This window comes from Pinus tabuliformis, chromosome 8 (assembly GCF_031772625.1).
Source record: "Pinus tabuliformis cultivar Carrire ecotype Pingquan chromosome 8, CPIR1, whole genome shotgun sequence".
In the NCBI taxonomy this organism is placed as follows: domain Eukaryota; kingdom Viridiplantae; phylum Streptophyta; class Pinopsida; order Pinales; family Pinaceae; genus Pinus; species Pinus tabuliformis.
In genome coordinates this window covers 1,977,254,360-1,977,398,538 of record NC_142294.1, presented here as the reverse complement: position 1 = coordinate 1,977,398,538, position 144,179 = coordinate 1,977,254,360, and the positions used below count along the sequence as shown (strand labels likewise).

General features: G+C 37.8%; 2 pseudogenes; one reads left to right on the top strand and one right to left on the bottom strand.

The window, feature by feature from the left end:
* Positions 1-27,949: 27,949 nt before the first annotated feature.
* Positions 27,950-33,758, bottom strand: LOC149244368 (DNA damage-binding protein 1a pseudogene; annotated as a pseudogene).
* A 19,770-nt stretch (positions 33,759-53,528) lies between these two features.
* LOC149244367 (uncharacterized) lies at positions 53,529-90,319 on the top strand (annotated as a pseudogene).
* Positions 90,320-144,179: the final 53,860 nt, after the last annotated feature.

The window sequence follows — 144,179 nt, the reverse complement described above, 5'->3', positions numbered from 1 at the left end:
GATGAGCCTTGTTTTTCTCATTCCATTTTTACCATCTACTTCGTTGATCATACACTTTCTGTAATATTCCTAATTAGCTATGGCTAATTGGAATATTCGATTTTGTTCGATTTTTGCCTTCTATAGTTAATTGTAAATAAAAAAGTGAGGAAAGGGGAACATAACTCACTTTAGAATAAAAAGTCACTTCCTAGGTAGCACAAAGTTGTGACTTAAGAGGGAACCAAGGGGGCCAAAGGGGGACGTAGAAATGGGGCCCACACAGACACATGGAGGGACTGCGTAGGAGGGAAGGAACACATGGCACGAAGGGGATCACGCAGGAGAAAGTGAGCCTAGGGATTGTGAGAGGCAGAGGCTATAAAATAGAGAGGAACCCCCTCATTTGGGATCATTCTGGTTATGAGCATTTGTGATAGTCATTTCGACTTAGAGCACGTTGGTTGTTTAGCTAGTCTGTAGCACTGTTTAGTGCATTGAGTATCTCCGTTCGGAGATCTCACCCTTAGCCCCGGGGGACTTCGAGTGCCTGCTCAAGCAAAGTATTTCCATTGGCATTCCAGCAGTAGTTTCATTAGCATTTCAACTACAGTTTCATTAGAATTTCAGCAGCAGTTTCATCAGCATCTTTGAGGAACTGCAGAGAACCCCAAGGGGGTGATTTTTTGGGGTCGGCCATTTCAGAAAATCTTTATGGGTTTTGCTGGGTTTCTTGAGTAGAGTCTGATTTCAGAGTTTTAGCCTTTTCTGAGGAGGGGAGCAACCCCAAATCCTCATTCGATTTCCAGTAGAAGTAATAGCACGATAGTTTTCCAATAGCCGGGATGCAGATCATTGTGAAGCCATTCCAAGAAAGCTTTCTGGGTTTTTCTGGGTTTCTTGAGTAGATCCCGAATCTAGAGTTTTAGCTTTTTTCAAGGAGGGGAGTAGCCCCAAATCATCAATTTTTTTCTAGTAGTAGTAGCAACACAACAACAACGTCCACGCAGAGAGGCCATTCTTGTCATTCTGAGAGTATTTCTTCACTTGCCTTATGCAAGTCGAGGTGCCATCTGTCTAATCACCTCTTGTACTCATTTATTGCTCAGTATAATAAAATGGCTTAGCATTTCTCACTGCATTTCTTGCGTATCTGCTTATATTTCCAGTTTACATTATTATATGTTGTTCCACTATTATTTTATCACTTCTAGGTTATTATATCATTTGCACATATTTGGTTGGAGTTTTTGATGAGGTTTGAGGAATATTCTGGGTTAGGAATATTACAGTGGTACCAGAGCATAGATCTGGCTTAGCCTGTGGAGCTAGCAATCTATGACACCAGGAGAAAAATGATACATTTGCTACAGAGATACTGGATGTAGGTTGGAGAATACCTACAGAGAGGGAGATTGTGTTCCTGTGGTAGACGATGAACAGAGAGAGCCAGTAGTGGACGCAGAGCAGATGGCAGACGAGGATGGGAAGAGATTTGCAGATATGATCCTCAAATCAATGGTGGGCCCCAGTATTGCAGCAATAATGCTACAACTCCTGGAACTCCCTTCTTTAATTTTATCAACCCGGTAGTTTGTAACAAACTTGGAAGTGACGGTGCTATACGCACAAGTACTAGCTCTTACCGCGACTGTCACTTGATCAGCTGGCACAAGTCCGCTAGGAACTTAAGCCAACTTCTATGAGCTCTTAGAAGAAGCTTTTAACTGATGGATGAAAGCTAACTCAAAGGAGGCTAATCTACTTGCATAAAGAAACTAAAAAACTGAATGGAAATGCAAACCCTAGCAAACCCTAGTTTCACCAACTAGCCCTACTAATGCAAGAAAAAGGATGAAATCTACTAAAAAAGATGCCATTAATTCTTTGGAAGCTTAAGTGCATGTGTCTAAGCTACTTCTGAAGTGAAATCTGAAAAGAAACATCTTTTTGTATTTTTGAGTAACTTGGCAGAATTATTATGCATGTGCTTTAACTGTTTTTGACTGTGCAGAGATGGATTGGCAAAAGTAAATGCTTGCAGGAGGTTGGGAAGGTGAGAAGAGGGCCTAAGGGGTCCCTAACACCCTTCCAGAGAGTTTCACAGTGCTCAGATATCAAGAAACCACTTTTGTGAGCTTCTACAGGAAGTCTGCAGGGGTTCTACAAGATGTTCTATGGCTTCTACAGGATGTTTCGAAAGGCGATTTTGGAGGGTTGATGGTGGAAGAAAGGTGAAGAATTGGAAATGGAGGTGAGATAAGGATGTTAAGGGGTCTAGGACCTGGTGAAGGAGGCTAAGGAGCAATTGGATTCGTTCGAGGATGGAGGGAGCAATGATGCACAGGAATGTAGAAATTAGGGCAAAGTGAGAGAATGTGGCAAATGTAAGGCAAGAATCCGAGTTAGAGGATGAAGCAGGTTGCATGGATTGGGGTAAGGATAGATGAGGAGGTATCACAGGTGCTCTACAAGCTATTTCTCAAACTGAACAAACAAAGACTCGGAAAATCAAGGACCTAGCTACTTTGACCTAATATGTCCTAAATAACAACAAAGAAAATGAACATCAGTTTATTTGCAACGAAATCATGCGAAGTAGCTATGCAAACTAAGCAATCATGAACCTAAGCATGTAATCACAACTGGTATGAACTTCTGCAAATGAGAATCTAACACTAATAATTGCATGATGAAGCAAAAACAATGTTTTTGGTGGCAGCAAGGACACCTTGGTCCCAGCTCATGGTCCCACTGAGGGAGAGGTGAGATCAAAGGTGCTTGATAGCCTTTTTCTGAAGATTTTCTATGTTCTTAACCTATCAAATCAACTAAACATGAAAAGACTTGTTTAATCATCAAAATAAACCTAAACAACAAAACAAGATTTAAATCTAAATAGCAGATTTTATTCTAAGAATGCAGCAAAACCACAGAAAGGTAGACAAAGGAAGTACTGGGCACTTGGGTTTGGCCTAACCCCAAGAGCTACAACCTCCTAAGAGAGATTAGAGCTGGTGCAAAGTTGGATTCATCTTTATTGATCAAAAGAATAGTTACATTCCAAAAACTGTCCACAAGGAAAAGCTCGAAAATGTGCTGAAATGCCGAGCTAACCTACTGCCTAGAAAAATGACTAAAAATGACTAAAATCGAACTGCCAACTAGCTAACTTCTGCCAACCCAAATGAGGCCCTAAGACCTATTATTTATAAAAATCGAGGACCCCAACAGCCCTCCTAAACTTTAGGAACTCGACTGCCAAAACTTGTAGTTAATAGCAACTTTACTAGTCCTTGTGTTGACATTTTCTGTTTTGAACAAGATAGGCAAAATCTTAGTAGATGACAACAATAGGAATCAGTTCCTAGATTAGCTCAAGGTTGTTGGGAGATGATTAATGCCTCCTATATTTGATGAAAGTGAGTTAATGAAGTTGTTAGATCCCCTTTGCTATAAAACAGGCAACCATTCAGATTGTTTGCTATGAGTGTGAGAGTCTGTGAGGATTGAATTATGTAATCTCCTGTTTGATTAATAAGATTGCCGATGCCTTTCTTGTGTGGACGTAGCCCAGATTGGTTGAGTGAACCACGTTAATTCCTGTGTCTTTATGTGCTTGATTTATCTGCTGTGTATTTGATTTAATTCTGTTTTGCATCTGATCTCCAACAATTGGTATCAGAGCAATGTTGGAGTGCTGGAGGTGCTGAGATTGCATGCTGGAGGTGCGTGCTGGAGGTATTGTAATGCTGCGTATGACTGAGTGTGGAGGGTGTATATCACTGCTGCGTGGAAGACAGACAGACCAGACCTGCGTATGACCATTGCGTGCTGGTGCGTGGAGTTTGTTGCTGTTGCGTGGAGGCAGTGTGGGTATTAGTGCTGTGCGCTGGTATGCGCGTACAGCCTTGGCGTGGCGAGGAGCAGTCACCACATTCCTCGCTTCTTCTCTCAACCTCCAGATTTAGGTAGCCAGGCATTCGTTTCACATTCAGATTACCATACCAGTAAACATAATAAATCTGTCATGTAAATTCACTGTATGAAGGTTTTTTGTAGACTCTGAGTAATTGCCTGGACGTAATGCAATTGCGCAGTCACCATTTTTCATTTGTTAGTTTTTTTTTTTTTAAACACGAGAGGGCGATTAAATAACTGCGTACTGTTATGTGCATAAAGAATCTTCTCGTGGCAGCGTTGATCAATACAATTTGTTTTCTTGATCAATCTTATAACAAAGGAAAAAGACTGCACTGAAGTTGCTAGAGGTTGGAAATCGATTTTTTAAATGTATATCATGTAGTCTTGATGGTGTATAGTGCATGACCCGTTAACAAAGGCGTTGTCTTCTTCGAATTCACATTCGAATCGAGGGACTTCGTGTTAATTAGAGAATGGATGCATGAAGATCTGCGAGGGCAGGAACACATGATATCGCATGAGGACCAAATTTGCGTAAAATCAGTGGGAGAAAGATCTAAGATTTACATGGTGTTAAACACTTTGAGGCCGCGCAAGGTTCTGAAGTATCTGTCACATCGAAATTTTATATTTCGTCGAGGTACAGCGCGAGGTCATTCCTAGAGGTTTGGCACAGAAATTTAAAAAAAAAAAAAAAAAAACAAACAAACAGTTTGTTTTTTGTTTAAAGCAACGGCATATCAGTGCATATGGCAGAAATTTGTATGTGAAGTACAAAAGGCAGATATTTGTTTGTTTTTTAAAGGCATAGGCAGGTTTTTTGTAGATTATTGTGTTTTTTGCTGATATAAGTTGGCGAAAACTCAAAGTGCCCGTTTTGAAATTGAGAAGTTTAATGGCAAGAATAACTTCGAGATTTGGAAGGTGAAAATGTACGATTTTCTTGTCCAACATGGTGTCGCAAAGGCGTTGTTGGGCAAATCCAAACAGCCTTACAACATCACAGATAATGAGTGGGCCGAGATGGATAAAAGAACGATAAGTGCTATTCGACTGTGTCTAGCTGATGATGTCCTATTTAATATCGTGTCGGAGACAACAGCTGCTGGTTTGTGGATAAAACTGGAGAAACAGTACATGACCAAATCCTTAACCAATAGGATTCTCCTGAAGCGACAGTTGTACAGTTTGTGAATGAAGGAATGTACATCGATTGCTGATCATTTAAATGCTTTTAATACTCTTCTTGTGCAATTACAAAGTATAGAGGTAACCATTCAATCCGAGGATAAAGCTATTACTTTATTGTGCTCGTTGCCCGAATCATGGGATCATTTTGTTACTTCTATAAGTCTTAGTTCATCAGAAACTATTGAGTTTGATGATGTAGTTGCATCCTTATTATCGGAAGAAACAAGGAGAAGGTCTCATTCTAAAACCTCTACATCCGAAGCTATGATGGTTAGAGGTCGTTCGAAAGAAAGACACTCCAGGAGGCCGAGCGACTCACATTCAAAGTCGAAAGGGAAGAAGAGTAAGCTAAAGTGTTGGTTTTGTGGCAAATCAGGGCATTTAAAGAAGGACTGCTGGAAGCGACAGCAGCAAACTTCAAAAGCAGATTCTTCGACAGAGAAGAAGGAGGCAAATACGACAGATATAGGTTCGGCATCTGGTTCAAGTATGAGTGATGAAGTATTATCAGTTAATGTGTCAAATCATGGTCAACATTGGTTGTTAGATTCCAGTGCATCAAACCACCTGTGTATCCATAAAGGATGGTTTAAGGAATATAAATCAATTAATGATGGAGTTGTGTACATGGGTAATGATGTAACATGTAATATTGTTGGGATTGGGAGCATACAACTACAAATGTTTGATGGGACAACAAAAATATTAACTGATGTGAGGCATGTACCAGATTTAAGAAAAAATTTGATTTCATTAGGAGCACTTGATTCAAATGGATATAAAACTGTAATTCAAGGTGGAGTAATGAAAATTTACAAAGGTATTTTACTAGTTATGAAAGCTAAGAAAGTAGGAAATCTATTTCAGTTAGAAGGAGGTACAGGGTCAGATTTTGTGTCTACTATGTCTGAACATGACAGTAGTTCCATTCACTTATGGCATCAAAGATTGGGGCATATGAGTGAAAGACGGTTGAAAATTTTGGCTGATCGCAAGTTACTTCCAAATCTGAAGTCTGGAAAATTAGATTTCTGTAAGCATTGTCTGTTTGGAAAACAAAGTAAACAAAAGTTTAAAATAGGCAAACATACTAGTAAAGGCATACTTGATTATATCCATTCAGATGTGTGGGGTCCAGCTCCTACAACTTCATATGGTGGTTCGTCTTATTTTGTATCATTCATTGATGACTTTTTTAGGAAAGTGTGGGTCTACATGTTGAAGAGGAAGTCTGATGTTTTTTCAGTTTTCAAGCAATTTAGAGCATTGGTAGGAAACAGCACTGGTAGAACAATAAAATGTTTAAGAACTAACAATGGTGGTGAGTTTGCTTCCAAGGAGTTTGACAGCTATTGCAAGGATGTAGGGATCGAGAGACATAAGACCACGGTTTATACTCCTCAGCAGAATGGAGTTGCTGAATGCATGAACAAGACTCTTCTAGAGAGAGCAAGGAGTATGCTGAGTAACGCCGGGTTGCAAAAGGAGTTGTGGATGGAAGCAGTGGCAACAGCTTGTTATGTGATAAACCGATCTCCATCAATGGCGATAGGCTGCAAGATTCCACAAAAGGTATGGAAAGGACGCCCTTGTGATTATTCTAAACTCAGAGTGTTTGGTTGTGATGCATATGCTCTAGTGCCTAAACATCAGCGAACTAAATTAGATCCAAAGTCTAAAAGGTATATCTTTGTTGAGTATGGTGTTGGAACAAAGGGATATAGATTGTGGGATCCTACTACCCGCAAAATCATCATCAACAGAGATGTAAAGTTTAATGAATCCTCTCTTGTACAGTTAGATGTAGATAGTATATTGAAACAGGATGAAGTATCTGACTTTCAGCACATTCAGTTTGATAGCATTTCTAATGATAGTCATGATGACCATAGTTCAGATACTAGTCATGAACAGGTTTCAGAACATGAACAGGGTTTAGGTTTAGATCATGAACAGGTCTCAGATACTGATCGGCAAGAAGTTCCTACAGATGGTAGTCATCCAATCGAGGAAGCGCCAGAAACATCCTTAAGGAGGTCGACAAGAATCAAACAGCCACCGAGAAGGTATGATGATTATGTCACTTCTGTTGCATTTACTACTAATGACGATGAACCTCTGTGCTATCAGGAAGCAATAGAAGGTTCGAAGAGTGATAAGTGGAAAGCAGCCATGAAGGACGAAATGATGGCCTTGGGTAAGAATGGCACATGGGATCTGGTTGAGCTTCTGAAAGGCAGGAAAACTGTGGGGTGTAAATGGGTCTTCAAGCTGAAACGGGGTGTGAATGATACAGAAGACAGGTACAAAGCGCGGCTGGTTGCAAAAGGGTTTTCTCAGAAAGCCGGTATTGACTTTCATGAGATTTTTTTGCCAGTGGTTAAAATTGTTTCAATTAGAATTGTGTTAGCATTAGTGGCTTTGCTTGATTTAGAGTTGCAGCAATTAGATGTTAAGACTGCATTTCTACATGGAGACTTAGATGAGGAAATATATATGGAACAACCAGAAGGGTTTGTTTAGCATCGCAATGAGAAATTTGTCTGCAGGCTCAAGAAGTCTTTATATGGCCTGAAGTAGTCGCCTCGGCAGTGGTATAAGAAGTTTGATTCTTTCATGTTGAGTCAGAAATATGTTAGAAGTGAATATGATCATTGTGTTTATTTTAAACAGTTAAATAATGGCATTCATTATCTTAGTATTGTATGTTGACGATATGCTTTTAGCAAGCAAAAGCATAGAAGAAATCAACAGGTTGAAGGCTCAGATGGCAAGGACATTTGATATGAAAGATCTAGGAGCAACAAGACAGATTTTGGGCATGGAGATTTTCAGAGACAGAAGCAATGGTAAGCTATGGATATCACAACAAAAGTATATTGAGAAAATACTTTTGAGATTTGGTATGAATAACGTGAAGCCTGTGTCAGTCCCTTTCGCTTCCCATTTCAAGCTTTCTTCAAGTTTATGTCCTAATTCGGATGAAGAAAAGGAATTTATGTCTCGAATTCCATATGCTAATGTAGTAGGGTGTTTAATGTATGCGATGGTGTGTACGCGACCAGATATTTCACATGCAGTTGGGGTTGTCAGCAGGTACATGGCAAATCCGGGTAAAGAACACTGGTTAGCAGTGAAATGGGTGCTTCGGTATCTGAGAGGCACAAGTAGTTATTGTATCACTTACAATAAGAGTAGTGAATTTGTTTGCAGATATGTTGATTCCGATTTTGCAGGTGATTTGGATAAGAGAAGGTAAACTTCAGGGTATGTCTTTACTCTTGCAGGTGGAGCTATAAGTTGGATGTCAAAGCTACAGAACATTGTCGCTTTATCCACTACTGAAGCAAATACGTTGCTGCTTCGCGTGCTTGCAAAGAGGTGGTTTGGTTGAAAGGTTTGCTTGGTGAGTTTGGTAGGTTACAGGACAACATCAGGTTACTTTGTGATAGTCAAAGTGCAATACATTTGGCTAAGAATCCAATCTATCATAGTAAATCAAAGCATACTCCAATTAAATACCATTTTGTAAGACAGGTTATCACTGAAAGGGGAGTCTCTCTTGAAAAGGTGCATACAAAGGAGAATTGTGCAGACATGTTCACGAAACCAGTTTTGTTAGAGAAGCTACGTTGGTGTTTGGCTTCTCTTGGCTTGCAGAAAAGATAAAATAATAATAACAGGGCATCAGGCTAATTGTTGTCAAGGTGGAGATTGTTGAGATTTTCTGTTTTGAACAAGATAGGCAAAATCTCAGTAGATGAAAACAATAGGAATCAGTTCCTAGATTAGCTCCAGGTTGTTGGGAGATGATTAATGCCTCCTATATTTGATGAAAGTGAATTAATGAAGTTGTTAGATCCCCTTTGTTATAAAACATGCAACCATTCGTATTGTTTGCTATGAGTGTGAGAGTCTGTGAGGATTGAATTATGTAATCTCCTGTCTGATTAATAAGATTGCTGATGCCTTTTTTCTGTGGACGTAGCCCAGATTGGTTGGGTGAACCACGTTAATTCCTGTGTCTTTATGTGCTTGATTTATCTGCTGTATATTTGATTTAATTCTGTCTTGCATCTGATCTCCAACACCTTGCTCGGCTGCCCTTGTGATAATTGATGTGGTGGCCCTTGAACTCCAAGCTGATGGTGGAGAATTCGAGGTAAGGGCCCATAAATGAAGGGGACACTGTTGGCTAGTTGAATTGTTTATTAATTAAACAGTCAAGTACCACATTAATTTGTCAACCTGGGAAAGTCTTTTATTTCAAAGGCTACCGCGTACTGTATGCACTTAATTTTGAAAAGCATTAAAAAGCTATAGTATACATGATTTTGTTTCTCACTCTATGTTATAACAGTGCATTGCAAAAGTAAAATGAAAGCAGTTAACTAAGAATACAAATCTAAAAAGAGAAGTGATGGATGCTCTGTTAGCAGAGGATCAGGACCCTATCCTCTAGGTAAGGACGTTCAGCACCAGCCCCTGTAATCAGATTGCTAATACACACTACAACTCTAATTCACCGGTGAAATATCCTTTTACAGCTTCAAGCAATTAGCAAAACAGAGTACCAACAAAAAGGAAATCATCAGAGGTAATGCTACAGAATCCAAAACAGAGTACCAGTAAAAAGAAATTACCAAACACACTTACACACTTGACAGAAAAGTAAATGGGTGAATCTTGTGAGGAAGGTGGGCCTGGTCCCTCTCACAAGATTCCCCAGGACACAAATACTAGATTAGGTGCTCAGAACAATCTTCTATTCATCTGCCAAAAGATCCAGTTACAATAAAAGTTCAGACTTTGCTGTTGTCTTTCAAAATTTCCCTTACAGACTGTTTTTCTCCCCCCCTTCTCTAATGTAGATGTCTCCTCTTTATAGAGGAGACATCTATTACAATAGACTGTCATAGTTCTTTCAGTTAAACCTTTCTGTCAAAAATAAGAAATCCATCCTTGTTACAGGATGATGTTACAACAGTGTGACAGTGTATTCTTTCTTGGGTCTCTTACTGTTACACAGCTGGTAACCGACTTCGACCGTCTTCTTGGAATCCTCACACTATCCTTTGCCGCTTCCCCATGGTTGCTGATTTAGTAAACCCATGCTGTTCCTGATATTTTAGCAATTATAACTGTGTTTTACCCTTTTTGGACAGTTGCTGATCATGATGCGTCAGCGTGGAATTCTGGAGATCTTCTGATAGTTGCCGTTTGTTATTTCCGGTATTGTTGCAAAATAACATTTTCCTGCTTTAGATAGTTGTTGTTTCTGGTGTTGTAGCAACTGCGTAGTTGTTGTTTCTGGTGTTGCAGCAACTGCGTAGTTGCTGTTTCTGGTGTTACAACAACTATTGGAAAGCGCCAGGGTTATTGCAAGAGAAGACAACTATCATAAAAGAAAAATCAGGGAGGCCATTGAAATTATGAAACACCCTCGGAACCTCAACAGGGACAATGGGAATGAAATCAGTGGAAATTGGCTTCCCCTCATAAAGCAAATAAAAACCCCCCCCGAAACCTTGGAAGCTCAGGATCGGAAATAAAGGGTTTTGCATACCGGGAGTTCACTTAAAACTGGTAAGCAAAAATTGGTAAGCAAAAATTTATATAAGTATATAATAATTATATTAATATTAATTAGTAAAAATTAATTTATATTAATTAATTCTATTAATCAATTCTAATTATTTTACTAATTATATTATTAATTATATTAAAATCTTATTAAATCCTATAAATCATATTAATTAATTGAAAAAATTTAAAATTTTTTAAATTATATTACTATATTAATTAACCTTTATTAAATTATATTAATTTATTAATTAACCTTTATTAAATTATATTATTTCATAAGTTTATAATTATATTTATTATATTAATATTAATATAAATTAATTCATATTAATTAATTATATTAATTATATAAATCTTATTAATCAATTTACAGTAATTATATCATTTTATAAAAATCTTATAATGATATTAATTTATAATCAAACTATATTAATGTTTTAATTAAATTATATTAATTTTTTTAATTATATAAATTAGAATAATTATATAAATTAATTATAATGTGTTTATATTAATTATATTTATTATATTATATTATATATGATAATAAATATAATTTATATAGATGAATTATAATATATCTTTTAATATAAATCACAAGGATTTTATAAATTAATATGAATTAAGAAAATTATATAAATTAAATACAATTTATATTGGTTTATTAATTATAATAAAAAATTTTAATTTAATTTGTGTCCCTAATTTAAATAATAAAAAACTATTCTAATAAATTGAAAATAATATATTATATGTCGGCCTTTATTTATGAATTTAGGGTTCTTGTATTTATTTCCAGGTCGCATCCTCTTCTCTCTCAATTATCTCTCATTCTTATTCTTTCAAAATTGTCCTGATGATGGACCCCCTTTGGGGTTTGAAACGTTGGCAAAATGAACTCAGAACTGTGGTTAATCCGGATCATGAATCAAAAAACTCCACAGAAGTCTAAAATCTAACAAAACTATGAATTATAATTTCTGCAGACTTTAGACAGTTCAACGGTTACTTGGCAACTTAGTTAGCTTTTCCAAAGATAAATATAAAGATATCATGAATATGTAATGAACAATTAAACATATAGACATGCGGAGAGTTACTTCATACCTTGGGGTGATTAAGTCATTATGTAATCAAAGCTTTCAACTTATTAACTAAAAAAGGGTAATATTATGGCAAAAATATAAGGTCAAAAATGGTCAATTTGAGTCCTAACAGACACCTTCCTACAAATCCTCTTCCTTGTTCTTCCATGAATTTGGCTGCCAAGTGCTCATTAAAACCTTTGATTTTGTCTCAAAATTGACCAAAAACTACACAAAGCACCCATTAGACTTGTTGGCATAATGAATAACCCAATTCACTCTATTAGCATAAATATAATAAAAAACATGCAATAAACTAATAAGAATGGTGGATTAAGTCGAATTAGGAGGCTGAATGAGCCCATATAATTATCCATTTTTGGGGCTCATCATCACCCCCCTACTAAAAGTGTTGCTCATCCTCTGAGCAACTAATCTATCTCTTCATCTTTGATGGCCCTGGTGGCCTCCCTGTCATGCCAAGCTTCTAAAGTGATGTCCTCTTCTCGGTCATGAAACCATGCTTTTCTCTTTACTTCTTCCCACTGCCTATGCTCATTTTCTTGTAGTACTCTTGTTAGCGCCTCAACCTAAGCCTGTAGCTTGTCCTCTCTTTGTTGTTCATCAGATGTTTCCTTGTCTTTCCTTCTTCCTGTGATTATTTGGCTACCTTTTCCTCCAATTTCTCGGTCTCTCTTAGCTTAGCCTGAGTTTCCTGTAGAGAATTCTCAGCTTCCTGTAGAATTGTCTCAGCTTCTTGTAGAGCTGTCTTTGAGTCCATCATCAGAATTCTCTCTCTCCAAGTGAAGGTTTTTGGCTTCCTCATTCATAGGTGATGGATATCTTTGAAGGAGACTCCTCCTTTCATTTAGCTGTTGTGTCCTTAATGATAATTTTCTCCTTTGACTGTGGCTGGGGTCTGCCCACTTTGATCTGTGTGCTCCTCCTCGCTTTAAAGTACATGGAGGTTTGCCTCCTTATCTTCCTTTTTGGTCTTGGAGGTGTGCTAATGGTGGCAAGCACGACTGCTGCCTCCCTGGCCAAAATCCCAGGTGATTTTTCCTCTTGCTATTATGTTTTCTTGCTTCCTGTAGAAACTGTTTCCATGCTTCCTGTAGAAATTCCGGTGTCAATTGTTTCAGTCTACTTGGCTGGATGTGTCTTTCCTTTTAATTTTTGTGTGGTTGGCTTGGTTGTGACAACTTACATTTGGGCTTTCTTGGCCTTTTTCTTCCCAACCTTTTTCATTTTTCGCCCTCTCTGTTTTTTCTATTGTCTCCTTTTCGGTCTCATGCTCAGTGGTCATGTCAAATTCCTCTTTTTCCTTCTGTTCTTCCTCTATTTTTTCCCTCTACTTGAATGTATTGTGCTCCCTCATCAATGTTCTTCTCAATTTCTTCAATTGGCATGGTGTTGAGTTTGTGTTTTAACCAAAAAAAGAAAATGCTCAAGTGGGAAAAAAACACAGTCAATCACTGAAATAGAGGACAGCTGAATTTGGTTTTTTTTGAACCCAAGAAGGAATTTTTCATGTGCTCTTTACAACATCGAATGGCAGTAATTCCCTTGTGTTAAAACTACTGTCACCTCGAATTGGTCTGTCTGTTTATGAAAGAAATTTTTTTACAGAGCAGAGCATAAGGACATTGGTTTTTTCAACACATTGATAGATATGTAAATTCAAGTTTTTCCACACACACATGTTGGTCTCTACTGCTGCATGTCTTTCCTTGCAAGGGAATTTATTTATTTTATTTTTTAAAACTAATGAGGAGATTTCGGATGCAGAAGAAAAAAATGGGTAAACTCAGTGAATCATGCAGGCAGACTTCCACTATTCTCAATGCACAGGCACACTTTTTACTCTCATTTTTCAATTTAATGCTGTGTTCAATTCACCATTTTACACCAACAAATCATGCACAAAGAAGTTTCCCCAATCCTACCTTCTTTTGAGCTTGAAATTTGCTGAAAATCCCAGTTTTTCTTTCGGCATGGCTGTTTTTTGTGTTTCCTGTAGAATGAAATTGCGCTTCCTATAGAGCTCGATAAGCAGGAGGGTTTTAAAAAATGGCAGAAATCTCGAAAAATCAGGTAGGAATCTTGTAGAGGACCATTGGTTAACTGATCTGGAAGTGGTGGACGCGTGCTTTAGTTGTGACCGCAGTTGAACAAAAATTCCGGAGTGATTCGTGGTGAGGGCGTGAGGTGGCCAGGTGTACGTGGCCACATGCAGATTGCAGTACTATTATGAACTATATGTTCTCTTCTTATTAATCACTTGACATCAGTTGCACTGGAGTTCAAACGGCCAACACTACCTCTTTTTTTAATTTCACGTGAGTTGTCTATACACGTATGCTGCATGATTTCTGGTTGAGCGCTAGAGAAATGGACAAGGCACTGTCGGCTTAATCCCACCATTTCATTTGTTTATGCACTTTCGAATCATATTGATGCAAATAGAGGAACTAGTTTAGACACATACCTGTAAGTCGACGTGCTGCTGGGTCCTTTTTTGTTGCTGCATGCTCACATTCTCTTGCTGCATGCCTAGATCCTTTATGCTATAAGATTTTTGTTGTTTGATGTGTGGTTATTTTCTTGTGCAGGTATCCTCTGGTCGGATCCACGTTGCAGGAGTTGGCTTCAACGTTCAAATTTGCACCCTCATGCTGTTGACACTGAATTTTCACAAGACAATAACTTGTTTTCTCCATAGCTCCCAAACGATAGACTAGATCGATCTGAAACTTTATGAACATGTTCCTATCATCATTATGCACCTCCAATAGCAAAATTGTGATCAATGGATGCACAGATTTCAAGAAAAACTGAAAATGGCTGAATATTACAAAGGTCAACTTCTTGGAAACCGTGCATCAGAATTGGTGGAAACTGCTTGGGTAGGTTACTATCACCCATATGCATCTCCCCATGAAACAGGTTTTGAAATGGATGCATGGATATGGAGAAAATGCAAAAATGGCTGAAGGTGATGGAGGCTGATTTCTTGGAAACCGTGCATCAGAATTGGCCGAAATTGCTCGAGGATGTTGCCATCATCCCTATACAACTCCCCATGTAACATTTTTGTAAATGGATGCATGGTTTTCAAGCTAGGGAAAAAATAAATTTCAGCACTATGCATTTTTGCTTCCAAGCATTCTGCAGTTTTTTGCATGGTAAGAAAAAATGGGCTTGGGCTGTGATGCAAGCATGGAAATGATGGAGGAGAGGTTTGAGGATTGTAGGAGGACTTATGAACCCTTTAGGAAGCTATCATGTTCGCCAAACTCCCTTTTTGAAATCCATTTCTAGCTTCCTGTAATTTTTACAGGAACTTCCTGTAGAACACACAATTTTTAGGAAAGAAGCACAATGAGATGGAAAAAATAATGGAGAAGGGTGAGGGATGGGAACATGGATGTGTGCAGGCCTCATGGACACATTCCTAGCCTTCGGGTCGTCTTCAGAGATCAATTGTGGCTTGTTTGTAGGCTTCCTATAGAAGACATGGAACTTCCTGTAGAAGACACAGACTTCTTGTAGAAGGCACAGAACTTCCTCTGTCTTGGTTTTGAGCAATCCTCCTGACTTGCAAAGCCCTTGCTGCAACCTGCAATTATTCAATGAAAATTAGGTTTATTTTTCTTTTTCTTTTTCTCTTTTTTTTTTGAAAACAACTAGGGCGCCTCAGGGAGGTTTTCACCTTAATTGCTTGCCCTGGGCACCTCCAAGGGAGGTTTTCACCCAGGGATCTTATTATCTTTTTATTTTCTCTTCTTTCCAACCCATTGACCGCCTCATGGAGGTTTTCAATCTAAGGCACCTCCGAGGAGGTTTTCAGCTTGGATTTTTATTTTCCTCTTATTTTCATTTTTTTTCTTTTTCTTTTCTCTTTTTTCCCTACCCTACCCTACTTGAAAAACAAAATCATTTTCAAGTATAAGAATACTTCCAATGGAGCCATGTGCACATCGAGATTAGAGACAAAATGATGTGGAGGCTCGAAATGCATGCTTTGACAAGTATCCGGATTTCAGAGACCAAATGATTTCACTTTGAAGGGATCAAACATAGCTAAGGAAGAGAGTACTGCTGCAACTTAGTGATTGTCTGGAACCATATCTCAGTATAGCTCTGATATCCTTGGTCCTTTTGCTGATCTGGATCGTTCTTCATGTCACCTTCTATCATGACCTTCACATCTTCCTCTTTTTGCTGATTTTTCTCTTGACTACATGGAGGATTTGATGGTAACCATGAGGGAACTCTCTCGATCTCTGATTCTGATGTCTTCTCTTCATCAAGTGTAGCCCGTGGTTCTTTGATATTTTCTTTTGAATCTTCTCCTGCTGGATGTGGTCCTTCAATGCTTTCAATATAGTCTTTTTCTTGCAATACTGTTCCTGAGCTATGGTGAATATCATTGAGCTCAAAAGGAGTTGAGGAAATGTTGTACCTCAACTTTGCAATTGGGTTGAACTACTCCAATGTGCGGGTTTGGAAATGGTGGTACAGGTAGTTGAGTGGGGGTGTATATTTGAGATGGATGTGGATGGGGTTGTGGTTGGGCAGATGGTGGAGGCAAAGGAGCAGAAGGAGTGTTGTACTAGGGCCTCCACCCCTAATGAGGCGCATTCCACTGAGGTTGTCGCTGAGCATAGGGGTGAAATGGATGAGTGGCTAGCTGAGCAAGATATTGAGGAGGATATTACCAAGGAGGGTGTGTGGACCAGGAAGGATGAGTAGGGGGACCCCAAGAAGGCATGGAAGTGGTTTGATAGGGGTCGTAATAGGTCTAGGATGTCCATTGCATTTCCTCCTGGTAAGTTATGGGTCCATGTGGCCTCCTTTGATTCATATAATAGAGTGGTTCAGTGACTCCTTTGGCCCTCTGATATGCAGCTTTAAGTCCAGGCAAGGAAGTGCACTGATTCGTAGGATGGTCTTCTTCACAGACAAAACACACTTCTATGGAGCACAATGGATATTCATTCCTAGGATGATTTCTAGTGCACCTGGGACAAAATATGCCCACATCCCTCTCAACTTTATCTTGCTTCTTTTGGATCCGCAAGGCATCCATTTGCATGGCAAGAAACTGCCTCATCTCACTCTTGAAATCTTCCATCTGATTTGCAAATTCATTTTTGGATAAGGTACTGCTCCCAACATTTCTGCTTGTAGCCATTTGTTCCAAAGGAATGTTTTCTTCTTCTTCTTCCCTTTAGGTTCTTCAAATATGTCTTACTGTCCACCTATGGGTTCTTTAATCACAGCCATCGAAGAAGAGAGAAGGTTGGCTGTGTGAAGCAGTGGGGGTGTTCTGCAATCATTTTTCTGACTTATCTCTACTCCTACATGGCATGAAAGGAAATCTTTTTGGTTGATTTTTGCTTTTTTTCTACTTGTACCTACAAAACTAAAATAGATTGAACTACAACTAACTATCTTGCTGAAGTGAAAATTTGGAATTGAAATGAAAGTAGGAAAAGACTGATCTATTTTGCTCAAATGAAATTGCAGGAATGAAATGCTAATCTACGCTTGCAGAATTGAAATTCTAATCTACGCTTGCAGAATTGAAATTGCAGAATTAAAATGAAATAAACTACTTAGCAGAAGGTTGTAGTGGAAAATAGAAGAAGAGTAGCAATCGCCAATACTCTGACGCTTCCCCGGCAATGGCACCAAAAATATGGTGGGCCCCAGTATTGCAGCAATAATGCTACAACTCCTGGAACTCCCTTCTTTAATTTTATCAACCCAGTAGTTCGTAACAAACTTGGAAGCGACGGTGCTATATGCACAAGTACTAGCTCTTGCCACGACTGTCACTTGATCAGCTGGCACAAGTCTGCTAGGAGCTTAAGCCAACTTCTATGAGCTCTTAGAAAATGCTTTTAACTAATGGATGAAAGCTAACTCAAAGGAGGCTAATCTACTTGCAGAAAGAAACTAAAAAACCGAATGGAAATGCAAACCCTAGCAAACCCTAGTTTCACCAACTAGCCCTATTGATGCAAGAAAAAGGATGAAAGCTACTGAAAAATATGCCATTGATTCTTTGGAAGGTTAAGTGCATGTGTCTAAGCTACTTCTAAAGTGAAATATGAAAAGAAACATCTTTTTGTATTTTTGAGTAACTTGGCAGAATTATTATGCATGTGCTTTAACTGTTTTTTACTGTGCAGAGGTGGATTGGCGAAAGGAAATGCTTGCAGGAGGCTGGGAAGGTGAAAAGAGGGCCTAAGGGGTCCCTAGCACCCTTCCAGAGAGTTTCATAGTGCTCAGATCTCAAGAAACTGCTTTCGTGAGCTTCTACAGGAAGTCAGCAGGGGTTCTACAAGATGTTCCGAAAGGGGATTTTGGAGGGTTGATGGTGGAAGAAAGGTGAAGAAGTGGAAATGGAGGTGAGACAAGCATGTTAAGGGGTCTAGGACTTGGTGAATGAGGCTAAGGAGCGATTGAATTCGTTCGAGGATGGAGGGAGCAATGATGCAGAGGAATGTATAAATTAGGGCAAAGCGAGAGAATGTGGCAAATGTAAGGCAAGAATCCGAGTTAGAGGACGAAGAAGGTTGCATGGATGGGGGTAGGGATAGATGAGGAGGTATCACAGGTGCTCTACAAGTTATTTCTCAAACTGAACAAACAAAGACTCGGAAAATCAAGGACCTAGCTACTTTAACCTAATCTGCCCTAAATAATAGCAAGGAAAATGAACAACAGTTTATTTGCAATGAAATCATGTGAAGTAGCTATGAAAAATAAGAAATCATGAACCGAGGATGTAATCACAACTGGTATCAATTTATGAAAATGAGAATCTAACACTAATAATTGCATGATGAAGCAAAAACAGTGTTTTTGGGGGCAGCAAGGACACCTTGGTCCCAGCGCATGGTCCCACTGAGGGAGAGGTGAGATCAGAGGTGCTTGATAGCCTTTTTTTGAAGATATTATCTATTATTAACCTATCAAATCATTCTGAACATGAAAAGCCTTTTTAATCATCAAACGCAACCTAAACAACCAAACAAGATTTAAATCTAAATAGTAGATTGTATTCTAAGAGTGCAGCAAAAACACATAAAGGTAAACAAAGGAAGTACTGGGCACTTGGGTTGGGCCCAACCCCAAGAGCTACAACCTCCTAAGAGAGATTAGAGCTGGTGCAAAGCCAGATTTCTCTTTATTGATCAAAAGAATAGTTACATTCCAAAAACTGTCCACAAGGAAAAGCTCGAAAATGTGCTGAAATGGCGAGCTAACCTACTGCCTAGAAAAATGACTAAAAATTACTAAAATTGAACTGCGAACTAGCTAACTTCTGCCAACCCAAATGAGGCCCTAAACCCTCTTATTTATACAAATTGAGGACCCCAACAGCCCTCCTAAACTTTAGGAAATCGGCTGCCAAAACTTGTAGTTAACAACAACTTTACTAGCCCTTACTCGGCTGCCCTTGTGATAATTGATGTGGTGGCCCTTGAACTCCGAGCTGATGGTGGAGAATTCGAAGTATGGGCCCATAAATGAAGGGGACACCTTCCTACAAATCCTATTCCTTATTCTTCCACAAATTTGGCTGCCAAGTGCTCATTAAAACCTTTGATTTTGTCTCAAAGTTGACCAAAAAACTGCACAAAGCACCCATTAGACTTGTTGGCACAATGAATAACCCAATTCACTCTATTAGCATAAAGATAATAAAAAAAGGCAATAAACTAATGAGAATGGTGGATTAAGTCGAATTAGGAGGCTGAATGAGCCCATATAATTATCCATTTTTGGGGCTCATCAATTAGTGTAGGATTTTTCGAGGCAGATTGAGGTGATGGGGTAGAGATTGATGGCAGTAGAGGCCAAACAGCATGAGAGCCCATGATTTTTTCAGATTGGTGAGGGATCAGGTGCATCTCATCACTTGCCAGAGTAGCGTGATACTACGCAGCAGGTGGCCTCACATGCCCCTACACGCTCTACCATGCCCACTTGTTATAGACATTTTTGGGCCCTACAACCCCAAGCATGAAATGTCCATAAACCAAGGGCTCCTAAGTCCCTAAAAGTTTTGTTCTAACCCCTAAAAGAACAAGGTCAACAGATTACAGCTTCTCCCGGAAGTTCTCCATGAAAAACTAATCAGAATTGGTCAAAAACAGGATCATTTCAGCTGCTCCACTGGCTAGGTGCGTTGCATCTCACCTAAATACACTGTGTGGTGTGTTGAATTTCAAAAATCCCTTCTGTGGGGTGCGATGGGCGAGAAATGACAAACGGAAGTGTCATTCCGCGAGGTGGAGAGGCAATGGAAGCTTCCAAAATCTTCTCCTGTGACACTTGCCTCACTGAATTCGACCAAGGATGAGTAAGAGACCATCAGTCTCCAAGTGGAAGCAAGAACTATTAGAGAGAAGACACTAATCAAATCACAAGCTGACTCATCCCCCTTACAGATATCTATATATGGATCCCTCATCCCAGAGATCCAGAGGCTGGAATTTTGCATATTGTAAGGAATTGCTGTTGGTTTCTTGAGACAAAAATCAGATTGTTGGGTGATCTAAGATTTGTTTGAGGTGAAGAGGGGCTTCTTTGCTGGGAGGTTGATGCTGGGTCAGAACAACTGGTTGTAACTCCTCTTGGCTCTTTTCTTGTTTATCAATAAAAGCTATTCAAGTTTTCCTCCATGCTTTTGTGTCATTGATGCTTGCTACATTTGTATGGTCAATTTACATCTGATCCTAGATTGTTTATGATTATAGATCCATGTCTTTGTATAGTGCTATGCTTCTGCGATCTTACAGGTACTTTGTGAAGCTGGGTGTGCAAGGGAGCATGTAGCTGAAGACTATCAAAGAAGAGAGGAATCAAATCAGGAGATTAGCGCAAGACAGAGGTTGGTCTTTTTGTTCCTCTCTATCTATAATACATAAAGGAAAAATGAAAGTAGCTTTTCTCTGTTTGTTTCTAAGGCAGCTGTCACACCTTAGTGGGATAGAGCAGTTCTATATAGACACTTTTCCCTGTAACAAAATGGCGACTCCGCTGGGGAGATAATTAGTTTGTTTGTTTATCATTCTTTGTTGTCTATCTCATAAACTTACAGGTAGCATTCGAGCTGCATTTGCCATAGCAAATGCAAAGTAGGTAACTGCTACTTCAATCCATCTACTGGATCTGTTTATGATTTAAACAACTGATTCACAAACTATCTGATTGCCCTTGTGATAGCTCTTAGATCCTCCTTAGATCTACCCCTGATTATTGCATTACTGATTGCTTTTTTCTCGACCAAAACCCAAGAACTGAACTGCAAACTGTGACCCGGAACTCGAACAGAGTCTCGTTTTTGGCCCAGTGCAGGTACTGTTCAGAGAATATGAACTTCAGCGCGCTTCCCGAGTGGACAAGCTATGCTGCATTTCAAATTCTCTATGTTACAGGTGCGCTGATCAGACTAGCTCTGTGCAGTGTTGGCTTCTGTGATTCATTCTTTCCAGTTCTATTCCTGAATTTTGCTGCCTGTGATCAGTATATGTCTGTTTGAAACCCCCTTTCCTTGTTGTTATTCCACCTCCTTTGTACAAAATAACTGTAGATGTTTTTGTGTGTTTGTTGAGTCATTTACAGTTCTCCTTTGCAAAAGTAGCATAATCGTAATGTCGTCCTTTGATTTGAAACTATCGCAAGTGTCGATTTCAATCGTAGGAAAGAGTTGGATTGCTGTTGATAGTCGATTATCCTGTTACTATTGCTCTTGGTCTGAATTTGTAATTTTCTAATGTCAAGAACAAGTATTCATTTCAAAATCGTAAGGTGTTGTATTCGTCTCCATTTTTTATTTCAAAAAGAAACTTGTTAATATTTGTCGCTTGAAAAGAAATTCAGATTTGTGCATCAACTTTCTTTTTAGCATTCATATACTAAGAAAGTCGAAAACAAATACATGCATGTTCATTTGCATATAGACAGTCTGATTGGCTTGATTTAGGAAAGTGCATTTAGAGTGTGCTCTTTGCTCTTTGTGAAAAGATTCTGTCTTTCTTTTCCCTAGTAGCTAGGATTTTCATTGCACAAAGAAGATAAAAAGTTTGTTTATCATCTTAGATTGAATTTTAGGAATTACATCTACATCTCGCGGTGAACCTGAAAGGCAAACTTCATAAACAAGATCAACTTAAAATAAATTCAATGAATCTAACAACGCTTTGGAACTTAACGCACAACATTTAGAAGTCTAGGCTAGAGACGTATTTCGGCGTCGTAAAGCCTGGTAACTGTTGTTCTCACTGATGGTTGGGTGATTCCTCCACTTTGAGACGATAAGTGCCAGTACGGACTTGTGCTTCCACGTACCGTCGAGTATATTTTGGGATTCCCCAATAGGCTTAAATCCTTTATCCATAGGAAGCCGTGTTTGCCGCCCTATCGATCGCAATGCACTGAACACAGCATTCGGGAAGATTGACTGTCGTACTGTAAAAAGTATTCTGCAGTTTTGCGATTGGTTTGGTAATACCTCTACCTAGATTTCCAGAGCAGTCCCTTTTGTTCCTTTTCAGACTCCTTAATAGAAAAGGTCCATCTGAGCACTTGTCACTTTAGGCTCATTAAAAATCGAAGGAGACTAGAGTCATCTTTTGTTTTTCTCGACTCTTAAAAACTGAAAAAACAATTTGTGTCAAAGCGTCTAAAATTCATTTAATTCGGAAACATACTTCCCCTTTATTTTAGTCGATCGAGTAATCCGCAATCGTGGAAGAAAGTCAATTGAAACCCCGTCGTTCACGGAGGCTTACTAGTCAACCGTCTTTGTCTCCGGAATCGAAGATAGTACGGACAAAGCGAACTCGTTTAGCCGGTTCCAAATCTCCTATTAAAGTTAGAACAAGTGTTCCAACAACATCAGAGACTCCGGTTACTCCAAACATTTCTGGAATCCCTGCCTCTACAGAATAAGTTCAGCAGCCACAGAAGGACAATGATACTGATCCTAGTCTGAGAGTAAACACTTGTGTTACCGAACCAGTTCCATTTTCAACCGGTTTGGAGAGTCTTACTCTTCAAACATCTGTCGCTGTCAATTCCATACCTTCTTCGGCACCAGAAATATTCTACAGACTTGGCGGTCTTCCCATTCCACCTGGTCTGATTGCCATAGAAGAAATTGTGGAAGATCCTCCAACGAGTACTCAATCGCAATTTGGAGTCGGGATCACTCTATATCCTTCTTCATCAGAAGTTAGTCTACCGCCAGCGGAAGCTCCTGTAGAATCGCTAGGTAATCTTTTGGATAGACTAGAAATGTCTGAACAACCGTCAACATCTAGGATTGTGTCGTCTGACACAGTGACGGCAGAACTCCCTGCTATCACTCCAACAATGTTCGCCGGTATACCATCTGTCCCGACTAGCTCTCAAATGCTAGAAGGAGCATACTCAGGGGCCATTTCGACAGTATGGTCTGTTCCTATTTGTTCATCCGGAATAATATCCGGAAACTCTTATGTTGAGTCTCAACAAATTGATCTATCTGGAGGTCAATTTGGGCAATCTGTCCCTCAAGGGCAAACCATTCCCTTGAGTTCTGGATTACCACCGTATGGGGGGCAGTATACCCTTTCATTATCCCCTCCGGGAGGATATCCATACGGGAGTTCACAACAACATTCGGGTTATACTAGAATTGCCTCAAGCGGTTGGGTACCGATACTACCTCAACAACTGAGAGTTGTATATTCTATGCAACAATGCTTACCTATGTCAAATATACCAACTACGCGAGCTATTGTGATGGTGTCGCAAGTTCAAGCGTTGCCTGTTGTATGCCAACCTCAGGTTTCCCAGGTTGTAATGCAACAACCCCTTGACCCTGTGACTCAACCACAATCGCTGACTGGTGGAATGACACAGGTTCAAACAGGTATGATTACCCCTCATCTTGGTCAAACTGTTAGTATCGGACAACAACACATGGCTTCACAACCATGGCTAGTGCAATACCAACAACCGCAATTCCAACAAGTATACCAAGGTTCTGAGCAACAAATCTTTGCCAATAGTGGACAGCCGTACATTCAAAACAGTCAAAATCAACCATTTTACAATGGTCATGCCCACCAACCATACCAAAGTTACCAGCATCAAATGCATTATGCTGGTATGCAAAGACCAACTGCTCAGGCGATCCCATCTTATCCTGGATATGCTTCGCCTAACCTGAATCAACAGTTACCCTTTGTGGCAACTCTGGAGTTACCTGATTTAAATCGGTTAACAAACGATCCAATCACTTACGCCCCTTGGTGGCCAACGATTCCGCATAAACTTCCATCAGATATTCCTAAATTTAATGGAAATCTGGGTGAAGATCCATCGAATCATGTGATGACCTTTCATCTATGGTGCTCGTCAAACACCCTAAATGATGATTCGATAAGACTTCACCTCTTTCAGAGGACGTTAACGGGTCCAGCGGCAAAATGGTACATCGAATTTCCTAGAGCTTCATTCGAAAACTTCAGTACGTTAGCCACAACCTTTTTAACCCATTTTCAATTACCAATAAGGTACGAAACAGGAACGAAACTCCTTACCAATTTCAAACAGATGACAGCCACTCACATATCTGATCATATACATGAGTGGCGACGTCGTCGTAGAATGGTAAAAACGTATGTTCCGATCAGCTCTTAGCTGAATGGTTTATCAAGTCATTACTACCTTCCATCACAGAAGATGTGGCAAAGGGGGGAGTCATAACAGAAGAGCAAGTTATCGCTTGTGCGAAATATTTGGACTTGATTTACACTCAGTCCGGCATGCTCTACGATAAAATACGTGACGCCCCTAGACCGGAATTCTCAATTCCTCCTCCTCCTAAATCAAACAATGACTCTCATGCCGACGATGGCGTGATTGGCACAACAGACATGAAATCAACAAAGGCTACATCCAAAAAGGCCCGTAAGATTTCAGGTCAAAATGCAAAAGATGAACTTCTTGCCTCGGAAGTAAATGTCGTATCGACAGATAAAGGCAAAGAAACCAAACAACCAGGGGGCAAGAAGAAAGGAAAAGGGAAGAAGAAGAAACAGGAAGAATCATCACCTGAAAAATCTTCTTCAAACCCTCCTAGAGATAGGAAACCCAAAAATCCATGCTTTATATGCGATGAGGATCATTGGACTGCAAATTGTCCACACAGAGCTGAGCTTAAGAAGTTCTTCAATAATTCAAAAACCTCTGCAGTGTTAACTGATCCGTTTCCAAATCCAGGAACAAATCTAGTTGAAAGTGGAAATGCTTCCCCGTCTCAAGTGCTAATGTTGTCGGTTTCAAAACAGCAAAATGATGCTTTGATATCGACAAAGAACAAAGATTATGGGAATCCACAGCTGTCGAACAACAAGGATAAAGATCAACCTAGTAGTTCGACAACAACTTCAACAGAAGTTGCGCCACCCATCATTCCTGAATTGACAATAAAACCGGCAAAGGGAGTAGTACTGTTATCTCAAAATCAAGCCCTGGAAGGCTGCAAACCAGGAAGACTTCAAGTAACTATTTCAAACCAATCTTTAGACTAAGGCTTAGCCTCCCTAGCCTGAGAGGGCTCTCTCAAAGGGTTATTGATTTTGATTAAAAAGTAAGAGGGCTAACTCTTGTGAAATAACAGTGACAAATATGAAGGTTGGACAAACATTACATAAGTTTCCATTGGGCCTATGGAGTCAATAAAACTTCAGCAAATAATGATACAGCCTTTACATAGAAGTCAGGGCATGTGGCATTTAAATGTTCAAAACACAACTTTTATAAAACCACAGTTCATGAATGTGCACAGGAAATCAGAGCAGCATAAGTGAATTCTGAGTGATTACACATTTATGAAACTGTAAAATAGATCAGGGATAAAGCAAAACCATACATCTTGAACATAGAAACACCTTATGAATCCTGAGAAGAAAAGCAGTTTATTATATTACTGAACTCTGTCTTTCTACATAAGCCAAAACATTACTCTGTTTTTTATAAAATCTCCAACCCTTGTTACATTGATGTTTCAGCTATATATAGAATCCTTATTCTAACTAATTCGAGCTTCCTCCTCCAGCATGAGTGGAGTCGATAACTACCTCTACTGACACCTATCAGCTATTGAACTAACTAATAAATACAACTAAAGTGCTGACTGGAGTTTTTAAAGAGTTCTAAATTAACTATGACTCTAACTCTATTTTCCATGCATACGACTTCTCCTTGTTCTTTGACACCTGGTCCTCTTTCGATTTGGCTGAGCTGGATATTTAATACTCCATATCGACCTTGAACGCTGAATCTTTAACTGCTCAGTAGTGTTAGGAGATGTCCCTTGCTTCTCGGTTCCAGTTTTCCTCAAATGGCTCGAATGTACAGCAGCATGTCTTCTAGCCTTTAATGACCCAAAATATGGAACACTGCCACGTTTTTGATGTGTTGTAGGCTGCATCGATGAACATGTGTGCAGGCAAAAGTTCCTTGTATGCAAATCATTAAATACCCTTTGAACGGTGATAAAGGGACTTTATGACAAAAATCCAAAATTTGATTTGAATATTCAAACCTTTAAAGCATCCACCTGTCTTGATCTGATTGACTATTGTTGCTCCAGCTGATGTCTTGCATACCCTTTGGCGTTTCCCTTTCAAATTCCCGCTCATAATACAAAACTGCATGTTCTGTGTTAAAATCATCACTTACAGCAGTTTCGTAGCGCGCTACGAAACTGCTGAATTATTTGAAACAACTTGCCTTTAACCCGAGACCTTTATCACCGAAACATTTGATTGCCAAAAATTTCCTTCGACTTTTCATATATATAGCAGGGATTTACATGTCTTCAAAAGCAATAAGACTAAGCAAATTTGACAAAAATTTGGAACAAAACCTTTCTTTGAAAAGAAAATTCATTTAGCAGCTAACTGGCCTAGCTGTACCTTCAGGTCTTCAATCTTCTTCTTCAGAGATTTATTCTCAGCTCTTAATTGCATATTTATTTTTCTAATGAACTGGGCCTCTTTGATGGCTGGTACTGTCCATGTGTGAAATTGTGCATGGCCATCAACTATTGAATTCAACTGGTTTTGAAAGGTTTCAGTCCCTTTCCACAGAGCTTTATAATACTTTGCAGCTGCATCTTCCAGTGCTAATCTTCGGAACTCATTATACATGGAGCGATTGAAATTATTTCTGAGGAAAAATGACCAAAATCTATAAAGAGTATTCATTTCCTCACTGCAACCAGTATCAACTCTCTTGCGCTCTGCCATAAACAAAAATAGCATTCTCCTTGTCATCTATAACCTGGCTGTAATAACTTCTGAGTTCATTGCAAGCTGCGGCAAGCTTTGTAATAAAATGTAACATGTATTTCTCCTTTGATTATACAAAAATATTAGAATGTCATGTCTTTGTGTGCTGTCAACCTTTGTCCATGTGTGAAGACAAAAGTTCTTCCAAGCTGCCTGACATATTTTGGACTGTAGTAAATGTGTTCACTTTATGACAAAAGTTTAAAGTTGCATTCGAATACATGTTTCCTCCACCTGTATTAACTTTGCTGAAGATTGATAATTTTGAAGGATCCCTTGAAGATATTCCCTTTTCAACATTTCCACTTGCAGTTCAAAACTAGTGACTGAGATTGGATTATTTAGCTTCAGCTGCTACGAAACTGCTGTTCTGGCTGAAAAATATGTCTTTGGACAGAGCTCATAATTTCTCACAGAAAACGTATTTGGAAAAACTGAATGAGGTTTTTGTGAACCAATCCGTTCTTAACAAAAACCTCTTTTGGTTTTTTGAAATACTACTCCAGCTGCTCAGAGTGTGTCTTTGAAAAACAGGTGTAAAACAGAAAATGAAAAATTGCACCTACAGCAGTTTCGTAGCGCAACTTTAGTCACCCATTTCTCCCAGCTCATAATCAATTTGAAGAAAATGAAAGAGGTTTTTCTATTTTAGTATGTTAGGAATAAAAACCTCTTTCAATTTCCAAAAATATGCTTTCCGTTGCTCTAGATACCTCCTGGAAGTTAACTACCTAAAACAGTTTTTCTCCTGAAACAGGCTGCTACAGGGGTTTCGCAGCGCGCTGCGAAACTGCTGTGTAATTTCAAAAACACAGCTTAATGCCAAAATTTGACTATATTGAGCTTCATTATCTTGAAATGTCTCTTTTCATGTGCCCTCTCTTCAATTGATCCCTCCTCATGTTTGTATATCAATAAAGAGATGTCTTTCATCAAATCACCAACTACAATAAAATCTCCACGAGATTGAACATATAGTGCAAGAATATGACCATAATGGCCACATTCAGACTGTAACTCTCTTGAACCATCATCATGGATCCCCCATTTGTATAACTGAATCTTTTGATTGATACCAGCAAGCAACTTTTCATTAAATGCATTCAGATTGTAAACAGAAACCTTTGTCTCCTTCTCAATCACAAGTTGCAGTTTACCATCTTCAACTGAGAATACTAAAATTCGGCCTTTGTTAGGTTTGTTCTCCTCGGGCAATACATATGCTGTCCCATCACAATAATAAGCATGGATATGAAGTTTCTGAATGTCATCAATTTACCCAATAGTAAGCAGGTTCTCTTTTGCAATTGCAAGGCTGTCTGGAAAGGAAATTGAATTGAAAAGGCACGTGTGATTGACTTCCTTAAGATTCACATTGCTATACAGCAACTTCTGATTGCTACTGTAAATAACTGTCGGCCTGTCTGATGCTGCAAACACATGTGTTGTGTTCTTAGAGTGAAAAGTCCTCAAGGTGATAGCTTTTGTACCCAACAAAATCTTCTTCCATTCAGACAACTCTCCAATGCTCATATTCAATATGAAGTTGAATAGATGCCCATCCCCAAGACCACATAATAAGTATGCAATCCCTTCAAATCTTGTTTGTACCTTCAAAGAACTCTGATGTATGCTGACCCTGAGTTTGCCAAGTGCTTCTTATGCATGAAAGGAGCATGACAATGACCTAGATCAATTCTTCTTTACCTTACCCTTTTCTTTTGAAATCTTTTTAGTGATAACAGTGGCTCCACTTGGGATAGTGTGCCCTTGTGGTTCGCTAAGAACCTGCAGTTTCAGTGCCTTATCCTCTTATGATAAACAAAAATTTATTTGACAAGCATCTCCTTTAAGTTTCTTGGGCCTTCACCTCGGGCTTAAACTTGATGATCATTGTGAGAGAAAGAAATCTACCACTATTGAAAAAAAAAATGCTCAGTCAACCTTGAGCTTATTTGCATTTTCCTACCTACCTACCCTATCAGCTGCAAGCTCCACTTGTAGCTCAAGCAACATGATATTTCCAATAAAGCCAATCAATTGTCTTATCTGCTATTAGAAGCTCTTGACTGCATCCGACCTCAAAATAACCATGGTAGTGAGATGACCAAATGAACCCATAATATACTTGATTTTCATAATGCAAATGAAAATGAAAGACCGGAGTGCAAAGCTTGTCCATATATTCACTTATAGGGTCAAAGAATACATGGTTATGTTGATGATCATCATAACATTCTGCAACTTTAGAAAACTGATTCTCAACCACACAAGGTTCTCTTGATATGCTATCGAACTGCTTTTCTGAATGCTGCCTACAAACAATGTAATTTTCCTCTTTCTTATGATCATTTATTGTTGTAAGCTGTTGAGAAGTTTGACATAAAAAACCAACCTTTTCCTCTGCCTGAGGGTAGTAGAAGCTATCTTCCAGTACTTCTTCTTGCTATTTGCAATCAATTTCATCTTCATTATGATTCGAAGATTGAGAATACTGTTGCATCTCTTCATTCATATCAAAGGATGAAACATGGTTTTCACAAGTAAACCCCTGCTGCTCTTCATGCTGCGTTTCATGAGATGTTATACTTTCTCCTTGGTGCTGGAATGCATTGTTATGAAGAGCCTCTAAAATTTCTTCATCCATAAATTCATCATCATCATAACAATCTTCCAAGTACTGAATAAGACTTAAAGAATTCCTACAGCAATCTTTAAGCAGCAATAAGGAAGGATAACATTCTTTATACATCTCATAGAATTCATCATGAAAACTAGCAAGCGAATATATTGAACCATTTTCCAGACTTTTATACCAAGACCATGCTTTTCCTTCTAAAGTGGTCATAAACATCTTCATGAGACAATCTTCAGGGAAATGAACCTTAAGACTGCGTACATGCATATGAAACCTAACCAAATGAAGAGCAGCATCATCTTTCTTTTCATCTTTGAATATTGGAAGATCCTCTAACCAATCAACCTTTGGCATAGGATTTGGAAAACCAGGGATATGAGATCGATTCATAGGAGCATACCTGGCATTCATTCTTGCAGTGGAACTCATTTTGAAACTTCATCAAGCTACTGATCTTCTAGCAGTGGAGTCACCTTCTAATTTGTTATTTGATGTGTGGAGTCGCCAAGGTAGTTTTGCAGCCTCAAAAAGATGTCTGAGCTCCTGCTACCTTCAGAAGTTCAACCATTGATTTCGGGAATGAATAATCTTCAGACTCCCGGCAGACGCACCAAAATGTTATCTCAAAATCAAGCCCTGGAAGGCTGCAAACCAGGAAGACTTCAAGTAACTATTTCAAACCAATCTTTAGACTAAGGCTTAGCCTCCCTAGCCTGAGAGGGCTCTCTCAAAGGGTTATTGATTTTGATTAAAAAGTAAGAGGGCTAACTATTGTGAAATAACAGTGACAAATATGAAGGTTGGACAAACATTACATAAGTTTCCATTGGGCCTATGGAGTCAATAAAACTTCAGCAAATAATGATATAGCCTTTACATAGAAGTCAGGGCATGTGGCATTTAAATGTTCAAAACACAACTCTTATAAAACCACAGTTCATGAATGTGCACAGGAAATCAGAGCAGCATAAGTGAATTCTGAGTGATTACACGTTTATGAAACTGTAAAATAGATCAGGGATAAAGCAAAACCATACATCTTGAACATAGAAACACCTTATGAATCCTGAGAAGAAAAGCAGTTTATTATATTACTGAACTCTGTCTTTCTACATAAGCCAAAATAGTACTCTGTTTTTTATAAAATCTCCAACCCTTGTTACATTGCTGTTTCAGCTATATATAGAATCCTTATTCTAACTAATTCGAGCTTCCTCCTCCAGCATGAGGGGAGTCGATAACTACCTCTACTGACACCTATCAGCTATTGAACTAACTAATAAATACAACTAAAGTGTTGACTGGAGTTTCTAAAGAGTTCTAAATTAACTATGACTCTAACTCTATTTTCCATGCATACAACTTCTCCTTGTTCTTTGACACCTGGTCCTCTTTCGATTTGGCTGAGATGGATATTTAATACTCCATATCGACCTTGAACGCTGAATCTTTAACTGCTCAGTAGTGTTAGGAGATGTCCCTTGCTTCTCGGTTCCAGTTTTCCTCAAATGGCTCGAATGTACAGCAGCATGTCTTCTAGCCTTTAATGACCCAAAATATGGAACACTGCCACGTTTTTGATGTGTTGTAGGCTGTATCAATGAACATGTGTGCAGGCAAAAGTTCCTTGTATGCAAATCATTAAATACCCTTTGAACGGTGATAAAGGGACTTTATGACAAAAATCCAAAATTGGATTTGAATATTCAAACCTTTAAAGCATCCACCTGTCTTGATCTGATTGACTATTGTTGCTCCAGCTGATGTCTTGCATACCCTTTGGCGTTTCCCTTTCAAATTCCCGCTCATAATACAAAACTGCCTGTTCTGTGTTAAAATCATCACTTACAGCAGTTTCGTAGCGCGCTACGAAACTGCTGAATTATTTGAAACAACTTGCCTTTAACCCGAGACCTTTATCACCGAAACATTTGATTGCCAAAAATTTCCTTCGACTTTTCATATATATAGCAGGGATTTACATGTCTTCAAAAACAATAAGACTAAGCAAATTTGACAAAAATTTGGAACAAAACCTTTCTTTGAAAAGAAAATTCATTTAGCAGCTAACTGGCCTAGCTGTACCTTCAGGTCTTCAATCTTCTTCTTCAGAGATTTATTCTCAGCTCTTAATTGCATATTTATTTTTCTAATGAACTGGGCCTCTTTGATGGCTGGTACTGTCCATGTGTGAAATTGTGCATGGCCATCAACTACTGAATTCAACTGGTTTTGAAAGGTTTCAGTCCCTTTCCACAGAGCTTTATAATACTTTGCAGCTGCATCTTCCAGTGCTAATCTTCAGAACTCATTATACATGGAGCGATTGAAATTATTTCTGAGGAAAAATGACCAAAATCTGTAAAGAGTATTCATTTCCTCACTGCAACTAGTATCAACTCTCTTGTGCTCTGCCATAAACAAAAATAGCATTCTCCTTGTCATCTATAACCTGGCTGTAATAACTTCTGAGTTCATTGCGAGCTGCGGCAAGCTTTGTAATAAAATGTAACATGTATTTCTCCTTTGATTATACAAAAATATCAGAATGTCACGTCTTTGTGTGCTGTCAACCTTTGTCCATGTGTGAAGACAAAAGTTCTTCCAAGCTGCCTGACATATTTTGGACTGTAGTAAATGTGTTCACTTTATGACAAAAGTTTAAAGTTGCATTCGAATACATGTTTCCTCCACCTGTATTAACTTTGCTGAAGATTGATAATTTTGAAGGATCCCTTGAAGATATTCCCTTTTCAACATTTCCACTTGCAGTTCAAAACTAGTGACTGAGATTGGATTATTTAGCTTCAGCTGCTACGAAACTGCTGTTTTGGCTGAAAAATATGTCTTTGGACAGAGCTCATAATTTCTCACAGAAAATGTATTTGGAAAACCTGAAGGAGGTTTTTGTGAACCAATCCGTGCTTAACAAAAACCTCTTTTGGTTTTTTGAAATACTACTCCAGCTGCTCAGAGTGTGTCTTTGAAAAACAGGTGTAAAACAGAAAATGAAAAATTGCACCTACAGCAGTTTCGTAGCGCAACTTTAGTCACCCATTTCTCCCAGCTCATAATCAATTTGAAGAAAATGAAAGAGGTTTTTATATTTTAGTATGTTATGAATAAACACCTCTTTCAATTTCCAAAAATATGCTTTCCGTAGATACCTCCTGGAAGTTAACTACCTAAAACAGTTTTTCTCCTGAAACAGGCTGCTACAGGGGTTTCGCAGCGCGCTGCGAAACTGCTGTGTAATTTCAAAAACACAGCTTAATGCCAAAATTTGACTATATTGAGCTTCATTATCTTGAAATGTCTCTTTTCATGTGCCCTCTCTTCAATTGATCCCTCCTCATGTTTGTATATCAATAAAGAGATGTCTTTCATCAAATCACCAACTACAATAAAATCTCCACGAGATTGAACATATAGTGCAAGAATATGACCATAATGGCCACATTCAGACTGTAACTCTCTTGAACCATCATCATGGATCCCCCATTTGTATAACTGAATCTTTTGATTGATACCAGCAAGCAACTTTTCATTAAATGCATTCAGATTGTAAACAGAAACCTTTGTCTCCTTCTCAATCACAAGTTGCAGTTTACCATCTTCAACTGAGAATACTAAAATTCGGCCTTTGTTAGGTTTGTTCTCCTCGAGCAATACATATGTTGTCCCAACACAATAATAAGCATGGATATGAAGTTTCTGAATGTCATCAATTTACCCAATAGTAAGCAGGTTCTCTTTTGCAATTGCAAGGCTGTCTGGAAAGGAAATTGAATTAAAAAGGCACGTGTGATTGACTTCCTTAAGATTCACATTGCTATACAGCAACTTCTGATTGCTACTGTAAATAACTGTCGGCCTGTCTGATGCTGCAAACACATGTATTGTGTTCTTAGAGTGAAAAGTCCTCAAGGTGATAGCTTTTGTACCCAACAAAATCTTCTTCCATTCAGACAACTCTCCAATGCTCATATTCAATATGAAGTTGAATAGATGCCCATCCCCAAGACCACATAATAAGTATGCAATCCCTTCAAATCTTGTTTGGACCTTCAAAGAACTCTGATGTATGCTGACCCTGAGTTTGCCAAGTGCTTCTTATGCATGAAAGGAGCATGAGAATGACCTAGATCAATTCTTCTTTACCTTACCCTTTTCTTTTGAAATCTTTTTAGTGATAACAAGTACACAAGTCGACATTTAATCCCCACGCTAGAGCGGTACATCATTATAATATAGTGGAAGATTTGGCCCAATCTCCATCCGCTATGTCGACTCTTGAAGTATTACAGAATTGCCCATCCCAAAGGCAGGCTTTAGTATCAACCATTGGTGGGATAGACCCAAAGGATTCCAATCTTGTATCCTTCGATCATAAAGGATACGATCCTCAATTACCAGCTCAACTAGATTTCCTTGTTCAAGTGAAAGCCCTCAACAAAACTGTTCATCGAACGATTATTGATGAGGGGGCATCTACATGCATAATGTCGATGAGTTGCTGGAAAACTTTAGGATCTCCAACCTTGTCACGATCTTCGACGACATTAAAAGCATTTTATGGAAGGACATATACCCCATATGGTATTTTGAGTAACTTGAAAGTTGAACTAGGAGGGAAGACAGTAGAAATAGATGTTGAAGTAATCGATGGCAATCTTGATTACAACATCCTACTAGGAAGACCATGGATATATGCTATGGCTGCTGTTGTGTTGACTTATTTTAGGAAGATTGCATTTCCCTTTCAAGGAGGGATTACAATCGTCGATCAACAAAACTTCCTACCCAATGGTTCTCAAGTTACATGAAGCATCCCTATGATCCATGGAAGCCCCCATTCGCTTCAAAATATCGGAGTAGGCCTGCTAAAAGATCCTATATTAATTGGAACTTTCGCCCTTCCGCCTCCAATCAATCTGGCGAAAGTAGCATCGGTAGGAACCTGCAATATGATATCTTCTAAAAAGATCTCAGAAAACGATATCAACATGGATCATGCAATGGTTTTGCCCCCAAGCCCAATAGAAATATTGTAGCAATCAATGTTCCTAGGCTGGATGGAAAACCCAAATCAACGCTCATCAAGCATTTGGATAGATAGGTTTAAAGAATATGGTACCCCTTCAGATCCTTGGTCGCAAGTGCATGTCACCGACGAAGGAATTGTCCAATCAATGGTAATTGAAGAGGCACCATGGAATGATTCCCACCATCGTTCCCTTCTTCCGGATTGTGGAGAAGATACTAAAGATGACCTTTATCATCCTTCAGTTTTTGATTTTCTATCAAATACTGTAAACACGGTGGATTCCGAGCGAAACTTGTCCAACATTGAAGAGACTATCACCATAAATATCTTGACCAAGACAGATGTTGTAGAGAATATTTATGTTGGCAAATATTGTTCTCCTTCAGAACTGGAAATATCTCTTTTTCGCGAGTTCAGAGATGTCTTTGCTTGGTCATATAGTGAAATGCTAGGCATTGACTCGAGTATCGTTGAACACAAAATTAAGATGTATCCAGATGTCAAACCAGTACGACAATGGCTACGGCAGGTGCACCCGAAGAAAGCCGCTGCCATTAAGGCAGAAGTTGAGAAACTTCTCCATGCTGGTTTAATCTACCCGGTTCCTCTAACCGATTGGGTATCGAATATTGTCCCTGTTATGAAAAAAAAAGGAACAATTAGAGTGTGCGTTGATTATAGGGATGGAAATCAAGCTTGTCCAAAATACAACTACCCTACACCCTTTATCGACCAGATAATTGACGAATGCACCGGATGCGAAATCTTTTCATTCATGGATGGATTCTTTGGGTATAATCAAATAAATATCCGCCCACAGGACCAGTCAAAGACTGCATTCATTTGTCCGTGGGGCACATTCGCATATCGAAAATTACCCTTTGGTTTAAAGAACGCAGGGGCAACGTTTCAGAGGGCAATGAATTATGCCTTCCATGACATCAAAAACATCGTTCAACCATACCTCGATGACCTTCCGGCTCATTCACGAAAGCGGACTGATCACCCGCAGCATTTAAGAGCGATATTTCTACGTTGCCGACACTACAAGATACGACTCAATCCACACAAATGTGTATTTTGCGTCAGTTCTGGTCATTTACTTGGCTTTGTAGTCTCAAAGGACAGGATTCGTCTCGACCCATGTAAGGTCCAGGCAATCATAAATTTGCCTCCACCTTCGAATTTGCTTCAGATTCAGAAACTCCAAGGGAAAGCAAACTTTCTGAGGAGGTTCATTCCAAATTACGCCGAACTTGCTAAAGGTTATACATGTCTTTTGAAGAAGGAAGTACCCTTTGTCTGGGATCAGGTTGCGCAAGCTTCCTTTGATGCTTTAAAAGAATCCCTAATGAAAGCATCATTAATGTATGCTCCTGATTATCAAAAAGATTTTAACCTCTATCTGGCTGCAGCAAATACGACCATCGCAATGGTTCTAGTTCAAGAAGTCGATGGAATTGAACATCCTATATATTATTAAGTAAAAACTTAAATGATACAGAAAGCAAATATTCTTACGTTGAAAAGCTAGCACTCGCAGCTGTTCAAGCGATATAGAGATTTTGACACTATGTCCTCTTTCGAAAATCTACCATTCTGTCAGATTGCAACCCCATGACTTATATATTGTTGCGACAGTTGCTAGGGGGAAAATATTCTAAATGGATAGCAATCCTGCAAGAGTTTGATCTGGAATTTGTAAAATCCAAGTCAAAGAAAGCTCTAGTTTTGGCAGAATTATTATGCGATCTCCCACCGTCGTCCAACAATGAAACATCCGAAGAAACAATCGTGGACGAAAGTTTGTTTCTGATATCTTCAAGCAATGAGTGGTATGGGGATATAATAATTTATCTCCAAACCCAAAAATATAAGCCAAACACCTTCCGCTCCGAGAAAAAACGTATTCGATACCAAGCAAAAGACTACATGATCGTCAGTGATACACTTTACCGTCGTGGTATCGATACACTTCTGAGAAGGTGCCTCACCCATGAGGAGGCTGAAAAAGTCCTGAATGATTGTCATTCAGGCGCTTGTGGGGGACATCAATCCAGTTATGCTACAGCGCAAAAAATCTTACGAGCAAGATACTTCTGGCCAACAATGTTCAAAGATTGCATAACCACAGTCAGAAGTTGCCATGCTTGTCATTTTCGATAGCAAAACCAGAAGACCACCCGCACCTCTGCAGCCAATAGTTGCAGTTGGGCCATCCACCAAATGGGGCATCGATTTCATGACATGTAACCCCACCTCGACCGGGAGGCATGGGTATATCATAGTCGCAGTTGACTATTTGACCAAATGGGCCGAGGCGATGCCTACATTAGATAATACTGGTGAAACAGTTGCCCTCTTCTTTTTCAATCATGTAGTCGCCAGATTCGGCATACCACAAGCTATAGTCACAGATCATGGATCGCATTTTCGCAATCACATGATGGTCGAATTAGCTGCCAAACTAGGGTTGTCTCACGACAGCTCTACTCCATATTATTCGCAAGCCAACGGACAAGTTGAAGCAATCAACAAGGTCCTGAAGTGCATGCTGCAAAGGATGATTGGAGTTCACAAGAGAAGATGGCACCTAATCCTGTACTCAGCTTTGTGGGCTTACCAAACATCGGTAAGGAATGCAACCAGGTTTACACCTTTCCAACTGGTATATGGCCTAGAAGCAGTCTTACCAATCCAGTGCGAAATCTCGTCTCTCAAACTCACAATTGATCTCCTCCCCGGAACTTCAGAAGAAGAAGCTCATTTCTTGGAATTAATCCAATTGGATGAAACCCATCATGATGTCGCTTTGGCTAATGAAGCCCATAAGAAACGAGTCAAGGTGCAGTTCGACAAAAATTTCAAACCCCGTGTCTTCTCAGAAGGTGACTTGGTCTTGCTTTACGACCAAGAATCTGATAAATTGGGAGCAGGTAAATTTAAGTCTTTATGGATGGGCCCCTATATTGTTAAACGAGTGTTAGCAAAAGGAGCCTACGAGTTAATGGATTATAACGGAATTCCACTGGCGCAACCTCGTAACGGGTTGTACCTCAAGCGTTACTATGCGTAATGGTAACCTGTATGCTTTTGTTATGTTTTTGTTTTTGCTAAAGTGTTTATTTTGGTCAAGTAAATCCACTTTTTACATTTATTGCAGATGTCAAACCTATTGGAGTCATGTGTTGGATATGCTGACGAAGCGAGTCGTAGTTCGCGAAATCTATCTTCCGCGGCCTGGGCCATTTTTGATCCAAGTGGCGAGTTAGTAAGTTTCAGAGGGGTATGTATTGGTCGATCAACAAATAACATCGCTGAATATAGCGCGTTGATAGAACTTCTCTCTGATGCCATCACACATGGTATATGCCGGCTAACTGTCAGGCTAGACTCACAACTCGTAATACTACAACTCACTGGTATCTATTCTGTCCAAAATCCAGCTATTTATCGCATGTTCCTAAGGGTTAAGATTTTGGAAAGACAATTTGATTTTATTCAATATCAACATATTTCCAGAAACTTAAACACATTAACTGACTCATTGGCAAATTATGTGTTAGATAGACATTTGCGACATTTATAAAAAGAAACATACCATCAATGTTTGCATTTGGATCATGTAACTTAACCAAAATAAAACTTCGAAAATGAAAAATATATATAACTGTTTGTGGTTTACACATAATGTTCTGTAACCAAGACAAAATCGGTCAAATGACCAAAAAACTCAAAATGCTAGGGGCACCCTAGTCTAATGATGCTCGTGATAGCAAGTCACATCCTGTGCGATCATGCGTAAGAGACGAGTCCATCATCTTGGCACACCAGTAGTATGCCGCTGTAACCTCAAAGGTAGCTCGTCAGTCCTCACATCTGGAATACCAAGAGTGAGGCCCTCAACCTGCTCCTGTAATGATGTGAGAGTCTTGGCCACATCAAGGTCGCGAAGGATAGCCCTTCCCACAGCCTCTCCTACTGGGGCAGCAGCTGGTACTCTCAGGCGAGCTACTGGACGAACAGGACCAACATCTGCATGTACACATGAGTTTGATTAAAGTGTTGATAGAATAAAGCACAAGGACATTATAAATGAAAAGACGATAAATAGGAATATGGTCAAAGATTTTACCAATGGCGCCCCACTGTTCGCCATCCGGCAGTACTAAATCTGGGTCACCCCGGAAGTCCATGCCAGCATATGGATACTCGGAATAAACCATCTCTTGACGATCAAACCACCTGAACAAGGTATCAGAAAATGAAATCTGAGATTGACCAGCATGCCTAGACATATGGTCAACCCATCTCTGCATACGTGGTTCAGTAGGTGAAGGTAAATCGAGTGCAATATACTACGGCTGCATCAATGGTATCTTCTCCACGGCAAAGGCGGTCAAAATAGAACCGTACCCAAAGTTCTTCAACCTCCCACTCTTTATCTTGGTCAACTATTCTTTCATCACAAGAAGTATTGTATCACACCAGTTGAACACCTTCGGTTGGAGGCATTCCAAGGCATACTGCATATAAGATCGGTTGGCTACATGAAGAGCCACACGACCGGCCATCCTACCAAAAGTAAACAGAATAGTCTGAGAGACCTGTCAATGACATCATGGATGATGATCTTGTCGTCTTTACTCGGTTGAGATCCCTCTCTGTAGTACCGGCGAACATAATCTCTCATAGAGTCACCTCCTCGGGCCGAACCTGATAAAGAGATGGGGGCACCCCGCCTCGACAAGCCAGTCAAGAAATAGATGTCTACTACAGTCAAGGGGATAGATTTGCCCCTAATCTGGAAAACCTAGTTGGTAGGATCCCAAGCATCGAGAAAATACTGCAGTAAGTTGATCTATTGTCTCATGCTAGAAATGCGGAAAAACTTCAACAAGCCATAGTTCCGCAGTGCGTTTACTGTAACTGGATCATGTAGGGCAAGCATGTCCTCTTCTTCATGCTCACGTTCTCACCATGTAATGGTCATCTTACTCCAAAGATCTCTGAAAAACAAACAAGAGAAGAGTTAGATCCTAATTTTGGTAAGAAACAGGCAAAATTTCCATCAAAAATTGTGCACAGAATTCCTTCTCTGTGCCCAACGCACCTACAGTAGTGTTCTAGGTGCGTTGCATGTCAGATAGCCTTTAGACAGGCCAACATTCAACGCACCTTTCGATACACAGAGGGTGCGCTGAAGGCAGAACGAGTTTTTCAAATCCCAGAGGCTCAGAAAAACTAGGAATCAGGCTCAGAATGTAAAATGGAAACCATGAAATGAAAGAGCTCAGGTTTAGCTCCTACCTGGTCCAGACGGCGTCGAGAATCGTCCACAGAATCTGCCGAAATCAGCTGATGAAAATCGAAGGGGGAAAGCACCTCCAAAGCTCCAACAAACCAAAGTTCAAATGAAATGGTAAAATGAGAGGTAAAAACACTTTTTCATTACTTTTTACGTAGTTCAAAGTAAAATATTAGTGTTCTAACTCATTTTCAAACATATATTGTTCATTTCTGACTGGTTTGATGAAGCATTTGAAAATACAGTACAATCTTTGAAAGAATAGAGCTATTTATGGTAAAATAAAAAAGGGACCATTCAATCGAGCAGTGTTACCGCAAGGTTCAAGATAGTTAAAAAATAAACCCACATCGAGCAGTTTTAGCACATAGTTCAAGCTCGTTAAAAAATAAACATAAGCCATGAGCAAATGTTTCCCCCCGCGTTTAATCTCGTTAAAAAATGAACTATTCCCCGGTAAATAACCATCGTGAATGTAGTACTTCAGCCATTAAAGCCTTGGTCGTGTTTGCACCGTAACCTCCACTTTTGCATTGGCCGATCATTCACCCCCATTTGATTGTTTACCCATTTTGAGGAACAGCTACGAAGAGTGATTTCACTAGCCATCCTTGTAACACTGCCGTGATTGGAAAATTCCAAACCTTACCTGGAATCAGCTGCTACCCATTTTATCACTCGTTCCTCAAAAGATGAGTCTCCTTTAAGATCTTTTCAACTGACTCGTAAAATATGAAAAGATTGTCGAGCCATTGGCCTCTACAGCTCGTTAAAGGGACAGGAAGTGCTATCCCTCCTCTAGATTTTAATCTTTTTGGACCTGAGGGATTATTACACAAAAAGATCGAGCGCTTGTTTTGTTCATCTCGTTAAAAGTATTGAAAATTCATCCCTTCTATATTGTTTTATACTTTTTCAAACTTAAGGGATTAGATGACGAAAAAGAAATTTTGGAGTTACCTTTACGTTCCTTTTCAGACTCTCTAAAATTGAAAAGGACCGAGTTATCTTTGTCGTTAAACTCGTTAAAATTTTAATAGCGACAAACTTTTCTATAGACGAGAACGAGTTTCACTATCGCTAGGCTCGTTAAAACATAGCGATGGGTTTGCCCGAAGGGTAAATTATAGAACAAGCATATGTTATCCTCCTCAAGCTTGACAAAAATAAAGAGATATTGGTCAGCAATGACTAGGGAAAATTGGGAAGAAAACTTGAAGAAACTTTGTTGGTAGCAAGTCGCTCTTGAACATGACACTTGCACTCCGTGTCCGAGTCAGGTTGGGTTGTTTCATTCACTGGTCACATCACCATGGTCACATCATACCATCCACATTTGGGGTTAATGCTACCAATCCATCACATCAGTGTCGCTGGTATGTTCAAGAGAAGTCATTCAGAGATTTTACCTGTGTCTCAACCGCTACCATACATTTATACTCCATTCTTTCATGACCGCCACCCTAAACCTTATATCACCAGATCATTTTCACCTCCATTAAAATCATTTGCTCCATTCCGTGTCATTGATGTGGGATTCATTAAGGCCCTCCTGTGACGGATCACTTCTTGTCAACATCAGCTCATTATCCAAGAAGTTGATCTAGGAACACCCCATTCAGTACTTTGAAGCTTGCATGCCTCAATGGCAAGTTTCTCACTTCCGGCGACAGGTTTACATCAATGGCCTTCGACCGAAAGATTTTGCATGGTGTTCGACGCCAAGTCCTTTATTCACACCACGTGAATTGTACTGCAGTACCTTGAGGGTCATTATCGTTATCGGTGATCCCTCTCGCGCTTGTTAACAGTTTACATCATTGACTGGTAATCAAGCGATGTCTTTCCATGTTCGACTTCAGAACATTTCTCACATGGATCGACTTGTACTTCGAGTGAAGATCGAACGCGATTGAAGACCCCGGATCTAGTTTCATCCATCCGAGCTGCGATATATATTCAGGGAAATAAAGAAATTAAATGTACATCATTGCTGCACAGATAATCATCCAATCAAAAGGATGATGGCTCTATCGGAATCATCAGTCTACACTCAGACGATTGTCTGTCCTATGTACATGAAAATGAATTTATAAAGCTGAGCATGGGAATGCCTGCCTCAGCTAGATCATGAAAATATTATGAAGATAATGTATTGTATTGTATCTTATTACAGGTCTCCTCCCAGCATTGAAAGAACTTCGGATCCTCATAAAAAAGCATTTCACCCGACATCAAAAGATTAACGACCTCATGCATTAGGGGGCAACTGTTATAGACATTTTTGGGCCCTACAACCCCAAGCATGAAATGTCCATAAACCAAGGGCTCCTAAGTCCCTAAAAGTGTTGTTCCAATCCCTAAAAGAACAAGGTCAATAGATTACAGCTTCTCCCAGAAGTTCTCCATGAAAAACTGCTCAGAATTGGTCAAAACGGGATCATTTCAGCTGCTCCACTGGCTAGGTGCGTTGCATCTCACCTAAATACACTGTGTGGGTGCGTTGAATTTCAAAAATCCCTTTTGTGGGGTGCGATGGGTGAGAAATGACAAATGGCAGTGTCATTCCGCGAGGTGGAGAGGCAATGGAAGCTTCCAGAATCTTCTCCTATGACACTTGCCTCACTGAATTTGACCAAGGATGACTAAGAGACCATCAGTCTCCAAGTGGAAGCAAGAACTATCAGAGAGAAGACACTAATCAAATCACAAGCTGACTCATCCCCCTTACAGATATCTATATATGGATCCCTCATCCCAGAGATCCAGAGGCTGGAATTTTGCATATTGTAAGGAATTGTTGTTGGTTTCTTGAGACAAACATCAGATTGTTGGGTGATCTAAGCTTTGTTTGAGGTGAAGAGGGGCTTCTTTGCTGGGAGGTTGATGCTGGGTCAGAACAACTGGTTGTAACTCCTCTTGGCTCTTTTCTTGTTTATCAATAAAAGCTATTCAAGTTTTCCTCCATGCTTTTGTGTCATTGATGCTTGCTACATTTGTATGGTCAATTTACATCTGATCCTAGATTGTTTATGATTATAGATCCATGTCTTTGTATAGTGCTATGCTTCTGTGATCTTACAGGTACTTTGTGAAGCTGGGCATGCAAGGGAGCAGGTAGCTGAAGACTATCAAAGAAGAGAGGAATCAAATCAGGAGATTAGCGGAAGACAGAGGTTGGTCTTTTTGTTCCTCTCTATCTATAATACATAAAGGAAAAACGAAAGTAGCTTTTCTCTGTTTGTTTCTAAGGCAGCTGTCACACCTTAGTGGGATAGAGCAGTTCTATATAGACACTTTTCCCTGTAACACCACTTTCTTAGGAGTAGACACGGGGGCCGTAGCCTAGTAGGAGGCAGTGCCCAGACATATGGGCGATTATTTTGCAAAGTACCAGGCCTATGGGCAGGATTTCAAGGAAGCCCTCTCATTTAGAGATTTTGTTCATCTCCAGCGGTATAGCAGACCCCGCGACCATCACAAAGGGTACCGGCATTACCCTGACGGCGACACCCACCGTGTAGCAAGCAGATTCCACCTACCTATGTTTGATGGCTCATCAAATAGTTCGGCAAAGCCTTGGGTAGAGAAGCTAGACATTTATTTCCAGCTTAACCAGATGTCGAAGGCAGAGGCCATCAAGGTGGCAACATTGCATTTGGATGGTGAGGCCCAGGATTGGTGGTTTCATGGGATGGTTACACTAGGGCACTCCACAGTGACGAAATATGCCGAGTTTACTAGGAGACTGATGGAGCAATTTTATCGGAGGGATCTAGAGCAGAATTTTGTTGGGCTGACAAGGCTCAAACAGACAAGGAGCCTAGGGACCTACATTGCAGATTTCTTGAGGGTCTCTGTGATGGTGCCAGACCTATCCATGAAATGGAGGGTCTATATGTATGTTTTGGGGTTAGCAGAGCCACTTCGGGGTTTAGTCCGATCCACTAGACCAGCCACACTCCAGGACGCTATTAACAGGACCCAGGACTTACAGGACGTCTTACCCAGGACCCAGACACCTTACCCCTAGAGACAAACTTTCCAGTCTAAGGGGCAGGATGTGAGGATTCCACTTCCATAGGGGAATCCAGGACGAGTACAGCTTGACGATGATGTCAAGAGGGAGCTGAAGAAGAAGCGGTTGTGCTTCACATGTCAAGAGCTGTGGGCACCAGGACATAGATTTGCTACTAGCAAAGCACATTTTATTGAGGTCTTCTCCAAGAGCAGTGGAGAAGAGGATGACGAGGAGGATGTGGAGGCAGGAGATAGCCATGCCATACAGGGACCTTTTCCACCTCCACCACTAGCAGCAAGTGGTGCATCTTTTGCACCCACTAGAGGGGCCCTTGCAGCGTTGCGAGGAGTACCCAAGTATCTGACGCTACGCATACGAGGGACAGTACGTAGCCAGCACGTATCAGTTTTGGTTGACAGTGGGGCAACCCAAAACTTCATCGATGCACAGATGGTTGAGCGGAGAGGCATCCAGACAGAGAGCTTCAATGGATTTCCAGTATTGGTCCCAGGAGATCAGACCATGACATGTGCTCATTATGTTCCAGAGCTTTCAGTGACAATGGGCACCTACACATTGACTGACCACTTTTTCGTGGTCGATATTCGAGACACCAACATGATACTAGGTGTTCAGTGGCTTATTATTCTAGGGAAGGTCACGGTGGATTGGGAGACCTTAGAGATGGAGTGGGATGATGAGAAGATAGGGAGGCACGAGAAGATACGGGGACAACACACATATCCGCCTCAGACTGTTTTGGCTCATCAGATGGAGGCAGTCTTCCGGAAGGGAGACATAGAGTGGGCAGTGGAGTTGCATGCATCAGAGGCAGGGAATACAGGGCAGACGGTACATCCAGAGATCCAGTCCATCCTTGATCGGTATGCCATAATGTTTGGAGAGATTCCACCAGGAAAGCCACCAGATCAGGGGTTTGAGCACACTATAGAGCTTGAGCAAGGAATCCAGGCAGTGATCACCACCCCCTATAGGCACCCCAAGGCCTATCGGGATTAGATTCAGGGCTATCCAGGAGATGCTGGCCATCATGCATGCATTGGCTGAGTACTGGCAGTATCTGGTGGGTAACAGGTTTAGGGTGAGCATTGATCACAACAGCCTCAAGTTCTTTTTGGAGCGGAAGCAGCTACAGGAGAGGTAGCATAAGTGGATCAGCAAGATCCAAGCATATGACTTTGACATCGAGTATGTCAAGGGTAAGAATAACGTGGTAGCAGATACCCTTTCACATAGACCAACCACGTTGTCTCTTATGAGCTTGGATACATACTGTAGGGCTCGACTCTTAGTGGAGTACTCCAAGGACAGGTTTGCATGTAAGGTTATGGATGAGTAGGTGACAGATGATAGGTATAGGCTGGTCGATGAGATCATCTATTACAGGGACAAGATCTTCTTGACTGAGGGGTCTCAGCTCAAGAAGAAGATACTCCAGGCATCACATGATTCCCCATTGACAGGACATCAGGGTTTTACCAAAACCTACAGGGCCATTAGGGAGAGGTTCTCATTGAAGGGCCTCAAGGATTACGTACTCCAACACATCCGGGATTGCGATGTTTACGAAAGGAACAAGGGAGGGATGAGCCATCCCGCAGGATTATTGCAGCCTCTTCCCATTCCGGAGGGGAAATGGGAGAGTATTTCGATGGATTTCATCACAGGGTTGCCCATGGTACAGGGTAAGGATTTTATCTTTGTCATCGTTGATCGACTGACAAAGTACGCACATTTCTTTGCCATATCCGCACACTATACAACAACACAGGTGGCCAAGCTTTTCTTTAGGGAGATCTTCAGGCTACATGGTCTTTCTAAGACCATCATCAGTGACAGGGACAACCGTTTCATGGGCGGGTTTTGGTAGGAGCTTTTCCAATTGGTGGGGACAGAGTTGACACCGAGTACCAGCTATCACCCACAGACGGATGGACAGATGGAGATAGTTAACAAGTGGCTGGAGGGCTACTTGCGTAACTATGTCAGTGGGCAGCAGCGAGCATGGCTGAAGTGGCTGCATCTGGGGGAGTACTGCTACAATACTTCACATCACATGTCCATTGGTATGTCACCATTCTATGCCTTATATGGGTATCATCCTTTATCTTTAGTTGACATGATCTTTGGTGATATTAGGGCTCCTAGAGCCAAGATTTGAATCCAAGAGAGTCAGGATATCTTTCGAGCTCTCAAGGATAACATGGCTACAACGCAGAACCATCAGAAGTTGTATGCCGACAGGGGTCGGGTGGAGAGAAAGTTTGAATTAGGGGACATGGTATACCTATGATTACAGCCATACCGACAGTCATCGCTGAAGCAGAAGGGGGCTGAGAAGCTCAAGCCCCGCTTTTATGGGCCATACAGGGTGATACGCAGGATTGGACAAGTTGCATATGAGTTGGAGCTACCCCAACGCAGCAAGATTCATAACATTTTTCATGTATCATGCTTGAAGAAGGCATTGGGGTAGCAAGTGACCATGATGGATGAGCTACCACCCATGGATGATAGCAGTCGGAAGCTATAATTGACTCTAGGGAGAGACGGTTGCCAAGCAGGACGGTCTGGGAATTCTTGGTGAGGTGGAAGAATTTGCCGGATGAGGATGCCACTTGGGAGAGTGAGGAGATCTTATAGAATACATCACTTCAGTTTCTTGAGGACAAGCAAAATCTTGCAGGGAAGACTATAATATTCCTAATTAGCTATGGCTAATTGGAATATTCGATTTTGTTCGATTTTTGCCTTCTATAGTTATTTGTAAATAAAAAAGTGAGGAAATGGGAACATAACTCACTTTAGAATAAAAAATCACTTCCTAGGTAGCACAAAGTTGTGACTTAAGGGGAAACCAAGGGGACCAAAGGGGGACACAGAAATGGGGCCCACGCAAACACATGGAGGGACTGCGCAAGAGGGAAGGAACACATGACAAGAAGGGGATCACACAGAGAAAGTGAGCCTAGGGATTGTGAGAGGCAGACGCTACCAAATAGAGAGGAACCCCCTCATTTGGGATCATTCTGGTTATGAGAATTTGTGATAGTCATTTTGACTTAGAGCATGCACTGGCTATTTAGCTAGTCTACAGCACTGTTTAGTCAATTGAGTGTCTTCATTCGGAGATCTCACCCTTAGCCCCGGGGGACTTCGAGTGCCTGCTCGGGCAAGGTATTTCCATTGGCATTCCAACATTAGTTTCACCAGAATTTCAGCAGTAATTTCATTAGCATTTCAGCTGCAGTTTCATCACCGTCTTTGAGGAACTGCAGAGAACCCCAAGGGGGTGATTTTCGAGGGTCAACCATTTCAGAAAATCTTTCAGGGTTTTTCTGGGTTTCTTGAGTAGAGTTCGATTCCAGAGTTTTAGCCTTTTCAGAGTAGGGGAGCAGCCCCAAATCCTCATTCAATTTCTAGTAGAAGCAATAGCAAGACAGTATTCTAGTAGCAGGGATGCAGATCAGTGTGAAGCCATTCCAGGAAATATTTCTGGGTTTTTCTGGGTTTCTTGAGTAGAGCTCGAATACAAAGTTTCAGCTTTTTCTGAGGAGGGGAGCAACCCCAAATCATCATTTGTTTTCTAGAAGCAATAATGTCTACGCAGAGAGGCCATTCTTGTCATTCTGAGAGTATTTCTTCACTTGCCTTGTGCAAGTCGAGGTGCCATCTGTCTAATCACCTCTTGTACTCATTTATTGCTCAGTATAATAAAATGACTTAACATTTCTTGCTGCATTTCTTGTGTATCTGCTTATATTTCCGGTTTACATTATTATATGCTATTCCATTGTTATTTTATCACTTCTGGGTTATTATATCATTTGCACATATTTGGTTGGAGTTTTTGTTGGGGTTTGAGGAATATTATGGGTTAGGAATATTACACTTTCACTTGGTTGTTTTACCCTTTCCCAAGGCACAACTATGATGAATAGTCTTATTAGCTATCCTCTTAACCTTTCATTGTTTTGAGAAGTTCCATCATGACTGAAAGTTACTAGTTGTTACCCTTTATACCACTCGTTCCTCTAGGAGAAGTCCTCTTTCCACTCCTTTTAGACTGCTAAGACATGAAAATATTGTCGAGCAATTGTCTTTTCGAACTCGTTAAAGTAAGTGAAAAGACATCTATGCAGTATAAGTTTAACACTTTTCCAAAATAAGATAGGCTATTTACAAAAGAGGAATAGCTTAGTCGAACATGGCTAAGAGGCTCTCTTTAGTATCATTTTCTAGCTTTTTTGACATAGGAGACTATTTACGAAAAGGAACCTCTGGAGTTTTCTTTTTGCCTCCTTTTCAAAAGCTCTAAAAATAAAGAAGGACTCGAGTTATGCCTTTATTGCACTCGTAAAAACATAAAAAAATGATGGACTCGTCAAACATGACAAGACTGAGGAATTCCTCCTTAGGGTTTGTTAAGGATACTTAGAGGGATTCATCCAAAGGATGAACTTACAAATCAAGCATACATTATCATCCTTAAGCTTGTTAAAAAATAAACAAGTACTGACCAGAAATGGTTGGGGAAATTGGGAAAATAGTGTACTCTACCTATTAATGGAAGTAAGTCACTCTTGAACATGACACTCTTCCACTTCATCTTTGTGGCTATTGGGTTGGGAAATCTACTTGTTTTTTGTTCATCACACTATATCAAATCCTCTTCTTTCAGTTTTGGGTCAATGTTTCCAACTCCATTCAGTGTCATCGATATGTTAAAGAGAAGGCATTCAATTTGTATCTGCTATGATACTCTTAAGCGTTCATTCCATGTCTATATTTGTTAAACCAGTTCCACATCAACATAATTTTGTCTCAAATATCGATACTCGTTTCGAAATCAACTCATTATCCAAGACTTTGACTTAGAACCTCTTCCTTCATTACCTTGGGGATTGCATACATCAATGACAAGTTTCTTCACTCTCAGCAACAAGTTTTCATCATTGGCCTTCGATCAAAATATTATGTGTGGTGTTCGACTTCAACTCATTCATTCACCACATGGATTGTACTATAGTACCTTGAGAACCATTAACATCATCGATGATTTCTCTCGTGTCTTTTAATGACTTATACCATTGGTCAATAATCGGATGGTGTCTGACATGTTCAAATCCAACTCCTTTGTTCACATGGTCAAACCCATACATTGGATGATCGAGTGAATTAGATAGAAGACCCAGATCTAGTTCCATCCATTCAGGTTGTGATTTTAGGATTAATTCAAGATTAAAAAGCATGAAAACTATGATCATACAAACAATCATCGAATTGTGGGTCCACACTTTGTCATCAGTACATGTGACTTGTTGATCATTGTACATGTAATGTTAGATTATGTTTTGAGCATAGGCATGCCTTTGTCAACCGAGATATTATGATGAAATTGTATTGTAAAAGATGATAAGCTCGACGAGTTGTTCTTGATATGAATTTGTCACAAGGTAAAGAACTTCAGTCATCAGCTACCATTTTTGAATTTGCATTTCAGGGGGCAATCTGTTATAGGCCATTTTTACGCATCTGGTCAATAGGCCTACAAAACAAATCAATGCACATTCGTGAACATGTTTCCATCATCCCTACATAAATCCCTAAGCATGATCTTTCCAAATAATTGAGTTTTTGGGTCTAATGCCCAAAAATCAATGCTTTTAAGGCCCAAGGCACTCTTCCCCTTTAGAGATCTGCATTCAACAACAAGTTACTCTTGTCTGCACCAACACTGATCAACAGTAGCTTGCTCCTTACTGGGCGCAGATTCTAGAAATTCAGGAAAACTAAAAAGAATCGAGAATCTCCCTCTTCTAGAATCTTCTAGGGACTTTTTTAACCATTTACCTTGGATAAGAAGTTTGAATCCTATATGATCCTTTTAGCTCATCCTCCCATCTTAAGTGGATCCCAAACATAAATTGGTAAATGGATAAGAATTCCTAAACTACCATCCCTCTCTTATAAATTTACAACCATCTACAACATGAGGGTTAGCTTTTGGAGACTATTCATTCCCTCATGCTCCTGCCTTAAATCTAAGAGAGTCATCATCTTCATGCATTAGGGTGGCATTGAGGTGTGCTTTGTGACAAGGAGGGACAAGTCAACTTGAGGAGATCTCTACAAGATTAGTTACTATTCTTGGTTGTAAGCTCTCTCCTATTCATATTAATACAAAGAGTATACTATTTCCTATATGTTTTGTGTTACATTATGTTTACATTCATTATTTCAACGCTTTTGAGTATCCATTGAATAGAGTAATTGGATAATGCTACATAGATGTTGTAGATCTCTGGCTTGTATTTTTTGTGTGTGCAGGTTTGAATTATAGCAATCAACACTATGATTAAAGCTTATAATCCGAGAGGAGAGAAAATCTTGTGATGAATTCCAAGTAAGCCTCTTTACATTCTTCAATTTCTCTAAGGAAAACTTTATATTCCTTGACTTATGTTGTTTTAGACCAGTCCACTATGTCTAGGGAAGATAGTTTTGTCTGCAATCGTAAATTACTTATAACAATACCATTGGACTATTCTTTTGAGTAGATCTTATTATTTGTGTTCTTCTCATGTTTCGGGGACAAAATGTGCTTTAAGGGAGGTTGAATCTAATAAATCTACAAACAGAGTGAAACCTTTGATAATATAAATCTAAGAACAATCCAAGAATATATATATAAATGGTTAAGATATTTATTAATAGAAACACCCCAAGGTTGGGTAACACCATGCAATTACTCTTTAAGGAAGTATAAATATCCAGAAGCCATATGCTTGTCAATACAAAACAATACTCATCATATTTCCAATGCAGAGTCTTATAGCCTCCATATAAGCTTCATACATACAATACCATGGGTAATACCATGAGCCCTCAATACCATACATCCAATACCATGGGATTATTTCATTATTTCCTGCCTAATTGTGGTCCCTTTTGTAATGCAAGTTAACCACTTTATTTATTAACTATGGATCATTTATTCATCATCCTTAACTAAACTAACTAATTGTAGTCTCTTTTTATAATGAGGGTTAACCACTTACAATCATCATTAATGCAGGTAACCACTTATGAGCTTTATTTACTAAACTAAGTAATTTCGGTCCTGGTTTACATAACATTATGCCCTAGTTTATACGCCTAGCTACCCCATATTATCCACCTCTATCTATACTACATAGTCAATAGGATGTCTGATAACATATACAAGATTAATTATGTCACCGAATCATTGACATATATACATATTTATAAATTGAAGATTACGTACATATAGTGATAAATATGTAACAAAGGTATTCTCATGTACAAAATAAATACTAAAAGAGTATGGTTATAAAATAAAAGGTTAACATGAATAATTAAAGTTTGAGCATGGAGAAGAAGTGTAATTAGAATTAGAACAAATCCTCTGTTGTCATTCTAGCTAAAGAAGTGTTATTATGAATTCAGAGAGCTTGCACAAAGCTATGTTTCTTGAATAAATAGTAAGTGATTAAATAATGATCACTCAGTGTGGTAAGTTTAAGAGAATAGGTAAGAACAATAAGGATGGCAAATGAAAGAAATTTGTTATAGAGAAATGTTTTTTTACTTAAAACAAAAAAGAAATATTGCTACTTTAAAGGTAAATATTTATTTTTCCTTTATAAAAAGAAGAGATATGTTACAAAGAAAGTGACACGATGGCTTAATTGTAGGTCCTAACTAGTTTATGATGAAGTCTTAAGTACAATATACCCATCAATTATTACAATTTTAACACTAAAATATATAATTTTAATACTAAAATATTTTAAAATTAATATAATGATAATATAGTAGAGTACAATTTTGAAGCATATATGACATTAATTTGATGTAAAATTATCTTTATGATACTATTATGATGCAAAATGAATAATAAAAACACATTACTTACGGTACTAAGAAAATGCAATATAATGTAAGTGTGAAATGGGGCGGGACTCTATATTTTGATGTTATCACAACACTGATAAGATAGACATATGATTAAAAACAACGCTCAATATGATATCAATAACTAATTTGACACACTACAACATAAATGTAACACGACATACATAAATTAGATGTAAACATAACATAAAAGTAACTATTTTATATTATTTCGCAATATTATATATTCTAAGTTGTGACTAATTCAACGTAGAAAAACTCTTCCTATCATCTTTTTTTGTTACTCCGAATAAGTGATTATAAAATACATATTAAAAAATACAACACACAAAACAAAGCTACATCAATGTAGAATTAATGCAATGACAATGCCATGTATTGCGTTGTCATTCGCATCACCCATACTTTAAAATTTTCATAAATAATCACGTAAGCAACAATATGAATCACAACCATCCAGATACAAAGCAGAGTGTATTATAATAACAAAATTAAATTAGTAGAAAAGTTTTGTTTCAGTAAAACATTCACAAATTTTAAAAAGATTACAATTCTACCGTTTTAATGTATTCCTGATTGAACTTAAATCTTCGAAAATTTAGTCAAGGCCCACTTAAAATAAAGATGGAGGGACATCTCCGCAGTATACAACCCTATTTTATGGTTGAAAACTTAGTCGGGATGCTAGGTTTTTTTCATAGGACAACGAGGCATCTAGTATTGGTTTTATATATATATATATATATATATATTTATTTATTTATTTATTTATTTATTTATTTATTGAGATTATATATATATATAATAGTTGTTCATTTTTAAAATAAGAGGTAGTAATTGTATATTATTTAAAAATGTAGTTTAATTTATAAATGAAATAATTTTTTACATTAATATTTTTTAATTAATTTTAATTAAAATATAACAAATTTTTTTTTTTAATTAAATTAAAATTATTCAATCTACATAATTTAATTTAAATATTTTTATATATTTAAAATGGTATTTTAAACAACAAAAAAATTCTTAAAATTATATTTTTGTTCATGATGTCGATGTATACATAAAAATAACAAATGTCAACTTTCCATTCCAACTTGCAAGAAAGTCTACACTGTAGCGAGGTAGCAAGGAGAGTCTAGAGAGATTTAAGGGTTTTAAGTTTTCAATACCCATCACCATCTTGTCAACACAAAGGTAATTTCAGAAAAGACGTCTATTTATACGACAAACTGCACTCTCTGCAGTAATCGCATAGCTTTGTGAAAGTGTGCATACATTTCTTTCCGGTCTGATTATGAAGTCCTCAGAGTTCACCAGCCACTCTGAACGTTCTGTAAATTCATTAGAGCTCTCTCTCCCATCCCGTATCTAGTTAGAGTTCGAAATTGCTATGTGGGTAGCATGAACAAGTGTGCCGGGATGGGCCATTACGCTGCCATCGCTGGGGCTCCCGGTGCCGCCATGGCTGTCCCCATGTCCTTTACCTCAAACTCCTTTTCCCAAGAAGACGATTACAGAGAGCTGGTGAAAGAAGCGTCTCAGAAACAGGAAGCAACAAGAAAGTTGTCAGAACATGACACCTTTTGTCACGCCCCCAAGCCTACGGTGGTCTTTCAACCGTGCCGGCGAGGTGCAGCACCACCGTGCACTTTCTTTTCACCAATACTCGTACACATGGACTACGCCTAATTCACTTGTCCTTACTTAGTTTGTGTTTCGCAACCAAGTAAAATGCATTTATCCTTTATACTTAATGAAGCCCATACTCATTCATTATCCAAATGCAATTAAACCGAGAACAATAACAATTGCACACAAGTATAAAGGGAGGGGCAACTCCCGAACAAGTCTGCCCAACAATAATATATTATAACAGTTCTTGGTTAATACATCATACAAGTGTGTTTGACAAACTTCAAGCCAACACTTAGAATAATTTACAATCAAGGCAAAGACAGCCTTTACAATACATGTGCCAACCTCATACGGTAGGAGGGTGCTCACCCGAGACACCAAGAACTCCTCCTTTAAGTTCTGCACACAATCACCTTAAAACCGCACTCTTTCAACCTACAACCAGCTTCCGGTAAATCTGCGCACTCCTCTTGAGCGCATGAGTTATGCGCACTTACTGCGCCCTTTTACCCCTGCTCCAAGTGTAGAAGAGATATGCGAAGTGCTTGAGTTCGATGCCCAAATGAGGCTCTGCGCCATCATATATATACGCATGCCTGCTCCATGTGTAAGGGGTGTCCAACCTTAAGGCCGACCCCCATAACTGTGTTATAACGCCCACGCTTTAGCCAAAGTGTAAGTTGGCCTTTGCTATGTGCAAAGCCACCCAACGCCAAGGTATAAAGCCTTTCGTCCTTCGCATTATTTTGCTAAGTGTTCGTGCGCCCTCCATAACGTCGCACTTTTCGTCACACAAGTGTCGGATGATCGTCGCATAAGTGCGCCCGCCCGTCGCATCGTCTGCCGACTCGTCGTGCACGGAGCGCCCGCCCGTCGTGCAAGGAGCGCCTGCTCGTCACGTGCCTGCCCGAGTCTCGAAGGCCTTACACCTTTCCTCGGAGTGTGAGCAGTCCTACAGATCATTCACATCTTCAAAAACTTGGTGTGGGGAGAATCGACAAAGAAAGCCCGTGTTATTTCTCTGCCTCTTTCAAGAAGACGGCTGACGAAGATCTTCTTCCACGGAGCCAAAGCTGTAGTGGTGTTCAGAACATGAATCTCCACGGAAGTAGAAATGTCAATGCTGTGTAAAGGCAACACCATGAATTCCTCAGCAAATAAATTCAAGTGGTTTTAATGTTGATTATTGAATCGTTGTAAATAAATTCTCTTGACACGGGAAGTTGAGTGTTTTTAATGTTGATTAGTGAATGGTAGATGGTAGTTGGGTGGTTGTATACAAGTATTTTATAGGCAACGCCTAACCAGCCATACATAGGGTATTTAATGCCCGGGGATATGCACGCAGGTTAACGCGATAACACGGGAGCGGGGAGTTTCGGCATTAAATAATTTTTGGGCTTTCGCGTGTTATCGGGCTAAGCTGCGTGCATATCCCCGGGCATTAAATACCCTATGTATGGCTGGTTAGGCGTTGCCGTATTTTATATAATGTGGACAATGAAATATTTTCTTAACGTTAATAAACGTTTTCTTGGTTATTACTATTTTCTTAATGTAACACATGTCATGCATGTACACTATAAAAATAGATATACATCTTAGGTTGTACATATAAAAATTAAAAGAAATGTATAAGTTGATTTAATCTTGTGAATTTTATAGTTTTTAGCAAAATTGTAGTATTATAAGTTGATATTGTTTTATGAATTTTATAAGTTTTATGAGCACATAATACTAAAGTTTATTTGATAATATTATATGTAGAGATATAGAATGTCTATTTCTTGGACCAAATTCTTATACACTAGCATAGATCCATTTTATTTTTGAATCTACCAAGTGATGAAAGGGATCAAATTTATCAAGATGTAAACATTTTTTTATTTATTTTTCCTTTTCAGTACAAAGGGTGGAGAGGGATCAAGTCTCTCAAGATGCAAACATCTTTTACCATGCAAAACTTAAGGAAAGAGTTATACTTTGAGAGATTTGATTCCACCCAGCTCTCTGTAAATTTAGATTTAAGATTGATCTATACTGGTTTTAAGCAACAAACTAATAAAATGTTTTAACTATAATAAATTGGTTATTTTCACTTGTTTTATATAATATATCTATAGTTGACATTGAAATATTTTATTAATGATACACATTCTCCACATTAAAATGTTCACATCTCTCTTCATATTTGGAAGTAGAAAACATACATCCATAAGATATAATATCTCTCTCTCTCTAACTAACTATATATCTCTCTCTCTATATATATATGATGTTTTTGAGCAACACACTAATAAAATGTTTTAATTATAAGAGTGTTTTTATTTTCATTTTTTCTATATAATATATACATAGTTCACTATCAACTGTGGCTGGAGACAAAGAACCTCACTCGAGCTCGAGATGAGACCCAAGATGAATATAAGGGAGGGAGGTTTCCCTCCACTTAGCAGCTTGCATACATATTGATTTTTCAGATCAATAGATGGGAGCAAGGTATTTTGGAAGACTTTGCAGTGAAACATATTTTGTTCTTGTGAGAAATTGGAAAGGTACACTCGGCCGGGATTTTATACAATGAAGGAAGTTGGTTGTCCATTATGGGAGTTATGGCTAAATCTAAGCAAATAATGTTAGGAGATGAAAACAAGGAGATCGACTAGTAAGGAGAGAGTTCCTTTGCATGCATTTAAACAACAAAACATGGTGGGTGGGAAACCAAGCTGAATCTCTCATATTGGCATAATGAGTCTCTCATATTGGCATAATTGTCACAAGCTTATGACATGTGTGTTTACACATCCAACCTATTCATCATCTCTTATTTCTTTATTTCGTACATAAAGACACATCTAGATCCTATTGTTTTCTCAGATATCAATATAATGAAATCCTGTTGTTTTCCCACTTAAGAATGCACCCAATATTGAATGCATTCTCATCCGCCAATTTCCACAAGAAAAACAAAAGAATCCCTCTCCTCTCCAAGATCATCCTCGCTTCTCCTGCGACCTCCCTTACTTCTCCTGTCACCTCCCTTAGTAGTGGGGAGTTTCAGTTCACTCCCTTCATAGTGGAGAGTTTTAGTTAAGAGTTTGGGGAGGTTAAATGTACTGCCGCATGCTATGATGCCAACAAGATTAGGATTAGTTCTTCATTTATTCTGTTTTAGGGGGGCAATATGGTTCATTTTTTGGTAGGAAGATATGGAGAAGAAGCAAACAAATGAGATACTCTGTTTGTTTTTATAATAATTTTGCAGAGGAGGGCTACTGAACGCATTTTCTAGATTTTGTTGTTTGGTTTTACTTCCAGTTAAGAAATTTGGGCTTAGCTTTGTATTTTTCCTATTCTGTTATGGCCTGTGAATCTGTTTGAAGGTATTTGATTGAAATCTAATAGATTCCATTACAACTTTGTGTAAATCAATGGAAAATTATTCTATTGTGGAAAATGTACCCGACAACTAGAACCCATGACTGGTAGGTGAGAAGGTAAGGTGACATGTAGTCACTGTCATCCATCTCCGACAATGGCGCAAAAATGGAAGTCACATGTAGTCTCTCTATCTACAAGTGGAATGTGGTCTAAGTCCACTGGTGGGTGCACCATTGGATTGAACATCTCTTGTTCTTTCTTCTTCGGTGGCATGGGTATCTTCTAGAGTTCAAAACCCAGACTATATCTAGATTTGCAGGTGAACTGCAACTAGAAAAAGGGGTGAAAAGAAGAGGGGAACACAGAGAGGGAAAACATAAAGGGAATCATCAGGAAACAAGATTCAAGAAGGGGAATGCCTGCTAAACGCATCCAATTGCAGCTTGCTACAACTGAGTAGGTAATTCGACTGCCTTTATTCACTCTGTGTATATCTCTGCAAATTTTCACTTCACCTCTTGTGCATAAAAGACATATCAGAAATCTGTAAAATCCAAACGGGTGGGAGATGATGTATTTGTAAATTTTCAGAGTTCCTATTGAAGCTGCCGGAAGTGGCGCGGGCCCGTTGGCTAGCGGTCTAACAAATTGAATGTGCAACAAGTATTGTGCAGGAATGGAGGTGATAGGTGGATGGGACAGAGTGGTGGCGTGGAGCAATGAGAGTGGTGGAGCTTAGGTTGTCAGATGGGTGGTTTCTTGAGAGCGGAAACCTCTTTTCGTAGGCCCCCATGAGCGGTAAGAAGAATCAGTGGTGGGTGGGGGGTATGAAATTATGTGAGTGCGACATGTAGGCGGAGACAAACCACTGATTTCAGACCCCCCCGGCATTAACATTTAGAGCGGGAGGGGGGGGGGGGGGGGGGGGGGCGGGGGGCGGGGGGCGAAAACCTTTATGAGTTGTCGGGTCAAAAGTTTAGCATTGGGATTTGATGGAAGGTGAGGGGTGTATAACCAAATATGTGACGGGCGCATGGGTGGTGGGAATTAGAAAAAGAAATGGAATGGGGGTGGAGTATCTGAAAACTTAGGAGTATTTTATTATACCCCTACCTTTAATTAATTTATTTTTTCCAAATTAGGAACAATACCTGAAATATTGAATAAGACATTAAAGGAATTTTTCATGTCCTTTTCCTCTTTATTATTCTTTCAATCTACCTACCCTTTGTTTCTAATCTAACATTTTTTATTTTTGCAGGGTGTATTAAGACTTGTAAACCCTTTTTCACTTTTTTTTTTTTTAATTTCTATCCTACTCTATCACTTATCTCTCCTATTGGTTCAGATTGAACAATTGAACCAATTTCCTTTCTACCTAGCTACTGATTTGCCAAGCTTAAATCGTTTGGCAGATCTTTATTTTCTACCCTATCAACAGAAATTGAAATTTGTTCAATTATGCTTAGACTGTATGAATTGAACAATATTTGGGGTTTTCTTTTCTTTTCATTTTATTTTCTCCTTTGTTTTTTCCTCTCTCTTTTTTTTTAAATACCCTCTTTTCTTTTCTTTTTATCTTTTTTTGGAAATCAATTGAATATTGAAATCTATGAACAATATGAAATCTACAAAATGTGAGATACTCAATCACCATGAGATCCTATAAATTATAGGACCCTAACAGACCCACGATTAGATGGTTGTCTGTATGATCAAAGCCATCATGCTTTGCAATCTTCCATTAACCTTGGAAGTGCAACCCATATGGATGGAACTAGATCCAAGGTCTTCTATCTCGTTCACTCGATCGTCCAACATACGAGTCTAACCATGTGAATAAAGGAGTTGGAGTTGAACATGGAAGATACCATCTGATTACCAACTAATGATATAAGTCAATAACAAACACAAGAGAAGCCACCGATGATGTTAATGGTTCTCAAGGTAATGTAGTACAATCTGTATGGTTTGAATGAATGAATTGAAGTCAAACACCACATAAAATATTTTGGCTGAAGGCCAGTGACGAAAGCCTGTTGTTGAGAGAGTGGAAAATTTCCATTAATGTAAACAAGCCCCAAGGCACTGAAGGAAGAGTTTCTAAGTCGACTTCCTGGATAATGAGTTTATGATGACAGAAAGTGACCCGTCAAAGGAGGGCCTTGATATATCCCTCATCAACAACATGAAACGGGTCTCATGATTTGAGACAGAATGATGCCGATGTTGAATTGGTTCAGGAATGGTAGACATGGAATGAAGGCCTAAGAGTATCATAGTATATATCAAATGAATGACTTCCCTTGAACATATCGGTGACACTAAGTAGATTTGGAAGCACTGATAAAAAAATGAAAGCAGAGGCTTTGATATGGTGAGATGAACAGAAAACAAACACATTTCCCAACCCAAAAGCCACGAAGATGAAGTGGAAGAGTGTCATGTTCAAATGCGAATCGTTGCCATTAATAGGTAGGGTACCCTATTTTCTGAATTTCCCCACCTATTTCTGGTTAGTACCTATTAATTTTTTAATAAGTTTGAGGAGGATAACATATGCTTGATCTGTAAGATCATCCTTCTGATGAATCCCTCTGATTATATTTAATGAACCATGATAAGGAGTGGTTCGGTCTCATCATATTTGATAAGTCCATCATTGTTTGATGTTTTTACAAGTCTAGTGAAGGCGTACCTCAACTCATTTTTCATGTTTAGATAGTTTGAAAAAGAGGCGAAAAGAAAAATCCAAAGGTTCCTTTTTGTAAATAGTCTCTTCAGTCTAGAAAGGCAGAAAACAATACTCAAGAAAATCTCTTACCATGTTCGACGAAGATATTCCTTTTTCATAAATAGCCTATCTAAGTCCAGAAAGGGTTAAACTTATATTAAGTAGATGTCTTTTAATTTACTTTAACGAGTTATAAAAGACGAGTGCTCAAAAATATTTTCATGTTTTAGGAGTTTGAAAAGAGCTGAAAGAGGAGTCGTCATGGAGGAATGAGTGGTATAAAGGGTGAAAACTAGTTCCGATCATGATGGAACTTCTCAAAACATGCAAAGGTCAAGAGGTTGGCTAATAAGACCACAAATCATAGTTTTTGCTTAGGAAAGGGTAAAACAACTAAGTGAAAGTGTATGATCAGCCAAGCAGATGGTGGCGATGGAATGAGAAAACCAAGGCTCATCTAGCAAACTCAGACTGATAAAAAATAGAAGACCCAGATCTAGTTCCATCCATTCGGGTTGTGCTTTTAGGATTATTTCAAGATTAAAAAGCATGAAAGCTATGATCATACAAATAGGCATCAAATCGTGGGTCCACACTTTATCATCAGTAGATGTGACTTCTTGATCATTGTACATGTAATGTTAGATTATCTTTTGAGCATAGGTATGCCTTTGTCTGCCGAGATATCATGATGAAATTGTATTGTAAAAGATGATAATCTCGATGAGTTGTTCTTGATCTGAACTTGTCACTAGGTAAAGAAATTCAGTCATCAGCTACCAATTTTGACTTTGCATTTCAAGGGGCAATCTATTATAGGCCATTTTCTCGCATCTGGTTAATAGGCCTACAAAACAGATCAATCCATATTCATGAACATGTTTCCATGATCCCTACATAAATCCCTAATCATGATCTTTTCAAATAATTGAGTTTCTAGGTCTAACGACCAAAAATCAATGCTTTTAAGGCCTAAGGCACCGTTCCCCTTTAGAGATATGCTACTCTTGTCTGCACCAACGCTTATCAGCAGTAGCTTGCTCCTTGCTAGGTGTAGATTCTAGAAATTCAGGAAAATTAAAAAGAATCAAGAATCTCCCTCTTCTAGAATCTTCTAGGGATTTTTTTAACCATTTACCTTGGATAAGAAGTTTGAATCCTATATGATCCTACCTTCGAGACTTCACCTCTTATCCCTTGAGCTCATCCTCCCAGCTTAAGTGGATCGCAAACATAAATTGGTAAATGGGTAAGAATTCCTAAACTACCATCTCTCTCCTATAAATTTACAACCATCTACAACATGAGGGTTGGCTTTTGGAGGCTATTCATTCCCTCATGCTCCTGCCTTAAATCTAAGAGAGTCATCATCTTTGTGCACTAGGGTGACATTGAGGTGTGCTTTGTGACAAGGAGCGACAAATCAACTTGAGGAGATCTCCACAAGATTACCTACTATTCTTGGTTGTAATCTCTCTCCTATTCATATTAATACAAAGAGTATACCATTTTCCTATATGTTTTGTGTTACGCTATGTTTACTTTCATTATTTCAATGCTTTTGAGTATCCATTGAATAGAATAATTAGATAATGCTACATAGATGTCGTAGATCTCTGGCTTGTGTTTTTTGTGTGTGCATGTTCGAATTATAGCAATCAACACTACAATTAGAGCTTATAATCCGAGAGGAGAGAAAATCTTGTGACGAATTCCAAGTAAGCCTCTTTCCATTCTTCAATTTCTCTAAGGGAAACTTTATATTCCTTGACTTATGTTGTTCTAGACAAGTCCACTATGTCTAGGGAAGATAGTTTTGTCCGCAGTCGTAAATTCCTTATAACAATACCATTGGACTATTCTTTTGAGTAGATCTTATTATTTGTGTTCTTCTCATGTTTCATGGACGAAACATGCTTTAAGGGGGGTTGAATTTAATAAATCTACAAATAGATTGAAACCTTTGATAATATAAATCTAACAACAATCCAAGAATATATATAAATGGTTAAGATATTTATTAATAGAAACACCCCAAGGTTGGGTAACACCATGCAATTACTCTTTAAGGAAGGATAATAATCCAGAAGCCATATACTTGTCAATACAAAACAATACTCATCATATTTCCAATGTAGAGTCTTCTAGCCTCCATATAAGCTTCATACATACAATACCATGGGTAATACCATGAGCCGTCAATACCATACATCCAATACCATGGGCTTATTTCATTATTTCCTGCTTAATTGTGGTCCGTTCCGTAATGCAGGTTAACCACTTTATTGATTAACTATGGATCATTTATTCATCATCCTTAACTAAGCTAACTAATTGTGGTATCTTTTTATAATGAGGATTAACCACTTACAATCATCATTAATGCAAGTAACCACTTACAAGCTTTATTTACTAAACTAAGTAATTTTGGTCCCCTTTTACATAACATTATGCCCTAGTTTATATGCCTAGCTACCCCATATTATCCACCCCTATGTATACTACATAGTCAATAGGATGTGTGATAACATATACAAGATTAATTATGTCACCACAATCGTTAACATATATACATATTTATACAATGAAGATTATGTACATATAGTGATAAATATGTAACAAAGGTATTCTCATGTACAAAATAAATACCAAAAGAGTATGGTTATAAAATAAAAGGTTAACATGAATAATTAAAGTTTGAGCATGGAGAAGAAGCGTAATTGGAACAAATCCTATGTCGTCATTTTAGGTAAAGTAAAGTTATTATGAATTAAGAAATTGAGGAACCGAGCTTGCACAATGTTATGTCTACCAAAAGAGTATGGTTATAAAATAAAAGGTTAACATGAATAATTAAAGTTTGAGCATGGAGAAGAAGCGTAATTGGAACAAATCCTATGTCGTCATTTTAGGTAAAGTAAAGTTATTATGAATTAAGAAATTGAGGAACCGAGGTTGCACAATGTTATGTCTACCAAAAGAGTATGGTTATAAAATAAAAGGTTAACATGAATAATTAAAGTTTGAGCAGGGAGAAGAAGCGTAATTGGAACAAATCCTATGTCGTCATTTTAGGTAAAGTAAAGTTATTATGAATTAAGAAATTGAGGAACCGAGCTTGCACAATGTTATGTCTCATAAATAAATAGTAAGTGATTAAATAATGATCACTGAATGTGGTAAGTTTAAGAGAATAGGTAAGAACAATAATTATTTAGCCTACATAATTTAATTTAAATATTTTAAGAGAATAGGTAAGTTTAAATTTAAATTATTTAACCTACATAATTTAATTTGAATATTTTTATATATTTAAAATTATATTTTAAACTACAAAAATATTCTTAAAATTATATTACGTAACAAAAATATTTTATATATAAATTAAACTACACCTTATTTAAACACAGCTTAATATTAAATATCTCATCTTTTGTTAATGATGTCGATGTATACATAAAAATAACAAATATCAACTTTTCATTCCAACTTGCAAAAATTATTTTATATATAAATTAAACCACACCTTATTTAAACACACCTTAATATTAAATATCTAGTCTACCTTAATATTAAATATCTAATCTTTTGTTAATGATCTCGATGTCTACATAAAAATAACAAATGTCAACTTTCCATTTCAACTTGCAAGAAAGTCTACATTGTAGCGGGGTAGCCAAGGAGAGTCTAGAGTGATTTAGGGGTCTTATGTTTTCAATACCCATCACGATATTGTCAACCGAAAGGTAATTTCAGAAAAGACGTTATAGAGATCAAACCAGACACAAACTGCACTCCGTGCAATCATCTCATAGCGCTGTGAAAGTGTGCATACATTTTTTCCCTTCCGGTCTGATCATGAAGTCCTCAAATTAGATGGCAAAATGGATGCAATAAACTCGCATCAGCCACTCCAAACGCGTAAATCTAGGCAGAGTTCGAGATTGCTATGTGGGTAGCATGAACAAGTGCGCCGGGATGGGCAATTATGCTGGCATCGCTGGGGCTCCCGGTGCTGCCATGGCTGTCCCCATGTCCTTTACCTCAAACTCTTCTTCCCTGAGGGACCAAGAAGACGATTACTGAGAGCTGGTGAAAGCAGCGTCTCAGAAACAGGAACAACAAGAAAGTTGTCGGAACATGAGCAGTCCTACAGATCATTCTCATCTTCAAAAACTTGGTGTGGGGAGAATCGACGAAGAAAGCCCGTGTTATTTTTCTGCCTGTTTCAAGAAGACGGCTGACGAAGATCTTCCACGGAGCCAAAGCTGTAGTGGTGTTCAGAACATGAATCTCCACGGAAGTAGACATGTCAATGCTGTGTAAAGGCAACACCATGAATTCCTCAGCAAATAAATTCAAGTGGTTTTAATGTTGATTATTGAATCGTTGTAAATAAATTCTCTTGACACGGTAAGTTGAATGTTTTTAATGTTGATTAGTGAATGGTAGATGGTAGTTGGGTGGTTGTATACAAGTATTTTATATAATGTGGACAATGAAATATTCTCTTTACGTTAATAAACGTTTTCTTCGTTATTAGTATTTTCTTAATATCACATGTGTTATGCATGTACACTATAAAAATAGATATACATCTTAGGTTGTACATATACAAATTAAAAGAAATTTATAAGTTGATTTAGTCTGGTGAATTTTATCTTTTTTAGCAAAATTGTAGTATTATAAGTTGATATTGTTTTTTGAATTTTATAAAATTCATGAGCACATAATACTAAAGTTTATTTGACAATATTATATGTGGAGATATAGAAAGTCTATTTCCTGGACCAAATTCCTATACACTGGTATACATCCATTTTATTTTTGAATCTACCAAGTGATGAAAGGGATCAAATTTATCAAGATGCACACATTTTTTTCAATACAAAGGGCGGAGAGGGATAAGTCTCTCAAGATGCAAACATTTTACATTTTTCAATACAGGGAAAGAGTTATACCTTCAGAGATTTGATTCCACCCAGCACTCTGTAAATCCAAATTTAAGATTGATCTATACTGGTTTTAAGCAACAAACTAATAAAATGTTTTAACTATCTTAAATTTGTTATTTTCACTTGTTTTATATAATATAACCATAGTTGACATTGAAATATTTTATTAATGATTCACATTCTCCACATTAAAATGTTCATACATCTCTCTTCATATTTGGAAGTAGAAAACATACATCCATAAGATATAATCTCTCTCTCTCTCTCTCTCTGTCTCTCTCTCTCTATATATATATATATGATGTTTTTGAGAAACACGCTAATAAAATGTTTTAATTATAAGAGTTCTTTTATTTTCATTTTTTCTATACAATATATACATAGTTCATTATCCACTATGGCTATGGAGACAAAGAACCTCACTCGAGCTTGAGATGAGACCCAAGATGAATATAAAGGAGGGGAGCTTTCCCTCCACTTAGTAGCTTGCATACATATTGAATTTTTACATGAATAGATGGGAGCAAGGTATTTTGGAAGAATTTCCAGTGAAACATATTTTGTTCTTGTGAGAAATGGGAAAGGTACACTTGACCAGGATTTTATACAGTGAAGGAAGTTGGTTGTCCATTATGGGAGTTATGGCTAAATCTAAGCAAATAATGTTAGGATATGGCAAGAAGGAGATCGACTAGTAAGGAGAGAGTGCCTTTGCATGCATTTAAGCAACAAAACATGGTGGGTGGAAAACCAAACTGGATCTCTCCTATTGGCATAATTGATCTCTCATATTGACATAATTGTCACACGCATATGACCTATGTGTTTACACATCCGACCTCTTCATCATCTCTTATTTCTTTACTTCGTATGTAAAGACACATCTAGATCCTACTATTTTCCCTGATATCAATACAATGAAATCCTACTGTTTTCCCACTTAAGAATGCACCCAATATTGAATGCATTCTCATCTGCCAATTTCCACAGGAAAAACAAAAGAATCCCTCTCCTCTCCAAGCTCTTCCTCGCTTCTCCTGCCACCTCCCTTACTTCTCCTGTCACCTCCCTGAGTAGTGGCGAGTTTCAGTTGAATCCCTTAGTGGTGGAGAGTTTCAGTTGAGAGTTTGGGGAGGTTAAATGTACTACCGCATGCTATGATTCCAGCAAGATTAGGATTAGTTCTTCACTTATTCTGTTTTAGGGGGGCAATATGGTTCATTTTTTGGTAGGAAGATATGGAGAAGAAGCAGACAAATGAGATACTCTGTTTGTTTTTATAATACTTTTCCAGAGCAGGGCTACTGAACGCATTTTTCTAGATTCTGTTGTTTGGTTTTACTTCCAGCTTAGAGATTTGGGTTTAGCTTTGTCTTTTTCCTGTTCTATTATGGCCTGTGAATCCGTTTGAAGGTATTTAATTGAAATCTAATAGATTCCATTACAACTTTGTGTAAATCAACGACAAATTATTCTATTGCAGAAAATGTACCCGACGACTAGAACCCATGACCGGTAGGTGAGAAGGTAAGGTGACATGTAGTCACTATCAGCCATCTCCGGCAATGGCGCAAAAATGGAAGTCACATGTAGTCTCTCTATCTGTAAGTGGAATGTGGTCTAAGTCCACTGGTGGGTGCACCATTGGATTGAACAACTCCTGTTCTTTCTTCTTCGATGGCATGGCTATCTTCTCGAGTTCCAAACCCGGACTATATCTAGATTTGTAGGTGAACTGCAACTAGAAAAGGGGGTGGAAAGAAGAGGGGAACATAGAGATGGAAAACATAGAGGGAATGATCGGAAAACGAGATTCAAGAAGGGGAATTACTACTAAATGCAACCAATTGCAGCTTGTCGCAGCTAAGTAGGTAATTCGACTGATTTTCTGCACTCTTTGTATATCTTTGCAAATTTTCACTTCACCTCCTATGCATAAAAGACATATTAGAACTCTGTAAAATCCAAACAAGTGGGAGATGATGTATTTGTAAATTTGCAGAGTTCCTGTTGAAGCCGCCGAAAGTGGTGCGGGCCTGTTCGCTAACGGTCTAACAAATTGAATGTGCAACGGGGATTACACAGGAATGGAGGTGATAGGTGGATGGGAAGGAGTGTTGGTGTGGATCAATGAGAGTGGCGGAGTTTAGGTTGTCAGATGGGTGGTTTGTTGAGAGCGGAAAGCTCTTTTCGGAGGCCCCCCTGAGTGGTAAGCAGAATCGGTGGTCGGGGGGGAGGGGGGCGGTGCGAAATTATGTGAGTGTGACTCGTAGGCAGAGAGAAACCATTGATTTCGAATCCCCCAAGCATTAACATTTGGAGGGTGAGGGGGGCCGGGGGGGGCGCGAAAACCTTTATGAGCCATCGAATCAAAAGTTTAGCGTGGGGATTTGATGGAAGGTGAGGGGTGTGTAACCAAATATGTGGCGGGCGAGTGGGTGGTGGGGATTAGAAAAAGAAATGGAATGGGGGCGGAGTATATGAAAACTTAGGAGTATTTTATTATACCCATACCTTTAATTAATTTCTTTTTTCCAAATTAGGAAGAATACATGAAATATTGAATAAGACATTAGAAGGAATTTTTCATGTCCTTTTCCTCTTTATTATTCTTTCAATCTACCTACCCTTTGTTTCTAATCTAACATTTTTTATTTTTGCAGGGTGCATTTAGACTTGCAGACCAATTTTCACTTCCTTTTTTTTATTTTTTATCTCTAACCTACTCTATCACTTATCTCTCCTATTGGTTCATATTGAACAATTGAACCAATTTCCTTTCTACCTAGCTCCTGATTTGCCAAGCTTAAACTGTTTGGCAGATCTTTATTTTCTACCATATCAACAGAAATTGAAATTTGTTCAATTATTCTTAGACTATATCAATTGAAAACTATTTGGGGTTTTCTTTTCTTTTCATTTTATTTTCTCCTTTGTTTTTTCCTCTCTCTTTTTTAAATACCCTCTTTTCTTTTCTTTTTATTTTTTTTGGAAATCAATTGAATGTTGAAATCTATGAACAATATGAAATCTGCAAAATGTAAAATACTCAATCACCTTGAGATCCTATAAATTATAGGACCATAATAGACCCATGATTGGATGGTTGTTTGTATGATCAAATCCATCATGCTTTGCAATCTTCCATTAACCTTAGAAGCGCAACCCATATGGATGGAACTAGATCCAAGTTCTTCTATCTCGTTCACTCGATCGTCCAACATATGAGTCTAACCATGTGAATAAAGGAGTTGGAGTCGAACATGGAAGATACCATCTAATTACCAACCAATGATATAAGTCATTAACAAACACAAGAGAAGCCACCGATGATGTTAATGGTTCTCAAGGTAATGCAATACAATCTGTATGGTTTGAATGAATGATTTGAAGTCAAACACCCCATAAAATATTTTGGTTGAAGGCCAATGATGAAAACCTATTGTTGAGAGAGTGGAAATTTCCATTAATGTAAACAAGCCCCAAGGTACTGAAGGAAAGGTTTCTAAGTTGACTTCCTGGATAATGAGTTGATGATGACATAAAGTTACCTGTCAAAGGAGGGCCTTGATATATCCCTCATCAACAACATGAAATGGGTATCAAGATTTGAGACAGAATGATGCCGATGTGGAACTGGTTCAGGAATGGTAGACATGGAATGAAGGCTTAAGAGTATCGTAGTATATATCGAATGAATGACTTCCCTTGAACATATCGGTGACACTAAATGGATTTGGAATCACTGATAAAAAAATTAAAACAGAGGCTTTGATATGGTGAGATGAAAAAAAAACAAACAGATTTCCCAACCCAAAAGCCACAGAGATGAAGTGGAAGAGTGCCATGTTCAAGAGAGAATCATTGTCATTAATAGGTAGAGTACCCTATTTTCCGAATTTCCCCAACTATTTCTGGTTAGTACCTATTTATTTTTTAATAAGTTTGAGGAGGGTAACATATGCTTGATTTGTAAGATCATCCTTCTGATGAATCCCTCTGAGTATATTTAATGAACCATGATAAGGAGTGGTTTGGTCTCATCATATTTGATGAGTCTATCATTGTTTGATGTTTTTACAAGTCCAGCAAAGGCGTACCTCAGCTCCTTTTTCATGTTTAGATAGTTTGAAAAAGAGGCGAAAAGAAAAATCCAAAGGTTCCTTTTCGTAAATAGTCTCTTCAGTCTCAAAAGGCTAAAAACAATACTCAGGAAAAACTCTTACCATGTTCGACAAAGATATTCCTTTTTCATAAATAGTGTATCTTAGTTCGGAAAAGGGTTAAAATTATACTAAGTAGATGTATTTTAATTTACTTTAAAGAGTTATAAAAGTCGAGTGCTCAAAAATATTTTCATGTTTTAGGAGTCTGAAAAGAGCTGAAAGAGGAGTCCTCCTGGAGGAATGAGTGGTATAAAGGGTGACAACTAGTTCCGGTCATGATGGAACTTCTCAAAACACGCAAAGGTCAAGAGGTTGGCTAATAGGACCACACATCATAGTTGTTCCTCAGGAAAGGGTAAATCAACCAAGTGAAAGTGTATGATCAGCCAAGCAGATGGTGGTGATGGAATGAGAAAAGAAAGGCTCATCTAGCAAACTAAAACTGATAAAAAATAGTACTCGCAAGGGATAAGATGAGAATGGTTTAGTTTTTCACAAGCTTGAAACATGTGGAAGCTACGTTTTACAATACTTGAAGATGGTTTCATTTTTTTAAAAGCTTGAAACATGAGAAAAATTATGATTTAAATAAGTTTGCATACCCCCAACATAATTCCCTTTGTCATAATCCTCTAAAGATCATGCTTGTGAAAAACCATCAATTAGTGATCATAAGGTTTAGGGGAAGAAGGGTAAAGTTACGTTTCCCTGTAGGTTATGTGAAGGGAATCATCCTATACACCTTTGTCCTTATATGTATGAAGCCTCGAAACTATTCGAAAAACTTACATATTCTCAGCCTTGTCTTCTTGCTGGTTTTTGAAAAAATTCTCCAAATTCTCCACTAGTTGATGAAGTGATTAATCAGAATCTGTCTCCAGTCAATCCCACCCTCTATGAGCATGAATTCCATGAGTCCATTCCCGATCGACCATTGGTTGAGTAAATGGTTGACTTCACTTCACCTTTAGTTGATTTTACCTTTCCAATAGAGAATGAAATCCATACCACTAAGGTTATTCTCATTTCTTTAGATTCTAATGAATTGGGGGGAAATCCTCCCATCCCAATGGAAAAGAGGGACAATCCTCCCATTCCCATGATACAGGGGAAAATCTCTCCCTTTCCCATAGCACAAGGGGGAAGTTATCTGATTCCCATCACACCCCCTCTAGGTAGTATGGTCACTTCCTTTTATCGGAGTTGACTGGAAGGATATCATCGTCATCCTTACATGCCCTTCCAGATCATAGTACAAGCTTATAATATTCTTATACCTAGAACAATCATAGACGAAGGAGAATATGTTAGTATTCTATCATAAACTGCTTGGTAAGCTTTAGGTTCTCCATAGCTTGTACCTATTACCTATAATCTGTTAGCTTTTAATAGATGAACCAATTAACTATTACATATCCTTCGCCATTTTCCTATTACTTTAGGAGGAAAGTCTATCTATATCAATGTGATGGTAGTCCAATACCGTTTGGATTTTAATTTATTCCTTAGGCATGACTATGTTTATGTCATGGGAGCTCTTGTCTCTTCACTCTTTCATGTGATTTGTTTCCTACATGAAGGAAGAATCATGATCATTGACAAGCTTCGTTCATTGGTCCTAACTTGACTCCCAATCAACCAACTTCCCTAAATGGTACCTATATGCAAGCAGTGTCTCCCCCACCATAGGTTAATTATGTGGCAACCTGTTCCATTCTCGTGTCAAATAATGATCTAGTAGGTAAGGTGGTGCATCATTTACTAGGGAAATTAGAGGTTGATATTTCCATTGGAACCTTCGACATGTCTTCCTTCTAGAGAATTTTTATTCCATCTGATGAGAACCTCTTGGAAGCCATGGCCTCCTAGAGCTCATGATCAATGCACCAGAGAAGAGTTCCTTGTTTTCTATCAAGCTCCTTAAAAAATGAAACAAGGTTCCTAGATCTTAGTTCCTTTTCTTGTGTCAAGCTCATTAACAAATGAAACAAGGTCCCATGATCATATTTTTTTGTGTCAATCTTGTTAAAAAATGAAATAAGCCCCCTTCCAATTGAAGTCTTTAATTAGATCTCGTAAATTCCTAATCGAGTCTTTCAATTGATCTTGTAAATGAACCTTCATTCCATCCACCTAGTAACCAATGGTCTACTTAGGTGAATGAAATGAAGCTTGGGAGGCATGTGCCTAGAATTGAGTCATTATGTTGGGGGCATGCAAACTTATTTCAAGCATAGTTTTCCACATGTTTCAAGCTTGTGAAAAAAATCAAACCCTCTTCAAGTACTCTCAAACATAGTTTTCACATGTTTCAAGCTTGTGTAAAAATGAAACCATTCTCATCTTATCCCTCGTGTTTTCTATTTTTTATCATCTTGATTCTACCAGATGAGCCTTGTTTTTCTCATTCCATTGTTGCCATCTACTTGGTTGATCATACACTTTCACTTGGTTGTTTTACCCTTTCCCGAGGCACAACTATGATGAATAGTCTTATTAGCCATCCTCTTAACCTTTCCTTGTTTTCAGAAGTTCCATCATGACCAAAAGTTACTAGTTGTTACCCTTTATACCACTCGTTCCTCTAGGAGGAGTCCTCTTTCCACTCCTTTTAGACTCCTAAAACATGAAAATGTTGTCGAGCAATTGTCTTTTCAAACTCATTAAACTAAATGAAAAGACATCTACTCAGTATAAGTTTAACACTTTTCCATAATAATATAGGCTATTTACAAAAAATGAATACCTTAGTCGAACATGGCTAAGAGGCTCTCTCGGGTATCATTTTCTAGCTTTTTTGACTCAAGAGACTATTACGAAGAGGAACCTTTGGAGTTTTCTTTTCGACTCTTTTTCAAAATCTCTAAAAATGAAAAAGGAGTCGAGTTATGCCTTTGTTGCACTCGTAAAAACCAAAAGAAATGTTGGACTCGTCAAACATGACAAGATCAAGCCATTCCTCCTTAGGGTTCGTTAAAGATACTTAGAGGGATTCATCCAAAGGATGAACTTATAAATCAAGCATACGTTATCATCCTCAAGCTTATTAAAAAATAAAGAGGTAAAGGTTTGTAGATTTCTGGGGTGTGGTTTTTGAGAAACTGAACTCAGATATTCCACAGTGCTCATCTTTTATTAGTCGACGTTTCGAGTCTAGACCAAGACTCATCATCAGGACTGATTTACAGAGAAGTGAATTGTGAGCAATAAATATGGTATAGATGGTTAGTCAAGTTTGTAAGCCGACCATGTGAATGAATAGAATGTTTTAATTTTATTTATTTTAATTTTATTTTGTTTAATGATATTTTATTTAATTCTTGTAATTGTTAATATTGTTTTATTTAATTAATTTAGTTAATTCTAAAAGTTTGATTTGTAGGTTTATTAAAACTAGGATTCTAAAACTCTTATGTGTTAATTTAATTAATGTATTATAAGTAGCATCTTATTTTTATTTAATATTATTTTGTGAATTGTTTTACTTAATCTTGGATTATTGTTTAACCTGATTTAAATTTAGTTGATGTTTATTGGTTTTAAGATTGTGTATATTTTTAGGTTCTCTTTAACAATTTATTATGTTAATTAGGCTTTTATTATTATTAATGTAATAAATTTTATTACCTATAATTTTACCATAATTTTTTTATTAAATTACATGCAAAATAAGTTTTGTATTGTTTTAATTGATTAATTTTATTAATTTTTAAGCTTGATATGTAGAGTCATTTTAAACTAGATTGTAAATCATAAGTTTCTGAGTAATGGAATATTTTTAATATATTTTGAGTATAGTTTCAATTTTTATTTATTGTGAAGTCTAGATATTATGTTATAAATGTTATATTTTATATAATTCTTTAAGCTCTTTTAGGCTATGTGAGGGATTGTTTTGATTTAAAGAGTGAGGGCAAGATGAAGGGAGGAAGGGGAATGTGAAAGGGAGGGTTAATTTAATCAATGGGGGTGAGCAGAGAGGTCCAATTTTTACTGATTTCCAAGCCTCCATCCCTGTTAAGGTTACATGGGTGTTTTATGATCTCAAGTGCCTCACGGACTTTACGTTTGAAATGGTGTTTTTCATTAGCAATGACTTTTGTGTCCTCGAGGCATATATGATGGTTTGTTTTACCTGCGTGTTCAGCTAGAGCTGAAGAGTGTTTTATTTCTTTCCGGATATCTGCACTATGTTCTTTGAGCCTAATCCTGACTGACTTGCCTGTCTCCCCTATATAGTGTTCTCCACAAGAACAATTGATGATATAAACACCTTTCTGTTGTAGATGTTCTCGGTTGTCCTTTACCAATTTCATTCTTTGTTTAATAGTTGTCAAGGGTTTGAATGAAGTTTTGATATCTTTCTTTCTGAGAATTTTGGCTAGTTTGTCAGTGACACCTTGAATATACGAAAGGTAGGCATTAGTAGTATTGGGGATATTTAGTTTCTCTTTGTTGTTCCCAGCTTTGGATTTTTGAATGGCCTTGAAGATGTTTTTATTATTGTATCCTAGGTTAGCAAATGTTCTTTTTAGATAGGCAATTTCTTCCTCATTATGGTTATCGTCTAAAATTATACATGCTCTAGTGAAGAGGTTTTGAAGTACACCCATTTTTTGAGCTGGGTGGTGGTGTGAATCAGCATGGAGGTAGTTATCAGTATGTGCCTTTTTTCTAAACACTTTGTGACCTATGGAGCCATCTTTGTTTCTTATGAGGAGGATGTCAAGGAATGATATGCAATTGTTCTCCTCCTTCTCCATTGTAAAGTTGATGTCATCAGACATGTTATTGAGATGGTTCAAAAAAATTTCAAGTTCATCTTCCCCATGAGGCCAATCTACACTGGTGTTGTCTACAAACCTGACCCAGAACTTAGTTTTTAATGGGTATGTATCAAGAGATTTATTTTCAAATTTTTCCATGAAGAGATTGGCTACAATAGGTGAAAGAGGTGATCCCATAGGTACCCCTAAAGTTTGTTCAAATATTTCACCCTGGAAGGAGAAGAAAGTGGATCGTAGAAAAATTTCAGCTAACTTTGCAGTTTGTGGGTCCACCACCTCTTTAACCCCTTGTATTGCTTCGTCTAAGGATATTTTTGTGAAGAGCTAGACCACATCAAAACTGACAATTTTATCGCCTGGATCTAGTTTAGTATGTTTAATGAATTCGACATATTGGTTGGAATCTTTTATGTAAGAGCTGGTCTTGCCCACTAGAGGTGCTAAATTGCTTGCGACATATTTTGCTAATTCGTAAGTGGGTGATCCTATAGTGTTGACTATAGGTCTTAAGGGTACCTCTTTTTTATGAATTTTGGGGGCTCCGTAAATACGAGGAGTAATTTCACTATCTGGGGTAAGGAACTTTTTTAGTTTTTCATCTAGATTGGCTTCTTTAATGGCTTTTTTTACCAGTCTTGTAATTTTGGAGATGGGGTTTTTCTCCAGTTTTTTGTAGCTACAACTATTATATAAGTGGTCTTTCATTTTGTTAATGTAATCTTCATGATTCATTATTACAGTAGCGCCTCCTTTGTTAGCTTTTAGAATGACAATGTCATTATTATTTCTTAGACAGTAGTGGAAGAGCAGACCACAAATGAGACACGAAACAAGGAGGTTGGACCAAACGCAGACTTCTCAAACGCATCCAGAACAAGCAGTAAGATTGAACTGCGCAGCACCGAGACTAAGAACAGCTCCAATCATGACTTGTCCAAAGAAATACGAGGATCTAACACTGCCATCCACAAAAGAAACACTGGAACTAAAGGTAAATCCAACAATGCGTTGAATGAAGAAGATTATAGGCATAAAACAGTTAGAAAAATAATGCGTAATAAATTAAGTCCAAACATGGTATATAGGAATATTAAGGTAGATAAGAATTCAAATAATAAAACCATAGTTGTAGATAAGAAGGAGGATAAAAATAATACATTAATCAAGAATAAACATAACAAAAAGAATGACACTATAAATAACAATAAAATAAGAACTAATACCATAATCGATAACACAGACATTAACACAACCAACCCTCACAATAACTCTATCAACAAAAAAGTTATAAATATCTCTTCTTATGAACTAAAAAAGGAAGAAGCTGAAGTCCTTGACAAAGGTCTTAATTTCGCCTTAGCCCTAAAAGAATCCCTAATGAAGAAATTATCTGCAGTCTGGAAGATGGAATCAAGACTCTCAATGATGAAGACAAAGAACTCATTAGGCAAGAATGTGCCGTCATCCTAAGGAAAGCCAAACCACCTAGAAGAAATCTAAACCTTGAACAACTTAAAGCCCTAAAAAGTCTAAGAAATAATAATGATAATGTCATTATGAAAGCTGACAAAGGAGGCGCTACTCTAATAACGAATCATGAAGATTACGTTAACAAAATGAAAGACCACTTATATAATAGTGGCAGCTACAAAAAACTAGAGAAAAACCCCATCTCCAAAATTACAAGACTGGTAAAAAAAGCCATTAAAGAGGTCAATATAGACGAAAAACTAAAAAAGCACCTTACCCCAGATAGTGAAATTACTCCTCGTATTTATGGAGCCCCCAAAATTCATAAGAAAGAGGTACCCTTAAGACTTATAATCAACACTGTAGGATCACCCACTTATGAATTAGAAAAATATGTCGCAAGCAATTTAGCACCGCTAGTGGGCAAGACTAGCTCTTACATAAAATATTCCAACCAATACGTCCAATTCATTAAACATACTAAACTTGATCCAGGCAATAAAATTGTCAGTTTTGACGTGGTCCAGCTCTTCACCAAAATACCCTTAGATGAAGCAATACAAGTGGTTAAAGAGATGGCAAACCCCCAAACTGCAAAGTTAGCTGAAATTTGTCTACGATCCACTTTCTTCTCCTTCTAGGGTGAAATCTTTGAACAAACTTCAGGGGTAGCTATGGGATCACCTCTTTCACCTATTGTAGCCAATCTCTTCATGGAAAAATTTGAAAAGAAAGCTCTTGATACATACCCATTAAAACCTAAGTTTTGGGTCAGGTTTGTAGATGACACTAGTGTAGATTGGCCTCATGAGGAAGATGAACTTAAAAACTTTTTGAACCATCTCACTAGCATGTCTGATGACATCAAGTTTACAATGGAAAACGGGGAGAACAATTGCATATCATTCCTTAAATCCTCCTCATAAGAAACAAACATGGCTCCATAGGTGACAAAGTGTTTAGAAAAAAGGCACATACTGATAACTACCTCCATGCTGATTCACACCACCACCCAGCTCAAAAAATGGGTGTACTTCAAACCCTCTTCACTAGAGCATGTAGAATTTCAGACGATAGCCACACTGAGGAAGAAATTGTCTACCTAAAAAGAACATTTTCCAACCTAGGATACAATAATAAAAACATCTTCAAGGCCATTCAGAAAGCCAAAGCAAGAAATAATAAAGACAAACCAAATATCCCCAATACTACTAATGCCTACCTTCTATATATTCAAGGTGTAAATTCTCAAAAAGAAAGATATCAAAACTTCATTCAAACCCTTGACAACTATTAAACGAAGAATGAAATTAGTAAAGTACAACCAAGAACATCTACAGCAGAGAGGTGTTTATATCATCAACTGTTCTTGTGGAGAACACTATATATGGGAGACATGCACGTCAGTCAGGATTAGGCTCAAAGAACATAGTGCAGGTATCCGAAAATAAAGAACACACTCTTCAGCTCTAGCTAAACATACAGGTAAAACAAACCATCATATATGCCTTAAGGACACAAAAGTCATTGCTAATGAAAAACACCATTTCAAACGTAAAGTTCGTGAGGCACTTGAGATCATAAAACACCCACGTAACCTTAACAGGGATGGATGCTTGGAAATCAGTAAAAATTGGACCTCCCTGCTCACTCCCATTGATTAAATTAACCCTCCCTTTCACATTCACCTTCCTCCCTTCATCTTGCCCTCACTCTTTAAATCAAAACAATCCCTCACATAACCTAAAAGAGCTTAAAGAATTATATAAAATATAGAATTTATAACATAATATCTAGACTTCACATTAAATAAAAATTGAAACTATACTCAAAATATATTAAAAATATTCCATTACTTAGAAACTTATGATTTAGAATCTAGTTTAAAATGACTCTACATATCAAGCTTAAAAAGTAATAAAATTAATCAATTAAAACAATACAAAACTTTTTTTGCTGAAGCAAGAGTTGTACCTTCATAATCATTAAAACAGAAAAGTATTTACATAGAATACAACCATCCACATGGAAACATGGATCTTAAACAAACACTGCTTTCTAGAAAACCTAGGGTCATGAGTTAAGCGTTAAAACTCTGACCCTAATCCACAGAACTACACCACCCAAAATGACAACAAGTACCAAGGCCACATAAAGAACCCAACAAAGCTGAAAAAGGGAGAGAAAACCTGTTAATTTTCCCACCAACTGCAGCGAAGGACCTCACAGAGCCAAGGCTCCCACCAAAAAACTGTTTGGAAGCACCAATGTGCGTGATAGATTCCTGACCGTCGACCCACCCAGATTGATCCAACGGTAGAGGTAAATATCGCGCTGCCTAGAAGTTCGCCCTTTAACCTTATGGCCCCACAAACAAGCTCGATAGATCACAACTGTAGATTCATCGGACTTGATCCTACGGCGGAGGATCATATCTCACCGAGAAAAAGAGCTGCTAGTTAACGTGCGATAAGGGTGGAAAACAAAACCACCCCACAGCCACATGTCACCTGAGGAGTGTGATCGCTCCCAAATTTTGAAAACCACTTCCCACCCGAGAGGCCCCCGATATACCGGAAACCACTCTGCTAGCGAATTTTCAACCTTTGACAGTGTATTAGGAATATTCAGGTCACTATCGGAATCTGGATTCCGGAAGCTAGCACTTTCGATTTTTCCGCCATATGTGAGCCTAAGCAACATACTACCCCTTCCCTCCAAACAACTACTCTGGTAGCAGACTACTCCTAGCTAGATAAGAATAAATGAGCAAAGGTAGAACATGCACCTCATAAATCAACCAAATTATTGGACAGAGCTTCCATTGTTTTGGTACGGTACACCATCATATCCTCGACTGCTTGGGTGTCGCATTGATCCATGAAACTATCCTAAGGCAACCTATGCCCGCCCATCGTAACCCTATACATGGTACATTTCACACCTTGATTAGCCAGTAGATCAACAAGTTTATTGGCCTGCCTTCGCACATGGTTAAAACTAACCGTGCGTAGGCCTCTGAGGTGGAGCTGGATCCTTTGGAAGACCTGGATCAGCCTCCAGTGTTTTGAAACCTTCTCCGGCTCCGAGCCCCAACTAATTTTTTTGACTGTGTTGATAATTATCTTAGAGTCAGCTTCGATAATTACATTCTACCGGTTATCCTGCACCAGGAGATCTAAGCACTGCTCCATAGCCATGGCTTCTGCCATGTTGTTTGTAGCTCTGCCTAAATGTCCATGGAAGATGGAAAGGATATTACCAGTATCATCCCTTAACACCCCTCCAAAGCCCGCACTGCCCAGGTTGCCTTTAGAAGCCCCATCTATGTTATATTTTAGAAAGCCCAAAAGGGGAGGATGCTAGAATTCCTGCTTAGAAACCATAGCCAAAACCCTTCTGTTCAGGCCCTGCGACATAAGCCCCTACATTCCCAACAGTCCCAGAATCCTCAAGTCAGCATTTGAGGGTGGAATTTTAGGGGTGTTTCGCACTATGGTACCCACCGTCTCTTTGAGTTGAGTCAAAGTCTGCTTCAAAAGACATTGAATGGATCTTTTTTTTATTTTTGAAAATTCTCTTATTCCTTTCTTTCCAGACATTCCAAATAATGAAGCTAAGTGTAAGAGCCCAAGTAGCACTAAGAATTTCATTATCTGAATAATTATTTCTCCACCTAGTTAGGGTGTTGAAGATGCTCCCTATGTCCTTGTCGCTCCATTGGAGGATGTTAGCAAAAGATTCCCACAAACTAGAGGTAAAGATAAAATTATTGAGGAGGTGTTCCATAGTTTCTTCTTGGGCTTCACAGAACTGGCATCTGGAAGGCCCCAACACACCCCTTTTCCTTATGTTATCCCAAGTCAGAATTCTCTTATGATAAACAAGCCACATGAAGAGTTTAATCTTCATCCAGCCTTGATGCCTCCACAGATTCTGCCATATTCTATCCGGAGCAAGAGAGTCCATCTCGAGGAGTTTGCGCTTAGCCTCCTTAAGATTAAAGGTACCCTCATTATTGTTGCCCCACCTCAATTGGTCATGCCCCCCTGTCACTAAGATCTTCCTTTGTTCTAGTATCCGCATGAGAGCCTCAGCTTTAGTTTTCAAGGGGTTTTCTTCCCCGTAAATCATATTCCTCCACTTTCTCCATTTACTTGCATTATTATTTTGGTCCCAAAAATCTTTGACCTGTGATAACCCTTTGATGTCTGTCTCTTTTTTGAGGTCCAGAAATTGCTCATTTAGCAGTATTGGTTCTTGTTTCCATTTATCTTCCCAAAAAAGTGCCAAATCCCCCTCTCTGATTTCCCAAAAGCTATTCTTTTGAACTAAGCCTTTGTTCTCCCAGGCCTTATTCCATATGTGTGAGCCCTTTATGTTGCCAGACATCCTTATATGATCGTTATTGTCCCAAGTGCTGGCATATTTTTCTGTCCAGATACTAGTCCACTGGGCCTTTGGTTCTTTGACCCATCTCCACCATAACTTAGCTCCTAAAGCCCTACTTAGAACCTCTGGATCATCCAAACCCAGACCTCCTTGAATTTTGGGTTTACAAATATTTTCCCAAGCAACTAAGGCCCATTTCCTTTTTTTCTCCCATTTTCCCAAGAGAAAGTCTCTTTGAATAGTTCTGAATTATTGCAAGACTCCTTTTGGTACAGGGAGTGTTGAAAGCATAAAAAATAGGATAGATTGTAGAATAGCCTTTGTAAGCACCAACCTACCAGCCAATTTTAAAGATTTGATGGTCCAATTCTTGATTTTATCCTGCATCTTATTAATCACCAGTTCCCAGATACTCTTATGAAGAGGTTTAGTAGTAAGGGGGACTCCCAAATATTTCGAAGGAAGAGAGTCTCTTTGAAAGCCTAGAATTCTGGAGATATTCCTTTATATAGCAATATCAATATTAAAGAAAAAGATTTTAGATTTAAAAAGATTAACCTCCATACCTGTGGCCAAACCAAATTCATTTAGAAGTTGTTTGTATGCCAAATCTTCTTTGACTATAGGAACTCCCTGCAACATGGTATCATCCACAAATTGTTGATGAGTCAAAGTCTGTCCATTCTTAGAAAGTTGAAGACCCTTGATTTTTCCTTCTGCTTTTGCTTGCTTAATCGATCTACCAAGTCCTTCCATCATGAGTATAAAGAGAAAGGGAGAGAGTGGATCTCCCTGCCTAAGGCCTCTTGAGGGAATAAAAATCTCGGAGGGAGAGCCATTTACCAAAATTGAAAAGCTAGAAGAAGTTACCAAAGCCATGACCCATCTAACCCAATTATGATCAAACCCAAAAGAAATAAGAACCCTCTTGATATAGGTCTAGTTCAACTTCTCATAGGCTTTAGCCAAGTCCAGCTGCATGATCATTCCAGCCTTCTTGTTGCTAGTCAGTGAGTGCACCACCTCCTGTGCTTGAATGATGTTATTGAGAATTTTTCTACCTTCCACATAGCCAGATTGCTCCCCAGAAACTAGGGTGGGGAGAAGAGGTTTGAGTCTATTAGCTACAACCTTAGATATAATCTTGTAAACCACATTGCACAATGCTATGGGTCGAAACTTATCAGGAGTAAGAGCATTATCTTGTTTAGGGATTAGTGAAATGAAGGAGGTGTTGAGGGCCTTCAGGATAGTTCTATTCCCCCTGGAATCTTCTACCACATTCAAAATATCTTGTTTAACAATATTCCAACATGCTTTAAAGAAGTCCACATTAAAACCATTAGGACCTGGTGCTTTACCATTCTGCATTTCCTTGATGACTTCACTTATTTCCTCTTCAGTTACTGGCTTATTGAGGTTGAGATTATCTTCTCTGGACACTAGTCTTGGTATATGTCTTATTATATCCCTAATGAAAGGCTCCCTGTTTGGAATGCTTTCCTTTGCAATCCCCATAAAGTGTTGAACTCAAAAAGCTTCAATTTCTTCATGGGTACTGACTAGTTGCCCTTCCTCATCCTTAATCGAGGAGACTCTGTTATGAGCCCAGTTTGCCAAGGTTGACCTATGGAAAAATCTCGTATTTCTTTCCCCTTCCTTTAATCATTGCAGTGTAGATTTTTGTCTCCAGAATATTTCCTCTTGTTTGCATAAGTTCTCCTACTCGTGCTGAAGATTGGTGGCTCTATCATTGCTGATTTTATCAAAGCCAACCTTGATAAGGGATTGGTTGAGTATCTACATTTTGCTTTCAACAACTTTTTTTCCTTCAAAAATATTGCCAAACTCTTTCTTGTTCCACTCTTTAAGCCTGAGCTTTATATGTTTTAGTCTTTTTTGAAGAAGGAACATACTTGTACCTTGAATATGCAGATCTTCAGACCACCAACTTGAAATTTTGTTGATAAAATCTGGATGGGTGAGCTAGATATTCTCACATCTGAAAGGTCTATTCCTGGGAGTACCAATGCCCCTGATCTCTAATTGAATTGGCTAGTGATCAGAACCTCCAAAGGGCAGAATCCTTGCTTCCATTCTAGTGTCATTGAGTATAAGGTCCTCTGATATGATGAATCTATCTAACTTGGATGCCACCATAGACCCTCCTGCCCTCCTATTGTTCCAAGTAAAGAGACCATTACTTGTATCAATGTCAACCAGTTTCGTAGTGTCCAAAAAAGATTGAAAAGCTAAGGCATCTTTGGTGAGAGCTCTGGTGCCCCCTTTTTTCTCCGATAGTGATTTGATCATGTTGAAGTCCCCACCCAAAATCCATGGAATCCCTGAATATCTCTCTCTGAGATCCATAAGAGAGTCAAGGAGTCTCAATTTGTCATCCATTCTCTAAGGACCATAAACATTCGTTACCATGTAGATCTCCCTATCCCCCATAGGTTGCATTACCAATGATAGATAATTTCTGGAAGCTTTAGCATCTATTATACTAATCTTTAGGGGATTCCAAAGAGTAAGAATGCCACCTGTTGTATTTTCTGCCTTGACTTCTAGAAACTCAAAATGACTGAGCCATTTACTATGAAGTTATTTAATTTTTTGTATAGAACATTTAGTTTCCTGGAGAAATATAATATCCGGAGCTTCTTGTTTCATTTTGTTACTAAGTAATATTTGCTTCCTTTTACTACCTAGACCCCTGATGTTCCAAGAAGTAAACTTCATCATTAAAGATTAGTGAAAGAGTAACTGGTTAGGTCTTTCATCTTACCCGAATCTATCATTAGCTTTCCACACTCCATCAGTAGCTCATTCTACTTTTTTCTACCTCTTTTCTTTCCTGGGCCTCGAGGTGCTAATCCTGGTGTGATTTTTATAGATTTCACACCTTCGTTGCCATGTTTTGCCGTGTTGCCTAGCCTTTCCACCCCACTAGCCTAGGTTTTCCATAAGTACAACTGTTGTACTCTAGAGAACTCTTCTTGAGGTATCGAATCTAACCTTCCGATGGTTCCCTGTTTCAAGAACCCTTCCAAATCTAGGTGCTCTCTATCTAAAATCTCCTGCAACTCCTGATCCTCCATTTCCATCTCACTCTAGATCATTTCCTAGTCCATATCTAGTTCTACATCGCTCATCATAGCTTCTTTCTGTATGTTATTATTCTTTGGTTGGTCTTTGTCCTCCTCTGTCTCCTTGTCCTCAGGATTTACCTCTATTCCCTGATCTACTTTTATTGCCTCTTCTTCCTCCTCGAGAACCTGGAACCTATTCTACGTGACTTGAGGCCCTTCGGCTTGATGATGCCTAAGACCCCTTTTGTCAATTTTTCCTTTGTGGCTCACTTTTTGAAAGCTCTCCGTATCTTTCATAGTGGAAGCTCTGCTCTTATTCTCGATTTTACTAAGAGGGAAATCTCTGAACAAGTGTCCATGATCATGACATTTGCGACATCTAAATGGAATATGTTCATAATCTACTGTTTGCACCCATTCTTCATCCAAAACTTCCAAGATCAACTCATCCGGTAGAGCCCCGAAGAGATCCATTTCCACACAGATTCATGCAAAAGAAGTATATTTTCCTCTTCTAGTGGCTTTTGAGGCCTTGACAAAACGTCCTAATTTATTACCTATAGCTGTTAACGATTCTGTTTGCCAGTAATCAAGAGGAAGGGAGTAAAGTCTTACCCAAATCGGAACTGATGTGAAAGTCTCCCGCTCCGGGACAAAGTTCATCATCCACGGCCTCATATAGAGGCCAATAGCTGCATAGAAGTAGGGCCCTCCTTCAAACACTCTGTCTTTATCCTCAATGTTAGTGAAGACCATTGTAAAGAACCCTTTTGACCCCAAATGTAGGTCAATGCTCCCTTTTGGTTTCCAATGGTATTTAATCCATGTCTATAAAGTTTTTTCAGTGGGTCATATTCCCATGAATTTACATATGATAGCATAAGTTCACATGTGGTCCCTGTGTTCCTGCAGCGCAGGATCATTCAGGACCACCCTTGGTATAACCTTAGATTTGGGCTTATAAGGTCCTTTCTGTGCCTTGGTTTTTTCTCCCTTTTCCTTGTCATTTTCTTCCTTGTCTTTTGTGCTTTTATTATCACAGTGTTTGTCTCCGTCCTTCTCTTCTTCCCTGCTCTCTTTCCCCTTGTCGTCTCTTCTAACTTCTTCCATTGGCTTCTTACCACGGCTGGTAACCGCTTGCTTGTAGGAGGGAGTAGAGCTCCCTCCTCCTTGACCTACCATGGAGATCAGCGCCTGCAAACTTTCAACCATAGTTGTTCTTCACTTCTCCTCCCACTCCCTCCCTCAAGTTTTGATTGGAGCATCAATTCAGAAAATAAGTAAAACAATACAAAACTTATTTTGCATTTAATTTAATAAAAAAAATTATAGTAAAATTATAAGTAATAAAACTTATTACATTAATAATAATAAAAGCCTAATTAACATAATAAATTGTTAAAGAGAACCTAAAAATATACACAAGCTTAAAACCACTAAACATCAACGAAAATTAAATCAGGTTAAACAATAATCCAAGATTAATTAAAACAATTCACAAACTAATATTAAATAAAAATAAGACGCTACTTATAATACATTAATTAAATTAACACATAAGAGTTTTAAAATCCTAGTTTTAATAAACCTGCAAATAAAACTTTTAGAATTAACCAAATTAATTAAATAAAACAATATTAACAATTACAAGAATTAAATAAAATATCATTAAACAAAATAAAATTAAAACATTTTATTCCTTCACATGGTCAGCTTACAAACTTGACTAACCATCTATACCATATTTATTGTTCACAATTCACTCTCTATAAATCAGTCCTGATGATGAGTCTTGGTCTAGAATCGAAACGTCGACTAATAAAAGATGAGCATTGTGGAATATCCAAGTTTAGTTTCTCAAATAAAGAGGTACTGACCAGAAATGGTTAGGGAAATTGGGAAAATAGGGTACTCTACCTATTAATGGAAGTAAGTCACTCTTGAACATGACACTCTTCCGCTTCATCTTTTTGGCTATTGGGTTGGGAAATCTACTTGTTTTTTGTTCATCACACTATATCAAATCCTCTTCTTTCGGTTTTGGGTTAATGTTTCCAACTCCATTCAATATCGTCAATATGTTAAAGAGAAGGCATTTAGTTCACATATGTTACCATACTCTTAAGCCTTCATTCCATGTCTGTATTTGTTAAACCAGTTCCACATTAATATCATTTTGTCTCAAATATTGATACCTGTTTCATGTCGTTGATGAGGGATACATCAAGACCCTCCTATGATGGGTCACTTCCTATCGAAATCAACTCATTATCCATGACGTTGACTTAGAACCTCTTCCTTCATTACCTTGGGGATTTCATACATCAATGACAAGTTTCCTCACTCTTGGCAACAAGTTTTCATCATTGGCCTTCGACCGAAATATTATGTGTGGTGTTCGACTTCAACTCATTCATTCACACCATGTGGATTGTACTATAGTACCTTAAGAACCATTAACATCATCGATGGTTTCTCTTCTGTCCTTTAACGACTTATATTATTGGTCGATAATCAGATGGTGTCTGCCATGTTCAACTCCAACTCCTTTATTCACATGGTTAAACCCATACATTGGATGATTGAGTGAATGAGATAGAAGACCCAGATCTAGTTCCATCCATTCAGGTTGTGCTTTTAGGATTAATTCATGATTAAAAAGCATGAAAAATATGATCATACAAACAATCATCGAATCGTGTGTCCACACTTTGTCATTAGTAGACGTGACTTCTTGATCGTTGTACATGTAATGTTAGATTATGTTTTGAGCATAGGTATGCCTCTGCCAGCTGAGATATCATGATGAAATTGTATTGTAAAAGATGATAATCTCAACGAGTTGTTCTTGATCTGAACCTGTCGCAAGGTAAAGAACCTCAGTCATCAACTACCATTTCTGACTTTGCATTTCAGGGGGCAATCTATTATAGGCCATTTTGTCGCATCTGGTCAATAGGCCTACAAAACAGATCAATCCACATTCATGAACATGTTTCCATCATCCCTACATAAATCCCTAAGCATGATCTTTCCAAATAATTGAGTTTCTGGGTCTAACAACCAAAAATCAATGCTTTTAAGGCCCACGGCACTCTTCCCCTTTAGAGATCTGCTTTCAACAACAAGTTACTCTTGTCTTCACTAACGCTCATCAGTAGTAGCTTGCTCCTTACTGGGCGCAAATTATAGAAATTCAGGAAAATTAAAAAGAATCGAGAATCTCCCTCTTCTAGAATCTTCTAGGGATTTTTTTAACCATTTAACTTGGATAAGAAGTTTGAATCCTATATGATCCTACCTTTGAGACTTCACCTCTTATCCCTTGAGCTCATCCTCCCATCTTAAGTGGATCGCAAACATAAATTGGTAAATGGATAAGAATTCCTAAACTACCATCCCTCTCCTATAAATTTACAACCATCTACAACATGAGGGTTGGCTTTTGGAGACTATTCATTCCCTCATGCTCCTGCCTTAAATCTAAGAAAGTCATCATCTTCATGCATTAGGGTGACGTTGAGATGTGCTTTGTGACAAGGAGGGACGGGTCAACTTGAGGAGATCTCTACAAGATTAGCTACTATTCTTGGTTGTAAGCTCTCTCTTATTCATATTAATATAAAGAGTATACTGTTTTCCTATATGTTTTGCGTTACGTTATGTTTACATTCATTATTTCAATGCTTTTGAGTATCCATTGAATAGAGTCATTGGATAATGTTGCATAGATGTCATAGATCTTTGGCTTGTGTTTTTTGTGTGTGCAGGTTCAAATTATAGCAATCAACACTATGATTAGAGCTTATAATCCGAGAGGAGAGAAAATCTTGCAACGAATTCCAAGTAAGCCTCTTTCCATTCTTCAATTTCTCTAAGGGAAACTTTATATTCCTTGACTTATGTTGTTCTAGACCAGTCCACTATGTCTAGCGAAGATAGTTTTGTCCGCAATCGTAAATTCCTTATAACAATACCATTGGACTATTCTTTTGAGTAGATCTTATTATTTGTGTTCTTCTCATGTTTCGGGGACAAAACATGCTTGAAGGGGGCTTGAATTTGATAAATCTACAAATTGTTTGAAACCTTTGATAATATAAATCTAAGAACAATCCAAGAATATATATAAATGGTTAAGATATTTATTAATAGAAACACCCCAAGGTTGGGTAACACCATGCAATTACTCTTTAAGGAAGGATAATAATCTAGAAGCCATATGCTTGTTAATACAAAACAATACTCATCATATTTCCAATGTAGAGTCTTCTAGGCTCCATATAAGCTTCATACATACAATACCATGGGTAGTACCATGAGCCCTCAATACCGTACATCCAATACCATGGGCTTATTTCATTATTTCCTGCCTAGTTATGGTCCCTTCTGTAATGCAGGTTAACCACTTTATTTATTAATTGTGGATCGTTTATTCATCATCCTTAATGAAACTAACTAATTGTGGTCTCCTTTTATAATGAGGGTTAACCACTTACAATCATCATTAATGTAGATAACCACTTACGAGCTTTATTTACTAAACTAAGTAATTTTGGTTCTCGTTTACATAACATTATTCCCTAGTTTATACACCTAGCTACCCCATATTATCCACCCCTATGTATACTACATAGTCAATAGGATGTCTGATAACATATACAAGATTAATTATGTCACCAGAATCGTTGACATATATACATATTTATAAATTGAAGATTATGTACATATAGTGATAAATATGTAACAAAGGTATTATCATGTACAAAATAAATACCAAAAGAGTATGGTTATAAAATAAAAGGTTAACATGAATAATTAAATTTTGAGCATGGAGAAGAAGCGTAATTAGAACAAATCCTCTGTCGTCATTCTAGCTAAAGAAGTGTTATTATGAATTAAGAAATTGAGGAACTGATCTTGCACAAAGTTATTTTTTATATAGTAAGTGATTAAATAATGATCCCCGGGTGTGGTAAGTTTAGGAGAATAGGTAAGAACAATAAGGATTGCAAATGAAAGAAATTTGTTATAGAGAAATATTTTTCTTACTTAAAACAAAAAAGAAATATTGCTACTTTAAGGGTAAATATTTATTTTTCCTTTATAAAAAGAGTGATATGTTACAAAGAAGGTGACATGATGACTTAATTATAAGTGCTAATGAGTTTATGATGAAGTCTTAAGTATAATGTACCCAATCAATTATCATAATTTTAACACTAAAATATATAATTTTGATACTAAAATATTTTAAAATTAATATAGTAATAATGTAATAGAGTACAATTTTGAAGCACATGTGACATTAATCTGATGTAAAATTCTCTTTATGATACTATTATGATGCAAAATGAATAATAAAAACACGTCACATTAACACATCACTTAGAGTACTAAGAAAATGCATTATAATGTGAATGTAAAATGACGTGGGACTCTATATTTTGACGTTATCACAACACTAATAAAATGGACATATGATCAAAAACAACACCCAATATGATATCAATAACTAGATTGACACACTACAACATAAATGTAACACAACATACATAAATTAGATGTAAATATAACATAAAGATAACTATTTTATATTATTAGATATCATTATTCAACTGCGTTAAGTAAGTCATTCATATGACCATTTTCCATGAAGTAGTCGTAACTGACTAATTCATGACACTTAGCACTCATTGCAAGCATCACCCGATGCAATGAGTGCTAAGTGAACTATTCAAAAATCATGAGAAATTAGTCAGTTACGACTACCTCTCATGGAATGGTCATACGTTTGAATGACTTACTTAACGCAGTTGAATAAAAATGATATCTAATATAATGCACTGCGTAATATACTTATATATATTATTTTGCAATATTATATATTCTAAGTTGTGACTAATTCAACGTAGAAAAACTCTACCTATCATCTTTTTTGTTACTCCGAATAAGTGCTTATAAAATACATATTAAAAAATACAACACAAAAAAAACTACATCAATGTAGAATTAATGCAATGACAATGCCATGTATTGCGTTGTCATTTGCATCACCCCTACTTTAAAATTTTCCATAAATAATCACGTAAACAACAATATGAATCACAACCATCCAGATACAAAGCATGGTGTATTATAATAACAAAATTAAATTAATCTAGTAGTAGAAAAGTTTCATTTCAGTAAAACATTCACAAAATTTAGCACAAATTTTAAAAAGATTACAATTTTAAAAAGATTTCCCTGATTGAACTTAAATCTTCGAAAATTTTGTCAACGCCCACTTAAATTAAAGATGGAGGGACATCTCCGAAGTATACAACCCTATTTTATGGTTGAAAACTTAGTCGGGATGCGAGTTTTTTTTCCATAGGACAACGAGGCATCTAGTATTGGTTTTATATATATATATATGGTTTTCTATATATAGATATATTGAGATGATAGTAATGGTATATTATTTTAGTTTTATATATATATAGTAAGTAAGATGATAGCAATGGTATATTATTTAAAGGTGTAGTTTAATTTATAGATAAAATAATTTTTTCCATTAATATTTTTCTAATTAATTTTAACTAAAATATGATAAAAATTTAAATTTAAATTATTTAATCTACAAAATTTAATTTAAATATTTCTATACGATTTAAAATTTATTTTAAACAAAAGAAAAAAAATCTTAAAATTATATTACCTAAAAAATATATATTTTTATATCTAAATTAAACTAAACCTTATTTAAACACACCTTAATATTAAATATCCAAGATTTTGTTAATGATCTCTATGTATACATAAAAATAACAAATATCAACTTTCCATTACAACTTACAAGAAAGTCTACAGAGTAAGTCTACAGAGTAGACTAGGAGAGTTTAGAGTGATTTAAGGGTTTTATGTTTTCAATCATGTCAACGCACAGGTAATTTCAGAAAAGACGTTATAGAGATCAAGCAGACGTTATAGAGATCAAGCCACTCTATTTATAGGACAAACTGCACTCTATGCAATAATCTCATAGCTTTGTTAAAGTGTGAATACATTTCTTTCCTTCCGATCATAAAGTCCTCAGAGTTAGATGGCAAAGTGGATGCAATAAACCAGCTTCAGCCACTCCGAGCGTTCTGCAAATTCATGAGAGCTCTCTCTCCCATCCCGTATCTAGGCAGAGTTCGAGATTGCTATGTGGGTAGCATGAACAAGTGCGCCGGGATGGGCAATTACGCTGCCATCGCTTCGAGATTGCTATGTGGGTAGCCGCCATGGCTGTCCCCATGTCCTTTACTTCAAACTCTTCTTCCCTGAGGGACCAAGAAGACGATTACAGAGAGCTGGTGAAAGCCGCGTCTCAGAAACAGAGAGCAACAAGAAAGTTGTCAGAACATGACAGCTTTCCTCGGAGTGTGAGCAGTCCTACTGATCATTCTCATCTTCAAAAACTTGGTGTCGGGAGAATCGACGAAGAAAGCCCTTGTTATTTCTCTGCCTCTTTCAAGAAGACGGCTGACCAAGATCTTCTTCCACGGAGCCAAAGCTGTAGTGGTGTTCAGAACATGAATCTCCACGGAAGGAGAAATGTCAATGCTGTGTAAAGGCAACACCACGAATTCCTCAGCAAATAAATTCAAGTGGTTTTATTGTTGATTATTGAATCGTCGTAAATAAATTCTCTTGACACTGTAAGTTGAGTGTTTTTAATGTTGATTAGTGAATGGTAGATGGTAGTTGTATAAAAGTATTTTATATAACGTGGACAATGAAATAATCTCTTTACGTTAATAAACGTTTTCTTCTTTATTACTATTTTCTTAATATTACATGTGTTAGGCATAGGTTGTACATATAAAAATTTACAGAAACTTATAAGTTGATTTATTCTCGTGAATTTTATAGTTTTTAGCAAAATTGTAGTATTATAAGTTGATATTGTTTTATGAATTTTATAAGTTTCATGAGCACACAATACTGAAGTTTATTTGACAATATTATATGTGGAGATATTGAAAGTCTATTTCTTGGACCAAATCCTTATACACTAGCATAGATCTATTTTATCTTTGAATCTACCAAGTGATGAAAGGGACCAAATTTATCAACATGCAAACATTTTTTTCAGTACAAAGAGCGGAGAGAGATCAAGTCTCTCAAGATGCAAACATCTTTTACAATGCAAAATTTAAGGAAAGAGTTATACCTTGAGAGATTTGATTCCACCCAGCTCTCTGTAAATCCATATTTAAGATTGATCTATACTGGTTTTAAGCAACAAACTAATAAAATGTTTCAACTATCATAAATTTGTTATTTTCACTTGTTTTATATAATATATCCATAGTTGATATTGAAATATTTTATTAATGATTCACATTCTCCACATTAGACTGTTCATACATCTCTCTTCATATTTGGAAGTAGAAAACATAAATCCATAAGATATAATCTCTCTCTCTCTCTAGCTATATATATATATATCTATATGATGTTTTTGAGCAACACGCTAATAAAATGTTTTAATTATAAGAGTTTTTTTATTTTCATTTTTTCTATATAATATATACATAGTTCACTATCCACTGTGGCTATGGAGACAAAGAACCTCACTCGAGGGATGAGACCCAAGATGAATATAAGGGAGGGGAGATTTCCCTCCACTTAGTAGCTTGCATGCATATCAACTTTTCACATCAATAGATGGGAGCAAGGTATTTTGGAAGACTTTGCAGTGAAATATATTTTGTTCTTGTGAGAAATGGGAAAGGTACACTCGACCTGGATTTTATACAGTGAAGGAAGTTGGCTGTTTGGAGAGAGTGCCTTTGCATGCATTTAAGCAACAAAACATGGTGGGTGGAAAACCAAACTGGATCTCTCATATTGGCATAATTGATCCATGGGAGAACTGAGGCTTGAGGATCTGATCCTTATGTTGGGTGGAAACTATTTTAGGCATCTCTCTCCATCTCCAGAGACATATTGTAAAACTTATAGAAATTGCAAGTTTGTATTTTTCTTTGTTTTGTGTTTTTGCTAGTTTTCTTTGTAACCTTGAATGACCATTAAGTTTTCCAGCAAATATTTTACCCTTGTGAAGTGTGTTTTAATTTCTTTTAAACATTGACACGCTTTTCTTTCCATTGGTATATGATTGGATTACATGATTTGGATATGATCATGGAAGAGGTTGAAGACATATCTCAAATCCTAATGATAAATGGTTGATATATGCCTTTGTTGTGCTGATAATGTGATATCTTGATTTCTTACATTTATTCACATCGTGTTCTTTTTGTTACTATGAAAAAAATTGATAGCATTGTAGATCTCTTAACACAACTGTTTATATAAACAAGTGTTGTGATTTTTGTTCTTGCATAGTTTCTATAACCTAGTTTCAGATTGAAATTTGCAAGTGGCATGGTGTTTTCATATATTATATGATTCTAAATTATGAATCATTTAATCATTTTCAGGACATTTCTATAACATGTAACATGTCAACTCAATTTTATTGATTATATTATTGGAAATTTGAGGGTTTGATACTACTTGTTGGAAGAGATGAACAATATTGAGAGCAGGGGTGAGTCAATATTGTGCACTATGATTAGTCTTTACCACTTTTTTCCTTTCTTACAAATCTTGCTTCATTCACTTATTTGCAACACATCACAATGTATATCTATCAACAAATCTAAACAATAACAAGACCAATGCATGAACAATCAAGCACATAAACTATTAACCATGAGCAGTAAAACATCAAAGCACAACCACACAAATCATCATCACATAGCGACACTAGATCTTATGTGGAAACCCAAAGGAATAAAACCACCTTCGAATGTTCTACTTCGCTCTTCTTCTATTATTATAAAAGTTCTCTTTTACATATGCGTTGGCCACCACCGTGTATAAACCACAACTTTCAAATCACGCAAGTCGCTACTTGCTCTAGGCCACTATGATCCGGATTTAAACAGGAACGCAAAAAATTACAGATATAACCACAAATACAAAGATGCAACATAAATAATACTTCATTTCATTAATGTAAAATACTGAAATATGCTTACAAATAGAAATTGAAATGAACTAGCTTGGGCGATGGTAGCTTATGTCTGAGAAGAGATGTGGTGGATACATGCCTCTGAACTACATTACAGTGAGGCTCAAGGGCCTTTTTTATTATTGAATAATAAGAGAAAACCCTAAACAACCAAAACCCTAACCCAAGGAGATGTAATACTAAGAGTTTACAGGCCCTGTTGAGGTTAGTTGGACAGCCAACTTCCCGGGGTTGTGACTTGGTCATATTATCTCCATTTGACACGCATGATACCCCGTTGGAAAGATTTCTTCAAGGACTACAGCGAAAAAGACAATTTTATCACTGAATCATTGGCGGTAGATTGCCAAAAAAATGTGGTTTAGGGTCTCAAAATGGCTTCGAAAGTTTATGACCTGAAAACCTGCTAAAAATAGTAAATTGTGCTACAGGTAAAAAAACTAAAAGAAACAATGATGGGAGTCCAAGTGGAATTGGTGGGTGGCCACTAATATCCACCTAGATCATTCCTCCCCCCTTAGGAAGAAATCGTCCCCATTGTGTTGAGTTCCTCCATGAGATGAGGAAACTTTTGTTGAACTTGGTCCCTGGTGAGCCACTTGCCCTCATGAAGGAGTTGGCCTTCTTTGACAACTCGATGCAGTTGGATCTTCTACTGGTGAGTGTGCTTGATCTGCATGTCTGTGATCCGATCAGTTGCAACTTGTTCCATGCAATCTGGATTTAACTATGTTGGTGTGAGTTGTTATGTAATGTCAGATATGTCTAGTAATGGTGGAAAGTATGGCCGAAGGCGGTCCACATTGAACACTGGGTGTCGGCCAAGGATTGGGGAATGTTGATCTCAAATGCATTGTCTCCAACAGCCTTGGTAATGGTGTAAGGACCATATCGGAGTGGTCTGAGTTTCTAATAGGCTCTGGTAAGGCGTTCCTTTTGAAAATGCAGCCAGAATTTGTCGCCCACCTGAAACTTGTGTGGCAAGCAATGTTGATGATGTCGCTTCTTGTACATGACATTTGATTTCTCCAGAATGTCGTGGACCGGCTGCCGGATATGTTGGATGTGCTCAATGAAGTTGTTTTACTTATCGGTTTCAGACTAAATGTGAGCCGAATTTGCCTGAGTAGTTGCAAATGGCATTGCCACATTAATGGGACACAATGGCTGGAATCCAAAGCCCACCTGAAAAGGGTTGTGGCCAGTCGAGCTGTGGAGAGCTCGATTATAGTTGTGTTGAACATAGGTTAGGTTCTCATCCCATGTGCATGGATGCTTTGAGTTGTACATGCACAGAATGTGTATGATCGTCCTGTTGATGACCTCTATCTGGCCATTAGTTTGGGGATGGAAAGTTGTGGACTTAGTGATTTTGGTGTCCATCATCGACTAGAGACTGGACCAAAATGTACTGAGCAACCTGCTATCTCAATCTAAGATGATAGACTGTGGGATCCCAAAGTGTACCCACACTCATTAAAAGAAGAGTTTAGCAGTGGCTTCTACTATGATATTCTTCTTACAGGACGCCATAATGGCCATCTTTGAGAATCTGTTGATGACCACAAAAACACAGTCATTTCCATGCTTAGTAGAAGGAAGGCCCAACATGTAATCCATGGAGATGGATTCCTAAGGTCGACTAGGGGTAGGCATTGGAGTATAGAGGCCGTTCTTCTTGATAGCTGGTTTGGCAATGGCACAGACAATGCAGGATCTGATGTGCTTCCCGACATCCTGTTGAAGATTTGGCCAATAGAAATACTTCAGCAGTACCGCCACTGTTTTCTCGACCCTCAAATGCCCAGCAACCTAACTGTAGTGTGATTCCCAAATCATCTTGGCATGCTCGCTTGAAGGAACACAAAGGTGACCCAGGTGGCATAAAAGGGCATCCTGGAGGTGAAAATCTGGAACATGCTGACCCTCCAAGAGCATCTGGTATGTGTGGCCGAATTCTGGGTCACTTTCGTAGAGAAGTGGCCAATCAGAAGTATTGTACCCACAAGAGTTGAGTACGGTGGTTAACACCATGACCAGTGGTTAACTGAGGCCATCTGTAACATTATTGGTGTTGTGATTCTTATACTTGATATTAACATGGAATTGTTGCAAGTATGTGGACTACTTCTGATGGCAATCATTTTGCAACTTCCCTTGCATCCGTATGAACTACAAGGCTGGTGGTCTATGTGGATGATTGTTTCCTTTCCAAAAATGTAATGCTTCCATTGTCAGTAGGGCTGCACAATGGAATACATGTCTTTGTCATAAGTGGGATACTTCCAGACTGTGTCTAAAACTGTCTCACTGTCATATGACACTAGATGCCTGTGTTGAGTAAAGAATACCCCAATATCACAGTAAGAGGATCTGTCTCGATCTCAAATGGCTGTTGCAAGTCCGATAATGTGAGCATTGATGTCGAGCAGAGGCGATGTTTCAACTCTTTGAATGCCTTTTGTTGAGATTCAGACAAAAATAAATTTTCTTTCACTCCTCCCTTGATGACTTGACTTAAGGGCCAAGTGATATGATAGAATCCCAACACAAACCTACAGTAGAAATTAGCAAGACCCAGAAAGCTACGGAGCTCTTTCATAGTGGTTGGAGATGGCCGATCCTGAATGAATTGGATCTTGGCTGGATCCACTGCATGTTATGAAACCAGCTCAAGAAAAGATAGAAAAGATAGATCAACGCCTTAGAATTCAGCCTCTTCGAGGGGGCAACCTCCTTTACATTACATGAATGAACAATTCTTGGATGATACAAATGATAAAACCTCCTTTCTATATATAGGAGTCTAAGGAGTCACAATATAATCCAGCCGACCTAACAATAATAATATAAAGCCACAAAAATAACAATAGAGGGATTCTATGGGGCACAGAAATAACAATATGGGGGTAATAGGGGCACAACAATATAAATAAGGGTATAACTACAATAGTAATGGGGTAATCACTAGTATTATAGGGACCCAACATGCCCCTCTCCTTCAAAAAAGTGTTGTCCTCAACGCTTGAGCAGTTCTGGATACTTCTGCATAAAATTCTCATCCTCCCATGTGGAATCTTCAGCAGATAAGTTCTTCCACTTGATAAGATATTCTGAAATTGATCGATTTCGTAGCTGTCGAGTTCTTGTTTCGTCACTGCTTCCGGTTCCAATATAATTTTTCCTTCCTCGTCAAGTTCTGGCAATATTGTTTGAACTGGAAGCTTGTCGCCTATAACCTTCTTTAAACATGAAACATGGAAAACTGGGTGCAATCGAGAAGCTGCAGGAAGCTCCAATTTGTATGCCATAGTACCAATCTTTTCCAACACCTTGTATGGACCATAATACTTTGGTGATAATTTATTATCCTTCTTAGCTTGCTTTAGGGACATTTGCTTATATGGTTGTAGCCGTAGGAATACCCAATCACCTACATCAAAACTTTTTTCACTGCGATGTTGATCTGCCTGTTGTTTCATTCTATTTTGTGCCAACACGAGGTTATCCTTTAAGAGTTGGAGGACTTGTTGTTGATGTTCGATGTGATGTTCCACTGCCTGAACCTTAGAATTTTCTCTTAAATATGATGTGATTGATGGTGGTTGGTACCCATAAAGTGCCATAAATGGGGTCATTTTTGTTGCTGTATGGAAGGAAGTGTTATACCACCATTCAGCCAGAGGCAACCATTTGACCCATTGTGTCTGTTTATCAGATACAAAGCAACGAAGATATCCTTCCAAACATTTGTTTACTATCTCAGTTTGCCCATCAGATTGAGGATGATAAGATGAGCTATGAGCTAACTGAGTACCAAGACAAGAAAATAATTTTGTCCAAAAATTTCCAATGAAAATGGGATCTCTGTCACTTACAATAATCTTTGGGTTTCCATGTAGCTTTTGAACTGTTTCCATAAATGCAGTAGAAACTGTACTGGCTTTAAATGGATGTGATAATGCACAAAAGTGTGCATACTTGGTAAGTCTGTCAACTACCACCATGATGACACTCTTTCCCTCAGACTTGGGTAAACCTGTGATAAAATCCATTGAAACCTCCTCCCAACGTTGGCTTGGAATGGATAAAGGTTGTAATAGACCCAGTGTCTTAATTGTTTCAACTTTATTTTGTTGGCAAACCAAACATTCCGCCACAAACTTTTGAATATCTGATTTAAGGCCATCCCAAAAAAATTCCTTCTTAACCCTGTGGTAAGTTTTTAAAAATCCTGAGTGCCCTCCTAAGGGAGAAGTGTGCAATTCCATAAGAATCTTTTGTTTTAGCTTGGAATTCTTACAGAGGTATAAGCGATCTTTGTACCATAACGAATCATTTTGCCAGCTAAATGTATCAGAAGTACTGGAATCTTGTTGTAGCTTTCGAATAAGTGCCCACACTTCTTCGTCATTCTTCCATTCCTCCTTTGCTTCGTTTATCCAATTTGGTTGGATAATAGAAATGGCACACAACAATGCTTCCATATCCTCATCCTTTCTTGAGAGTGCATCTGCCACCACATTTTGCTTCCCTTTTTTGTAGATGATTTCAAAGTCATAACCCAACATCTTTGTGACCCACTTTTGTTGCTCTTCAGAGGATAATCTTTGTTCTAAAAAGTATTTAAGGCTATCATGATCCGTTTTTACCTTGAAGTGTCTTCCCATTAGGTAGGGTCACCATTTCTTAAGTGCATGGAGTATTGCCAACATTTCCTTCTCATAAATAGCTTTGCTTAAAAACTTTCCCTTGATTGGACGACTTTCAAAAGCAATGGGTCTTTCATCTTGCATTAGAACAGCACCAATTCCATTTCCTGAAGCATCACATTCCACAATAAAGGTTTTTGTGAAGTCTGGTGTAGCTAAGACCGGTGCTTGGCACATTGCCTCTTTAAGATGTTTAAAGGCCTTTGTTGCTTCCGGAGTCCATGAAAATGAATCTTTCTTCAATAATGTTGTTAGAGGTGCTGCTATTCTCCCATAATTCTTAACGAACTTGCGATAATACCCTGTCAACCCAAGAAATCCTCGCAGATGCTTTATGGATGTGGGGATTTTCCATTCCTTAATGGCTTTAATTTTGCTAGGGTCTACCTTAACTCCTTCATGAGATACAATATGACCCAAATATTCCACCTCCTGGACTCCAAAGAAACATTTGGATCTTTTTGCATATAATTGTTTCTCCTCCAATAGTTGTAGCACCTTGTCAACATGTTCAACATGATCCTTCCAAGACTTGCTGTAGATTAGTATATCATCAAAAAATACTAACACAAATTTTCTAAGGAATGGTTTGAAAATTGAATTCATCAAACCTTGAAATGTTGAAGGTGCATTGGTAAGGCCAAAAGGCATGACCAAAAATTCATAATGACCCTCATGAGTTCTAAATGCCGTTTTCAGAATGTCTTCAATCTTCATTCTGATTTGATGATATCCCGAACGAAGATCCAACTTGGTGAAGTAAATTGATCCATGCAATTCATCCAGTAATTCATCAATGACAGGAATGGGGAACTTATCTTTAATAGTGAGCTTGTTGAGCTCCCTATAATCTGGACACATGCGCCATGATCCATCCTTCTTGTGCACCAATACTACTGGAGCTGAGAAAGAACTTTGACTCGGTTGAATTATACCAGCCTCTAGCATTTCTGCAACCATACGTTCAATTTCACTTTTTTGGACATATGGATATCTGTACGGCCTGATGTTTGGAGGAACACTTCCTGGAATCAGATGAATAGCATGATCATGATCACGCATAGGTGGGAGACCTTTGGGAGTCTCAAATACCTTGGAATGATTGTCCAGGACTTTTTGGAGATCTGGAGAAATAGATGATTCCAATGTGGAAACATCTAGCGAACATAATTGTGCAATTACACCTCTTTGCTCCTTTTTTAGAAGCTTTGTCATGCCATTAGAGCTGATTATCTTTCCTGGTTTCCCTGCAATACCCCTTAATTCAACTTCCTTTCCTTCCACAGAAAATTTCATGAAAAGTTCTTGAAAATTAAAAGCTATTGTACCCAAGGATTGTAGCCATTGGACTCCTAGTACAACATCAGCACCTCCCATTGGAATGGAAAGCATTGGGCTAGTCAATACATATTCTCCCATGGATAGCTTGATATTATGGCACTTTCCAGAACAATTTATTGTTCCTCCATTTGCAATCATCACTTGACACTCTGGTGCTGGATATAGGAAGCAATTCAATTCTTTTGCTACCCTACAATGAATAAAATTGTGGGTGCTTCCTGAATCAATCAACACTATTACCTTTTTCTTCTTGATTTGTCCTTCTATCTTGATGGTTTGAGGAGTGGTAATTCCCGCCAATGCATTACAAGATATGGTCGAATTTATTTGTTCTTCATCTAGGCTTTGTTCCTGGAATATATCCTCTTCTTTTGACCTTTCTTGCTCTTTTTCTTCTTCCTCTTCACAATCTATGTAGAATAATTTCTTCTCAGCACACTTATGACCTTTTGTGTATTTGCTATCACAATTGTAACAAAGCCCTTTTGCTCTTTTTTCTTCCAATTGTTGTGGTGTCAACCTTGTAGGTTGTGGAAGACTATGGGCAACAACACTTCCATCTTTATAGTTGTGAATGGTATGCTTCCTAGTTGCCATAATTTTGCTTTCCATTTTTCTTGCTAACCTGAATGCCTTCTCTAATGAATCAGGTTCCCAAAGGTGCACATCATGTTGGATATTATCCTTTAAAGACCCTATGAACACATCAATCCTATGCTCCTCTGGAATATCTTTTACCCTTATGTTCAATTTTTGGAACTCCTCAATGTGCTCCATTATTGAACCCTTTTGTTTGAGACTTATCAATTGGCTAAAAAAAAGTGTTGCTTTTTGTATCCTCATAATGTGCTATCAATTCTTCCGTAAAAATTGCCCAAGTGATAAATTGTTTACGAGAACAAAGCCATTGATACCATACAAACTGATTTGGTTCCAAATATAAAGTTGCCATACGTACCTTTTGTGTGTTTTGCACATTATTGAGATCGAAGAATTGCTCCATCTGTAATATCCATGTGGCGGGATCCTTGCCATCAAACTTCCTCATATCGATTTTTGGAACATGGCGAGTCTTCGATCCAACATTAGCGTCTATGGTATCATGATTAACATTTCTTTTGTTCTCATCATGAGTTTCCTTTACTACCTTTTCACCATTAGTGACCCTTTCTTGTAGCAACTTCTTCAATTCTTCCATATCTGTCTTCAAATCTGCCATGTCTCTCTTCAAATCTGTCTTCGAATCATCCATCTTAGCTTCCATGCCCTTTATCTTAGATTCCACGCCACTTATCTTAGCTTCTGTTAACTTTTGTGAGCGTGACATTTGTTGCACTTGTTCTTGTAATTTTGATATATCATGTAGCATTTCTTCTTCTTCTTCATGAGTCATGCTAGAGCTTTTAGGTTCCTTACTAGGTGTTTGCATTTTCTTTCCTCGGGGAATTCGTTACCAATAATAATGCTTTACTATGCCCTTTGAATTCCGTTAAACCAAGCTTACACAAAAAATTAAAAAAAAACTACACACCTTTTTTCACTTTATAGAAGCCTGATATTGAATCTGATGTATCTCTGTAATTTCAGATCATCCAGTTCTAAAATTGCTACCTGAAGTAGCCTTCTGCGTCCTCTTTCCAATGCCACAAGTCTGAGCCAAATTGGATTCTCCAAGGAAGAGTTATGTGAAATCTACCACAGTGACTTTCTTTTAGACTGGTTCAGTAGAGCGAACTTGTACGATGTGCCACAAGTCACTGTTTCAACCTTTGAATCTGAAACACACATACAAGAAACTACAGTCTGTCCTCTTTCTGTACCATTTTACGAAATTTCAATCCGATCCTCATAGAGAGAGTTATGACGATTTTCCCCAGGTCACCTGTTTTGAATGTAATTCAGGAGTCTGCAAAAAGGCCAACTTCCTCAGATCATATCTCCGAAAATATCGCGCGAAAAGATCTGAAATTCGGACCCAAGGTTCAGCGCCAATTCTTATCAACTGGGTTTTTTTTGCGACTTCTGAAACGTCACAGAAAAAAAGTTATAGCGAAAATGCAACGATGACCTGTTTGGAGCAGCGAAACCCTAGAATCCAAAGCTCTGATACCAAATGTTATGAAACCAGCTCAAGAAAAGATAGAAAAGATAGATCAACGCCTTAGAATTCAGCCTCTTTGAGGGGGCAACCTCCTTTACATTACATGAATGAACAATTCTTGGATGATACAAATGATAAAACCTCCTTTCTATATATAGGAGTCTAAGGAGTCACAATATAATCCAGCCGACCTAACAATAATAATATAAAGCCACAAAAATAACAATAGAGGGATTCTATGGGGCACAGAAATAACAATATGGGGGTAATAGGGGCACAACAATATAAATAAGGGTATAACTACAATAGTAATGGGGTAATCACTAGTATTATAGGGACCCAACACTGCACCACCCCATTCATTAATAATGTATCTGAGATACTGAACTTGGCTCATGCCAAAAGTGCGTTTCTCCAAATTGGCACATAGCTTGTGTTGTCGTAGTATTTGGAAAACCTGTCAGATGTGGTGGAGGTGCTCTTCCCAACTCTGGCTGAATATAAGGATGTCATCCAAGTATACCACTACAAATTATTTGGTGAATGGCCACAAAATTTCATCCATCAGCGTCGTGAATGTTGCAGGAGCATTCGTCAACCCAAATAGCATAACCAACCATTCAAAAAGGCCCTCCTTGGCTTTGAAGGCAGTCTTCCACACATCAGAGGGTTCGATTGGTACTTGGTGATATCCTAACTTCAAGTCGATCTTGCTGAAATATTTTTGCCCCCATCAGTTGGTCCAAAAGGTCATCAATCCTTGGGATCGGGTACCTATTCTGGACAGTGATCTTGTTCAGCACCCCATAATCAATGCAGAGTCTCCAAGTTCCATCCTTCTTCTGTACCAACATGATCAGGCTCCCATAGGGCAGTGAACTCGGTTGGATGTGACCTTTCTGCAGCAGCTCCTGAATTTGCCTCTTGATTTCGTCGTTCTCCATAATGGAGCGCTGATAGATTGGTCCATTGGGCAATGGCACATCTGCGGTTAGATTGATGGAGTGCTTTACCTGACAGTGCAGAGGCACCCTTACGGGGGAGGTGAAGATGTCCTCATACACCTCCATGATCTTGTCCATCTATTTTTGTCGTGCGGAGGGGCCCTATATCAAGGTCATGGACACCATCTTCTTCTTTCCCTAAGGGTGTATCATTAGGAAAAAAAAATTCCCAGTTTTCGAAATGAGCTTACATAATTGTTTTGCAGTAACCAAAGAGATGGTGGTAGGCGGTGCTACCTCTGGTATCGTGTAACAACACGAGGCCTTAACTCATACACAACATGTCACTTCCACAAGTATGGTTGGCCTAATAATACATCACAAACATCAAGGGGAGCAACGTCACATAATACCTCATCTGTGAAAGGCTTGATCTTGTATGCAAGGCGACACTGCTATCTCACGCGAAGATCCCGTCCTTTATGAAGTAGCTTGATGGTGTACAGTTGGGGATGTGTTGTGGTCGGTAAGCCTAGCCGCTTCATGACCTCTACTGAAATGAGGTTCTTTTGGCTCCCAATGTCGACAATGAACTGTAGCAGGGAACCCTTTACCCACATCTAGGAGTGGAAGAGGCACTTCTCCTCCTATGGATCTTTGGGTTCCTCCTTATGGATCTTCGTGGTGGGCATGGTGGCATTACGCTCCGCATCGATAATCTGCTTCCCTTTATCATTTCCCTCGTTAGGTTTTGACTCGGAGTCGAAACATGCATCTGATTCTAGAGCTTTTAGCTCAGCAACCAATGACTGCTTGACCTGACACACACTTGTGTTGTGAGTGGAGCTCTTATGGAACTCACACCACTTTCCTGTGTCCTTCTTCAACTTCGTGGTGTTGTTCTTTGCTTGCGACTTTGGCGGGTTGGCCTGGGCCACCCTGCCTTGGCTTTGTCCTTTGTTCTATAGTTTGAGGGAAACTTTCCCTTGCTTCAGATTCACAGATCCAAAGTCTCGCTTCTTCTATTTAAACTTCTACTCAATCTTGACAATGTATCGGTATGCCGTGCCGAGCGAGGAGATGTCCATGACCTCCATCTCGTCCTATATGTACCTATGTAGGCATCCACGGTATTTGAGTACTAAATGCTACTCAAAATCCTTGATAGCCAACTTTGTGCAAAGGGTATGAAAAATATTGGTAAACTCCGACATGTCTTTGTCCCTTCCTTGCTGCAGCATGGTCCACTTTATGTATTTATCCTCATAGCTTCCAACAGGGTAGTACTTCTCCTTGATGACCTCCCAGAATGAATTCCAAGTGGGTGTGGGTGAAAACAGTGAGGCTATACTTTCATCCTTCTGCTCGCAATAGGTTTCCCACTAGTCCTTGACGTAGCGGGCGGCTTTGATAAGAGCAAAAGTAATATTTTCTCGGCCAGAAAAATCATGAACAGAAAAATACCCTTCTAGCTGATTTAACCATTTATGTACAACGCCTACATCTATATGACCCTCAAATATGGGAATGCCAAAGTTAACTTGTACCTTAAAGGGTGTGGCATTTTCAGAGTAGCTACTGAAAGTAAATGTGTCGTCCTTGGGTAGCCGCTGAAGGATCTGGGCAAAGTTGTCTATCATAACGTTACTTTGTCACTTGAGGGCCTCTTTGAGCAAGATTTTGATAGGATCTCCTGCCCCCTCGTCTTTCTTTTCATCTGCCAAGGGAGGTCGTTGGATTTGTGAGGCTGGTCTTGCAAAGGTTTGACCAGTTCAAGCCCTAACTCCTTATATCCTAACCCCGTTGGGGACATGCAAAGAAAAACAGAGAAAGAGTAGACTGCTCTAATACCATTGATTTGGATTTAAACGGGAACGCAACAAATTATAGATATAACCATAAATATAGAGATGCAGTAGAAATAATACTTCATTTCATTAATGTAAAATACGGAAATGTGCTAACAGATAGAAATGGAAATGAACTAGCTCGGGCGATGGTAGCTTTCATTTGATAAGAGATGTAGCGGCTACATGCCTCTGAACTATGTTAAATGAGGCTCAAGGGCCTTTTTTATTATTGAAAAATAAGAGAAAACCCTAAACAACCAAAACCCTAACCTGAGGAGGTGTAACACCAAGAGTTTATGGGCCCTGTTGGGGTTAGTTGGACAACCAACTTCCCAGGGTCGTGACTTGGTCATATTATCTTCATTTGACGTGCATGATACCCCGTTGGAAAGATATCTCTGAGGACTATGACAGAAAAGATGATTTTAGGGCCTCAAAATCTTGCGCATGATACCCTGTTGGAAATATCTCTCTGTAGATTACCAAAAACACGTCGTTTAGGGCCTCAAAACAGCTTCAGAAGTTTAGGACTCGAAAAACTGCTAAAAATAGTAAACTGTGCTACAATTAAGGAAACTGACAAATTGAAAGAAACAATGGTGGGGGTCCAAGTGGAATTAGTGGGTGACCACCAATATCCACCTGGATCACACTAGCTATATGAAATTTGTAGGCCACCACATGCTGGAAGCCACCACTTCCTCAACTTTGCATTCCCCCACCTACTGTAAGCCACCACTCCTAATGTTAGTACCCAGTCACCACTGGACTATCTGGCCACCACTGGATGGAAGCCACAACTCACAATTTTTCAGGCCTCTATATAAAGGAAGTCACTACACCCTATCACAACAAGCCACTACTTTCCTCATTGATGGCCCCAACCTTCAAGCTCCTCTATGGACCACATTTCATAATTTTTCGTATTGGATCGACTTCTCTCTGCAATAAAAACACTTGTGAGCCACATTTTGTCCATTTTCATATTAGACTCACAATATCCTCTATGCTCATACAACTAAATGTAATGCACACCACAATGACCAATTTGCATATAAAACTAGGACATAAATGATAAAACTCGTTCAACAAACACACATTAGAAATCTATTCTTTGATCAACAAGTTCAACAGCTACAACAAAACTCTATTCTCCATATCAGCAACAACACAATACTAGGATTTTTGTACAAGACTTGATAATCCTATTTTATACATAAATTCCTTTTGAGGGCAAAATCAATCTCCCTAGATCTGGTGGATTAATCTAGAAACAACCAAGACAAAATTGCAATACTTTCCTTAGATATGTTTGAAATATGCAAGGAATACCTACTTGGAATCTGATGTAAGCTTTATCCTTCTCTTAACTTGTTAGCCCCATCTCCAGTTTCTATAAATGGAACCTGCAAATAATCCAAAACAAGAAAGAGAACTAAAACATGAAAATAGCCTATAAAAATGACTATAAACAAGAAGCCAAGGATCCATGTTCTACATATGCATAAATAAGACATAATTATAGGAGAAATAATGCATTTTTGTATTAATAAAAGAAGGAAAAGATTACAACCCTTGTAAGCCTTGACATTGTAGATCTCTCCCAACTATCTTGTCCTTACTTTGCCACAATTGTAAGCCTTCAATCACACCTCAAGAACATGGAGGATTATGGAACTTTAAATAGAAATTAATAGAAAAAGGGCATAGTTCACAGTCTCCAAATTCCAACCCAGACTGTATGCGAAGTAGTGAATTTATAGGGTAAAAAAGGTGGTTTTGGATTTACCATTAGGGCTTAGATCCACATAATGGGGAGGTAAGTTATATGAGATAAGGAATAAGGCCTAAATAGTAGGAGTTTCAGATCTGATCCAACAGTAAATGGTTAAAACCAATTATGAAGCTTCTAGAAAGAGAAAATTCGAAATTAATTTTTATTTTTTACTCATTTTTCACTATCATCACACTTTTTGGGAAAGCAACTTGTGCCGACCAGCACAATTTCCATGTGTGCAACCTGCAACATTGTAGTTTTTCCTAAAGGTAAGTGCAATGACCCACAAAATTTTGGTTTTTAGCCAATGTAATCAAGGATTCTTGTTACTTCTGAAAAGAGAATGCTTTTGGCTTTGTAGGGGATGATTGCAAAGTGTCAATGGATGATGATAGATTCTAGTTCAGGGCCATTTGTTTGCATGCAAAAGAATGACTTGTAGCACATCTATTATCCCCAGGAACTCTCAATATGTATGCAATATTGCAATATTGTAGACCACTCTCTCATTCTATCTAACCCCTTTTGCTTCACACTCCAACATTTTATCAATGAAGAAATATGCAATTAACAGGAAGAAATAATCATTACTATCTTTGACTTGATCACCTTCTAGAGTGTTGAGAAAACTTCATCGAAATGTCTAACCAAATACCATGTGCAAGAACCATAGTAAATGCCCCTGGAGTTCATTGGAGTGTGCACAAAATCCGTGAAATCCACTCTAGAGGTAGTAACACAACTTTTGCATTTGGGAATTGCATTATAACACATGTAGCTAATCCCCTAGGGTGCGATATAACATAATTTTTCCTCTTATCAACTATATTACTCTTTTTCTCAACCCAAACCTTAGTCAAACTAATATAGCTCTTCCATAACTTGTCCATCTTCCTCTACAAGCATCGGTAAGGTTTCACCAAGCCTCTTATCATCATGACAAAACCTTCGAGCTTATTGACATCAATGCCAACACCATCATGCCAACGTGCCTAAGATGCTCCTCCTTTGGCATTGATGTCAACCTTGAGCCACAACACCAAGCAAAACTTCAATTGGATGGTCTCAATCTCACTCTAGCTAAAATACATGTTAAAAACTGCTAATATCAACTAATATTCAGATGAGAACTGATCAGATCCTCATGCCACATGGCCAACACCATGTCAACAAATTAGCAAATCAACACCATGCCTCTATGCCAACACCATATGCTTCCTTCTCCTGCTAGGTTGAACATGCTTCCCCTAAACATGTAATTTGGCTGCAAACATCTCTCCATGATGGTATAGAAATCCTCCTTGCCACTTGCAAGAGATTTCTCCTCATGGACCAATGACTGATCACATACACGATGAAATGATTTGACAATGATTACAAGTATTCATAAGCGTAATACATGGAAATTGTGAATGATATACAAAGTCGTTAAAATCTCATCAATAAGTCAACGCATGGTTGAATCATTTCTCAAGAGTCTCCTCAATACAAGCTAGACACCAAGATGAATATGTGGCCAAAACATCTGTTGGGACAGGGTCCCCTGCGGTCAATTTTGCGGCAAAAGCCAAAGTTTTGTGGCAGAAAACCCAACTTTTTTTAATGTAAAGTGTAAAGTCTCCACAAGTTTTTGTCGCCGAGCGTGTAGATAGTAAGTTTCATAAAGGGATTTTCCCTTATTTTATGTAAGTTGTGTAAGCTTTAGTAGATCTACCCATGGTCTGCGAACCATGGGATTGTATAAAAAGGAGAGTCTTCGAGAGTCTAATGCAAGAAAATAATGAAGAACATATGTAATGGGTCATTAGAAGTGAAGAGTGAAGAGTCTTAGAGTAGAAGAGAAACTCTGCAGTTGTGTGCGCAGAGGCCTAGAGTGGAGTCCGCAGTTGAGTGCACGGACCCCTACAACTTAGTGCGCAGGGTAGTCTTGAGTCTGTAAGAAAATCTGAAGTATCAATAAAGAGATTATTCTAGAAATATCTGTGTTTTGTCCATTTACTTATGTTATGAATGATTCTATTTATGTTATGAGAAATGATGGGTTTATGATTTCATACTGTATTGATGTGCGATTCTGCATGGTTTACATTATTATATGAATGCAAGTAATAATATATGTTTACGCGAAGAATATCTTAATACATGTTAAAGAAATCATACACTTAAGCCAATCTAGGTAATAGCAGACATAGGAGTAATTACAGAGGCACGTAAGTGATGGATTTACCTATTTAGGGCCCACGAAAGACAGTCGCAGACCTTCGCAAAGGTCCAGAGGCTGGTAAGAGGAAGTTATATCGATAAGCCTTAAAGGCTTATCAATCTACGCGAAGGCAAGATTAGGGGTATTAAAAGACATCACGCTCATCTCTAGGTGCGGAAACTTTGTTCCAGCCTCCCTTAATACTGCTTCAGGTGAGACTTTAGTCCACACTCCATGGATTGATGCCGAAAGGACCAGTAGTGTAGGGATTTGTTTGGCGAACTTAATTTTGAACCTGTTTTAGGACCCAATACACCAACAAATGGTTCTATTGCCGGGACCGGGATCTGCATAAAGAGATGTATGAGGTTGCATCACTAGAATCTGACAAAGAAAGAAATTGAAGATTGGTTGGATAGGAAGATCCACGAATTCGCGATGCAAGAAAATAGGAATATATGATTAACGAAAGAACAATGGTTGGACAAGTACTTGTACACATAGATACATGACATTTTCTTATGTTCCTTCCCAATTGAGCTATACGAGTGGATCATTAAATTAACAGACGGATAGGGAAGGTGGAGGCTTGACAGTGCAATAGTGTGGACCCTAGAGCTAGTGCAGAGATTGGAAGCCTCTAAAGATAAGGTCGCACGCACTTTCAATCACTCGCTTGATCGTGTCATCGGAGTATTTGTGACAGGTTCACAGTCGATACCTCGGTCAGCTATAGCAAAGCAGAATTGTGCTTCTTCAGGGGATAGTGAGGTAAGTATTTAAGGTCTTTGAATTCTTGGATTAAAATGCACTTGTGTGAAAAGCGGGTTATGCAAGTACCTTGATGTTTGGAGCTACGTGAAGTGGAAAGTTATTCAGGGATAGGAGGAGAACAAGTCCTGAAAATAGCTGTTTCGGGGAAAACTAGTGTCTTGTCGAATGACTAGCCCTCTAGGTTTGGCAGCTACCCTAGAAACAACAGTTTAAAGCAATTCAACGATTTCTTCTATGTGTAATAGATAAGAGAAAGACAATGCAACTAACCTAGAACTTCCGCTTAATCCCTTGCTTGATCTCTCTCCCCCTTGACAGAGCGTGTAACTCCTCCCCGTACTTAACCCACTTGGAGAGTACCTGCAGAAACATAGCAACAAAGAACTGTCAAAGCATCTTGATCTATTACAACATAAACATTACAGAATCAGATATATAATGAAAAAATGACAACATTCACAATTGCACAATAATATGGAAGAAAACTTGAAGAACTTTATTAAATAGAAGGGAGAATTACAACCCAGTTGTCTGATCCAGCATCATCCTCCTAGCTTCAATCCCTCTTCACCTCATGAAATAGCAATATCACACCAACAATACAATGCTCTTTTCCTCAGATACAAACTATCAACACTTCCTTGTAATTCACAATATTCCTACCTCTGTATCTCTTAGATGAGGGATCCATTTATAGATGTGTGCAAGGGTGTGAGTCATCCATGGGGTTTGATTAGTGTCATTCCACTTGTTACAACTGGTTCCACTTGGAGATTTCTTGGATCTCTTACTCATCCCTGGGTGAATTCAGAGAGGCAAGTGGCGTAGGAAAACTTTCTAGAAGATTCTATGAGCAACCACTTAGCAAACTGTCTTGGACATTTTTCCATCCTTGCCCATCACACCCTATAGAAGGCCTAATCAATATGCATCTCACCCGGGCAGTGTACCACTCAGTATGCATCGCACCTTGCTAGCGGAGCAGTTAGTATGGTTCAGTTTAGGCCATTTCTGGATGATTTATCAGGTGGAACTTTTGGGGAATGATGTAATCAGATGACTAAGCTCTTTTAGGGTATGAAAAAACTCTTTTAGGGGTCAAAGATCCCTAGTTTATCGACATATAAGTTTGGGGTTGATGTGCCAAAATATGTCTATAGCAGTTGCCGCCTAAAGCATGAAGTCATAAATTTAGATGTTGGGTGAAATGCTTTATCATGAGGATTTGAGGTTTCGAACTGGAAGGTGACCTGCATAAGTTAAAATACAATACATCATCATAATATAATTTTCAAGATATAGCTGAGGTGGGCATTCCCATGCTCAGCTTTATAAATTCATTTCATGTACATAGATCAGATAGTCGTTTGTAGATGCAGACTGGTGATTCTTCAGATGTAGAGTCATCATCCTTGGTTTGGATGACCATTTGTATAGCGCCTTTGTACATTTGATGTTTTTATATCCCTGAATATATCACAGCTCGGATGGATGAAACTAGATCCGGGATCTTCAAACTCATTCAATCTTCCCCTGATGTACAAGTCAATCCATGTGAAGAGATGTTCTGAAGTCAAACATGGAAAGACATTGCCTGATTACCAACCAATAATGTGAGCTGTTAACAGATGCGAGAGGAAACACCGATAATGATAATGACCCTCAAGGTACTACAGTACAATTCACGTGGTGTGAATATATGATCCGATGTCGAACACCACGCAAAATATTTCGGTCGAAGGCCATTGATGTCAACTTGTCGCCGGAAGTGAGAAACTTTCCATTGATGTATGCAAGCTTCAAAGCACTGAAAGGGGTGTTTCTAAGTCAACTTCTTGGATAATGAGATGATGTCAACAAGAAGTGACTCATCATAGGAGGGCCTTAATGTATCCCACATCTATGACACGAAATGAAGAAAATGATTTCTGGAGGTGAAAAAGAACTGACGACACAAAGTTCAGGAATGGCGGTCATGAAAAAATGAAGGTTGGGGGTATTGCAGTGGATGAGACATTAACTAGATTGTGGTTTCTCAACTGAATGACTTCTCTTGAACATGTCAGCGACACTGAGATGGATTGGTAGCGTTAACCCCAAAAGATGGATGGTGTGAAAGACCAATGGTGAGATGACTGATGAATGGAATAACCCAACCCGACTCAATCATGGTGATGGAGTGAAAGTGTCATGTTCAAGAGCGACCTGCTACCATAAATTCTTCAAGTTTCTTCCCTTCTTCCCCAGTCATTGCTGACTAGTACCTCTTTATTTTTTTCAAGCTTGAGGAGGATAACATATGCTTTTTCTATAATTTTCCCTTCGGGCAAACATGTCGCTATGTTTTAATGAGTCTAGCGACAGTGAAACTCGGTCTTTTCTAGAATGGACAAGCTTGTCTCTATTGTTTTAACGAGTTTAACGATAAGGATAACTCGGTCCTTTTCATGTTTAGAGAGTTTGAAAAGGGACGAAAAGAAAACTCCAAGAGTTATTTTTTGTAAAATAATCCCTTAAGTCCGAAAAAGGATAAAATAATACAAAAGGGATGAATTTTTCGATCACTTTAACGAGCCGAAAAATACAAGTGCTCGAACGTTTTCGTAATATAATCCCTCAGGTCTGAAAAAGGGTAAAATCATACAAGAGGGATGACATTTACAATCACTTTAACAAGCTAGAAAGGCCAATTGCTCGACAATATTTTCATATCTAACGAGTCTAAAAAGGATTTAAGGGAGACTCGATTCGAGGAACAAGTGGTGTCTAGGGTAGCAACTAGTTCTGGTGAATTTAGAACTTCTCAAAACATGGTGAATTCTGTGAAGAGGCTAGCTAATAAGACCACTCATCGCAACTGTTCTTCAAAAGGGGTAAAACAACCAAGTGGAAGCGTATGATCGGCCAAAGGGATGGTGGTGATGAGAGGTACACAACCAAGGTTCAAAAGGCTGATAAAATGGCAATCACAAAGGTTATTTACCTGAAGGTGGGTTCATTTTTTGACAAGCTTGAACCATGGGGGAACTATGCTTGGTGGGTTCATTTTTTTTGACAAGCTTGAACCATGGGGGAACTATGCTTGGTGGCAGTTTTTTATTTTTTATATAAGCTCAAAATGACAAAACTAAAAATTGAAAAAATGGAAAAACTAAAAATTGAAAAATAAAATTGAAAAGAGGAAATGAAAATGGTTTGTATGCCCCCCTAGTATGATGAAAAGGAGAGTCTCCTATAACCAGATGGGAATCACTGTGGTTAGGCAGGATAGTTTCATCCAGAATAGACAAAACACCTCCTTGGCTTCGTCTAGAATAGAAAAAGGTGAATGGTGTGTTAGACCAATCACATAACCTACAGGGAGACTTATCTTTACAACTAGGTGCGTCCAGAATAGACAAGGGTGCATGCCCCCTAAGCTTCGTTACATTCACCAGATTACTCCTGGCTATCAGGTGGATGGAATGAAGGTTCAAGTGATACCGTTGAAGTGTGAACTTGAACAGTATTATTTTCACTCTCCTCGGGAAAGGTGCGATTCGCTGAAGGTGAAATTGGGTCAACTGTTGTCTTGACTTGATGACTTTGGTTGGGTATAGACTCATAAGATTCACTTTTAGAGAGAGTGGTTTCGACCGACGGTTGATTTGAGTCAGATGGTTTTTTAAGTAATAAAGGACTTGGGGAGAGTTTCCTGTAGCCATATGGAAGTTGCTGTGGTGAAGCAGGACGGTTATCCAACACTCTTTTGGCTTCATCCAAAAAGGGAAGAAGGTGAAGGGCATGGTTCCCTTCACATAACCTACATGGAAACCTAACCTTTCTCCTCTGTACATGAACTTTACTATCACTAGTTGAAGGTGTGTTATCAACATGATCTCCAAAAGTTGATGATACAAGATGTTGTGAATGGGGAGACCATTCTTTCAAGATCTGAGGAAAGCAAAGAAAGTCTCGAGAAAAATGGTCACCAGCACAAATTATGCATGGAAATTTGGCTTTGGGAAGTTTAATGTGTGTATTTTCACCAGATGATGCATTCAGAGCAATGGTTGCTTGGTTTCCCCCTTGCTGAATTGGCTTCTTCTTCTTCTCCTTCCCTTTCTTCTTCTTCTTAGCTACCTGGTTACTAGCATCACTACTTTCACCAAGTGAAGAGGAAGAAGGGGAGGGAGAAACAAACGAAGAAGAAGGCGAAGGGTCAACTTTAGTATCAACTTGACGTTGACTCGATTACGATGGAATCACGACATTTTAAACCACAGAGCTTGAAAACAGCCATACTGGCAGGCCAATGGTAATTCCCGGAAGGGACAATGTAGCCATATAAGGAGCACCGATATTTCCCCAAGAGGAAAAAGGACTAGGATTCCCCTCTAAAGGGATTCCTTAATCAGTGTATTTGACGCCATATGTCTCAACCTATGATTAACTAAGGAACAGGGATGTTATTCTGATTTCAATTAATTTTAAAGACGCTTTGACACAACTTTGCTTTTTCAGTTTTTAAGTGTGGAGAAAAAGCTAAAGATGATTGTAGTCTCCTTCGATTTTTAATAAGCCTGAAGTGACAAGTACTCAGATGGACCTTTTCTTTTAAAGAGTCGAAAAGGAATGAAAGTAACTACTCTGGAAAATCGACACAAAGGGATTACCAAACCAATCGCAAAACTGCAATATACACCTTGGTGATAAATTAAAGAGAAATTACCAAGGACTTATGTACGGCAGTCAATCTTCCCGAATGCTATGTTCAGTGCATTGCGATCAATAAGGCGGCAGACTCAGCTTCCTATGGATAAAGGATATAAGCCTATTGTGGTCTCCAAATATATACATGAATGTATGGGGAGCACAAGTCCGTGCTAGCACTTGTCATATCAAGGAGGAGGAATCACCCAACCTTCAATGAAAATGATAGTTACTAGTTTTAATGACACTGGAACACGTCTCTAGCCTAGACCTCTAGATGTGTTGCGTTAAGTTCCAAAGCGTTGTTAGGTTCATTGAAATTTATTTTAAAGTTGATCTTGTTTAAAGTTTTCCTTTCAATGGTTCACCGCATGATGTTGATTTTGAAATTCCTAAAATGAAATCTACAATGATAAACAATCTTTGTTTATTTTGAGCAATGAAAATCCTAGCTACTAGGGAAAGAAGATTACAATTCTTTCAAACAAAGAGCAAAGAGCACACACTAGTGCATTTTCCTAAATCATTTTTTCGCACACAAACTAAATGCAAATGAAAATGCATGTATTTGTTTTTCGTTCTCCTTAATGTAAAAAATGCCAAAAAGGAAAACTAAATGCAGCAAAGATCTAAAATATTTCTTTCAAAATGACATTTTCGAAAATTTCTTCTTCAAAAGAGAAAGGAAGACTAAATGACACTTTTCAATTTTGAATAAAAAATTCTTTTGACACTTCGAATATAAACAAATCAAACCAAATACATGATGAAAAGTTCAATCGACTATCCAGGGAAGGAAGAATCCATGACATTTCTCTTTCCGACACAAAATGACAATTACGATACTTTTTATACCAAAGCAACAGATCGATTTAAGAAACCTTTCGACAAAGGATTGTAAATGATGAAAAAATAAATAAAAACATTCACTAATCCTAAACTAATGGAGGCTGATCTATGTGATTCGAGTAGGCTTAAGTAATGAGGCACTGTTCATAAGTAGCAAAAACAACCAAACAAAATTGAAAACAATGTCAATAACCCCCAATTTCTAGAAATGGAAAAACGCTCAGTCAATCATTGCACCTGGGCTTCACAGAAACAGGGATGCATCACACTTTACACACTTGGGAGGTGCGATGCATATTGGGTTATAGTGGCAGACAATGTGATGGGCTAGGGAGCACAATTGAAATGGGTTTTGGCTCAGATGTGCGGTTGTTTTCAGTGGGTTAAGCTGAGCTTTGATGGATAATAAAGAGAAAAGTATTAAGGAATGTCTTGAGAGGTTACTGAGCTACCAAAAGGGCATCTAGAATGCTTGTAAGTCAAATGTTTAATTCATAAACTAAACTAGAGATTGACTGAAGCAACATTCATCTACTATGCAATTTGAGAGCAAGAGCAATTCGAAGGCTACCTAGCTGACTTCAAGCTATGTCTATAGTTTATAAAACAAACAATAACAACAAACAAACATCTATTCTTTCCCAGCAGAGTCACCAATTTTTTTCGGGGAAAACTAGTGTCTTGTCGAATGACTAGCCCTCTAGGTTTGGTAGCTACCCTAGAAACAACGTTTAAAGAAATTCAACGATTTCTTCTCTATGTAACAGATAAGAGAAAAACAATGGAACCAACCTGAAACTTCCGCTTAATCCCTTGCTTGATCTCTCTCCCCCTTGATAGAGCTTGTAACTCCTCCCTGTACTTAACCCGCTTGGAGAGTACCTATAGAAACACAACAACAAAGAACCATCAAAGCATCTTGATCTATTACAACATAAACATTACAGAATCAGATATATAATGAACAAATGACAACATTCACAAATGATAACATTCACAATTGCACAATCATATGGAAGAAAACTTGAAGAACTTTATTAAATAGAAGGGAGAATTACAACCTAGTCGTCTAATCCAGCATCATCCTCCTAGCTTCAATCCCTCTTCACCTCATGAAATAGCAAGATCACACCAATAATACAATGCTCTTTTCCTCAAATACAAACTATCAACACTTCCTTGCAATTCACAATATTCCCGCCTTTGGATCTCTTAGATGAGGGATCCATTTATAGATGTGTGCAAGGGTGTGAGTCATCCATGGGGTTTGATTAGCGTCATTCCACTTGTGACAACTGGTTCCACTTGGAGATTTCTTGGATCTCTTACTCATCCCTGGGCGAATTTAGAGAGTCAAGTGGCATAGGAGAAGTTTCTAGAAGATTCTATGAGCAACCACCTAGCAAACTGTCTTAGAAATTTGTCCATCCTCGCCCATCGCACCCTATAGAATGCCTAATTAGTATGCATCACACATGGGCAGTGTACCACTCAGTATGCATTGCACCCTGCTAGTGGAGTAGTCAGTATGGTTTAGTTTAGGACATTTCTGGATGATTTCTCAGGTGGAACTTTTGGGGAATGATGTAATCAGATGACTAAACTCTTTTAGGGTATAAAACAACTCTTTTAGGGGTCAAAGAGCCCTATTTTATTGACATATAAGTTTGGGGTTGATGTTCCCAAATATGTCTATAACAATAGCCACTGATTGAGCCTCCTCTGAGTGACAATGAAGGAGCGGCATATTATTCTTTGCGGAGCATTGTCTAGTTAATAAGTCAAGGGTTCCTGCAAATAACCCATCCACCCACACCACCTCCATCTTCACCTCGACCGCATACACCTTCGCCCACACCACCACCACCCCCACCACCATTTAATATGGTGAATATAGTGAAGCTGCCCATTTTTAAGGGCTTGGGAAATGAGGATTCAGACTAGCTTTGGTTCATTGTGAAGGATGTCTAGCAAGCTCATAATATTACAGATGATCAGATGAAGAAAGAAACGTTGGTTATTTCTTTACAGGATCGCGCGCTAACATGGTACATCAAGTACTACATCGATAACCTAAAACCTGTGTTGGCAATCATTCAGACTACGCTGAATAAGGAATTCAGTAGACCCAAGCCTGAAGCGCAATTACCCATAGGATTCAAGGAGATCATGATGAAACCTGGCAAGACACCCTAAGCACTGGATCAGAGACTGAAGTGCAAGATCGATGATGCTAACATGAATCTTATGGATGGGCAGCACCGTGAATGGTTTGTGGCTTCGCTCTTGCCTCATTTAAGGGTTCCCTTATCACAAAAAAAGTTTGGGACCCAGGCGGAAGCCCTGAAGATTTCGATGAGATTGCATGAAACACTGATTCAAGATGCTTCTTTGGGAGTTCATCAGATTCACAGAGAGTTGCAGAACCTTTTCCTAGAATTCCAAAGTCTGAAGAAGCATAGAGTGTCTCAGCCTGAGGTGCACGAAGAAGTTTGGTGTTTTGTAAGATTCAAGGGCATGATAAAGATCATTGCCCTGTCTTCATGAATTATGTTGTATGAGGATGGTCAATGCCTCTAAGACCGGAAGCTCAAGTAGGGCCAAGTACAGGGCCTGTGCTATGGTGTGCTATCTATCAAGTAGCTGGAAAACATGTGACAAAAAATTGTCGCTTGCTGCAAAGATTTCTATAGACACTGCAACAACTCTTCTGCAACTTCTACAAATCAGTGGGTCACAATGAGTGCAACTTCTATAGTTATGAGCTAATGATGGACAGAACACCTGCATATTAGTTGCAGACTGAAATGCGGCCTCCAGACCAAGGCGCTTTGGGACCACGAGGAGGATATTAGGGGTGTGGATGAGGCGGAGGCGAGGACGACCTGCAAGAGGTTGGGGACAAGTTATTTGCTACAATTGTGGAGGACCAGGACACTACGCATGATAATGTACAAACCCTATGCACCTGTCGTGCCGATACTATACTTAGTTTGACCATGCGATAGAAGACTTCCCTGTATTAATAGCTAAGATGCACCAAAAGGGGACACAACCTCAACAACCTACCCACAACCTGCAGATGATGAGGGCTAAACCCCGCGAAGAGGATCCTAATGTGAATATCGTGCTACAAAGTGGAATGACAACTAGCAAAGATAAGGGAAAGAAACCTAAAGAAGGTGAATGGGTCTACAAAGCTCAAGAGAAGGAGGTTCTCTTTGATCTAGAGCGCACTAAATAAACCTTCATGGAAGTGAAGAAAAGCTTCGCTAAGGCTTATACCTCAGGAAGCACGAATAAGCAGTCCGTAAAAATAGAACCATCTATGCTTACTACCTTCTTGGAGACCTGTATGAAGCTGCTACGCGATAGCAAGGCCATAAAAGGATTACAAGAATTGATCAATAGATGCGCTGGTAAAGAAAATACTTCGGGGGACCACGCGTGGTCAGAAAAATTGGTAAACATAAAGCAAGAATAGGGCACGAGATGAGGCTCACCACACAAATAGGAGAGTATGAAATGGACCAGGTTATTCTGGATCTTAGGTCAGATGCAAATTTTTTCTGAAACAAACATGGGAGAGAATGGGGAGACCTGCGCTGGAGTGGTCTCCTATTCAATTGAGGATGGCGAATCAGCAAAATATTATCCCCGTGGGAAGATTGCAGGGAGTGATAGTAGATATTGAAGGCACGAGTGCATTGGCTGATTTCAAAGTAATAGAGATTGTTGATGACAACAATCCCTACCTCACACTCCTTGGGATTGACTGGGCTATTGACATGAATGGGGTGATCAATTTGAAGAAGTGAACAATATCATTTGAGAGGAAATTGCTCCATGTAGTATTACCTCTGGACCCCGGAACAAGACCATGCTATAATGAACCGGTCCGCGGTTATGAAAGTGACAATGATTTGGACCAAATTTATAAGATAACAATGCAAGATCAAGATTGGGTGAATCTGAAAGCTGATGGACGTACTGCATGGGACCGCGAAAGCTCCTGTACATCATACTTAGATGAGGAATTGGAACACTGGCGGAATCGACTGCACGATGTTTCTACACTACGATGTAACATGATGACCAAATCGCTGCTTTTTTTTTAATATGAATCGTGTTCGTGGTACCTTCTATTTATAAAACAAATTGTTTTAATATAATATGTGTAAATACTAGCACATATTACAATACAACTATGACATTCAAACCATAATAAAACTCTCATACATATGACTTCAAAACATGACATTTGTCCTCACCATAAACCAATTCAGACATACCATACATATGATTTAAACCACTGCAATATCAACCAACCAATTCCAATGCATATGCTATATAACATGAACTAACATAATCAATATAGGAAACAAGGCTATTCAATGTACATATTAGGACTTCAACGCATTTGACATACCAACACTGTGAGTAGAAAAGAGCATGAATGCCATTTTAACACATAAACTTGAAGAGTGATTCATACAATGATTAAAATGGTCATGGACACCATGCTTGCTACATTCTCATGTTGATATCAATGCTTCTCACAATGTTTCATTCTACGGACTTCAAGGCTCAATGCAGGGATTGTCATGTTCACAATTTTCACAATATTCCATGAGTTTCATAAGTCATATTCCAAACCATCATACATCTAATTGTTCAATGCAAAGACAACAAAGGAAATGCACAAGATATTAATTCAACCTAGATTTCACCTTCAACACATAACCATTCTTCATAACCAATGCTCATACCTTCATTGAAAATCATTCATTGCATGAGCTTCAATAGAATATAAAACATATGTGATTCAAATCATAAAAAGCTTCAATACACAAGGATAAAAATGAACCAACACATTGAGAATTCACCCAAGGAAATCTACACATTGTATAAACACAAAGGGATATAGTAACACTAGTGACACAGTAGGGAAAACTTTGAGGAAAATATCAGGAATTATAATGACAAAAGAGTACTAAATTGAGACCAACAAACCTATGTTATGATATCATGTCAGGCCATGCATTGGTAACTCCATGAATGAATGAATTTCATTAAGAGAGGTCAATAATATATACAAGGAGAGGGAGAATATTGGAATTCATATTCCAATATCTCTTTGTCTTCTTTATTCTATTATTTACATTATTTACAATATTCCTAATGCCAAAGATTAGGTGTCAACAAGTTTCTTAGTTTGAGAGCAATTATAGAATCTAAGCTTCTTTAGTTGTTCAATGTTAATAATATTATCATTTATTAATTTCATGTTTTTAGTTTGTAAGAGGTACTCCTTATCTTACGCATGCTGGAATTGGTTTTCATGAAGACGGTTACTCTGGATATGGCTTAGCATTTGAAAATCACTATAGATTCCCTATTAGTTTATTATGTCACTTTTCTTTAATACAATTATGATTTGGCCCAAGAGGCCATGATGATTAGATTATTAAAATTATTTTGGAAACATTGTTTCTATTGTCTCAGATTTAGTTTTAAAGTATCAAGGGCTCATCTATATGTATATAAACCCTCAAGTTTTTAAGAGAAGAGTAGGAATGATATTAATTATGTCTTCTATACAACTTGTGATACATCACTGTAAGTTTTTTCACTGTTTGAATGAATTCAACAATAAAATTCTTAGTTATATATATCATGTTTGAGATCCATGGTTACTTATCCATGTGTCTTTTGAATTTATTATATTCATATTTTTTGGAAATTCTAAAGAAACAATGTTGTTATTTGCATGATTGTGATCTATAAATTAACAATGAATTGACTGCATCTTTCCTTACTGTGTTAGTCATATTTTATATTATTATTTGATCATGTTTCCTTGTATGTTCAATGTCTGAAAGGGTAATGTTTCCATTGCGTGGGTCTGAATTTTCAAGATGAATTTTGTGAGTTTACATCATTGGAGTAAGTGGTTTTCTTGTAAAGTGGGACCGATACTTTAACTTTAATGGTTTCTATGTTTACATGGTATTTTATCACTTATCCATGAACAATTTCATGGTTTAAGTATAGGAATATTTACTATTTCATAGAAATTGTTATGGTTATTTAATTTTTTCCTTGGCCAAGTTAGTTTTAGGTTTACATATATTTGCATTGAATTTGATTCTTGATGTGAAATTTCAAAGAAAAAATTAGAATACTCTTTTTTATTTAAATGATTAGAGGATTGCAATGATTTGTGACTTTTCTATCTTTTACATAATATCACATTAAGAATTTATCAAAATTTAAATTATAATTGCATATATAATATAAATTTAGTCATTCAGTTTGCATTTCAGATTTTTAATAATGTAAAAATAGAATATGACTCATTCTTTATTATTAATACCCGTTACAATATGTTGGGCAGTGGATCCCACCCATAATGGGTTTTTGGGGCTTAAAGCTGAGTTTTGGTCAATGTAATGTAAAGACCCTGCAAAATGCGGTCGCGGAGCGAGAGAGTCTAGGGTTGTCCACCCTAAAATTATGTAATTTAATATAGAAAGTGCCGGCCTACCCATGGTCCGCAGACCATGGGATTGTATAAATAGAGAGAGGCTCTAAGTGTAAAGGCAGTTCTTAGCTTAGAGAAGTATTATGGGTTTTGAATACTAAATTAGTTTTGAGTCTGTAAGTCCGAGACTTGGGTTGTAGGAATAGGAAGAGGCTCTGCAACTGTGCGCGCAGAGGCCTGGTAGAGTCTGCAACTGTGTGCGCAGACCCCTGCAGTTGAGTGCACAAGGCAGAGTTGGGATTGTAATGGAACATAGGATTAGTAAAAGATAAGTTGATTCTGAAATATTATGCATCTGCTTGTAGATCTGTGTGGTTATGCTTCTGTTATATCTTTGCATCTCTTTACAGTTTATGATTGCATGCACTTGTTATAAATGTTGAATGATTGATGAGAATATTGGGCCCACATAAGATCTATAATAATAACACCGTAAAGATAAAGGATCTAGACAGTGCCTCTTCATGCTCTTTACAGAGCTGCGGGAAGGTCGGACGGCTGCGCGGAGCGGTGCAAGAGCATAGGATTCGTTTGCAAACTTCCCAGCCTTCATCAAGACATCCCTAGAGATGCAGAGTTTGAAGCAGGATAGGGTGCCATGGCCAAAGGTGCGTGAAGAGGTGTGCTGCATAAAATGCAAAGGCCAGGGCCATGACAAAGACCACTATCCAGTATTCGTGAACTACTTGGCAGGAGGGGGGCCAATGCCATTGAGACCAGAGGCACAGGTAGGGCCAAGTGCAGCACCCACGCTATGGTGCGTGATCTGTCAGACAGGAGAAAAGCACATGACGGATAACTGTCACTTGTTGCAAAAGTATACGCAGACTCCCCAGCAACTGTTTTGTAATTTTTGTAGATTAGTGGGCCACGATGAGCATACTTGTCACAACTACGAGTTAATGATGGAGCAGACCCTAGCATATAGAATGCATATGGAAATGTGAGGCCTCGACCCAGCCACGAGGATGGCGCGTGCTAGATTTTAGGGCCGAGGTCGAGGACGAGGAGGAATGGGACCAGGAAGGGGCTGCGAACAGTTAATTTGTTACAATTGTGGAGGACCAGGTCACTACACTTGCAATTGTACCAACCCAACGAGAATATCTTGTTTGTATTGTTCTTAGTTTGATCATGAAATGGTAGATTGTCCTATGTTGATTGCACAGATGCGTGAGAAATGGGTACTACAACCTACTCCGACTCAGAATATGCAAATGATGAGGTATGAACCATGCGAAGAAGACCCCAATGCAAACATGAAGCTCAGAAGTGGCAAGACCACAGGTGAAGATAAGGGGAAGCAGCCCAAGGAAGATACATGGGTTCGCAAGGCGCCTACAAAGGAACCTAAGTTTGACTTGGAATGCACAAAGGATACGTTTATGGAAGCTAAGAAGAGCTTCGCAGAGGCTTCTACTTCAGGTAGTAAGGATCAACTAGCGCCAGGAATGGATCCTTCTATGCTTACTATCTTTTTAGAGACATGTATGAAGTTGTTGCACAATAATAGGGTAGTTAAAGGACTACAAGAACTGATCACTAGGTGCACAGTGTCGGGTGAACCGCGCGTAGTCCGGAAACTAGGAAAGCATACATTACGCACTAGAAGTGAAATGAGATTAACAGCGCAGATTGGCGAATATGAAATGGATTAGGTAATACTAGACCTAGGTTCAGACACAAATGTATTACCAAAGCAGACATGGGAACACATGGGTAGGCCTGTGTTACAGTGGTCCCCTATTCAATTGTGGATGGTGAAACAACAAAAGATTTTTCCCATGGGGAGATTGCAATGGGTAACAGTTGATATCGAAGGCGTGAGCATGTAGTTGGACTTTGAAGTAATAGAGATTGTTGATGACAACAATTCTTATCCTACGTTGCTAGGAATAGACTGGGCCACTGATATGAATGGAGTCATCAACTTGAAGAAGTGGAAAATGATATTCGAGAGAAGTCTCTATGCGTAGTGGTTTCGCTAGATCCAGCCAAAGGAGTGTGCTACACTGTACATGTGCATGACGATGACAACGATGATGAGCTAGATTGCATTTACCAGATAACAGCACAAGACTAGGATCAGGTGAACCCGAGTGCAAATGGAAGCATCTCATGGGAGCATGAAAGTTCATGTACTTCGGATTCAGATGAAGAAATAGAATGCTGGCAGAACTGGTTGCACGAAGTAACAACGCTAAATTGCAACATGATGATTAGATCACTACGATGCGTAATGACAGAAGCAAGGGAACTGCCAACATATGATGGGGTAACAACGGTGGATGAATTCTTAAACAAATTTGAAAGTGCAGTACTAGAACAGCAGCGGTACGGTGTGCTGGAATGGGCGTTGCGTGCGACACCTGCATGATGGTGGAATACACATCAGAAGACTATGGGGAACTAGCACGAATGTAGAAGACAGATGCACTTATGGTTTGGAAGTCCCCAGCATCGAACGCGAGCTAGGCAGCCAGGACGAAGCAGTTTGCGCGCCCACCTGTGTCGATGGGTGTAGACATGTGCTATGCAAGCACATCCCAGACTAAGGATTGAAAATCAGAACCTGATGTGGTAGCAGGAAAAGCAAAAAAATTCCACGTCAGAGCCTTCACAAAGCTATGCGAAATCATGAACAGAGTTTACCAGATGGGACGAACCAATTGGGACCTACTCGTGCCAGTGGTCAGATGGGCCTATAGGGCCATGTGCAAGAACCTGAGCGCAGAAATGGTTTCGAAGACGATGAGCAGAGTCAAGGCCGTAACTTTGGGAAAATATCCTCACGTAATCACTCCCATAATTGCGATAGGACACGAGGACTAGATCAAAGAGATTATGCAGCCGCGCAAGGATGAACATATGCAGATTCAAGAAGCCATTCAGCAAGGAACCTTGAGCTTCGTGAACTTGAAGAAGATCAGGTACGACTGAAGCAGCAAAGCATATTAATGGACGAGGATATCAAAAAACTGGAAACCAAAATCTCGCAAGCATTACGCATTGACAAAAGGATGGGGCCACGTATGGGAAACCCTACCATTACACTAGAATATTATCGCCGGGAGCTTTTGGCCATACTGCCATGGCTGCAACCGTACCTTATCAGGAAAAGAAACCAAGGAAGTGCACCACATAAGGAAGAACGCGAGGCACTGATTAGCGCAAGGGTAACTAAGGGAGGCCCGCAGACTCAGCCAGAAGGTGACTTGAAGCCTCACACCAGTAATGCGACCACTTGACTATACATAGGAAGCATAGTCTCAGCGCTCCAATAAGTTGAAAGAGGGCGCAGGACTATAAAAGAGTCTGTATGGGAGTTGCACAATCTGGAAGTTGTGCGTAGGATTAGTATGAAGAACAAATTGCGTTCGCGCACAAGGGACTACGTTGCCGTGCGGATATGTTGGAAAGTGACAGTTGGTGTCACTGTTCATGACAAGATGTCCAATTCAAGGCAACGAGGAGCGGACGGCGGGCAATTAAGACACGGAGTCAGAACTAGATTTGGAATGATCTGCCGCCTTAATGAGCCAAAAAAGGGGGGAACGGTCGAATTTGAATTCTGACAGGCCTATAAATCCCAAATGGTCATCCACCAAACAACCCTTGGCATCTTGAGAATTCAGTTATTGCGTATGGACTTTACGGCTTTAGAGGCTTTGAAAGCAAGTTTAGTATTTGAAGCATTACTGAAAGAGACGTAGGACCTTCTGAGCAGAGCAATGTCGACCACCAAGGAAGCTACACCGAGCCCTATGTCACCGGTGGGGGATGCGCTGGAAATTCCAAAATCACCCCGAATGCCAAGGACCAAAAAGGATCCACAGGTAGTAGGACCAGTCCGTATGTCTCCGCGAAATCCGTAGTTCAGCAAACTGTCGATGGAAGAAAAGGGAAAAATAGTTAATATTGAGAGCGATGATGAGGAGGAGGATCCTCAGACCTTTGTAGAAGAGATGGAACTAGATGAAGAGATGGAAGAAGACATCTAGCCAGTACACACCACAGCAAAGCTGCCCAAGTATGTCCCTCTGTGGAAAGGGAGGGTAAAGGTACCTAAAGATTTGGATGTCATTAAAAGCACACTCAACACCCTGTTCCTCCTCGAGAGAGTTCTGTTTGAAGGTATGGCTGTGGGCCATGTACCCACTAAAGACTAGGACCTCGCAGATAGCAATAAGTTCCCTCATTTGGAAACTAGTGAGCTGATGGAACAAAGAACGGAGGGGGTAACTTTACAACACTGCAGACACGAAAATGGCTAGGTGGGGTGGAGGAGGCTAAGCTACTCCACCTCCTATCGATTCCACACTTTCATATGGCACCAATCATGATATTTGTCATCAGGCAACTACTTTGCCTGGTGCACGATGGGTACTTGTGGTTGGAGGAGCCCATTCCCATCACACCGGAGCTTATTCATAGGATTACTTGGCTTCCCTGTATGGGAAGGGACCCCGTGGAAATAGCTGGTACAAGTGGAGACTTGGCGATTGTGGAGACCATGAAAAAGAAATATAAGTTGGAGAAAAAGCAGAGGGGTTACGTTATTACTAGCATTCAGGACAAAGGGGTCTACGTCACTACCCAATTATTGGCAGGAAAGGTGATGAGAAAATGTCGTGGCAATGAGGTACTAGCAATGGTCATCGCACTGGCGGGGCAATGCATAGAAGGGGTATGGTTCAACTAGGTGCAGTTCCTCTGCGAGGAGTTCCTGACGAACTGTAGGGAGGCCCAAGAGCAGGGTAAGACCTTCCACTACACGTGGTTGCTCTTATCCATCCTATTGGTTACAGGAGAATTGCTTGAGGATAGTCAGTTTCCTCCCCTTGACCAGGACTGGCCAGAGGTAGCAAAATACGCGTCGCTATGGGTGACGAAGGATGCCACGCAAATCCGAGAAACCAAGATCTTCTGGGTACTGATGGAGGCGAGCGTACAACTGTGGATCAAAAAACAGTCGCGCCTATCCCCCTAGGTATACGATAGTTTGAGGAGCTTTGCAGACTTTAAAGCAGATATGAACACTGTGTATATCAAGGCGTGGAAGGATACAGAGCAAAAGTGGACCACACTCCCATTCATTGCAATAGATGACGTTGTTTTTGCGGTGCTCGACACATGGCCACTGGAATGGCACGCACCAGATTTGGTGGTGCGCGATGAGATGGAGATTCAAAGACAGAAGGCTGCTGCCAAGCTGCTAGCACAACAAAAGCAGAACGAACAGCTAGGTGGAGAAGTACGGGCTTCCTGGGAGGTACAAAGGCCATCATGGAAAAGGCAGCAGTAGTAGGGGCCGCTATGACATAGGAAGAAAGAGGTCCGGAGTTGACCACAGGGCATGGGATAAATGATACGACGGAAGGCACGGACCCAAGCAGCACCTCTACACAATTGAAACAGCTGTGTGGGATAGAACGAACAGGGCCACGGAAGAAGACCAAGGCTTCCAAGTTGGATGGGGAGCCTATTACACTAACCGAGGGTGACCTATACGACATCGGCAACACAATTCACGAAGTCAGCAGGGAGGAACTCCATGAAGCAATGACGGAGTAGCAGAATGTGTTGGGGGCACTCAGGGCACAACTCTAGGAACTTTAGGTGCGGTCCCCACAATAGGGAACAGTAGCCGTCTACGAGGCTATGGGTACATCGGCAACTGAGCAATTGCTGCAGGCCAAAATGGCTAATACTGTTGTGCTGCAGGAAGGAGTGCTGACAGCGGGCAACATGGAGGACAGAGTCGCGATAGGCCACCTCAAAGGACTTGATCTAAACTTGGCTTCCCTTCCGCAAGAGATATTATACCAGCTGCAGGATGGAGCGACGACAGAGCTCCGCGCTCGCGAAGGATGCATAGTACAGATGCTTAGTGAATAGCAAATCAACATCGAGCAGCTGAGTGTCCAACGTGATGAAACGGTAACACAGACTCAATGGTTGGAGAAAATCATCAAGGAAGCATGTCACCGCGTTCCTAAGCTAGAGATTGCAACAAACTTACAAGTAGGTATACGGATCCACAAACTGGCCAGTGGATTCCGCGAGGCAAGGGAAGAAGCAACAAGGATCTAGCTAGACCTCAACCTACAGATTGCGGAGATGAGGTTGAAGGCGCAACTCTCTACACCACCAAAAGTCAGAGAGCAGCGGCATCGCACCATTCAATCAGGGTTGGACGCAATAGACCACGTCATACAAGATTGCACAGGCTTGTTAGATCGGTCACTCTTCACCCTCACTTCACTGCAGGAAGACCCAATGCTACTGCGATTAGAGACAGAAGCGCGGGAGTTGCAACAGGCCTATGATAATGTCTGGGGGACTGCACAGATGGTCACCCTTAGCGACTTGCCAAGATGAGGGAGGCCCAGGCTCTAAAGGAACAGGTGGATGTCGCGCGTCAGAAAGAAGCAGTGCTTAAAGAACGTATCTAGCCTTAGCTCGAGGAAGCATTCACGGTCACCACCAAGATCCAGGAAAAGTTGGCACTGATGTAGGGCATATATGCACTCATGCAAGGAATTGCACCTGAAAATGAAGCATTGGAGATACGCGCACAATGGGTACAATGGACAATGGAATAATGTGTCACGGATGTAAGTGAAGCGCAGAGGTTGTTGGATGAACTTCGCGGGAAGATCACCGCACCAGCTGAGTGACTCCAGACGAGTCACAATGATTGTGTTGGGGGCCTATTGGGCAGCGGATCCCCCCATTGCGGGTTTTTGGAGCTTAAAGCCAAGTTTTGGTTAATGTAATGTAAAGACCCCGCAAAATGTGAGTGTGAAGCGAGAGAGTCTAGGGTTGTCTGCCCTAAAATAATGTAATTTAATATAGAAAGTGTCAGCCTACCCATGGTCCGAGGACCATGGGATTGTATAAATAGAGCAAGGCTCTAAGTGTAAAGGCAGTTCTTAGCTTGGAGAAGTATTATGGGTTTTTGATATTGAATTAGCTCTGAGTCTATAAGTCCGAGTCTTGGGTTGTAGGAATAGGAAGAGGCTCTGCAGCTGTGTACACAGAGGCCTGGTAGAGTCCGCAGCTGTGTGCGCAGACCCCTGCAGCTGAGTGCACAGGGCGTAGTTGGGATTGTACTGGAACAGAGGATTAATAAAAGATAAGTTGATTCTGAAATATTGTGCATCTGCTCATAGATCTGTGTGTTTATGCTTCTGTTATATCTTTGCATCTCTTTACAGTTTATGATTGCACACACTTGTTATAAATGTTGAATGATTGATGAGAATATTTGGCCCACATAAGATCTATAATAATAACACCGTAAGGATAAAGGATCTAGACAGTGCCTCTTTGCGCTCTTTACAAAGCTGCGCGAAGGTTGGACAACTGCGCGGAGTGGCGCAAGCACGCAGGATCAGTTCGCGAACTTCCCAGACTTCATCAAGAAATCCCTAGGGTGCTGAAAACTAGTTCCAACACCCTCCCATACTACCTCGGGTGAGACCTCAGTCCACGCCCCGCAGACTATTGCCGAACGGGCCGGTAGTTTCAGGATTTGTTTGGCTAAATCACTTTTGAACCTGGGTCAAGCCCCATCAAGCCAACACAATAGTTTTTGGTTCCTATTATTTTGTATTATACTTCTTGTACAATTCATGTATTATTCATTGTAATTTAGTCATTATTAATTCTATTACTCTGTTATATCATATTAATTATTTGACTTATAGATTAGGTATAATAACATAAAAAATTAGGTTTAGGTGAAAGTTTACATAACTTTAGAATAGCAATAGGATATTCCCCATCTCATTTCTTTGTGAGAGGAAGAGAATCCCACGCTAACATAGCCTTTAATCCCATTGGTAGTGACTATTCAAATGGATCAGGTTATATGAAGAATTTCAGTCTGGGTTATGCCCCCTTGTTGAGATATGGTCCAAACGGCCCATTAAAAGAATTCTACCAAAGCCAAGGCCACCTGCTACTTGTATATTGTTAACTTCTAACAACATATAAAAACTTTAATGCGAAGATTCCAAACAGATAGTGTAGATACATAACAAAAATTAATCATATGCATGGAAAATCTTCTTGAGAAGGTGGAAAAACTTAATAGAAAGGTCACACCGTTAGCCAAGAGCCTGAAAAACATCGACCTTTATTTGTTTTATTCTAATAGAGAGCCATAGTCACTTGGCTTCAACGATACCCTTAAGGAATGAAGGGCAGCAACACACTTCTGTGCAACAACATTTTAATTTCTAATAGTCCTTTTATGTTATCCATTATATCTATATTATTATATGCAATATTCTATTTAATTTTTTGGTTATAAAAGTCTCAAGTAGATAATAATATGAGCAATAAAAAAATTTTGTGCTTATGCTACTAGTTTTGTTTCCCAAGTGGAAAACCAATAGCAAAACACATCAATGTATAAAAATGTTTTTTTATACTAGAGAGAGAGAGAGAGAGAGAGATTTTATCTATGATTCATGTTCTCCACATTAAAATGTTAATACATCCCACCTTATTTACAAAAATAGAAAACAAATACCTATAGAATGTAATATCTCTTTCCCTCTCTCTCTCTTTCTCCATATGTGTGTGTGTGTGTGTGTGTGTTATTTTTGTTATTAATATTTTTAAATTGCTTCATGTCAACTCTATATTAAACATTACAGGAATTACAAATCTTTGTCACATCTTGAATTAGAAAGATTCTCTCTCTCTATATATATAATAATAATAAATGTTTTTACTTAACATAACCGAAATAATTGATTTATATCCAATATGATTTTTTTTTTTTAACTTTTTTAAATATTATATGTTAAATCCATATTAAAAATTTATTTAATTTAGATACTAAAATAATTTATTTATGACTCATACTAAAATATTTCTTTTATTATATATATATATATATATATATATATATATATATATATATATATATATATATATATATATATATATATATTTTTAATAGTACATGTCAACTAAATTTTAAATGAATTACACATCGTGTAGTATTAATAATGTTATGTTTACATGCCATAAGCCAATTCCATATTAAGTAGTGAAAAGATTGCATATCTCCCTCATACTAAAAAAGTAAATTACTTTATTTTACTTTCAATTATTGTATCTCTATAAAAAGTTGATATAAAATGAATGTGAAAATTGAACATTGATTTTTTTCTATTATTACTATTTTTTTTTTTTAATTTGTTAATGTAAATTTTATTTTATTATTTTTAAATATAACATTATAGGGCAACATCTCCATCAAAATAGGCTAAATAGTGTCTCTCAATGCAAATATTATTTTCATGACAAACTTAATAAAGGTGAGGTTTTTTAAGAGAGGTAAGTGTCCGTGTGTGGGTGTTGGGAGTCATTTATTATTGTAAAACATATGCAATTTGGAGCAAGGTGAAAAGATATAAGATCAGAATCAATTATTAGCAAAATTATAAATTTGGTTGAAAAAATGAACTACAAGATTGAATGGTTCTAGATGCAACAACTTAAGAACAAATTGGGTAACTCCTAAGCCAAATTACATACCCAAATAGATTTTTTATTTTTATTTTTTTTAATAATAGATAACTTTTTAACTAGCTAGTTGCTTATTTCCAAGCATAACAATAGTTTTATAATTGGTAAACTTTTATAGCAGCTGGTTGGGTAACTCCTAAGCCAAATTACCTACCCAATTAGATTTTTTTTTTTTAAATAATAGATAACTTGTCAACTAGCCAATTGCTTGGCTACAAGCATAACAATATTTTTATAATTGGTAAACTTTTATAGCAGTTGGTATTTTGGTGATTCCTAAATTGTGTGGATATTTTGCTGGACTATTCACCACAAAAAATCTAATAAAAATATATTTAAGTATGAAATATATACTACGATGTTTAATTTTTTTTTTAGGTTACTAGATATATTAATTATTTTTCTCCTACTTATGAATATAATAGATAAATTTTGAAAAATAGAGAACAAGGAAACACAAACACACATTAATCACAATGACACCAAGATATGATTTGGGAAACCCTTTTGGGAGAAAATGTAGCTAGAAGTTTAGGTTGATCTACTCTCTTTTGTCTAAATGATAATGATGCATACATGGGGTAGACTAAGTTTACATAAATTATCTCCTACCCTTTCTAGTATCTTGAAAGGACTCTATAACAAAGCCTTGATTTTCTTACCAACACCATCTTGTCTATACTTGTTCAAATGTAACCATACTTTATCTCAAACTTTAAATAACTTTGGTGTTATGTATTGATCATGCCTAGCATTATACTTTTCCTTTGACTTCTTCAGTGATCTTCTCAACAAATTTCTCTACCCTTAAAGAATCCTCTATGAGATCCCGCCCACTCCTCCTTGTTTCCAAAGGTGGGCATGGAAAATATCCCAAATAAGTTTAAAATGGGGACTTACCAATAGAAGTGTGGATATTTTTGTTATAGGATTGTTTTATATATACCAAATTTTCATCCCAAGTGTTTATATGATTTTGATAGCTACACAAAATTCCTATTGATTACTTATTCCTTTCCTTGAAATATATATTTCATTTTATTTTTATTTTTGTGATTTTATTTTATTTTATTTTATTTTTATTTGACCAAGTCAAAATGTTTACATTATATAACAAATATTAAAACATCTCTTTATGAATACTAAGTTATATCCCACACCAACCTAATTCTATCTTAACTATGAACCTACCAAGCTGAGAGATCAAATCTTTTGAGTTGCAAACCACTTTTGGATTGAAAAGAGATTTGATCCCTCTCGATGCTTGATAGATTTGGAGTTAAGATGGATCTAAGTTAGTGTTATATAAATTTCACATTTCTATGTATAAAAGTATTCTCGTTTTAAATTTTATTAAAACTATGATTTAATCTCTATGGAATATCCATGAAATATTTTTTCAGTTGTAGTGAGGGTAGAGAGACTAGATATATCTCAAATGTATAACCTTTTTTCTCTTAGATTTAACTTTAAAAACAATCTAAAATTATGTTGAAACAAAAGATATATAAAATATTTTGATTGTGAAATGAGCTACGATTTTCAGGAATGTGATATTCATAAGCCATGGTATTGGCCCATGGAATTGTAACAAGGCCTATTTACAAGTCAATAATATCCAAAGTAAAGTGTGGGTGAATATCCATGGTTAAGAATCTTTTTATATTGTAAGTTCATGGTAAGTGTTAAGTTTTTATGTGTTTATTAACTAAATTTGAATATGGTTAGTCTCTGCCGAAGGAGGACTTTAGAAATTGATTTTCCCCTTGACCATTATTAGTTTAACATTGATTAATTCAACTTATAATTTTTAACTTTGAAAACAATATTATTAAAAATAAATAAACTATTTTTGAAACATTTAGTTGAACCATAACTTGAAATTCTTATTGTAGCCTTTGTATAATATAATTCCATGTCGATAATTGCATCATATATTTCATGCTATAATGTATGGATATGGTTCCAATTATCATACTTAATTTTTAGATATTTATGTATTGATTTTAAATGGATAAATAAAATCTTTTAAAATAAATTCATGTAAATAACATATTTAATGATGATGATAATGGTTAATGTCTATTGAGACCAAACTTTGGTCTATCGAACCTAAAGAAACAAATTATTTAGTTTGATTTAAGATTTTACTCCTATGCTAAAAAATCTTGGAGAGAAGCTTCCTGAGTTCACTATAATTTTGACATCATAAAAGGCTAGGAAGATCAGTATTGTCACAAAGATTATGAAACTGAGATCTAATGTGGTTGTACATGGGGCACTCTAAGAGGAAGTGGTTTTCATCCTTGATGTTCCTATTCTCACAGAGATGGCAGATCCTTTCCATCCATGGTGTTTTAGGAACTGTCCAACGACCTGTTTCACTGTGGAGCTCATGAGAGTTCGTTCTAATCTTCGCTAGATTAATTTTCTTCTTTGAGCTAGTTAAAACAAAGAGATACTTTTGATCTTCTAGGGTGGGGTTGATGACCTTCTTATAATAACTTAATTTTCTTTTAGCTGCTAAATCTTTCTCACACCACATTTTTTCTTTGAACTTAGAAGCAATAATATTTTTAATGTTATTAATGTTTTGCAATGCATCATTCTCGATGATCTCCTAATGGTTTAGCCATGCCCTCGTGTCTTTACACCACCCCCGCTTGAACCTTAGGTGGTTTTGGCTGGATTTTAAAGCTAGCTTAGGAAGTCTATGATCTCCTATGTTATTGAGTTTGTGCTTGTACACCAGAAGTCTAGTCATAGCTAGGCTCTTGATAGGGGAAAGACCTACTTCTATAAGGAGAATAGGATAGGGTGTATTGCTTTTAATTTTTAGGTTATACGTTATAAAATGCTTTTGGATTTGCTTAATCTTTCTCCAGGATTCTTTAGAGATGCTACAAACCCAGACCTCAGATCCATATAAGATAATAGGAGTGACTAAAGTTTCAAAGAGGAACTTCGTTTTATCCCACATTACAAGGTTTGTCGTTTTACAATTATTTTCAAGACCAAAATAAGCTTTCCATCCCCCATTAATCCTTTTCTCAATGCTATAGTTCCAGTTGAGCTTGTGATGAATATCAATTCCTAGGTACTTGTAAGAATACACTTCCTCCAAGTTATTATTGTCATACATAAAATTAGCGTAAGTGTCCTTCTTGGATTTGATAATCATAACTTTTGTTTTGTCAATGTTAACAGTCATACCCATGGTAAAGCAGAAATACTTAAGAAGCCTAAGTTGCTTATCAAGATCAAATGGGCACCTTGCAAGAAGAACAATATCGTCAGCATAGAGAAGAAGGATGATGACTATCCCAGCTAAAATCGTGCCAGCACATCCTACTTCCTCTAAGTAACCTTCAAGCTTTTCGATGTAAATGCCAAATAGGGTATGGGAGAGGGGGCAACCTTGTTTAACTCCTATATTACATTTAATATCTTTCGACCACCCCTCATTGCTTTTTAGCTTGGTAATTACATTCTCGTATAACCTTATAGTGGCAGCTCTCAACTCAAAAGGAACCTTTAGCTCCTCTAATATATTCCAAAGGTTGTTTCTAGGAATCATATTGAAAGCCTTTCTAAAGTCCACAAAGCAACAAAAGAGGTTGGATTTATCATTATGACATTCTTCGACGATGATCCTAAGCGTAACGAGGTGGTCTATTGTTGAGTGATGCCTTCTAAAATCCGTTTGGCTCTAATACCATTTGTTATGGCTCTGATACCGCTTGTTATAAATCTGATATGAAAATATAAGACAATGCAAATAAACCCAAGAATAATAAGATCTAGATACATAGAAATGCTTCTCTTTATTAATATCAAACCTTTAAGGTAGGGCAACACCATATATTCAATCCTTAAGGAAGGAGAACACTCCATAAGCCATATGCCTGTTCATACAATATTCCTTGACATCCCTCAACGTGGAGTCTCTAGCCTCTATATAGGCCTCATACATACAATACCATGGGTCATTACCATGGTTCCCTCAATACCATCTATCTAATACCATGGGCACATTACATTATTACTAACTACTTGTGGTCCCTTACATGATATGGGTTAACCACCTTATTTATTACTATGACCCATCCCATTATTACATTATTCCCTTGGGTACCTCCCTTTGTACCCCATATTATCCCCCCTAGGTATATAACACCGCTTACCTTCACTTTCAAGCCATATGCTCAACTTCTTTTCCAAAATAATACCATATAACTTGGCTAAGAGAGGGCTGATCATAATTATCTGATAATTAGAGGGGTTATCTGTATCCCCACTTTTAAAAATAGGGATAATGAGGCTTTCAATCCATGGTTTAGGGAAACCTTGCTTGACTTCTTGATTGAAAAGCTTGTGGATGTAGGGGATGAGGACAGGACCTCCAATTTTTAAGATTTCTACCTGGTAACCTTCAATGTCCTTAGCTTTCCCATTTGCCATGCGATTAACCCCAAAATCATTGTCTTCTAATGAGAAAACTTCTTTCATTGTGAGTAGGGTTTCAAAATTATCCATGACATTTGGAGATTCATAAAGATTTTTAAGATAGGAATTCCAATAGTGTAAAGCAATTTTATTATTATCTTGAGTTTTCCTATTCAGAATCTGCCTCCAAAATTTCTTAGGAGCTACCTTAGAGAGGTGTAAGAGATTCTCTTGTCTTTTACGAATGTACTACCTCTTTTTCCTTTTAGTTAGGGCTTTGTATATTTTTATCTTGCTTATTTTAAGAGACTCATCAACAACTTCCTTAATTGCTCTCGCATTTTTACAATCTTTGTCATACCATGGGTTGGTTTTGCTATTTCTTTTATTATTTGAAAATTCAATTGAGAACTTCCATACTAGTTTAAACAAGTCCTTAATATATCTTACTTCCATACTAGTTTAATCAAGATAATAACATATTTAATATATGTTACTTCCATACTATTTTAGTCAAGTCCTTACTATATGTTACTTCCATACTAATTTAATCAAGTACTTGCATCAAAAGGGATAATATGTAAATAAATATACTTATTAGAAGTCACTTCTCACCATTATTTATGTTTTCCCCAGCACTTCTATAGGAGTAAAATTGTAAATGTGTAGACTTACTAATGATTATTACCCACCAATATTTATACAATTCCCTGTGCCCCATCAATCAATTAATTTATCCTCTTCATATATCAATTTATTACCTCTCCCCAATTTATTACCTCTCCCCAGAGCAAGATTATAGGATTTCACTACTTCTTTTAATTTATAAGGTAAAATGGATATTAATTCATAGAAACTATTTATATGTTATTTATTTTAATGTGATATGTATATTATGATTTTCTTTTTTATTTTAAATATTATATTACTTTTAACCTTTTATTCTTTTAAATGTAACTGACATGTAAATGTTAAACGTTTAAAACCATTTACACCACTACATCATTACCTTCAAATTGAAATTACTTTTAATTTTGTTTTGTTGTTTTTTATTTTTATTTAAAAAATGTTGACATACTAGGTTGAAACATTTCAACCTATGCTAGGTTGTAGATAACTTTTCTACTCAATGAATATCATTGGTCAATACTATGTGTTTTCATAAAACTCAAACTCAAAAACTGATGGTAACTTGAGTAAGACAAATTTATCATAACCACCTAATAAAAATTAATAAAAATAATAACAATAGTAAAAAAAAATTATTACACGTGTGTTGGGTTAATATGCTTAACTATTTCCAAAGTTTATTAAAGTTTTTGTAAAACTAAATATTAAAAATTTGTGCTGAAATCTTGAACGTTTAAAACCATTTACACCACTACATCATTACCTTCAAATTGAAACTACATTTAATTTTGTTTTGTGTTTTTTAATTTTTATTTAAAAAATATTGAGATACTAGGTTGAAACATTTCAACCTTTGCTAAGTTGTAGAGAACTTTTCTACGCAATGAATATCATTGGTCAATACTATGTGTTTTCATAAACCTCAAGCTCAAAAACTGATGGTAACTTGAGTAAGACAAATTTATCTTAACCACCTAATAAAAATTAATAAAAATAACAACAATAGTAAAAAAAAAATTATTACACATGTGTGTTAGGTTAATATGCTTAACTATTTCCAAAGTTTATTAAAGTTTTGGTAAAACTAAATATTAAAAATTTGTGCCTACAAATTTGTGCTGAAATCTTGAACGTTTAAAACCATTTACACCACTACATCATTACCTTCAAATAGAAACTACATTTAATTTTGTTTTGTTGTTTTTTATTTTTATTTAAAAAATGTTGACATACTAGGTTGAAACATTTCAACCTATGCTAGGTTGTAGTTTTCTACTCAATGAATATCATTGGTCAATACTATCTGTTTTCATAAACCTCAAGCTCAAAAACTAATGGTAACTTGAGTAAGACAAATTTATCTTAACCACCAAATAAAAATTAATAGAAGTAATAACAATAGTAAAAAAAATTATTACATGTGTGTTGGGTTTATATGCTTAACTATTTCCAAAGTTTATTAAAGTTTTGGTAAAACTAAATATTAAAAATTCGTGCCAACAAATCTGTGTTGAAATCTTGATTTGTCTTGTTTAAACTGATTTTTTGACTGCATATATGGATTGAACAGCCTGAAAAACCACGGGGGCACTTCGATTGTGCATAATTCACCCATAAAACTTGTGATTTAAGTGAATCCTAGTCAGATTCTAGACAAATTAGATTAGAAAGTAATGATAAACACAACTACTTATTTTTTAGAAAAATTTTGAATTTTTAAAATATGACTAATTTTATGGGGTTTAAAATCGTTTTTTAAAATTAAAAACTATTTTAATAAATAAAAATAAAAGTCTCTAATCACAAGTGTACTAGTAAATCAATTATATATATTAAAAAACCAATTCAAATATATAATTTTTTCGATAATTAATTTTATTTTTTCCAAAAAAAACATATGAATTTTTCCATAACTAATATTTTATTTCCATTCTTTATCTAACATTTTTAACAATAATATTTGTTAGGCTTACTTTCTATTAAATGTTTTTTCTATTAATAATCATAATATTGCTTTCGATTAAATGTTTTTTCACATTTTTTTCATTAATCCTCCTCTAAAGCTGAGCCGCGAGCAAAATGCACCTACCTTTCAGTTGGGTAATATTTTGTTTTAATAGTTTAAATATTTAATTGGTGCTCACTCTTTTTTCATAAAACTATATTATCATGTACAATAGATTCCGCTCCACCAAAATTGTTATGTTTAAATGATACACTTACTCTAAATAAATAAATTATATGATCACATTCACTCTATAAAATTCTCTATTTTTACACCAAAAAAAAGAAAAAAAGTAAGGTTCTTTCAGTTTAATGTTTATTTATTTATTTCTTTTATTTTATTGATTTTGTTTACCTAATGTTGCACATTTACGGATAGCAGCCAGAGATGGCTGTCCTCACTGTTGGTTTGACAAACTGAGTTTGATAGGTTTTTCCACCTTTTGAAAAAAAAAATGTTGCACATTTACGAACAATACATTATGCAATGCAGAGTACCTATGGAATAAAATACTACTATATTAAAAATCATTCAAATCAACTCCATTAATAATCATATCAAAACATCTGCCGCCCAACTGCCATTCACTTGTCAACATTAAAATCAGTTCTGGTCTCTTAAAAAGTCTCATGATTCGACAACTTTGTTGTTACCCTCATGATTCGACAACATTAATAAGGAGACGCGTTCACTAGCTCAGTGATGTGTCAACTGACATTTGCGGATAGCAGCCAGAGATGGCTGTCCTCACTGTTGGTTTGACAAACTGAGTTTGATAGGTTTTTCCACCTTTTGAAAAAAAAAAAAAAAAATGTTGCACATTTACGAACAGTACATTATGCAATGCAGAGTACCTATGGAATAAAATACTACTATATTAAAAATCATTCAAATCAACTCCATTAATAATCATATCAAAACATCTGCCGCCCAACTGCCATTCACTCGTCAACATTAAAATCAGTTCTGGTCTCTTAAAAAGTCTCATGATTCGACAACTTTGTTGTTACCCTCATGATTCGACAACATTAATAAGGAGACGCGTTCACTAGCTCTCCTTAATTGTCTTCTTGGTCCTTCGCGGAAGAAGAGTTTGATGGGAAGGAGATAGGGACAGCCATGATAGGCCATGGGGCCACAACCCTACAAGCGTAGTTGCCCTTACCTACGCACTTGTTCATGCTACCCACATAGCAATTTCGAGCTCCAGCAAGATATCAAATGGAGAGAGAGTTCTTATGAATTTATAGCAAGATTTCCACACTTTTGCATCCATTTTGACATCTAACTATAAAATTGAGACTTCATGATAAAAATGGAAATTAGTATACACAAGATTTCAAAAAACTATGAGATTATTACAAAAAGTGCAATTCGTTGTTATAACAAGAATTTGCATGATTGTGTGGCATTATTGATTTAGTGCCAAAGTAGGTTTGAGTTGACAAGGTAACTCGCTATCTTTGGTAACTTGCTACTTGTAGACTTTCTACCTTCCTAGCTGGAATGACAGTTGATAATTATTATTTTATCTATACATAGAGATTGTTAACAAATGATTAGATATTTAATATTTAATTATGGGGGATTTACGCAATGCATTATATTAGATATCATTTTTGGGATTCAACTGCGTTAAGTAAGTCATTCAAACGTATGACCATTTCCATGAGAGGTAGTCGTAACTGACTAATTTCTCATGATTTTTGAATAGTTCACTTAGCACTCATTGCATCGGGTGATGCTCACAGGGGTGAAGAAGTGGGATTGAAACTAGTGAAATGTGGAGAACGAATCACATAGCATCAATCATCACTTCGGGGCTTGCACCCGGTAATCAGGACTTCCCAGGAGGTCACCCATCCCAGAACTCCTCTGGCTCAAGCGCGCTTAACTGTGGAGTTTTTCCCCACAATCAAGCCCACTTAGCTTGCTACCCATTTGCAAAACCTTAGCAAGTATTGTGCCTCATGAACCATTCAATTAGAGATCCCTTGACTCTTTTTGAATTTACCGGGTGCAAGCCCCGAAATTGATGATTGATGCTATGTGATTCGTTCTCCACATTTCACTAGTTTCAATCCCACTTCTTCACCCCTGTGAGCATCACCCGATGCAATGAGTGCTAAGTGAACTATTAAAAAATCATGAGAAATTAGTCAGTTACGACTACGTCTCATGGAAATGGTCATACGTTTGAATGACTTACTTAACGCAGTTGAATCCCAAAAATGATATTTAATATTTAATATTAACTCGTGTTTGAATAATATACTCTTGTTGTCATCATTAAAATATATATATATTTTGTAACAAAAACCCTAGATGCATCGTTGTCACCTTGGAAAAAAATAGGTGACTTGATATCAGGTTTGTATATCTTTATTTTAAGGAGGTGACTTTTATCATCCACACAGGCACACGAGAGTGATGTGTGGACTATTTTCATGGATTTAAGTTTAATCGCAATAAATTAAAATGTTTTTAACCATCAATCTAGTTTGAGAATTTTGGTTTATTAAAAATGTATTAAACCCTTTTATGATATATGAAATTTAGGTTATAATAAAATTATGACGATCTTGAAATTTGTATTCATTTCATGTTAAATTAGTTCTATTATGATAAAGCGTCGTCCTTCGTATCATTGTTCGGAACCTTGCTTAAAAAAAATTGCGTTGGAATAACGCAACACGATATTACAAGAGGCATCGTGATTGCATTGATTTTGCATTGATGTAACCATTGAGTCTGTATTCTGTTTTTCAACTTGCACTCCAAAAATATGATAAGAAGAGTTAATTTTATGCCTGTGTTATTATTGTTTTTTTTTCATAATGTTAATGTTATAATAAGGATGTGTTTTATCTAATTGTGTTAAATATTTAGTCATAATATATTATTATTATAATCATTTAAATATAAATATGAGATTCCCTTCTTATTTGTGAGAGAAGGGAATATGATAGGAAGATTTTTTTTAAATAAACATTTGTTTAAATCACATAATATTGTAAAACAACAAATTAGAAGTCTTTTTTTTGGTTTAGTTTTCTTATAATCAATGTAGGCTATGTTAATAGCATTGTGATGGCATCAAAATATAGAGGGTTGAAATCAATGTAGGCTATGTTAATAGCATTGTGAGGGTTGAAATCAATGTAGGCTATGTTAATAGCATTGTGATCGCATCAAAATATAGAGGGTTGAGTCATTTTACATTATATTTATATTTTTTTAATTTTATGTTGCATTATTTATTGATTTTGTTAATTTTATGTATGTGTTATTATTGTTAATGTTAACATTATAATAGGGATGTTTTCTGTCAAATTAGTGTCAAATATCTAGTCATAGTATATTATTATTATTATTGTTATCCAAAGGGGCAAGGGACCCACTTATCCGCAACCATTTTAGTGCTAAGTCTACTAAGGCATACATACTCTACTCCCCTTTGGTTTTAAACCTGTGACCTCTTAGGAGGAAACAAATGCTCTTAACCATTAGGCCCACTCAAGCTGTACATATTGTCCTTCAATCATTAGTCTATGGTGAAAGACTACAACCCCCCTCAATACACTTCTACCTCCTCTAAAAGACCCCAAGGTTTACTAAATTTTTGATGAGAAGAATACTATATAGTAAATTGGTCCAAGAAATGGGCTTCCTATATCTCCACATATAATATTTCCAAATGAACCTCTGTGTTATGTGCATATGAATCTTATAAAATTCATAAGGTAAGATCAACTTGTAAATATAATTAACCGTCATAGCTTGGGATTCTATTGGGCTAAAAATTATAAAATTCACAAGGATTGATCAATTTGTAAAGTTATTAATAAATATATATTTTCACTGTGTTGTGCTAAAATCACATTATAAATTTGTCCATTTTTTATTTTGGAATTTTTCTTAACACCAACCTAGATCCATAACTCGGAATCTACCAAGCACGGACACCAATTGAATTTCTCTCTTGAGGTGCAAATCTCATTTAGAATGCAAAAATATTTGATTATTCTCAGTGCTGGTTAGATTTGGAGTTAAAATAGATCCAAGCTGGTTTAACCATTAGACTTTAAATATGCCACATTAAAGAAAAATACGATTGGAAAAACTATGTTAATAATACAATAGGAAAAAACCATAAAATGGAAAATTTTATGTTTTATGTTTTATTTTTTTTATATTTGTAAACTTCATCAAAAAATTTCTATTATCAAAAAGAGTTTACATCAACCAAGAAAGATTGTCTAATTCACGCTAACCCCCCCAAAGACACCCTATAATCCCAAAAAAATAAAAATTCTTGAAAAATTCAAAACCCTAAACATTACAAATCTCTACCATACTCTCTTAGTGGGAACCTCTTTGTGCAATAACTCTTATTCAAATTAATCTCTCAAAAAAATATACATTACATTAATCTAGAAAAATGTTTTTCGGATTAATCACATATTCAAGATTTATCTAAAAAACATTTTTCTACAATATACATCAAAAAAATCTCAAATCTAACATTAAATTAATCTCTCAAAACATATATCTCTACAACTTAATATGATATAAAAAATATAGATATATTCAATTTTATATTTATAAAAAAACTACTAATAACCCAAAAAAACATATTCCAAAAAAAATGGCTGTCCACATCATATTAAATATATATCCCTACCTCATATTAAATTAATATAATATTTTTTAAAATAGATTTAATTTCATATATAAAATACTGCAATATTAAAAATCATCTCACATCAAATCCACTGATAATCAAGATCAAAAGCATCTTCTAAATACACAACAGCGCAACTACCATTCACTAAGCCGCATTAAAACCACTCCGGCTCTATTAAACTATCATGTAAATACATCTTACAAGGGTATTTATTTACCAGTTGTCCTATGGAGGAATTCATGGTCGTCTTTCCTTTACAAAGAATTGACATCTCTCCTCTTGTGGAGATTCATGTTCTGAAATCCGTCGGGAAAGAACTTGGTCAGCCGTCGCAGAGAAATAACAAGGGCATTCTCTTCGTCAAGATAAGATCTGTATCAAGATAAGATCTGTAGGAGTGCCCAAACTCCGGGAAAGGCTCTCATGATCCGACAACATTGTTGTTGCTCTCCATTTCTTAGGCGCGGTCTTCACCACAACTGTGTAATTCTCTTCTTGGTCCTTGAGGCGAAGGAGATGGGGACAGCCATAATAGGCCCGGGGCCCCGACGATGCAAACGTAGTTGTCCATCCCTGCGCGCTTATTAATGCTACTCACATAGCAATCTCCTACAGTGACGAGATACGGGATCAGAGAGAGAGCTCTCATGAATATTTATGAAGCATTTTTCGTTGCATTGTTTTTCATATTGTTGTCTTCAAAACAGTCATGTAAAATGATTGCATGGTATTATGATCATATAATATTGCAAAATAATATAAAAGATACTTATCTTTATGTTGTGTCACATTTTTGATATCATATTTAATGTTGTTCTTGTATCATATGTGCATCTTATCAACATTCTGCTAGATCAAAATATAGAGCCCTAAGTCATTTACATCACATTGAAACTTGTCAGCATCATGTTATATCACATGCATATGGTGTTTATGTATTCTGTTATTATTCTTTTTTATCATAATCGCAACACAAAGAGAAATTTTATGTTAAATTTGTATTACGTATGCATCAAAATTGCACCCTATTACATCAATTTTAGGACATATTAATGTCAAAATTTCATCATTTTAAGGTTTACGTTGAAATAAAAAATAATATTAATTAATTTAATCATTATTAAATATTTAATTAATTTTATTTAGTCTGATTATTTATTGGGATACATTGTATTCAGAAAGTCATGTGAACTTATGCTTAGGTCATCATTTAACTTCTTCTTCTTTTTCTTCTTTTTTGTTTTGTATTATTAGGGTCACATATTATGGCATTTTTTTCACTCCGAGGCATTCTTTATAGTTTGCGATAATTTCCTTTTTTTGATCTTTTTATTTTTGGTTAGTCTTTTTTAAGGTGGGGGTGACACGTAGGATGACATTTGGTGGTGATTGGGCACTAACTGGGTAGTTCTGAGTTGATTAAACTCCATTAGTTCATGTTAACTCTTGTGTTACTAGTCCTTTCTAGAGAGTGAGTACACACTTTCTCCCATAAATTTAATAATGACCACCTTATCCACAACCTTATCAAGTCAACTATTAGTGTTTTCGTTGACTTTCAATTCAATTTTTGGATTTTGCATGAGTGCTAATTACATGTGTGAGTTGTTATATCATTTCTAATTGTTTTCTAAGGTAGGAACTCAATACTCTATATTTATCTCTACTTTTCATACTACTAACTTACGATGGGTACAAATTGGAGGATGCCATGCTTGGATGAGTTTATTGAGTGCTTGGCTCAAGAGAAAACTAAGCTAATACACATGGTGGATCTTAAGTCTACCAAATCCCATACACTTGTATTGTTGAAAACAATCAAGAAGACTAAGTAAAAGAAGAATGGAATCAATGAACCAAAGAATAAGAAGGTAACCAAGAAAAATTCTACAAATGATGGTTTGAACCACAAGGTAAGAAAGGACAAGAAGGAGAAGAAGAAGTGCCCATATTGCAATATGGGGTTCTTGATACAAGTGGAAAATGGTGATTGTCCGCCTTTTCCTTCAAACCAACATGGTCAATAATTGTTTTCTATTATTGATTGTTTCCTAGCGATTGTTTTGGTAAACCGTGATATCTAAGAGGTGGAAAAAATATATATATAATCGTACAATTAGTTGTTACCATAAAAAACTATTCATTGGTTTTTACAATAGTGATTTATGGTATTCACCATGGTTTTGTAACCCATGGTATATGACATATGACAAAAGTGTATGAAACTAGGTGAATAAACACTATAAATAATATAAATATGGGCCTTAACTATTGCCATAGTA